This window comes from Chiloscyllium plagiosum, unplaced genomic scaffold (assembly GCF_037043375.1).
Source record: "Chiloscyllium plagiosum isolate Xiang-an unplaced genomic scaffold, Cpla_swu_hap1 HiC_scaffold_14, whole genome shotgun sequence".
NCBI lineage: Eukaryota > Metazoa > Chordata > Chondrichthyes > Orectolobiformes > Hemiscylliidae > Chiloscyllium > Chiloscyllium plagiosum.
This window is the reverse complement of record NW_028270152.1, coordinates 11113761-11252407: the sequence shown is the minus strand read 5'-3', so window position 1 is coordinate 11252407 and position 138647 is coordinate 11113761. Positions and strand designations below refer to the sequence as shown.

Genomic DNA, 138647 nt, shown 5'->3' with positions numbered 1-138647 from the left:
TGTGGAACTAAAATACAATTAGTAAACATCAGGAACTGAATGTGTGTTTTTGTAATGGTGACCATGAGCAAGCATTGATTGTTGTACAAAAACACCCGGTTCTCTAACGGCTTTTAGGGAAGGAAACCTGCTATCCTTATCTGGTCTAGAGACAATAAAACTGCAGATACTGGAATCCAAAGTAGACAGGCAGGACACCGGAAGAGCACAGCAAGCCAGGCAGCATCAGGAGGTGCAGAGGTCGATGTTTCAGGTGTGACCCTTCTTCAGGACTGGGGGTGGGTGTACGGGGAGCTGCAGATAATAGGGGTGGCAGGGAGCACGGTGGTAAAGTGGGGCTAGGTGAAGACAGGCAGAGGGTATGACCTAGTTGGTCAATGGGAGGAATGAATCCCGTTGATGGCAGGGAGCAGTGGAAGGGAGGGGGAGGGGCTGGGAAGGGAGTCGGGGGGATGGGAAGGGAGGTTATTTGAAATTGGAGAGCTCACTGTTGAGTCCTCCGGGCTGTAGGCTGCCCACGTGGAAGGTAGGGTGTTGTTCCTCCAATAGGAGCTGTGGTTTGTTTTGGCAATGGAGGATGCCAGGGATGGTCATTTTGGAAAGGAAGTGGTTGGGGGAATTGAAATGGGCGGTGACTGGGAGATCAGATTGGCCCCTGCGGGCCCGGCTGAGATGCTCAGCATTCCATTCCCTGAGTTTATGGTTGGTCTCCCCAATGTAGAGAAGACCACATCGGGAGCACCTGATGCTCACTGTGTTGGAAGAGAGGCAGGTGAACCTCTGTCTCACCTGGAAGGACTGTTTGGGGCCCTGGAGGGGGGGTTGGGGCACCGGCAGATTTTGCATCTTTTCTGGTTGCAGAGGATGGTACCTGGGGGTTTGGTGGCGGGGGTGGCATGAACCAAGGGCAGTCGGAGGGAACGGTCCTTGCATTCCCTCGTCCCACTCAATATCCTGCAATAACTCCATCCCATTCTTACAATTCCTCCGCCTCCGCTGCATCTGTTTGGACAAGAAGACCTTCCACTAGTGAGCATCACGGATGTCCACCTATTTTGAACAACGTGTATTTCCCCCTCTGTCATCCAGACAGTCCTCCACCACACCACTTCCACTCTCCGTTCTACTGCTCTAAACCCCCCCGCTTCCCAACACAATAAGACAGAGTCCCCCTTGTCCCCACCTACCACCCCACCAGTCTCCACATCCAACAGATCATCCTCAAACACTTGCACCAACTCCAAATAGACCCCACCACCAAGAACATCTTCCCCACCCCTGTCTGCCTTCCCCCAACCACTCCCTTTCTGACATGACAATCCTTGGCCTCCTTCATTGCCAAAACAAACCACAGCTCCGATTAGAGGCACAACACCTTATCTTCCACCTAGGCCCCGTACAGCCCGGAGGACTCAACATTGAGTTCTCCAATTTCAAATAAACTCCCTTCCCATCCCCCGACTACCTTTCCCAACCTGCCCCCTCCCTTCCACTGCTTCCTGCCACCAACTGGATTCCTTCCCCCCATTGACCAACCAGGTCATACCCTCTACCTGTCTTTACCTACCCCCACTTCACCACACTGTCACTGGAACTCCCTTTATCTGCAGCTCCCTCCCCCGCCCCCCCCACCCCCCGCCACACCCAGCCCAAGTCTTGAAGAAGGGTTACACCCGAAACGTCGACTTCTGCACCTCCTGACACTGGCATGGCTTGCTGTGTTCTTCCAGCCTCCTGCCTGTCCTTATCTGGCATAACACCTGACTTCAGATCCACAGCAATGTGGTTGTCTCTCAACTGCCCTCTGAAATATCCCAGCAAGCCTCCCAGCTCACAGGCAGCAAGACACCCACATTCTGTGAAAGAAAGCTAGAAAGCATGGGATCTACCTCAGCGCAGAAATCCAGTGGACTCTGGGACATGGGCACACGACCTATCACATGAGCAGCTCATTTTCTACAAGCCATGGGTCTCCATTGCAGGGTATGAAGGAATGTGAGTTGAGGTCAAAATCAGATTCGCCACGATTGTATTGAATGGCGGTGTAGGCTTGAAGGGCTGAATGGTCTAGTTGTTCTCTGTTGGTGTGATAGCAACGAGCCAAGAAATGGAAAAGTGCCCTGGGTTCCATACTCACGTACAGCGAGTGGGAATGCTCTGTGTACACATATCCAACCAAAACGTTTTAAAAAATTCATTCACAGGATGAAGTCATCACTGACTAGGCCAGTATTTATTGCCCATCCCGAATTACCCAGAGGGCAGGTAAGAATCAACCACATTGCTGTGGGTCTGGAGTCACATGTCAGTCAGACTGGGTAAGTTTCCTTCCCGAAAGGGCGTTAGAGAATTGGGTGGGTTTTTCCAGCAAGTGTTTCATGCTCATCGATAGATGATTCCAGGTTATTACTGAATTCAAATTCCATCATCTGCCAAGGCAGGATTTGAGCCCAGGTTCCCAGATTAAAAATAGGGTAACAATGCCACGCCACAACAGCACCAGATTATAGACCATCAGGTTTAGTTGAAACCACATGCTTTTAGAGTGCTGACCATTCATCACCTGACCCATTCCCCCTATCTTATTACTCTACATTTGCCCCCGATTAATGCATCTAACCTACACATCCCTGGACACTATGGGCAATTTAGCATGGCAAATCCACCTGAACGTGCATACCTTTGGATTGTGGGAGGAAAACCATGCAGACACGGGGAGAATGCGCCAACTTCACGCAGACAGTCATCCAAGGCTGGAATCAAACCCGGGTCCCTGGTGCTGTGAGGCAGCAGTGCTAACCACTGAGCCACCAAGCCACTCCTGAAAGCCAAAGAGGAAAGCAGAAGAGGAAAGTTGCTTTTGGTGTGCTGGTGTCAGGCATTAGGCACCCTCACACCGACTGCTGAACCTCCACACAGTGTAGCTCAAATCTCCTTGCAAATTGCTTGGAATTTCAACACTGCTGAGTACCGTGTGTTTCTGGTTCATTTCAGACTCCTCGGGCCCTTGTCAAGTATTTGGAAATGCTATCAATAAAGATTTGCATCAAAGAAGCTCAGATAGTTGTATCATTATCCTTTCGGTCTCCTGATCGTTTATAAGCCCCAGTACTATTAACCTCTCATCATTACTTCCTTGAATTATTAGTCAGTGACATTTGCAATGCTGCCTCATTCTTGGCTGCAATAATGACCTTTATTAAATTATGGAGCAAAATGTTATTGTCTCTTATGATGGTGTATAAACATATTAATTCCCATATTCTGTCTCGAGTGTGCATGTATTCAAATCAATAAATTGCTTTCTTGAGCTGTAAATTAATTGATTTTTGGGAGCAGGTAAAGAATAATAAGAATCTGAGAATTTCAGTTCTCTGCTGCTGCTGTGTCTAACAACTGTTTTCACACAAGATTTCAGAGGAGCTTATGTTCAACAGAGGTGTACAAAACCAAAACTCTGCGGAGTTTATCGACATGGTTATCCCTCTCCTCCTCGGTTGGTCATTAACTGCAAGTTAACCCTAACCCTATCACACTCCACCACCTGCACAATTTCCCTGCCATTTTTCATCTATTTGTTGCCCATGGTTTTTGTTCTGTAATCCCTTTACAGGACGGAGCTGGATCTTCCTGTGTTATTTCCACGCTGTGCCACCTCTTTCCAACATTTCACAGGCCTTAGATTTTCCCAATCTGCCATTTCCCTAAGGACCTCCTCAAGCATTCCCATCTCCCTCTTCCTGTAAAGCTCTGCTGGGAGATCTCCCCAAAGATCCCCTAACCTCTCAGAACATCCAAGACACCCATTGTAACTTGGGGGGTGGTGAGCGGGTGTGGGTGGTGTGAGAGGTTTTCTGGCAAACCAAAACACTGACAGGATCAATATCTGTGCAAACACAGGGTGGCAGGATGCATTAAAAGAGTAATTCGCAAAGCTGATGGGGTCTCAAGTTTCGTAAATAGAATGTTTTGAATGAGGGTATCACTGGCTAGCCCCACATTTATTGTGTGCCCCTTTGGAGTTACGTGTAGCCCAGACCAGCTTCCTTCCGGAAAGGACATTAAGTGAACTAGATGGATTCATAGAACATAGAACAATACAGCGCAGTACAGGCCCTTCGGCCCTCAATGTTGCACCGCCCAGTCATAGTAATCTGAAGCCCATCCCACCTACACTATTCCATGTACGTCCATATGCCTGTCCAATGACGACTTAAATGCACTTAAACTTGGCGAATCTACTACCGTTGCAGGCAAAGCATTCCATACCCTTACTACTCTCTGAGTAAAGAAACTACCTCTGACATCTGCCTTATACCTATCTCCCCTCACTTTAAAGTTGTGTACCCTCACGTTTGCTGTCCCCATTCTTGGAAAAAGGCTCTCCCTGTCCACCCTGTCTAACCCTCTGATTATCTTGTATGTCTCTATTAAGTCACCTCTCAACCTTCTTCTCTCTGACGAGAACAGCCTCAAGGCCCTCAGCCTTTCCTGGTAAGACATTCCTTCCATACCAGGAGAAAGTGAGGATAGCAGATGCTGGAGATCAGAGCTGAAAATGTGTTGCTGGAAAAACACAGCAGGTCAGGCATCATCCAAGGTGCAGGAGAATCGACATTTCGGGCATGAGCCCTTCTTCAGGAATGAGGAAAATGTGTCCAGCAGGCTAAGATAAAAGGTAGGGAGGAGGGACTTGGGGGAGGGGAGTTGGAAATGCGATAGGTGGAAGGAGGTCAAGGTGAGGGTGATAGGCCAGAGTGGGGGTGGGGGGGGGGGGGGGGAGAGGTCAGGAAGAAGATTGCAGGTTAGGAAGGCGGTGCTGAGTTCGAGAGCGGATGCAATAAATGATGTGTATGGAGGTGCAGGTGAATTTGTGGCGGATATGGAAGGATCCCTTGGGGCCTTGGAGGGAAGTAAGGGGGGAGGTGTGGGCGCATTCCTTCCATACCGGGCAACATCCTAGTAAATCTCCTCTACACCCTTTCCAAAGCTTCCACATCCTTCTTATAATGCGGTGACCAGAACTGTACACAATACTCCAAGTGTGGCTGTACCAGAGCTTTGTACAGCTGCAGCATTAATCATCATTGACTCTTAATTTTTTATTTGTTTCCAATTGAATTCAGATTCTACCATCTACCATTTGGAGTAGTGTCAGGATTCAAACCCAGGTCCCCAGAACATTGCCCGGGTCTCTGGATTTATAGTCTAGTGATAAAACCTGCAGGTCATCATCTGCCTGGTAAGGGGCACATGTTACTCTGAAGCTTGATAAAGTTCTAGTTAGATCACAAGGGGAATGTTGCCTCCAATTTTGACCACAGCAGAAAAGCTCTCTGAGAGAATGTTGAGGAGATTTACCAGAATGGGTTCGAAGGGATGAGAAATGCTCACAGCCAAGTTAGGTTGGTGGAGGACGGGGGTTAATCATCTTGGAACAATTGAGGTTGGTGGGAGATTTGGTGGACATTATGACAGGTCTGAAAAGGAAAACTCTTTCCACTAGCTATTGGTATGAGGGTTAGGGAATTTAGTGTTGTGGGCGAGAGATGTCAGGGGATGGGTACAAGGACCAACATTTCTTGACACTGTACCAATGAGAAGGTGGAGGTGAAGCTGACAAATGATTTCAAAGGGAAATTGAATAGGCACTTGTGAGAAATGGACTTCCACAAGAATCTCACAAGGGATCCAGACTCATTGCAATGTTGCATAATGAGCTGGCATTGAGTCACTTGGCCTCTCTCTGTGTTATTATGATGCTGTGGGTGGAATTTAATGCCCTCCCCATGTTGGGTCTGGTGGCGCGTAGGCAAATGATCAAGCATCGGGTGGAGTAGTGGCAATTCGGGATTCCTTTCCTGCCCTCCTGCCTATTGAGGTCCTGAATGAGGGAATTAATGCCCAATGAAATGCCTCATTCCTCCATTCACTCAGCAGTGAGTGTGGGATTCAACAAGCAGGGAGCCTGAGAAAGAAAACACTGCTGAGGTTGTGGGGTGAGAGTGGTCCTCATTCAAAGGCACTCAGCTCCAAACTGAGAAACCTGGCTTTGGGAATGAGTGGCAGGCCCAGATACCAGCCAACCCTTTGCCCCATGCTGCTGAGGTCACGCCTCCCACTCCCACTTCCGCTTCCTCCATACATGACACTCCCCTGCGACTTCCCTTCCTGCTGACATTCCCCTTCTTCCTGGGTCCGTTGTGTTTCTGCCCCTCAGGTGGGTGTAATACTGGCACTGCCTCTCTGGGGGGGGGGGGGGGGGGGGCGCTGCTGAGTTAGGAAGTGCTCTCACCTCCAATTGGCTGGCATCTTCATGGGGAGAATGTCAGTCCCTAAGGCCCTTGCTCCATTGAGTGCCCAGTTAGTGCTTCATTGATGCTTAATGTTATTGGCCGAAATTCACCAAAGATATCCTCCAGCAGCACCTTCCAAACACACCACCATTCCTATCTAGAAGGACAAGGGCAGCAGATACAAGGGAACACCACCCCCTGCAAAATCCTCTTCAAGCCACTCACCATCTCCTGACCTCATAGAATCATTGAATTCCTACAGTGTGGAAGCAGGCCATTCGGCCCATCGACTCCACACCGACCCTCCAAAGCACATCCCACCAAGACCAGCTCCCTATCCTGCACTTCCCATGTTTAATCACCTAGCTAGCACATCCCTGGACACTATGGGGCAATTTTAGCATGGCCAATCCACCCTAACCTGCACATCTTTGGACTGTGGGAGGAAACCGGAGCACCTGGAGGAAACCGCCGCAGACACGGGGAGAATGTGCAAACTCCACATTGACAGTCGCCCGAGGCCGGAATCGAACCTGGGTCCCCAGCGCTGTCAGGCAGCAGTGTGAACCATTAAGTCACCATGTGACCTTTGGAAATATATCGCCGTTCATTTAAGACCACTGGATCACAATCATGGAATTATCTCCCTGAGGACATTGTAGGTCTCCCTAAAGGAGATGGACTGCAGCGATTCAAAAAGGCAGCTCACCCCCACCTTCTCAAGGGGCAACTAGGGATGGGCAATAAATACTGGGCCCAGCTGGTGATGCCTACATCCCACAAATGAATAAACAAATGTGAACGACATTCCCTTAAGGAAATGATGTGGGGTTGTAGTCAGTTGTCTTGCTGGTAGGTGAGATCCCAATCACCTTGATTAAATACCACCCTCATAATCCAATAAAATATTTCCTCCTGAAAGCTTAATGTGCAGACACACCACCCAATGTATAACTGAATCACACAGAGTCCAAGTTTAGGGTTAGATGCTCAGTGCTGAATGATTTGATAGATTTTGTCAGCAGGATATTAGAAAGCAAGATGACTATCTTTCTAAGTGACTGGTTAGGGCATTGCTAGAACAATGTGCATAATTCTGGGTACCTGCAGAAAGAAAGAATGTGAATGGCCTGGAGGGTAGTGAGGAGATTTACTAAAATGCTAACGGTGATTAGGGTCTTCAGTTAATTTGGAGAGCCAAGAGGAAGTTAAACGTGCCATCTTTAGAATAGGGAAGGTTAAGGTAGTGGTGTTAGTGATACATAGGGTGAAGGAAGAAATACCCATCCCTCATTGCCCACAGGGCAGTTGAGAGTCAACCACATTGTTGTGGGTCTGGAGTCACATGTAGATTATACCAGGTAAGGGTGGCAGCTTCCTTCCCTAAAGGACATGAGTGAATGAGATAAGCTTTTCCCAACAATTGACAATGGATTCATGATCATCACCACGCTCTTAATTGCAGATTTTTATTGAATTCAAATTACATCATTTGCCACGGTAGTAATTTGTACCCAGGTTCTCAGAACATTGCCTGCATTTGCAGGTTACCAGGTCCTAGCGATAATACCACTAGGCCATTGCCTCCCCTATCTTGTTCACATCCTTCTAAACCTTTCCTATTTATATACCTGTCCAAATGTCTTTTACTTGTTGTAACTGTACCTGCATCTATCACTTCCTCTGGCAGTTCATTTACATGCAATCCACCCTCTGTATGGAAATAGTTGCACCTCAGGTCCCATTGAAATCTTTCCCCTCTCACATTAAAATTATGCCCACGAGTTTTGAACTCTCCCACCCAAGGGAAAAGACCTTGGCTATTCACCTTATGCGTGCCCTTCTATAAGATCACCCCTCAACGTCCTACACTCCAGAGGAAAAATGTCCTAGCCTATCTAATCTCTCCTTACAACTCAAACCCTCCCGCTCCCGGCAACATCCTTTCTGCACCCTCTCCAATGTAATATTATCCTTCCTATAGCAGGGTAACCAGAACAGTATTCCAGAAGTGGTCTCACTAACATGCTGAATGCTTAAATGGCTAACAGGTCTTTTACTGCTCTTCAATCCCCTGCGTAGATAAACTAAACTGACCAATCAAGTTTTAGCACTGACAACAAGGATGTAAAGACTTTGTCAGATTGCAAAAGAACCAGAACATCAAGACAGTCATTCAGCCAAAGCATGCTAATGCTCCATTCCACCTTCACATCTCCTCTAAATCTAACAGCATTACCTTCCAAACCTTTCTCCCTCACATAGTTATCTATCTATTGTTCATTCTGAATGAATGGTGGAACTGACTTGAGGGACCGAATGGCCTAATTCTGCTCCTATATCCTGTTGCCTTATCCTCTCCCCTCACTTCAAGCAGCTCCTGTGGTAATGAGCTCCACATTCTCACCTCTCACTGTGAGGGACGAGGCAGTGGTGTAGTGGTAATGTCACTGGACTAGTAATCCCAGGCCGATGTTCTAGACCTAGTAATCTGCAGACCCAGGCAATGTTCTGAGAACACTGGTTCAAATTACCACTGTGACAAATGATTGAATTTGAATTCAATAAAACATCTGCAAATAAAAGCTAAAGATGATCTCAAATTCATTGTTGACTGTTGGGAACAGGCTGTCTCCTTCACTCACATCCTTTAGGGAAGGAAACTGTCACCCTTACCCGGTCTGATGACTCCTGACCCACGGCAATGTGGTTGAATCCCACTATGGCAGATGGTGAAACTAGGATTCAGTGGAAAATCTGGAATTTAGAACAAAAGATGGCGACCATATAACTGCTGTTGATCCCCATAAAAACATTGTCTGCTTCACTAATGCCCTCTATTCCTTACCTCGTCTGGCCTACTTGTGACTCCAGACCCACAGCAATTTTAATCCAGAAGGGCGACGGAAACAGATAAAGGGGAAAACTACTACTTGGACGTTCTCCGCCAAACCACTCATTAGCGATCACTGCAGCACCACCAGCTCCTCAAAGGCACACAGGAAACGGCAATGAATATTGGCAAGCCAATAAAATAATTTTTTTAAGATCTTGATTTGGAAATATATTGCTGTTCCTTCACTGTTGCTGAATCAAAATCCTGGAAATCCTTCACCAAACGGTATTGTAGGTCAACCTATAGTAGTTCAAGAAGGCAGCTCACCACCACCATCTACCCTAGCACGGAGGGATTGTCTTAATGAGCAAAGGCTAAATAGATTTCGGGTCTTTACTCACTGGAGTTAAGAAGAATGGAACTTGATCACATTGAAATATTTAAGGGCTTGACAGTGTAAATGCTGAGAGGATGTTTCCACTCCTGGGAAAGTCTAGGACGAGACAGCATCATCTCAGACTGAAGAGATGCCAATTTAAGCATGAGATAAGGAGGAATTTCCTTTCCTCAGAGGGTTGTGAGTCTTTAGAAATCAGAGAGTTGTTGGTCAAAGACCTTGTGCATATTTAAGGCTGAGACAGAGAGATTTTTGATCAATCAGGGAATTAAGGGTTACAGGGAAAGGGCAGGAAAGTAGATGTGAGGAATATTGGATCAGCCACAATCCTGTTGAATGATGGAGCAGACTTGAGGGGCCAAACGGCCTGTTCCTACTCCTATTTCTTTTGGTCTTAACTAGAGTCGGACATGCTGTCGCAACCAGTGATGCCCATATCCCACAAGTGAATGAAATAATAAACTACATTTTATTAAGAAAGATAAGTGCCCCTACTGTTGAAGCTTCCACGTGGTTAACCCTCCACCACAGACTAGGCCCTTAGACTGGCATGGGAAGGAATATTGACAGCAACACTCTGCCCCAAACCACAAACCACCAGTGAGTGAGTTACCCAGGCATCATATCATATTGCAATAGAAAACAGGAAGAACGCATGAAGAAAGGACAATAACAGTATTGCAAGAGAGGCAAGTTCAGCAGACCAATTTTGGTACCAGAACTCTAGGGTGGAGGATAACAGAGAAGCCTGAGATGGAGAGATTAAGTGGGACAGGATAATCACTGCTTTCTTTACTGGAGAGTCTGCTCAAGATTGTGTCTTGATAATTATATTTCCACATTAAAACCTGATGCCCCTCTACGCCCTTGTGAGGAATTGCTTAATCCTCTCTCTGACCCTGTGTAAGAGCCCAGCTGTAACAACATTTATACTTTTTCACATGAAAAGCTGATAACCCCCACTCCCACCCCAATAACACCAAGAATTTGTGTTGTGCTGTAGAGAGTCAATGTGAGATAGAGAGTTCAATTACTAGAGATATCCAAACTGTGAGATGGCGAGGATGACAGTAACGAGAGGCAAGGTGAGTGATTGAAGCCACCAAGTGTTTGAATGCTTCTATTAACCGGGCACTGAAGACCCAAGGCTAGACTTTTATTGCTAATTCATTCCATCGTTGAATTACATGACTGCTCCTCGTCAGCTTGAATAAATGAAGCCAATGTTTGGGTTGCTCCCTGGTTAAATCCCAGGCTGTTCTTAAATGGGTTTGAACAGACAGTCAAGTTGTCCTGAGGGCTTTTGAAAGGCTAATTGAAACTATTTCACTGGAAAGAGAGAGACGCTGCTGGAGATTTTCATTTTCCACTCATCAGGACAAATGCAAGAATGTCAAATTTCAGACGATCAGGTGCTGGCTGGGAAAATTTCAATGACAGTTTAAGCAAACTGGCTCATGCTGCTGCTACACAAGCGATGACCCCCTGCTAACAGGGTAATGCCGTCAGTTCAACAAATACTTCCTGACTATCGCAAAATTGAGCAAGATTGTACAGAAATACCAATGTTTCGTGTGATGCCTAGTCGATAGGCTGTGTACCAGCAATTGACTGATTGGATCAAAAGCAAGTTCCATCGGGCTATTTGTTATAGTTACAGTACAATTGGGCCTATGGGACTGGAGTAAATAGAACGAAGAAGAACAAAGAAAATTTACAGCCCAGGAACAGGCCCTTCAGCCCTCCAAACCTGAGCCAATCCAAATCCACTGTCTAAATCTGTTGCCCAATTCCTAAGTATCTGTATCCCTATTCTCCCCACCTACTCATGCATCTGTCCAGATGCATCTTAAATGAATCTACCGTGCCTGCCTCTACTACCTCTGCTGGCAATGTGCTCCAGGCACCTACCACCCTCTGTGTAAAGTACTTGCCGCGTGTATTTCCCTTAAACTTTTCACCTCTTACCTTGAAAGCGTGACCTCCCGTTATTGAATCCCTCACCCTGGGAAAAAACTTATCTCTATCTACCCTGTCTGTACCCTTCTTGATTTTGTAGACTCAATCAGGTCCCCCCTCAGTCTCTTTTTTTCTAATGAGAAAAATCCTAACCTACTCATCCTCTCTTTATGGCTGGCATCTTCCATACCAGACAACATCCTCATAAACCTTCTTCGCACCCTCTCCAAAGTGTCCGCATTCTTTTGGCAATGCGGTGATCAGAACTGTACACAGTACATGATGGTATACTTTTGGCGGTACAGACTCGATGGGCAGAAGGGCCTCTTCTATGCTACATGAACACCATATATTCACCCCATGACTCAATTATAATAAAGAGAACACACTGTACCACCCAATGGAACAAAAACGATGTTAATACTGCTTCATATTTACGGTTCCCCGCCATTTCCCACTCTCACAACTTTCAGTTCACCCCCACCAAACCCCCCACCGCCCCCACCGGGCCCCACCACCCTCATGGTTACATCCCATCACCCTCCCACTCATTCTGCGGTTGCACCAGTTGATAAGCTTCATGGTGGGAAATCATTTGGGAAGCACCATTTCAATCATTTCATCCTCACAATCCAAACACTCTTTAATCTTTTATACTCCAAGGAACACAGATGGGGGCCATGCAGTCAATTCTCAGAAATAAACCTTTGAACTTAATATCGTTGTGTTGCAAGCTTGCTCAGAGTGAGTCTACCTGTCGTCTCTGACATCTCGGTTAGCAGCTGCTCTGTGTGATGGAGCTGCACTTTGATGAAACCTGGCGGAGGCTACCTTTCCTTTCACCTCACTGGGCAGGCTGTTACCGAACCTGTAGGCCTCTAATCCTAGCTAGTATTGCTATGTACGTGGGAAGCAATGGCCTAGTGATACTGTTGCTTGACTATAAATCCAGAAACTCAGCTAATGTCCTGTGGACTCGGGGTTTGAATACCATCATGGTGAAATTTGAATTTAATAAAAATCTGCAATTAGACATGCAATGATGACCATGAATCCAATGTTGGGGAAAACCCCATATGGATTCTGTGCAATAAATGCTGGTTTAGTGACCAGAGGTACTGTCATCCCATGAATAAATTTTAAAAAGTCTGAGACTTCAATACAATAGCAATTTATAACAATGTTGCTAATAAACTTTAAGAGATCTGTCTTTGTGGTATAGGCGAAAGTGAGTACTGCAGATGCTGGAGATCAGAGTCAAGATTTGAGTAGTGCTGGAATCTAATGAAGGGCGTCCACGCGAAACATTGATTTTCCTGCTCCTCAAATGCTGCCTGGCTGGCTGTGCTTTTCCAGCACCACTCAGATCCGGTCTTTGTGCTATATGTAGTAAGGGTGATCATATAGAAGGCACTCAGAGCACATCATACTGGCAGTGATGTGTTACCCGGAAATCACATCAGGAATCTTTCACATTTGTGAGGTTGCAGCCTGAAGTATTTATATTTTCTGAGATGGTGGCCATTTAGTCCACAACACTATATATTGTTCTGACTCACTGGGGTAGCGTGCTGTAAATCTAACCCTCTTATTCCTGGAGTGATTCGAAGTGTTAACACTTAGGTACACACAGCATGCTAATATACTGACTTTTAGATGAAGGTGAATAAAAAGACATTGAAGAAGAATAAATATTTATTTTAAGTGATTAAACTATTGCTACAAGTAAATGGATATACCCCAATGTCGTGTGACCCTACTATCTAAAACTCTAATCCCCTTATAAACTCTCCTTTACATACACACAAGCAAACAACTTAGGGAGGAGATTATCAGGGAAGGCAAAGAAAAACTGGAAAATCAGTTCAATATTCTTTGTTTCCAGTTCCAATGTTGAGGTGATCTTTCTTTGGCTCCCCAGGTCCTTGGTGCTCAGTTGTCTTTCTCTAGAAGTTCCCATTGATTTGCAAGAAGTAAAGAGTGACTGATTCATTTGGAAAATGTCTCTGATTTATCAATTCATAAGTTACATCTTACCACAACGGCTGCAGGAAAGGTATCTAATTCATGTTTAATCATTGTTTTACTGCAGAGAACAGGCAGCTTCCGCTGGGAAGAACAACAGCACTCACACTCTCTCTTTGTCTATGTCTCTGTAACTTGTTTCCAGTTCCAAATTGCTCAGGTAGCTGACAGCCAATCAGCTTGACCTGTAAACATCTCCTTGGCTCCTAATCATCTTCACATCCATAACCACAAAAAACAGAGTTTACAATTGGTATTGGATTCCTTGTTGTGAAATTATGCAGCCATCCTGGTAAATCTAATACCAAATTGACTTCATGAAAATGCAAATCTCATCCCTTTATGCACCTTACATATGACGTCTTCAGGGAATTGGCACAATATAGTGGATCCCATACATGATAAGCTAAGTGCTTGTAACAGATCTACCGTTCACATGCCCTGCCATTGTCTGTCTTAAGTGTCAACACAGCTCCTTTTATGACACATCAGTACCATATACCATCAGTTATTGTTATAAACACCCATCTGGTTTACTAATGTCCCTTTAGAGCAGGAATTTAACATCCTTACCTGGCTTACATGTGACTCCAATGTGATAGCAATTAGGTTCACTCGAAAATGGGCCACTCAGTTCAAGGGCAATTAGGAATGGATAATAAATGTTGCCTCACACCCCATGACAAAAATCAAGCAAAAAGTATAACTTACTCCTGTCTTAATGACTTTACCATTAAGACAGCACAATCACACTCTCCAGCAATAGGAAACTAGTACTTTAGCACTGTACAACATGAGCTGCATAACCTAAGGGACATCTTATAGTTATATAGTGCTTTTCACAATTTTAAGCATTTTGCAGCCAATGGAGTACTGTTGAAGAGGAGACACTGTTGCAATTTAGAAACAAGGGAGAGTAAGATTCCACAAACAGCTATCTGATAATGGCCAGTTCCATATGCTTTAGTCATGCTGATTGAGGGTTTAATATTGCTTATTGCCGGCTAGGGACAGGGAGGATAGGTCATGGTTCAATGTTGTACCTGATACATCGGATGGAGGACATGACAGCATTCACTTAACACTGTGCACCAGAGTGGGCTTGCACCCATATACTTTATTCTTAGGATTTGGATATCACTGGCAAGGATAGCATTCAATGAATCACAGAATCTTAGAAAATAGGAGCAGGAGTAGGCCATTCAGCCCTTCAAACCTGGCCCATCATTCAATATGATCCTGGCTGATCATCCAAATCAGTCCTCTGTTCCTGCTTTGTCCCCATACCCTTCGATCCCTTTAGCTCTAAGAACGATATTTAATTCTTTCGTGAAAAACATTTAATGTTTTAGCCTCAATTGCTTTCTGTAGCAGAGAGTTCCACAAACTCACCACCTTCCGGGTGAATACATCTCATCTCTGTCCTAAATGGATTTCTCCATATCCTTAGCCTCGAAACCTGATGAAGGGCTCTGGCCCGAAATGTCGACTCTCCTGCTCCTCGGATGCTGCCTGACCCTCTGTGCTTTTCCAGCACCAGGCTCTCGACTCTGATCTCCAGCATCTGCAATACTCACTTTGTTCTAACCCCTGGTCCTGGCCTCCCCTGTCATTGAGAACATCCATCCTATGTTTACCCCATCATCTATCCCTAGCTGCCCTGAGACTACAGTGGTGAGCAACTTATTGAACCACTGTTGTTAAGGCATTAATGTTAAGCATAGCATTGACATGACTGGACAAGTTGCCTGATAGTTAAGGGGCCTCAATGAATGCTCTGGTAACCTGAGCTCAAATCCCACCTCAGCACCTGCACCAATTTAGATTCAGTTGAATTGATGAATGTGAAATAACATTGCTCACCTTAAAAACAATGATTACTAGTGTATGTTACTGGATTGCAGTGAAAGCCCATCGGAATCATTCATGTATGACTGGGGAAGGATATCTGCAGGCCTTACTCCATGTGGTCTATATGTGACTCCAGGCAGTTACACTAGTGTATGGCTTCAACAGAACTCCTTACTTGGCTAGCTTATCCCCTACCTACTCAAGGACAATCATTTTTAATTCACTCAGCCAGTATTTATTGCCCATCCTTAATTGCCCAGAGGACAATTATAAGTCAATCGCATCACTGTGGGTCTGGAATTGCATGTAGGGCAGAACAGGTAAGGATGGCCTACATGTGACTCCAGACCCACAGCAATGGGTCCTGCTCTAAAGGACATTAGTGAACCAGATGGGTTTTTCTGATGATCAACAATTTCATATTTTTTAAAAGCAAATTTCAGAATACAAATTCCACCATCTGGCATGGTGGGTTTTGAAACCAGATCATGTTCTGGGTCAACAGCCCAGAGATAATACCACTAAGCCATCAGCTCCCCTAAAACTGACCCATAAACATTGGCCTTGACAGTGATTCCAGGAGTAGAATGCAGGTGCACCCATAATGTGGTTATCATGAGAAATCCAAGATTTTGATCTTGTGAAAGTGAGGGAACTGCGATATATTTCCAAATCAGAATGGCGATGGACTTAGAAGGTAATTTAATATTTGCCTGCGCATTTTGCTTTTGATATTCTTCAAGGTGAAGATGGCTGGGATGGTGGTATCACTGGAGAGGTTTTAACGAGTTGCTGCACTGGCCAATAACTGAGCAGGCTTTGATGGGTCGATTTGGAAAAACAGTGGTCCAACTATAAGAAAATTGAACAATTTGGAGTTGAATAATAAGGGGGAACATGCTAATTAATTAACGAGGTAAAAACAATGACTGCAGATGCTGGAAACCAGATTCTGGATCAATGGTGCTGGAAGAGCACAGCAGTTCAGGCAGCATCCAAGGAGCTTCAGCAAAAATCGACTTTTCGGGCAAAAGCCCTTCATCAGGAATAAAGGCAGAGAGCCTGAAGCGCGGAGAGATAAGCTAGGGGAGGGTGTGGGTGGACCCTCCCCTAGTTTATCTCTCCACGCTTCAGGCTCTCTGCCTTTATTCCTGATGAAGGGCTTTTGCCCGAAACGTCGATTTTGCTGAAGCTCCTCGATGCTGCCTGAACTGCTGTGCTCTTCCAGCACCATTGATCCAGAAATTAATTAACGAGTCAGCTAGGAGCTCTATGGTAACGCTATCACCACTGAGCTGCAATGTGGGTTCACTTATTGATCAAGATTAGAGAGTAAATTCCACTGTCAAGAGATGTGAACTGACCATCGAAGTGGGCACTCTAGTGCAGTGCTGAAGATGCCATCTTTCAAGCAAGATGCCAGACCAGGTCTCTGTCCACCCTCTCAGATTTGCAAAAAGATCTCAAGGCATTATTTCAACTAAGACTAAGTTGACCTAGCCTTGGTGTCTCAGTGGTTCACACTACTGCCTCACAATGGCAGGGACCTGAGTTTGATTCTCCCCTCGGGTGACTGTCTGTGTGGAGTTTGCATATTCTCCCCGTGTCTGTGTGGGTTTCCTCCAGGTGCTCCGGTTTCCTCCCACAATCCAAAGATGTGCAGGTTAGGTGGGTTAGCCATGGGAAATTGCCCATAGTATTCAGGGATGTGCAGATTAGGTGGATTGGCCATGGGGAAGTCAGGGTTACAGGGGGTGGGTCTGAATGGGATGCTTTGCAGAGGAGTCGTGTGAAATTGATTGGTCAAATAGCCTGCTTCCACACTATAAGGATTCCGTGATTTGTCTCCCGAACAACATTACCAAGCCAATGATCTGGTCATTGTCATATTGCAGCGTGCAAATTGGCTGATACATTTTCTACATTATAGTAAAATATACATTTCAACAGCACTTAATTGCATGAAAAGTGCTTTGAGATGTACAGAGTTTATGAAAGGCACTATATAAATGCATGTGTTTCCTTATTGCTGGTTATTGCTCACAGTTGACTAAAATCCGATGCATGGAGTCGACTAATTTTGTAAGAAACAAGATTTCCTGAAAGATGTGCAGCTCAAAAAAAGTGGCCATTTTCAGCTGAAAAGACGTAGAACAAAGACTCAATTAGACATAAATCATGCTATGAGATTAGCATCATAACTCAAACCTCAAACAGGCAATAGTCAGTGTTTATTGCAGGAACTCTCTACCTCCTTACTACACAACCCCTCCGGCGAGCTCTGAGTAAGGAGAGAAATTAATAAAGCGGTTGATGATTTTTTAATCTCCTCACTTAAAGTTAAAGGCTTAACTCTCATTCCTCCATGCCTTCATATGAGGTTCCAGAACTTGCTGTAATTTGTTCAGAGGCTGGAAATCCAGGTTGACACAATTTGGAAGATTCAGAGAGTACAGAGCACCAAAACACAGTTAACTGAACTCCAGAGGCCTATCACGAAACGGAAAACTGAGAATGATTTGAGTTTTCGACGTCAGTTGGAGCTCAAACGGATTCAGTGTCAATGTCAGAAACATGACTCTTGTTTGTAATAGTGGAGAAACGCACGTCAACAGTACGTCTCTGAGGCACAATGGCACATCAAAAGATTCAGATTTGTAATCCCACTTCTTGAATCATGTCAGTTTCTATGAAGAGAAGAAATCCTTAAGAATGAGCAGGATTTAGCCGCATCCACCCTTGCCAAGTGACAAGACTCACAACCGGAAGACCCAGATCAATGCCATCTCTCTGTTGCATTAGCCAATAGCAGGCAGTTCAATCCATGTTTGGGGAAGTGTTGCTAAAACTGGTCTCAGTGCGATGGGCTGCAGAGCAGTTCAATGCCTGGCCATGGTCACTACTGTCATTAACCCCAGTTACAATGGGAGAACAGAATTAATCTTGGCTATGTTCTTTTTAAATTTAGGCTTCACTGAGCATTGATCGCCTATTCCTAATTACCCAGAGGGCAGTAAAGAGACAACCACAATGCTGTTGGCATAAACTCGTGTGTAGGCCAGACCAGGTCAGGATAAGAACGTAAGAACCAGGAGCAAGGGTAGGCCGTCCTGCCCCTCGAGCCTGCTCCCCATTCAATAAGATCATGGCTGATCTTTTCATGGACTCAGCTCCACTTACCCGCCCTCTCACCATAACCCTTAATTCCTTTACTGTTCAAAAATCTTTCTACCTGCCTTAAAAATATTCAATGAGGTCGTCTCAATTGTTTCACTGGGCAGGGAATTCCACAGATTCCCAACACTTCGGGTGAAGAAGTTCCTCCTCAACTCAGTCCGAAATCTGTTCCCTCTTATTTTGAGGCTATGCCCTCCTGTTCCAGTTTCACCCACCAGTGGAAACAACCTCCCTGCTTCTATCTTATCTATTCCCTTCATAAATTTTCTATGTCTCTATAAGAACACCTCTCATTCTTCTCAATTCCAATGAATATAGTCTCAGTCTACTCAATCTCTCCTCGTAAGCCAACCCTCTCAACTCCGGAATCAACCTAGTGAACCTCCTCTGCACCCACTCCAGTACCAGTACATCCTTTCTCAGGTAAGGAGACCAAAACTGTACGCAGTACTCCATGTGTGGCCTCACCTGCACCCTATACAGCTGCAGCATAACCTCCCTGCATTTAAACTCAATCCCTCTCGCAACGAAGGACAATATTCCATTTGCCTTCTTAATTACCTTCTGCACCTGCAAACCAATTTTTTGATGACAGGTTACTCCCCCTAAAGGACACTAGTGAACCAGATGAAGCTTTACAACAATAAATAGTGGTTACATGGTCATCATTAGGCAAGCTTTTTTATTTCCTACCCTTTTCATTTGAAATTTCACCGTCTGTCATAATAGGATTGCTTTCCCCTGAATAGTAGCATAGGGTTTCCAGATTACTAATCCAGTGGCTTTACTATTATGCTATCACCTCCCCAATCCTAGAAAACATTGCAAGGAGGACTGGGCTGTGTCTCCTCCCCCCCCCCCCCCCCCACCCAACCCCCACAAGATTATTTTAATGTAAATTTAGTAAGTTTCCTGAGGATTTCTCATTTTCAGTTCAGTCCACCTTTGGGGCTGATTACCCTAATTGCGTTTGATCTAGTTATTTTTAAATAGCAAAGACTTGCATTTGTATAGCCCCTTTCACAACCTCCCTGAATGTTTCATATATACTGAAATATATCTCAGCTGCAGTTCTGCTCAAGCAATGTCTCAGTTTTAAAATTTTCATCCATTGTTTTCAGATCGCAGCATGACCTCAGTCTTTCCTATGTGTCAGCCCCACAAGCCCCATGACCTTCCAGGAAATCTGCACCCCTTAAATTCTGGCCTCTTGAGTTTCACTGCGCTCCACTGCTAGTCACCATACCTTCAAGCTCTGGATCCCTTCTTCACCTCCCTTTCCACCTTTAAGCCACTCCGTAAAACTTACTTCTTTGACTAAGTATTTGGTCATCTGACCTAATATGACTCAGCATTGAAGCAAAGTCCTATGATGTACCTTGGATGCTTTATTTTATTAAAGATGCTATATAAATGCAAGATGTTGTTGTTTTGAAATGCAATAAATGTAAGGTTTTGGTCCTTGTCTTTCAGTCACAAGACCCATTATTGGGCAGATCAGACTTTGTTGTGTGGAGCTTAGAAAGTAAAGGTCAACTTGAATGAAATATCTAAGAGCCCCAGGGGTCTTGACGTGATCAATGGGAAAGGATGTTTCCTCTTGTGTTGATTTGAGTTGACTGATTATTGTCGCATGTACCTAAGTACAATGAAAAGTTTGTTTTGCGTACAGATTGTACCAAACAAATTGCATGAGAGTAATAGAACAGAGCGAGGAAACAATGGTACAGCTGCAGAGAAGGTGCACAAACAGCAAGATCAACATTAAAGCTAAAATTTGAGACATCAACTCAGAAATCTAATAAAATTGGGGGAAAAGCTGTTTTTGAACCTATTGATGTGTGCATCTAAGCTTTTGTATCTTCTGCCTGAGGGAAGAGGATGGAATAAATTATAACTGGGGTGGGAAGGAATCTTTGATTATGCTCCTGAGGCAACGAGACCTCTCGATGGAGTCAATTGATGGAAGGTTGGTTTGCGTGATGGACTGGGCTGTGTTCACAACTTTCTGTCGTCTCTGACAGTCCTGGGCAGAGCAGTTGCCATACCAAGTCATGATCCACCGTATAGAATGCTTTCTATGGTGCAGCCATAACAATTATTAAGTCTTTACAGACATGCTGAATTTCCTTAGCCTCCTGAGGAAGCATTGTTGTGCTTTCTTGACCAGAACGTCAATGTGGGTAGGACAGTCCAGAAACAGAGTCACTATATATAAATAAATAAGGGTGTGCTCATTTATGACAGAGATAAGGACAGCAGCTTTTTTCTTTGTGCGTTTTGAATCTTTAGAACTGTATTCCTGAAAAGACAGTGGAAGCAAAGTATTTGAATGTTTTAAGGCAGAAGCTAATGGATTCTTAATAAACAAAGGCTGTCAGGGGAAATGTGAAATCATCAGATTAACTGTTGAAAGGAGGATTGAGAGGTCAAGTTGTCTCCTCCTGCTGCAGCTTTGTGTGCTCATGTGCAAGCCTAAGTCCAGTTCAGTGTGGAATAACTAAATCGTTCTTTTGACCATTTAATTCCTACTTAGCTGAGCTGGAGTATTCTCTATATGGGGTCGAAAAGTGAGGTGCTGGAAAAGCACAGCAGGTTAGGCAGCATCCGAGGAGCAGGAGAGTCAATGTTTCAAGCACAAGCTCTTCATCTTTTCCAGCCTCTACCTGATGAAGAGTTCATGCTCAAAACATTGACTCTCCTGCTCCTCGGATGCAGCTTGACCTGCTGTGCTTTTCCAGCACCACACTTTTCAACTCTAATCTCCAGCCTCTGCAGTCCTCACTTTCTCGTATTCTCTGTACAGATCTGGTTATACCACTGAGCATTCCCCTGCCTCCACCTCACGATCCAGGGTATAACATGGACCCAACAACTGAAAGGTGACTTTATTCAGGAAAGAAGGAGGGTGGCTGATGTTAGAGATGTCAATCAAAAAAACATTGTACACTTTCTTTTGAGGTTAGAGCTGAGACAGAAAATAAAACCTGTAAAGTTTGTGGGAGGCTTCTCATCTTGAGTTAATCAGGACAAGAAATCTGATTACTAATGAATATGCACCCAGATTCTCATGAGGTATAAACTGTTGTCCCCTTTAAGATTTTGTATTCTTGCAATTCGGTCCTGATGAGTGCAAGATAGAACAGCTTTGACATGAGTTTTCTCAGAAATACTCAAATTCTTGCTCCCTTTGGAAAGGTGGCACTGTGGTATTGCTACTGGACTGGTAATCCAGAGTCCCTGACAGTGGGTCTCAAGTTCAGCATTTGATGGAGAAAGTTGCATTTGATAAAGAATCGGAAATTATAATGCTCGCCTAATGGTCATGATTTGGAGACGCCAGTGTTGGACTGGGGTGTACAAAGTTAAAAATCACACAACACCAGGTTATAATCCAACAGGTTTATTTGGAAGCACTAGCTTTTGGAGCGCTGCTCCTTCATCAGGACCACAATTCTCCACAATCACCTGATGAAGGAGCAGCACACCGAATGTTAGTGCTTCCAATTAAACCTTTTGGACTATAACCTGGTGTTGTGTGATTTTTAGCCTAATGGTGACCATGAAATTGTTGAACCCATCTCATTCACTAAGTGCCCCTGTAGGGAAGGAAATCTCACATTTTCCTGGTCTGGCTGACATGTAACTCCACACCAATAGCAGTATAGCTGGTTCCTAACTACCCTCTGAAATGGTTTGGTAAGCAACTCAGTTGAATCAAAACCATGGGCAGAAGGTGGGTACTGCAGATGCTGTAGATTAGAGTCAGGATTAGAGTGGTGCTGGAAAAGCACAGCAGGTCATGCAGCATCCGAGGAGCAGGCGAATCGATGTTTCGGGCAAAAGCCGTTCATCAGGAATAAGGTTGGGAGCCTCGGGGATGGAGAGATAAATGGGAGGGGGGTAAGGCTGAGGAGAAGGTAGCTGAGAGTGCAATAGGTGGATGGGGATGGGGTTGAAGGTGATAGATCAGAGAGGAGGGTGGAGCGGATAGGTGGCAAAACCATGACAAGTATAAACTAAGAAATGAAACTGGACAGATCATGCATCATTGACCCAGGCACCAGAAACAACAATAACATATCCAGCCCTGACAACTCTTCAGAGTCCTCTCTACTAACATCTGGGGGCCTAGAATCAAACTTAGGAAAGGTGCCTCACAACCTAATCAATCAACGGTCAGACATGATCATTCTGACGGAATCATATCTTACAGACAATATCCCAGCCAACACCATCACCATCCCTGGATATGTCCTGTTCCAGTAGAAATGGCAAGGAGGGTGTTACTTTGTGTGCTCGCAACATTGACTCTGGATCTCATGGTCAACCATGGACCAAGAAAACCTCTGCTGATTGCCACCTACAGCGATCAATACTGACATAATCTTCCTCCACTTCAAACACCATCTGGACTAGTGTGACAGGGGTACAGAACGTACTCTGGGTAGGACTTCAGTGTCTGTCACTGAGATTGGTTCTGTAGCATCAGTACTGACTGATCTGGTTAGGTCCAAAAGGATGTACCTTCTGGACTGGGTCTGTGACATATGGTGAGGGAACCAACAAGAGAGAGAAACCTACCTGACCTTGCTCTCATCAATCTACTCTGTCCATGAGAGTATTGATAGGAGTGATGACTACACGGAATCCCATTTTCACATTGGAGATACATATCCCCACAGCCTCTAACACACACACACACACACACACCCCTCCATCGAATATGTGCTAAATGGAACAACATTTGAATAGATATAGATCTAGCCACTAAAGTTTCAGTCTCCATGAGGAACTATGGGCAATCAGCAGCAATGACATTATCCAACTATAAATCAGCAATCCCAGAGTCCAGCAATTTCCCCTCTCTACCATTATCATCAAGGCAGGAGATTCAGTGAAGAGTGCAGGAGTAGCACCAACATACCTAAACTGAGAAGTCAACCTGTTGAAGCTATAACGCAGGACTACCTGAATGCCAAAGAACAGAAACAGCATGCAGCAGACCTAGCTAAGTGATCCCACTCCCAATGGATCAGATCTAAGCTCTGCAGTCCTGCCATGAATTAACAGCAGAGGCTCCACAAATATCCCCATCCCCAGTGATGGAGGAGCCCAGGGCCCAGAGCTGAAATGTTGACATCCAATATCAGCCATTAGTGCTGCGTGGATGACCCTTCTCAGCCTCCTCAGGATCCCCAGCATCACAGATGACAATCTTTTATCCAATTCAGACCACTCCATGGTTGGAGACACTCAACATTGCAGAGGGTATGGGCCTGATAATTTTCCAGCAACAGTACATAGGATTTGTGTTCCAGATAAATGCGTGTGTGGAATGAGCTGCCAGAGGAAGTGGTGGAGGCTGGTACAATTACAACATTTAAAAGGCATCTGGATGGGTATATGAATAGGAAGGGTTTAGAGGGATATGGGCCAAGTGCTGGCAAATAGGACTAGATTAGGTTGGGATATCTGGTCGGCATGAATAAGTTGGAACGAAGGGTCTGTTTCCGTGCTGTACATCTCTATGACTCTATATAGCTGCACCCCCAAGCCAATTTGTTCTAATCCAATTATAAGGCTCATGGCTGTCCAGAAATGCAAAAACGTTACTTGGTATGTCTTGTCTGCAAAAGCCAGGACATCCCCAAATTACTGTTGCATCAGTCTATTCTCAATCATTAATAAAGTGATGGAAGGGGTCATCAGGAATAACTGACACACTGATGCTCAGTTTGATTTCTGCCAGGACCATTAGCTCCTGGCCTTATCACAACCATTGTCCAGATAGGGACAGAGAAGCTAAACTTTGTAGATAAAGTGGGAGTAACTGCCCTTTGTATTAAGGGTGCATTTGACTGAGTCTGTCAGCAAGTGGTCCTAGCAAAACTGGAAAGAAACTGAATTAAGGTAAAAACTCTCTGCTGGTTGGAGTCATACGCAGCACAAAGAAAGATGGTTGTTAGAGGTCAATTATCTCATGCCCTGGATATCACTGAATGAATTGCTCAGAGTATTATCCTTGTCCCAAAAACAGAAATTACCACAGAAACTCAGCAGTAGCTGTGCAGAGAAAACGAATTAACATTTTGAGTCCGGAGTTAATGAAACAATTATCGGGAAAAACTCGTATGGTTCACTAATGTCCTTTAAGGAAGAAAATCTAGCATTCTTACCCAGTCTGGGTCTACCTGTGAATCCAGACTCAAAGCAATGCAGTTGACTCTTAGCTGCCCTCTGAAATAGTATCGAGTCTGCTCTACTTTTCAATAAGTTCATCACTGATCCGATAACTCCATGTTCCTGCCTACCTCTAATAACCTCTCACCTCCTTGGTTATCAGGAATCTATCTACTTCCGCCTTAAAAATTTACAAAGCCTCTGCTTCTACTACCCTTTGAGGAAGATATTCCCAAAGACTCACAAATCTCCATGACAAAAATGACCCCTTCTCATGTCTGTTTTAAATGTAAGACCTGCTTTTTTAAACAGCGAAATCCAAGATCTTGGAGGGTGGAGGGTGGAGTAATGGTAATACAGTTGACTATCAAGAGGTGATGATTAGATTCTCTCCAGTTGGAGGTGGCAATGGTGAGCCTAGTGGAGCACTTTGTTAAGGCGGGCTGTGTATCTTTGTTAATGCAGGCTGTGTATCCTTTGACTGCACGTCCACAAACCAAAATGATCCAAAACCCAAAATTTGTGTTCAAGTACGTCCTCACGGGCAGCTCAGTGGCTCAGTGGTTAGCACTGCTGCCTCACAGCGCCAGGGACCCGGGTTCAATTCCCACCTCGGGCAACTTTCTGTGTGGAGTTTGCACATTCTACCTGTGTCTGCGTGGGTTTCCTCCGGGTGCTCTGGTTTCCTCCCATAGTCCAAAGATGTGCAGATTAGGTGAATTGGCTATGCTAAATTGCCCGTAGTGTTAGGTGCATTAGTCAGTGGTGAATGTAGGGGAATGGGTCTGGGTGGTTGCTCTTCGGAGGGTCGGTGTGGACTTGTTGGGCTATAGGGCCTGTTTCCGCATTGTAGGGAATCTAATCTAATCTAATTGCACGTCAATTTGATAATTGTTTGGCACAGCATAAGTTATTAACCCCTAGACATAGGGAATATCAATAAATACTGTGGTTAGCACTGCTGCCTCAAAGCGGCAGGGACCTAGGTTCGATTCCAGCCTCGGGCAATTGTCTGTGTGGAGTTTGCACATTCTCCCTGTGTCTACATGGGTTTCCTCTGGTTGTTCTGGTTTCGTCCCACAGTCCAACGATGTACAGGTTAGGGCGAATTGGCCATGCTAAGTTGCCCATTGTGTTCAGGGATGTGTAGATACGGGGTAAATGTAGAGGAATGGGGAATGGGGAATGGGGAATGGGTTGGGATACTTTTCGGAAGGTTGGTGTGAACTTGTAGGGTTGAAGGGCCTGTTTCCACACTGTAGGGATTCTCTAAAATAATTCTATAAAAGCCATTACTATCAAGACAATTTTACAATCCCAGATCATAGAATCCCTACAAAGTGGGAGCAGGCCATTGAGTGCACACCAACCCTGCGTCGAGCATCCACCCAGACCCACCCCTTACACTATAGTATTGCATTTTCCATGGCTAATCCACCCAGCCTGTATGCCCCTGGACACTATGGGCAATTTCTCATGGCCAATCCACCCTAATCAATTCACCCCACGGGGAGAATGTGCAAACTCCACACAGTCACTTGAGTCTGGAATCAAACCTGGGTCCCTGCACTGTGGGGCAGCAGTGCCATCTATACAATGGGATGTAATAAGATATTGTAATTAAATTCAAATTCCACCAGGTGCCTCTGGGAATTTCAAACCCATGTCCCTACAGCATTAATCTGGACATCTGCAGTCCATTGGCACTAGAGGCTAGGATTTTAATTGAACATTTGAAAACTGAGATTGATGGGTTTACGTTAGGCTGAGTTTTTATGGAAATAAATATGTTAACTGCAGTTGAAATAAAGATAAGCTTAAAGCAAGAGTAATATTGGACTCCAAAGGTTTCTTTCTCCACAGGTGCTGTAATTCTGCTTTAAAAACTTTCTGTTTTGTTCTATCCCCAATCTCCAGCAACCACAGCACCTTACTTTTATGCAATTGCGTGGTAATGTCTTTTCCAATTGTGGCCGGTCCTCTGGGGAAATGGACGATGGGAGACAGAGGATGTTATTTGGCTGGCAAACAGCGTGACAATCAGAATAGAAGGATCTAAATTGGTCTGTTAGAAAACTGCAATGCATCTTTATCTCATACTTTTAACGATTGTGTGTGTTTGTGTGTGCTAGTTAACCACATTCCTACGTAAGAGGAAAATAGTTACATGACGAGCGCTTGTGTTAGACCCCAAGAGAGGACAAAGAGAGAGAGAGAGAGATGAGATCTGGAAGCTGGAATCTGAAAATATAAATCAAGCAGGTTCATTGAGGCGGAGAGACGCTGGTTACATCTGATCTGTCCGAGAAAGCTAACACGCACAGGAATTTTCTCAACAAGCAACCAACCACTGGTAAGGGTTATCTGATTTTTTTGCGAGAAAAAAAAAGAAACATAAACTATTTTTCAAAGTTACTCTAAGGAGCCACAGAGTAGCTGATCAATTTCAGCCTCAGTTTATGCGAGTGGTCTCTAAGAAACTAATTGTTTTTAATGCTTTTGTTTCTGTAGAGTCACTCTTAGTGAAGTTTGTAAATACATGCTATTTGTGTATTGTGAAAAATAAATGTCAGGTTTTATTCAGTTGATTATTTTTAATTGCGTTGGTGTTGGATACAGTGTATGGGAATGAGAATTTAGAAACACTTTTATGCCTTGGAGAGTGGATATCTTTTTCCATTTAATACTGGAAGTGAATCTTGCTACAAGCAGAACTGTGGTAATGGCCAAATGGAAGTATTCCATTGAAGGGGAACGTGCAGAGTGCAGATCTCAAACTGCACTAACTCTGTTTTTGTTTTAATCACTCCTCGGATGTGGGCAGGTCCAGTATTTACTCCCCGTCCCTAGTTTCCCCTTGAGAAGGTGGGGATGAGCTGCCTTCTTGATCCGCTGAAGTCTACCTGCTGTGGGTTGACACACACACTTTGTAGCAGAAGAAAATGCTCCCCCCCCCCCCCCCCCCCAACCCACACTAAGAAATCACAAGCCCAGTCGGGTGCCAATTTACAACAACAAGTTGCACTTACGTAGCACCCCATCGCAAGTAGTTCAGCAGCAGTGCTAACAGACAAGGTTTGACATAGAGCCTGAGGGAGGGAGTTCTGGGTACAGGTCCCCATCAGAAGATGATTATATAGCTGTGTGCAAGGAGGAGTGAGGTAGAGATGCTGAGGGAGGATGGTGCAAGATGGGGGAGGCAGGGGGCACCAATAGTGGAACAGTTGAAGTCAGGAATACACAAGGGACCAGGATCAGGGGAGTGCAGAGACCACGGAGGGCTAACAGAACAGCAGGGAAGTCTAAGTCTCATTGTGAAACATATACTTACAAACGCATCCCTGTAGAATCGACCTTAAATTGCTGTAATTAATTGTGGAAACACGCCGTCCAAAATCCCAATCAAACATTTGAAATCGAAGCGCTGTGTTACAGTGAGTATGTACATAGGACAATGGTACAGCATTATAAAGCACTTTGTTTAAGTATAGAAGATTCTGAGGGGGATTGGTGAGATGGATACTGAAAGGAAACAGTCTTATTGGGAAGTCTAGATCTGGGGTACAATTTCAAAATCCAAATTCTTCCGTTTAATACAGAAATGAAGAGGAGTTCCTTCTGAGTGGACGATTAGTGCTTGGAATTATTTTTCACATAAACCAGTAGAGAATGAGTAAGTGAATACAGGAGTCGCACGGTGCCTCAGTGGTTATCACTGCTGCCTCACAGCACCGGGTTTGATTCCACCCTTGAGTAAACTGCCTGTGTGGAGTTTGCATGCTCTCCCCCGTGTCCGCATGGGTTTCCTCCCACAGTCCAAAGATGTGCAGGCTAAGTGGATTAACCATGGGAAATGCAGGGATTGGGTGGGATGCTTTTTGGAGAGTTAGCACGGGCTGAGTGGCTTGCTTCCATAGTGTAGGGATTTTATGAATACTTCCAAGGCTGAGTTAGGTAGATTTTTGATTGTCAAGGGAGCAAGGGTTAAAGGGCAGAGGCAAGAGTGTGGAAGTAAGGCCATATCAGACATGACAGAGCAGGCTTGATGGCCAGAATGGCCAGCGTTTGATTCGGTTTCTTTGGCATTCTTCAGCCTGGAGACAGTGCAAACAGTCCAGTGATGAAGAGGGTGAGATGGAGGGGCTAGGCATCAGACACCCAAGCTATCAGTAAGAGTGTAAGGACGTCAGGAATGCGGCGGTGGGTTAAAACAGCCAGTCTAATGAAAGGTTCTGAGGCCACAGGTAAACCCAAGCCAAGTAAATAATCCGCTTCAACTGTAAGTGTTAAACACGGGTTGTGGACATGAACTCAGGAGGTGAATTAACCACAGAGATTCAGTAAGTATGGCAGGGAGATAAAGGAATATATGGTGTGGACGACCCAGCAAGATAGTGTCTGCATAACCAAGAGAACAGTGAATCACTTTTTGTTGCTGAAACCAGGAAGAAGGGGTAGAGGGTAAGCCACAATGATATTTATGTGTGGGCCAGGCTCGGGCAACCTCTGATTTTACTGCACTCTGAACAGCATTGACAGACACAATTCCGTCGAGATTAGAGTGGTGCTGGACAAGCACAGCAGGTCAGGCAGCATCCGGGGAGCAGGAGAATCAAGGTTACAGGCATAAGCCCTTCATTAGGAATTCCTGACCTGCTGTGCTTTTCCAGTACCATACTCTCGATTCACTCCATATCCCCTCATATCCTTAGCCAATGAAAATCTATTGATTTTCCTCTTGAAAACATTCACAGTCTTTTTTGGGGGGTTGGGCAGGGGGAGTGAATTCCAGATTTCCTTTGCTTTGTCTGAAATGTGCTTCCCGATTCCTGTCCAAAATGGCATAGTCCTAACTTTCAATCTTTATCCCCTTATTTTTGATCTTCTTATGAAGGGAAATAGTTTTGGTTTATATATTCTATTGAATGTTTTAAAGATTTTAAACACTTTGAATAGAGAGCCCTTCTATCTGTTATACTTGGGGGCATTTTCTTCATTACTTAACCCTTTCATACCCTGTACTTTTGCTAATGGCATAGTGGTGATGTCACTGGGCTCATAATCTAGAGGCTCGGTCTGATGATTTTCAGATATAGGTTCAAATCCCACCACAGCAGTTGATAGAATTTGGCTTCCATCAACAGAACATTGAAAGCTAGTTATCATTGATGGTAGCCATGAAGCCACCAATTGTTGTTGTAAAACCTGATTTGCTAAAGAGGTAAGGAAGCCTAACCTGCAAGTGACTCCAGACTCACAGTAATGTGGTTGACTTTTAGATGACCTAACATGCCACTAATTCAAGGTCAATTAGGGGTGGGCGAGAGATTGGTGGTGGTGGATGGGTTTACATTTGTGAGACATTGACTTAACACTGGGCTGGAAGGGAGCTGTTCTAGTGGGATAAGTTTCATTGGAACCTTGCTGGGAATAAAATCGCTGCAGAGGGGAGATAAACCAATAGAGGGCTTGAGAGAGAGGAATAATAAGCTTACAGAGTAAGCCGATATGGCAGTAATATAGGGCATTTATTTGAATAATGATATTCAGTGTATACAAACAGATTCCACAAACATAGAAAAACAAAAGCCAATCAGGACAAAGAACGAAAAATGGTCAAAAAAAAGGCGAAATTAATAGCTCTTTAATTGAATGCACAGAGTATTCAGAACAAAATGAGTTCAGTTAATGGATGTAATCTCACAGCCATTGCAGAGACAAGACTGCACTGAGGTCAAAGCTAGGAACTAAATATTCAGGGATCTTTGACTTTCAGAAAGGACAGGCAGAGAGTAAAGGGTGGTGGACCAGCAGTGTTATGGGATAGAATAAGTACAATAGTGAAATAACTGCACAGAGGCTGGGATCCCATCACTAAGTCACCCTTTATTTACTTGTGCACAGTACACTGGCCCGGGGTCAGTCCCCTGAACTGAGGAGATTCTAAATCCTCTGGTTGTATAACCCTTTATTTACTAGGGCACAGTACACTGGCTGTGGACAGCCAGTTTAGAGTCAGTCCCCTGAACTGAGGAGGTTCTGAATCCCCTGGTTGTATTTTCTTTTCTTCTTTTTCCTAAAGCCCCGCACTACTGCCTAACAGTGGTAGTACTTAATTTCCCCAGCACCCATGATGTGTGCGTGCAGGTGTAGGGCACAGTGAAGACTAACAGATGTATAAGTCTTTATTCATTTACCACCACCAGGAAGAAAGGAAACACACTAGTGGCCAGTGACAAGCAGAACCCTTCTCAATGAAGGGCAATGCTGCGTGATCATAAAGGTGAAGGAGAGGACGGGGACTAAATCAAAATACAATCAGAGGGGAAAATAAAACACTCCACACCTCGTGGTGCCCACCTCTCCCCTGGTTATAGTTATTTTTCACAAATGCGGAGATTCTAATCTCCTGGTTATATATTTTCTCTCCTTCACCCCCGCACTACCACAGTCAGGTGGTAGTGCTTATATTTTCCCCAGCACCTATGGTGTGTGTGTGTGTAGGTGTGAGACACAGTAAAAGACACAAGGTTTACAAATCTTTATTCAATTTCCACCACAGGAAGAAAGGAAACACCCAAGTGGCCAGTGACAAAGGGTGAAGGGGAAATCAGGGACTAAATCAAAATACAATTGGAGGGGAAAATGAAACACTCCACACCTCGTGGTGCCCACCTCTCCCCTGGGTATATTGGTCAGCCAGGGATCTCTGATTGGCCCCAGTTTAACAACCCCAATAAAGGATCTTATAGTCAATGGTTCCAATCATTACAAATAGCAAGAAGTGATCTTAAATCAGAAGATGTAGAATTCATAAGGCTATGATAAGAAATGAGAAGAGAAAGAAAACACTGGCAGGAATAGTGTACATTGGCCGTCCAACAATAGCTGTACAGCAGGACAGAGAATAAATAAAGAGATAATTAGGGCATTAATAATGGATGACTTTAATCTTCATATAGATTGGGGTAGTCACATTGGTAGAGGAAGCCATGAGGAAGCATTCACAGACTTAAACAATGACTAATGAACTTAAAGGATCCATTAGATACCACCTGCAAAACTAATGCTATTTACAAGATACCATGCAAGAACTGTGAAAAAAAACACTACGTCGGACAAACTAGCAGGAAATTGCCAACAGGATACATGAACACCAACTGGCTGCCAAAGGACACAACCCACTCTCACTAATTTCTATACATACAGACAAAGAAGGACACCACTTTGACTGGGACAACACACATATCCGAGGAGCGGTGAAACAAAGACATGTTTGAGAATTCTTACAGGCATGGCATTCTAACCAGAACTCCATCAATAAACACATCGATTTAGATCCTAACTACCTTCCCTTGAAAAACAAAACCAGAAATCACCCACCTTAAGAAACTAAGATCTATAAATAGAGAGGTGGTACATACCACCAGCACTTCACCAGAGACTCTCACTGATGATATTATCCAGTCATGGTGACAAAATGTCTGAATACAAGCTTTCAAGCTCAGCGAGCTAACTTATAGATTTATCAACAACCTGAGCTACAAATCTTCTCAAAAATCGTTAATTCACAGAGTGTATTCAGGACAGCTTCCTAGAACAATATGTTGTGAATCCAGCCAGGCTATTATGGATCTGGTGGTGCATAATGAGGCAGGTTTAATAACCAATGTCAGGGAAAAACATCCCCCTGGAAATAGTGACCATAACACAGTAGACTTGAGCATTCAATATGAGAGGGGGTTACCTGGTTTGAAACCAACTGTGTTGAACTTAAAATGAGAATAATTACAAAGAAATTAGTTCAGAGCTGGCTGGAGTAGACGATGAAAGGGGTTTAACGGCAAAGATGGTTAAGGAACAAATGAAGACATTTAGGAAAATAGCTTATGGTTCACAATAAAGATATATTTCAGTTAAAAAGAAGGATTTTGAGAAGGGTATAAGCCAACTGTGGTTAACCAGGTAAGTCAAGGATGGAATCAAATTAAAGTTTAAAACATATGATGTGACGAAGATTAGTGATAAGCCAGAGGATTTAGGAAAGTTTTAAAAACAAAAAGCAATCAAGAAAAAAGTAAAGAGGGAGGGAGAAGATAAACTTTGAGAGCAAACTTGCAATTAATATCAAGATGGATGGTAAGAGCTTCTTTAAATATATAAGAAGGAAGAAAGAGAGGCCAAAGTTAATGTGGGCTCTTAGAGAATGAGAAACGGGAAATGGTAGAGGGATTAATGAATACTCTACAGTAGAAGACACTAATAGAATTCCAAAATTATGCAAATAAATATAATAACTATTACTAGAGCAAAAGTGGGCTAATGGAATGCATCCTAGGATATTTCAGGAAGTAGCTATAGAGATAATGGATGCACTGGTAGTAATCTTTCAAGAATTCTCAGAATCTGGAAAAGTCCTTGAGGATTAAACATTAAAATGTAACACTTTTTTTTATTTAAACAAGAAAGGAGACAAAAACTAGTAACTATAGGCCATTTAGACTAAGGCCTGTCATTGAACATAGAAAACAGAACATAGAAAGGTACAGCACAGAACAGAACAGGCCCTACGGCCCACGATGTTGTGCCAAGGATTATTCCTAATCTAAACTAAAATAACCTAACCTACGCACCCCTCTATTCATTGCTGTCCATGTGCGTGTCCAGCAGTCGTTTAAATGTCCCTAATGACTCTGCTTCCACCACTACAGCTGGCAACACATTCCATGCATTCACAACTCTCTGCGTAAAGAACCTACCTCTGATGTCCCCTTTATACCTTCCTCCTAATATCTTAAAACTAGACCCCTTGTGCCAGTCAATCCTGCCCTGGAGGAAAGTCTCTAGCTATTGACTCTATCCATGCCTCTCATTATCTTGTATACCTCGATCAGGTCACCTCTCTTCCTCCTTCTCTCCAGCGAGAAACCTCTGTGTTTAGTCAACTTCTCTTCATAAGACAAGCCCTCCAGTCCAGGCAGCATCCTGGTAAACCTTCTCTGCACCCTCTCCAAAACCTCTGTATCTTTCCTATAGTAGGGCGACCAGAACTGGACACAATATTCCAAGTGTGGTCTCATCCAAGGACTTGTAAAGCTGCAGTAAAACCTCGTGGCTCCTAAACACGACCCCCTGTTAATGAAAGCCAAAACACCATATGCTTTCTTAACAACCCTATCCACTTGGGTGGCAACTTTGAGGGATCTATGCACTTGAACACCAATATCCCTCTGTTCCTCCACACTGCCAAGAATCCTGTCTTTAATCCTGTATTCAGTATTCAAGTTCAACCTTCTAAAATGCATCACTTAGCCTTTATCCAGGTTGAACTCCATCTGTCATTTCTCAGCCCAGCTCTGCATCCCGTCTATGTCGCACTGCAGCCTACAATAGTCCTCGATACTATCATTGGCACCACCAACCTTTATGTCATCAGCAAATTTACTAATCCACCCCTCAACCTCCTCATCCAAATCATTTATAAAAACTACAAAGAGAAGAAGCCCAAGAACAAAGCCCTGTGGAACACCACTCATCAATCACCTCCAGGCAGAATACTTTCCATCTACAACCACTCTCTGCCTTCTGTCAGCCAATCAATTCTGAATCCAGACAGACAAATCTCCCTGTATTCCATACCTCCTGACTTTATGAATGAGCCTACCATGGGGAACCTTATTAAATGCCTTGCTGAAATCCATATACACCACATCCACTGCTCAACCTTCATTGACCTGTCTCATCACCTCCTCAAAGAACTTCCTATCCCTCAGAATTCTTTCCAAGACCTTGATGACCACAGACGTAAGACTGACTGATTTGTAAATGCCAAGGATTTCCCTATTCCCCTTCTTGAAAAGAGGAACAACATTTGCCTTCCTCCAATCCTCCAGTACAATTCCTGTGGAGAGTGAGGAAGCAAAGATCTTCACCAGCGGCTTAGCAACCTCCTTTCTCGCTTCCCAGAGCAGCCTAGGATAAATCTGGTCTGGCCCTGGGGACTTATCAATCTTAATGTTTGCTAAAATTTCCAGCACCTGAATTTCATCAATCTTGATCTGTTCAAGCCTATTTCCCAGCTCCTCAAAGTTCTCATTCACAACAAGGTCCCTTTCCTTTGTGAAAAGTGAAACAAAAAACTCATTTAGGACTTCCCCAATCTGCTCAGACTCCACGCTCAAGTTCCCTACGCTATCTCTGACTGGCCTTACCTTTTCCCTGATGATTCTCTTATTCCACATGTATGAGTAAAATGCCTTTGGGTTCTCCCTAATCCTTCCTGCCAAGCCTTTTTTGTGCCCCCTCCTGGCTCTCCTCAATCTATTTCTGAGCTCCTTTCTTATAAGCCTGTAATCCTGTAAAGCTGTGCTAGATCCTTGCTTCCTCCACTTTACATAAGCTGCCTTCTTCCTTTTGACGATATTGGGAAAATGTCAGAGCTTATTATAGAATCACTGCATTGCAGATCAAGGCCATTTGGCCCATCTGCATTCGCCCTCTGAAGGGCATCCCACTCTATCCCTGTAACCCTGCATTTCCATTGGACAATCCACGTGGCCTGCACATCTCTGGACACAATGTGGCTATTTAGCATGGCCAACCCACCCAACCAGCACGTCTTTGGACTGTGGGAGGAAACCCGAACACCTGGAGGAAACCCACACAGATACGGGGAGAAGGTGCAAACTCCACACTGACAATCTCCCAAGGCTGGAATCAAACGCAAGTCCTTGGTGCTGTGAGGCAGGAGTGCTAACCACTGAGCCACCAACGTGTTATAAAGGATAAAGTTAAAAATCACATGACACCAGGTGAGAGCCCAACAGGTTTATTTGGAAGTACAAGCTTTCAGAGCCCTGCTACTTTGTCAGGTAGCTAGTGGAGTAGGATCATAGGACACAGAAATTACAACAGAAGATCAAAGTGTCATACACTGATTGAACAAACCATCAGTGAATGACACTATGATCTTTTGCTATAAATTCTGTGTCCTATGATCCTGCTCCACTAGCTACCTGATGAAGGAGCAGGACTCTGAAAGCTAGTGCTTCCAAATAAACCTGTTGGACTATAACCTGGTGTTGTGTGACTTTTAACTTTGTTCACCCCAGTCTAACATGGGCACCTCCACAGCATGATTATAAAGTATGTAATAGTAGAGTATAAATACATATGCTCTATACTGGCATGGTGGCTCAGTGGTTAGCACTGCTGCCTCACAGCACCAAGGACCCAGGTTTGATTCTAGCCTCAGGTGACTATGTGGAGTTCGCACGCTCCCCCCAGTGTCTGTGTGGGTTTCCTCCCACAATCCAAAGATGTGCAGTTTTGGTGAATTGGCCAAGCTAAATTGCCTGTAGTGTCCAGGGTTGTGTAGGCTAGGTGCATTAGTCAGTGGAAATGTAGGGTAATGGGTCTGGGTGGGATACTCTTCAGAGGGGTAGTGTGGACTTGTTGGGTTGAAGGGTCTGTTTCCACACTGTAGGAATTCTAACAATATAATCAAGAGAGTCAGCTTGGCTTTACAAAGGGGAAGTAGTGCCTTACAAATTTATTAGAATTCTTTTGAGGAATACAAGCAGGATAAATAAAGGGGAAGCGGTGGATGTAATGTATTTGAATTTCCAGAAGACGTTTGGTAAGGCAAGACATGTACGCTACTTCATAAGATGAGACCCCATGGAATTGAAGGCATCACATTAAGATGGGTAGAGGACTGGCTAACTAATAGAAATCAGATCATTGGGAAAATGGGGACATTTTCAGGATGGCAAGCTGCAGCTAATGGAGTGTCACAAGAATCAGTGCTGGAGAAATAATTATTCACAATATTATAGATTAATGATGTAGATGAAGAAAGTGAACACTATAGCCAAGTTTGCTGATGATGCGAAAGTGGGAGCGAAGGCAAGTGGTCAGGTTGACTCAGAGTCTGCACAGGGAAATGTGCAGATTAAGTAACTGCAGAAAGCTACACATAGAGGGATTTAGGAGTTCTCATACATAAACCACAAAATGCAAGGTCAACGGGTGATAGGGAAGGCAAATAGAATATTTAAAGGAATGGAGCATAAAAATAAAAGTAAAGAGGTCTTGCTAAAACTATACAAGGCACTGGTCAGACCATAGCTGGAATCCTGTGAAAGGTTTGGGTCCTTTATCTGAGGAGAGACAGACTGTCATTGGAGGTAGTCCAGAGAAGGCTCATGAGACTGATCCCAGGTATGGAGTGACTGTCTTATGAGGAGAGATTGAGAAGGTTGGGCCACACATTGGAGTTTGAAAGATTGAGCGGCAACCTTATTGAAACATATAAGATTCTTAGGGGACCTGACAGGGTAGGCGCAGAAAGGTTGTTTTCCCCTTGAGGAAGAGTCTAGGACCAGAAGGTACAATCTTAGAGTAAGCGGTCGCATGTTTAAGACAAAAATGAGGAGGAATTTCTTCTCTGACGGCAGTGAATTTGTGGAATATTTTGCCACGGGGGCTGCAGAGACTGACCATTAAATGTTCTCAAGGCTGAGATTGACAGAGTTTTAATCAGTAAGAGAATCAAAGGTTATGGAGAAAGGCTGGAAAGTGAGTTTGAGGACTATCAGATTAACCATGATTACATTGAATAGCAGGACTTCTGGAATTTACATATTAATCAATCGAAACCTGCATCTCCATTCTCAGTGATTGAAGACTTTACAGCAATCTTGGTTTGTTCAATACATTGCACTTTGACCTTTTACTATAAATTGTTTGTCCTATAATCCTGCCCCATTACTTACCTGATGAAGGAGCAGTGCTCCGAAAGCTTGTACTTTCACATAAACCTGTTGGACGATAACCTGGTGTCGTGTGATTTTTAACATTGAATAGCAGAGTGGACTCAGTGGCTTCTTTCTATGCCTGGTGGTCTGCCAGAAATGCATTTGGAAAGTGGGGATAGAATTGGTCCTAGTCAGCATGGATTCACTAAAGGGACATCATGCTTGACAAATCTTCTGGAATCTTTTGAGCATGTGACCAGTAGAGCAGACAATGGTGAATCAATAGATCCTGTGTAGCTGGACTTTCAAAAGGCTTTTGACAAGGCTCCACACAAGAGATTAGTAAGGAATATTAAAGCTGATGATATCAGTGCTAATGTATTGATGTGGATAGAGAATTGGTTGGCAGACAGGAAGCAGAGAGTTGGAAATAAACGATCCTTTTCAGAATGCCAGGCAGTGACAAATGGGGTTCTGGATTAGAGTGGTGCTGGGAAAGCACAGCAGTTCAGGCAGCATCCGAGGAGCAGGAAAATCAGGAATTAATGAAGGGTTTTTGCCTGAAACGTCGATTTTCCTGCTCCTCGGATGCTGCCTGAACTGCTGTGCTTTTCCAGCACCACTCTAATCCAGAATCTGGTTTCCAGCATCTGCAGTCATTGTTTTTAACCTAGTGACAAATGGGGTACTGCAGGGTTCAGTGCTGGGACCTCAGCTATTCACAATATACGTTAATGACTTGGATGAAGAAGTTGAATGCCATATCTCCGAATTTGTAGATGACACTAAACTGGGCGGCATGTGAGGAGGATGCTAAGGAGCTGCAGGGTGACTTGGATAGATTGGCTGAGTGGGCAAATATTTGGCAAATGCAATATAATGTAGATAAATGTGAGGTTATCCACATTGGTCACAAAACCAGGAAGGCAGATTATTATCTGAATATTGGCAGTTCAGGAGAAGGTGAGTTGCAATAAGACCTGGGTGTCATTGTGGAACAGTCACTGAAGGTTGGCATGCAGGTGCAGCAAGCAGTGAGGAACGCTAATGGCATGCTGGCCTTCATAGAGAGAGGATTTGAGTATCGGAGTAGGGATGACTTGCTGCAGTTAAACAGGGTCGAGAGTGTGGTGCTGGAAAAGCACAGCAGGTCAGGCAGCATCCGAGGAGCAGGAGAATCAACCTTTCAGACATAAGCCCTTCTCAGGAATGGGAGGATGAATTCCTGATGAAGGGCTTGTACCTGAAGCGTTGATTCTCCTGTTCCTCGGATGCTGCCTGACCTGCCCTTCCCAGCATCACACTCTCAACTCTGATCTCTAGCATCTGCAGTCCTCACTTTCTCTTTGCAGTTATACAGAGTCTTGGTGAGGCCACATCTTGAGTACTGTGTCCAGTTTTGGTCTCCTAGTCTGAGGAGGGACATTTGTGCTATTGAGGGAATCCAGTGAAGCTTCACCAGACAGATTCCCGGGATGGCAGGACTGACCTACGAGGAAAGACTGGATCAACTGGGCTTGTACTCACTGGAATTTAGAAGAATAAGGGGAGATCTTATGGAAAAATATAAAATCCTGATGGGACTGGACAGGAGAGATGTGGAAAGAATGTTCCTGATGTTGGGGGTCACAGTCTAAGAAAAAGGGGTAAGCCACTCAGGGCTGAGATGAGGAAGAATTTCTTCACTCAGAGAGTTGTGAACCTGTGGAATTCTCTCCCACAGGAAGCTGTAGGAGCCAGTTCGTTAGATATATTCAAGAGGGAGCTGGACATGGTCCTTGCAGCTAAAGGGGAGAGGGAGATGGGGAGAAGGTGGGAATGGGATACTGAGATTTCATGACCAGCCATGATCATATTGAATGGTGGGGCAGACTCAAAGGGCCGAATAGCCTACTCCTGCACCTACTTTCCATGTTTCTATGATTCAATGCCCACTTCCCATTAGAATAATATAAATAATTACTCTGGTGAATCTCTGGTGAGTCAGTATAACCTTCCTACAATGAGGTCTAAAACTGGAGGCAGTTACTCCAGACATAATCTGATGAAGGACTTATGCCTGAAATGTCGAGTCTCTTGCTCCTCTAATGCTGCCTGATCTCCTGTGCTTTTCCAGCACCACACTTTTTGACACTGATCACCGGCATCTGTTGTCCTCACTTTCTCTCATAATCTGACCAAGGCTCTTTACAACAGTTACAGGGGCTGCATGGTGTCCTCCTGGTGTCACCAGGCACTGAGGAACTAGAGGAGCACTCTTGGCCTACTCTCCCGTGATCTAGGGTTTTGATTCCATGAGAAAGTCATGATTGAATGTACAGAATTGCAATTCGCAATTTTTGCAAATCAAGATGCCTTTTCAAGTTAAAGGCAGGAGGTTTAGAGGGGATTTAAGGAAAGGTTTCTTAACCCCCAGAGAGCAGTGGGGGTCTGGAATTATTGTCTGGGATGGTAGTTGAGGTGGGTTATCTCACAAACTTTAAAAAGCACTTGGATGAGCATTTGAAGTTTCATAGAATTTGAGGAAATAGGCCGAGTGTTGGAAAATATAAGTCGAAATGTATTTATGATACTACAGAATCGATGGGCTGAAGGGCCTCTTCTGTACTACATGATGTTAAGATTTTTGAACTGACTAAAAGATAGATGCATGAGAGAGAGAGGAAGTATCTCACTGACTATGGAGAACTTTGGCTCATTGTCAACCAATTTCTTTCTTCAACCTTACATAATTCATTTTTAATATATAAACATATCATGTGATATGATTTATATATCATCAGAAAGAAGCTGCATTTTTATATTATCCTTATATGCCTTAGGTTATCCCAAAGTTCCTTGCACTCAATACTTTCGAAGTACACTCCCTTTTGTAATATAGGAAATATGGCAAGATCTCACAAACAGCAATATGATAAATGACCAGTTAATGTTTTGCTTTGTGTTATTTGAGACATCCACATGAACAGGGAGAGGCGATGGCCTAGTGATATTATCACTACCTGGATTAACAGCCCACTGTTCTGGGAACCTGGGTTCTCCTCCTGCCACAGCAGATAATGGAATTTAAATTCAATTAAAAATCTGGGATTAAGAGTCTAACGGGGACCATGTATTGGTTGCTGGGAGAAAACCCAGCTGTTACACTTGTGCCCTTTAAGGAAGAAAATCTACTGTCCTTACCTGGTCTGGCCTACATGTGACTCCAGAACCACAGCAATATGGTTGACTCTTAACTGCCCCTGGGATGGGCAATAAATGTCACGCCTGTATCCAATGAATAAAAAAAAACCCTCTAGGCAATAAACACTGGCTTAGCCCTCATCTTGTGAATAAATTTTTAAAATATGAACAAGGAGACAAATCCCCATGTTCTTCTGCAAATAGTACTTGGGATCTTTTGTCATTCACCTTAGAGAGCTTGGTTTAATTCCAGGTTTAGGACAGAGGGTACATTGGCGGGATCAATAACCAAGGCCTGGGAACACCGAGAGGCCATTGCACCCTAACTGGGGATATAGGATCACTGTGTTTGGGTCAGGGCAAGGTGGGCCCAAAAGATCAGAGTCAAGATCAGGACACACCATTTCTATCTCTAGGACTGGTTTAATAACTCCTCCAGTAAATACCATGTAGTATTTACATGTCATTGTCAATATTTACATATTATCCAGGCATCTCTTAAATTCCATGCATGACTGGAAACTTGCTCATATTACATGGATGGGGGAGGGGGGGGGGGGAATGGCATGAGCAAATTACTTATACGGTGAGCTAGTGCAAACACGATGGGCCAAATGGCCCCTTTCTGCAGTGGAACAATTTCAAATGTGTTTCCTTTCTGTAGCATTCAGGACCTTAATTGGTGCCAAATTCATGATGTTATCTTTCTCTTCAGATCAGACCAGACCAGGATGTTCAGTCAGAGCTTCATGATGCTCTCAATTCTCCTCGTCGTGTCCTTTGTGTCACTGAAAGGTCACGAGGTCAAGGGTGAAAGGTTTGTGGGCAGCTACAGCAATGAGGAAAGCACAGCCAAGATGGAGGAGGAGGAGGAGGAAATGAAAAGCCTGCTGGCCATACGAATCCTTGACCCGAGTCTCGGAAACCCCATGGCAGCTGAGGGGAGTGACCGGTATCCTGACCGCTCACAAGTCAAACGTGAAGACCCCGCATTGGTCCGCCCCCTTGATGCGGTGACCTATTGGCCCAGGAGGACATTCACCTTGCCATTCCAGTACACCTTCGACATGCAGAGGGGGAGGGAGATGTTGCTGTCCAGGAGGAATAGCAAGGGTACCAGGTTCTCCTTGTCCCTGGATGTGCCCACCAACATTCTCAGCATCCTCATTGACCTTGCCAAGGCAAAAGATATGAGGGCAAAAGCTGCTGCCAATGCTGCTCTGATGGCACGGATTGGAAAATGAGCAAAAGAAAAATTAACTTGTATCTAAAGTGTGGCTTTTTATTCATGTTCTGATTATTTATTGTGTAACAGACAAATTAAATCTATTCTTGAACCATTCCAGCACTTCTGGTGGATTTTTTCCTTTGCATTTTGCTCTGTTTATCAAACACAGGGCAAGATTTGTTAGCTTTAACGTCCTAAGATGCTTTCACATGAACTTTGTCAAACACAATTTGTTATTGATTCATCCAAGGGAATATCAGGACAGGTGACTTAAAGCTTATTCAAAGAGGTACCTTTTGAGGAATGTGTTTGGAGGAGGGTGAGATATAATCACTGTACACTCAGCCCCCTGACGGAAGTGGGTACTGCAAATGCTGGAGATTAGAGTCAAGATTAGAGTGGTGCTGGAAAAACACAGCAGGTCTGGCAGCATCCAAGGGCTGATGAAGGGCTTTTGCCCAAATCGTCAATTTACCTGCTCCTCGCATGCTGCCTGACCTGCTGTGCTTTTCTAGCACCACTTGAATCTTGACTCAGCCCCTTGAGTCTGCTACACCATTGAATAAGAAGGTTGGCTGTGGTGGTTACAGAGCCTAGAGAGATCTATTGGTTAGGGAGAAGGGATAGAATTCTAAAGCTTAGGGCCCAAGCAATTGGAGATATGGATTGCTTGGGTGGGGTAAAGCTAATCATGAATACAGATCAAGACTAGATGTTGAAGCAGTACATGGGGATGACAGGGTTGGAGAGATTGCAGGGATAAGGCCATGAGGCATGGAAGGATTTGATGGGAATTTTAAAACTCCATTCACAAGCCATCCCCTTTCAAAGTTACTACTGTGCTCAGAGTAAGGAGATACACTCCTAAGGGAGTGTGGATCTGGGATTAGAACATTGCAACTACTATTTTTTTTATTCATTCACAGGATGAGGGAGTCACTGGCTAGTTCTGCATTAATTGCCCATTCCTAATTGCCCAGAGGGGAGTTAAGAGTCAAGCACTTAGGTGTAGGTCACATGTAGGCCAGTCCAGGTAAGGATGGCCTTGGTGAATAAGGGGTGAAAAGTTACCAAGGCTGGGCCAGAATATAGAGTCATCAGATCAGCCATGATCTTGTGGATTTATTTTAGCTGTGGATTAATTTATTTATTCACATATATTTAGAAAGATACAGTGAAAGGTATTTTGTTACCACAGTCTGACACCTCTTTGAATTACGAAAAGAATAAAAAGGAATTACATGGAGTTCATCTTCCGTAAGAGGGGTCTTCAAAAACAGCTCCAGGGCTTCTGCAAGATCTCTGTGGTATGTCCCAGGACTTAGAGACCCTGCTCCAAGTACAGTAATGGAAACGCTGCCAAAAGTCCATGCTTCAGGTACTGGCACCGCCACAGCCAGCCATCTTATTCAATGGTGTAGCAGACTCAAGAGGCTGAGTGGCCTCCTCCTGTTCCTGATTCACTTGTTTGTATGTTCTCTGTTTCTTTCAACCTTGACTTGTTCACTGGTGAATGATTAACTTTGCCCTCTAAACTTCACCCTAATTGGCAAGACTATGCGTAGCATTTTCTGGTGACAATCTCCCTGACATGGCAATTCCACATACACATTTTGACTAAAGATTTATCATGTTATTTCCCTTTTCAAATAATTTTGAATCATACATTACACAACTGTACCCAGTTCTGGTCACCCTGTTATAGGAAGGATGCTATTAAGCTGGAGAGGGTTCAGAAGAGATTTACCAGGATGTTGCCAGGACTGGAGGTTACAGGGGAAGACTGGATAGGCTGGGAATTTTTTCACTGTCACGTAGGATGTTAAAGGGTGACCTCAGAGAGGTTTACAAAATCATGACGGGTAGAGATAAAGTTAATGGCAGGTGTCTTTTTCCCAGGGTGGGGGATTTAAAAACTAGGCGGCATATTTTTAATTTGAGAGGAGAAAGATTTATAAAAGACATGAGGGACAGTTTTTTTTAACACAGAGAGTGGTTCATGTGTGGAATGAACTTTCAGAGGAAACGGTGGATACAGGTACAGTTACAGTATTTAAAAGACATTTAGATATGTACAAGAATAAGAAATGTTTGGAGGGATATGGACCAAGTGCAAGCAAATGGGCCTAGTTTAGTTTGAGATTATGGTTGGCATGGACTGGTTAGACTGAAGGGTCTGTTTTTGTGCTGTATGACTCTATCATAGAAGAAAACCTTTCGGTACTTTGAACAGGCTATCCAAATTTTCCTACTGTGCTGCTATTTCACCATAGCCCTGCAAATGTTTCCCTTTCAAATTTATGTGCATTATGATTGAAAATTATTATTAAATCTGCTTCCGCCATCTTCTTAGAGATGGCATTCCAGATCATCGTAACACATTGTGTAAAAGTAACTCATCTTATCTCCACTCCTACTGAATTAAGACATTAAATCTCCCATTGACCTTTTCTGCTGAGAGAACAAGCCCAACCTCCCTTATATTGCTGTGTAATTGATGTCCATTATGTTACTGTAAACCATTAAAGTCATCTCCATGGTACTGGCATCCTTCCTAAAGAGTGCTGCGCAGAATGGGGTGGCACGGTGATTAGCACAGCTGCCTCGCAGTGCCAGGAACCTGGGTTCAATTCCAGGCTGTGGCGACCTTATGTATAGAGTTTGCACATACTCCCTGTGTCTGCGTAGGCTTTTTCCCACAGTCCACAGATGTGCAGGTTAGGGTGGGTTGGCCATGCTAAATTACCCATAGTGTCCAGGGGTGTGCAGACTAGGTGGATTAGCCATGGGAAATGCAAGGTTCCAGGGATAGGGTGGGATGGTCTTCAGAGTGTCAGTGTGGACTCAGTGGGCTGAATGGCCTCCTTCCAAATTGTTGGGATTCTGTGAATGGGACTCAATGCTCCAGCTGAGGCCTAAAGAGTAGTTTAGAAGGATTTCTCTTGCCATGGGACAAATTTTCTGATGTGTTTACACCTTTAAGTTGCTGTCACTTGTGTGACTGCATAGATTATTCTATCAAAGGGTTATCACGACTAATGGAATCCAGCCCTCATACCACATCTGCATAATCTCCAGTATATCCTACTGCAAGGTGGTCAGGAAACAGGAACAAAGGCCCCTGAGTAGATGAGCAATCAGGTCATTTGTAGGAACTGCTGCCTCAGGTGAGATTGGTTGGCACAGCACAGATTGGAAATGGAACCTGAAGCTTTCAAAGCCTGTATAGTCCAACAGTACACCAGCTATTTGCCAGCGAGCTATTGGGGAAGGCTGCCATATTTGCAATTCTGAACAGCTTGAGGGAGATCAATGGGATCTTCCCTTGATAGTCAATGACTCTGACCAAAACTCTTAGGGTTACCCACCGGCCAGAACTTCAGTTGGATCAGTCATATAAACACACTGGCTTCAGAAACAGGAATTGTTTGTGAATAATTCAACTCCTGAATGTCCAAAGCCTGTTCATCATCTACAAGGCCCAAGTTAAGAGTGTGATGGAATAATCCCCACATGCCTGGAAGCGTTCAGCCCCAACACCACTCAAAAAACCTGACACCACCCAGGACAAAGTAATCTGTTTGATTAGTTGCCCATGAACCACCATCAATATTCCCTCCCCTCACCACCAGCACACACAGTGACAACAGTGTTGACCATCTACAACACACAGTGCAGTAACTCACCAAGGCTTCTGTAGGAACACATTTCAAACCTGCAACATCTATTGAACTAATGGGCAAGGGCAGCGGATGCATGGGAACACCAAGACTTGAACATTCCCCTGGAAAAGAGTCGACATTTTGGGTGGGGAGTCCTGCTCCTCGGATGCTGCCTGAACTGCTGTGCCCTTCCAGCTCCACTTCTAATCAACTCTGACTTCCAGCATCTGCCGTCCTTACTATCTCCATGTTCCCCTGCAAGCCATTCACCACCATTCTTTTGCTGTCACTACGTCAAAATCCTGGGGCTTCCACCACAACATTTCTGATGAAGAGCTTATGCTTGAAACGTCGACTGTCCTGCTCCTTGGATACTACCTGACCGGCTTTTCCAGCGCCACCCTTTTTGACTTCCACCACAACATGTCTTGACATCACACAACTCCAGGGAGGAGAAAGTGAGGACTGCAGATGCAGGAGATCAGAGTTGAGGGTCTGTTGCTGGGAAAGCGCAGCAGGTCAGGCAGCATCCGAGCAGCAAGAGAATCGACATTTTGAGCATAAACCCATCATCAGAAAGAGCTCTGATGAAGGGCTTATGCCCAAAATGTCAATTCTCCATCACACAACTGCAGTAGTTCAAGAAGAAGGCAGATCAAATCTTTCCCTCGAGTAATTAGGGATGGGAAATACTTTCCACACACCTCACAGACACTCACATCCCATAAATGCATAATTTAAAGGAAGACACTTTTCAAAGAAAATAGTAAATTGATTCCTGGATAGATCAGCAACAAACACAGAGAATGCTGGAGAAACTCAGTACATCTGGCAGTACATCTTTGGGGATTGTTTTGAGTTCTGTATGATTATTCTCCAGGCTGAGTTATTCTGGATTCATGACTTGGAGATGCTGGTGTTGGACTGGGGTGGACAAAGTTAAAAATCACACAACACCAGGTTATAGCCCAACAGGCTTATTTGGATGCACTAGCTTTCGGAGCATCGCTCCTTCATCAGGTGGTTGTCACTTTATTCTGGATTCAAAACGTTAACTCTGTTTATCTTTCTCTCTCTCTACAGACGCTGCCTGACCTGCTGAGTTTCTCCACCATTCTCTGTGTTTGTTTCCAATTTCCAGCATGGGCAGTATCTTATTTTTAGTGGACAGTGTTTCCTGCTGTAGAATCATGGAGTCATATAGCACGGAAACAAACCCTTCAGTCCAAAAGTCCACGTTGATCATGTTTCCAAACTAAACTTGTCCCACCTGCCTGTGTTTGGCCCATATGCCTCCAAACCTTTCCTATTCACATACCTATCCAAATCTCTTTTAAATGCTCTAACTGTACCCACGTCCACCATTTCCTCCAATATTTCATTCCACACACGAACCACTCTCTATGTAAAAAAAGATGTCCGTCATGTCCTTTTTAAAATCTTTTTCCTTTAACCTTAAAAATATGCCACCTAATTTTGAACTCTGGCGCCTTAGGGAATATAATCTTGCTGTTCATATTATCAAGTTGGGTTGAATCTGCTTCCACCATTTTCAGTGTTTTCTCGCATCTGGGATTTTCCTGCAAGTACTGGGTTTGATTCCTGCTTTGTGCAACTGTCTGTGTGGAGTTGGCACATTCTCCCCGTATCTGCGTGGGTTTCCTCCGGGTGCTCCGGTTTCCTTCCACAGTCCAAAGATGTGCAGGTTAGGTGAATTGGCCATGTTAAATTGCCCATAGTATTAGATGCATTAGTCAGGGATAAATGTAGGTTGATGGGTTACTCTTCAGAGGGTCGGTGTGGACTGTTGGGCCGAAGGGCCTGTTTCCACACTGTTGGGAATCTAGTCAAACTGGAGGAACAGTGAGTCATAGCCCACCATGAGCTTTGCATCTCCCTGCCTCCCAAAATGTTTTCTTTCAACTACTTTTTGTTATTCCTCTCAACAATATCAAAGGCCACCTTAAAATCTAGCTTTTTGACGTGACTTTGACCAACCCACTGCTGCGGTATGGTGGCACAGTGGTTAGCACTGCTACCTCACCGTGCCAGGGACTCGGGTTCAATTCCCACCTCGGGCAACTGTCTGTGTGGAGTTTGCACAATCTCCCCGTGTCTGCATGGGTTTCCTCTGGGTGCTCCAGTTCCTCCCACAGTTCAAAAGATGGGTAGGTCAGGTGAATTGGTCATGCTAAATTGCCCGTAGTGTTAGGTGCATTAGTCAGGGGTAAATGTAGGGGAATGGGTCTGGGTGGGTTGCTCTTCAAAGGATCGGTGTGGACTTATTGGGCCGAAGGGTCAGTTTCCACTCTGTAGGGAATCTAATCAAAAGTAGATCCGACCAGAAAGAAATAGAGAATAAAATATCTCCATAGAGTCATACAGCATAGAAACAGACCCTTTGGCCCATCATGGCTATACAGACCAATATACAACTAATCCCAGTTACCAGCACTTGGCCCATTGCATTTTGAATGCTTATCCAGATGCTTCTTAAATATTACAAGAGTACCTGCCTCCATCACCCACTCAGGCAGTGAGTTTCATATTTCTACCACCCTCTTGGAGAAAAAAGACTAGTTTCCTCCACATGCAGCTGCAAGGCACTGTAATCTTTTGCTCTAAGTTCTGTGTCTTATGATCCTGCTTCACAACCACCTGATGATGGAGCAGTGCTTCGAAGGCTAGTGCCTCCAAATAAACCTGTTGGACCATATCCTGGTGTTGTGTGATTTTTAATTTTGTTCAACACCGGCACCTCCAAATCGGGATTACTGTGAACAGTTCTGGTGTCCATCAGGGAGCTCTTAAATGATTCAGATTTCCTTTGATTACCCATTCAAAGCCATTGTTAAACATAGTTAAAAGTTACACAACACCAGGTTATAGTCCAACAGGTTTAATTGGAAGCACTAGCTTTCGGAGCGACGCTCCTTCATCAGGTGATTGGCAATCACCTGATGAAGGAGCGTCGCTCCGAAAGCTAGTGTGCTTCCAATTAAACCTGTTGGACTATAACCTGGTGTTGTGTGATTTTTAACATTGTACACCCCAGTCCAACACCGGCATCTCCGAATCATTGTTAAACATGTACATGTTCTTTTTTAAAGGTAATGTGAATCACATTGGTGTGTGGGGGAGGGGGAGAGTGTTTTCCTGTTTCGGCAAATCTGAGTTTCCCAATGTCAGCACTTGGTGATGATAACGTGTTCCCCTGGTTGGATATCTCCCCCCCCCCCCCCCCCCCCCAACCGATCGTTCTGTATATGGAAGGGGACAAGCTTGGGCAGAGTGCTGATGACAACCTGGGATCAAAGCCTCCCAAGAGTTCAGGAAAAGGATGAGAAGATAAGATCATAAGAAGAGGAGCAATAGTGGGCCATTCAGCCCATCGCATCTGCTGTTCCCTTCAATGCGATCATGGCTGACTTGATAATCCTCAGCTCCATTTTCCTGCCTTCCCCCACCCCTCCCAACGTTACTCTCAATTCCCTTACTTATTAAAAATCCTTCTATTTCAGCCTTAATGACCCAGTCTCAACAGTAAAGAATTCCTCACATCCACTCCTCTCTGAAGAAGGATATTCCTCCCATCTCTGGTCCGGCACAGCATCGGGGGTGCCGAAGGGTCTGTACTGTGCTATACTGTTTAATGTTCTATGTTCTGGCTTAAGTGGTTGATCCCTTATTTTGAGATTATGTCCCATGGGTACAGGCCCAACCTACTGATCCTCTCCTCATAAGAACTGTCCCTCTGTACATGAGATCAATGTAGTGAACCTTCTCTGGACTGCCTCCAGTGCCAGCATATCATTCCTTAGATAAGGAGTCCAAAATTGTTCACAGTATTCCAGCTGTGATCTCACTAACGCCTTGCATAGTTTCAGCAAAACCTCCCTATTTTTATAGAGAAAGTGAGGTCTGCAGATGCTGGAGATCAGAGATGGAAATGTGTTGCTGGAAAAGCGCAGCAGGTCAGGCAGCATCTAGGGAACAGGAGAATCGACGTTTCGGGCATTAGCCCTTCTTCAGGGCCTGCTGCGCTTTTCCAGCAACACATTTCCATCTCCCTATTTTTATACTCCATTTCCCTTTGAAATGAAGGGCAACATTCCATTTGTCTTGCTTATTATCTGCTGAATTTACAGTCACAGAGTCATAGGGTTATACAGCACGGAAACAGACCCTTTGTCCATCCCGAACAGATATCCTAGGCCCTTTTGCCAGCATTTTGCCCATACCCCTCTAAACCCTTGCTATTCAAAAACCCAGCAAGATGCCTTTTAAAAGTTGTAATTGTACCATCCGCCACCACTTCCTCTGGCAGCTCCTTCCATACACCATCTGCATGAAAAAGTTGCCCATTAGTGTCCCTTTTAAATTTTTCCCCTCTCATTTTAAACCTATGTCCTCTACTTTTGGACTCTCTTACCCCAGGAAAAAGACCTTGGCTATGCACCCTATCCAAGCCCCTAATGAATTTATAAACCTCTGTAATTTTACCCCTCAGCCTCCAACGCTCAAGGGTAAAAGACCCAGCATATTCAGCCTTTCCCTATAGCTCAGCAACATCCTTGCAAATCTTTTCTGAACCCTTTCAAGTTTAACAACATCTTTCTCATAGCAGGGAGATTAGAACTGATAGCAGCATTTCAAAAGTGGCCTAACCAATGTCCTATACAGTCACACCATGACCTCCCAACTCTTGTACTCAATTCACTGACCAATGATGGCAAGTGTGCCAAAATCTTCTTTACTACTCTGTCTACTTGCGACTCCACTGTCAAGGAATTATGCACCTGCACCAGTAGGTCCCTTTGTTTGGCAACACTCCCTATGGCCCTACTTTTAATTGTATAATTCCTGCCCCTGTTTGTTTAACCAAAATGCAACACCAGGCATTTATCCAAATTAAACTCCATCTGCCCCTCCTCAGCCTATTGACCCAATTGATCAAGATCTCTTTGTAAGCCTGGATAACCTTCTTCACTGTCCGCAATACCACCAATTTCGGTGTCATCCTAAACTTACTAAATATGCTTTCTACATTCTGATCTAAATTATTTATATCACTAAATAGGGTGGCACTGTGGCTAGCACTGCTGCCTCACGGCACCAGGGACCTGGGTTCGATTCCAGCCTTGGGCGACTGTCTGTGTGGAGTTTCCACATTCTCCCCGTGTCTGCGTGGGTTTCCTCCCACAGTCCAAAGATGTGCAGGTCAGGTGAATTGGCCATACTAAATTGCCCCATAGTGTTAGGTGCATTAGTCAGAGGGAAATGGATCTGGGTGGGTTACTCTTCAGAGGGTCGGTGTGGACTTGTTGGGCTGAAGGGGATGTTTCCACACTGTAGGGAACCGAATCTAATCACATAAATGACAAACGAAAGTGGATCCATCACGCAACACTGCTGGTCACAGGTCTCCAGTTCAAAAAAAATAGCCCTCCACCACCATTGTCTTCTGTTGTTAAGCCAATTTTGTATCCAATTGGCAAGCTCACCCTGAATCCCATGTGATCTAACTTTACTAACGAGTCTCCCATGTGGAACGCTGTTCAAAGGCTTTACTAAAGTCCAAGTAAACAACGTCTACAACTCTGCCCTCATCAATCTTCTTGGCTACTTCCTCAAAAAACTCAATCAAGTTTGTGAGACACGATTTCCCTTGAACAAAACCATGCTGGCTATCCCTAACCATTCCTTGCACCTCACAATGCACACAAATCCTATCTTTCAAAATCACCTCGAACAACTTATCCACCACCCACAGATTTATAATTTCCAGGCTTCTCCTTACTTCCCTTTTCTGCCACCCACCAGTCCTCCTCCACCTCAGCCGCAGTTATAGATGATACAAATATTTCTGCAAGGGACCTGACAATTTCATCCATAGCTCCCAACAACATCCTGGGGTACACTGGATCAGGTCCCAGAGATTTATCCACCTTTATATTTTTTAAACTTCCTCTGACGGAGTCATAGAGTCATACAGCACGGAAACAGACCCTTCGGTCCAACCAGTCCATGACAAACATAATCCCAAACTAATCTAGTCCCACCTTCCTGCTCCTGGCCCATATTCTACCAAACCTTTCCTACTCATGTACTTATCCAAATGTCTTTTAAAAGTTGTAACTCTGCCCACATCCACCACGTCCTCGGGAAGTTCATTCTACATGCCAGCCACCCTTTGTGTAAACAATTTGCCCCACATATCTTTTATAAAACTCTCTCCTCTCACCTTAAAACCATGCCCCTCAGTCTTGAAATCCCCCATCCATGGGAAAAGAGACATACCATTAACCATATCTATACCTCTCATGATTCTCATCCTTGGTTATCGATGATAAAAGCATTTCTGCAAAGGGGCCCCGCAATTTCCTCCCTAACTTCCCACAGTTTTGGGACACACTAGTGCAGGTCTCGGAGATTTATCCAACTTTATACTTTGAGACCTCCAGCACATTCTCTTCTGTAATATGAACTGTTTTCAAATCATCAATATTTATTTGTATTAATAGAAATAATATTTAATTATATTTAAATTGATACTGATTTACAGTAATATATTATAAATAATTTTGACCTCAGCATGGATCATTTAGGCAGTCCATTCGTTTCCGGTTTTCATTCTGAAAATGGTGGAGAGAATATCTCATGAATGAGATCATTTACCAGGTGGCCCTTTTTCTTGTTTGCATTGAGTACTGGTTTACCTGAGGAAATGTCTCTCTCACCTGCATTGTTAACATCGTCAGCCAGAGGTCAAAGTGCAGGGATTTCTGTACACGAGTCCAACACAGGTGCTGAGAGCTCGATCACCAGGGAATACATTCCTGAAGCTCTGTGACAGGGGGAATGAAAATGTTCTTCAATGACGATAGTGAATACGGTGAGTGAGCAATATTTTGATGGTTAAGAGTCTTGTCAGACACTGGAATGTAATCCGAGCCTAGTCGGCAGTTTAACTTGCGGAAACTGATTCTAAAATGTTCTAAATATAGTACAAAAGGAGAAACTTTCACCTTCACATTCCCTGGCTATATAGAAACTTGAAGGTGTTTTACAAAAATCGAAACTGAGGGTGTTTTATAATGTATAGAAACCAAAGGATTTTTACAATGCAAGTAAAGTTTGCTTACAGTCAATATGGAGCCTCAAACACTCCAGGTTACCAAGGGAATACAGAGTACAAATATTTCTCTATTTTATCTATTTCAAATGTAATTTGTTCCTCTTGAATAAGTTGTAAAACTTATTGGCATGTTCCCTTGATTGGTAACGTTGCTGCGCAAGAATCCAAGAAACGGGAGTAGGCCATCTAGCCCTCAAACATGCTCTATCATAAATGAAATCACAACTGATCTGATTATAGCCACGACTCCACTTTCCACTCTGCCTAATCAACTCCCTCACAGACCCTTACACCCAATGTCACTTGTAAAACAAATATCTATCCAAATCACCCTTGAACGTATCCAGCCTCCACTGCTATCTGCAGTTCATAATTCCAAGTTAATTCCTCTCTGAGACAGCAATTGTTCCTCATGTCTGGTCTTAAATTGAAAGCCATCTATTCTGAATCTGTGATCAGTCATTCTAGAAACTCCCCCCACAAGAGAACAGGCTGGGGCTGTTTTCCCTGGAGCGTCAGAGGCTGAGGGGTGACCTTATAGAGGTTTACAAAATTATGAGGGGCATAGATAAGGTAATTTAGCAAAGTCTTTTCCCTGGGGTTGGGGAGTCCAGAACTAGACGGCATAGGTTTAGGGTGAGAGGGGAAAGATATAAAAGAGACCTAAGGGGCAACTTTTTCAAGCAGAGGGTGGTCCGTGTATGGAATGAGCTGCCAGAGGATGTGGTGGAGGCTGGTACAATTGCAACATCTTAGAGGCATTTGGATGGGTATATGAATAGGAAGAGTTTGGAGGGATATGGGCCGGGTGCTGGCAGGTGGGACCAGATTGGGTTGGGATATCTGGTTGGCATGGACGGGTTGGACCGAAGGGTCTGCTTCCATGCTCTACATCTCTATGACTCTAAGGGGATCATCCTGCCAGCATTTATCATGTCAAGAACCCTCAGAATCTCATATATTGCAACACAGTCACGCTTCATTTTCTAAACCCCAAACAGTACGGGCCCAACCTGAACAATGGTTTCCTCTGAAGACCACCCTTTATCTCAGGGATCAGGGTAGCACACTCTCCTTGTTCGACATGGACTGGTTGGACCGAAGGGTCTGTTTCTATGCTGTGTGACTCAATAAACTTATTTGAACACAACTACTTTCTCCAGGTAAAGAGCCCTGGACAGAAGAGAAAAATAAGAGCCCCTGAGTGACAGGGAAAAGGTGGTGAGTGGGACAATGTGAAACAAAAGCAGAAATCGCTGGAGAAAATCTGGCAGCATCTGTGGAGCAAAAGCAGAGCAAGGGCGGCACAGTGGCGCAGTGGTTAGCACTACGGCCTCGCAGCGCTAGAGACCCGGGTTCAATTCCTGCCTCAAGCAACTGTCTGTGTGGAGTTTGCACATTCTCCCCGTGTCTGCATGGGTTTCCTCCCACAGTCCAAAAATATACAGGTTAGGCGAATTGGCCAGGCTAAATTGCCTGTAGTTGTAGGGGAATGGGTCTGGGTGGGTTGCTCTTTGGAGGGGTGATGTGGACTTGTTGGGCCAAAGGGCCTGTTTCCACACTGTAAGTAATCTACTCTTAATGTTTTGAGTCTAGTGACCCTTCTTCAGAACTGATAGCTAGGAAAAGGTGGTATTTATGCTAAAGATAGGAGGTGAGGGGGCAAGAGTAGAAAGTGAATAGACAGAGATGGAGACCAGAGTGAGAGAGAGAGAGAGAGAGAAAGAGGCAGATAATGGGAAGGCAGGGATGGAGGAAGCTGATAATGGTGACCGTAACTAAGGAAAAATGGGTCGGCTGTGCTGATAACAGCACATGTCATGATAGACCCGGGGTGTGGGAGTGTATAAAGGACCTGGAATGATGTGTCCAGGTTCCACAATTATTAAACTCAATGTTGGGTCCCCAAGCAGAAAATGACATGCTGTTCTCTGAGCTTCACTGGAGCACTGCAGGAAGCCTGACACAGAGATGTTGGCCAGGGAACAGGGATGTGTATTGAAGGGCCAGGCAAATGGCTGCTCAGGATCATTTTTACAGACAGATGCAAAGTGATCACCCTGTCTGGGTTTTGTCACCCCATTGTAGAGGAAAGCATATTGTGAGCAGCGAATACAGTAGAGTAAAATGAATGCAGTGCAGGTAACTCACTGGAAATTGTGTCCAGAGCCTTAGTTTGTGAACAGGGAGGATATAAATGGGCAGGTGTTACACTTTCTGTATTTAGAGGGGAAGGTACAATGGGGTGTGGTGGCATTTTGGGAGTGAAGGAGGAATGGATCTGGATATCCTGGCAGGAAGGGTTCTTGTGGAAGACTGATAAAGGAGGGGAGGGGAATAGGTGTCTGGTGGTGGCATCTTGCTGGAGATGGTGGAAATGGCATCTAATGATCCTCTGGATGTGGATGCTGGTGGGATGGTAGGTGAGGACAAGGGGGACCCTACTGCTGTTGTGGGAGGGAAGAGACGAGGTGAGGATAGAATTGCGGGAGATGGGTCAGTCATGGCTGAGGGCCTTGTCAACCACATCAGTGGTGAGTCCCTTGTTGACAAAAGAAGGTGGATGTTTGTTGAAGTGGGAATCATCAGAGCAGATGTGACAGAGACAGAGGCACTGGGAGAATGGAGAGTCTTTAAAGGAAGCAGAGTGTCAGGATGTGTAGACAAAGTAACTGTGGTAGAGCAGGAACAGGCAGAGACAATGAGTCTGTGGGCAGTCAATTTATGGAACTTGGGAAGAAGGTGTATGGGGTTGGGGACTGTGACCTTGAAAGCTGTGGAGAGTGGGAAGGGGGAGTGGAGTGAGGACGCATAGGAAGGAAGGAAGAGATCCCCAAATAAGATGAACTTAGTGACCGTCATGGGCATAATATCCAGAGGTTGGAGGTGAGGTTATGGTCCCCAGAAGATAGGAGATGTTTGAGAGTTGGTGCTCAGCCTCCCCAATATCAGGGTCAGTCTGCCAGACAACAGCAACACCACCCTCATGGACAGGCTTCAAAGTCAGAGTTGGATCTGAGAATCAGTTCAGAGGGAGGTAGGTTTGGATGGGTGAGGGGGCAGAGAAATTAAGGAAAAGATATCATGTCGACAGTTCTCAGTGAACACATTGACTGTAAGTAAAGGGTCAGAAGCATGGGTCTGGTGGACAGGTAGTGTGCTGGAGGCAAATGAGAGTGTCTATGGGATGGAGAGAGGGCTCCTGTCCAAAGAAATGGGTACGGATGAGATGGAAAAGGAGTTCAACATAATGTCGTGCCCAGGTAGACGGCAGAAGAATGGGGTTAAGAAACATATCAGCAATGATGAGACTTATAAGGTCAAAATCGAAAAGTGTGGTGCTGAAAGAGCACAGCAAGTCAGTTGACTTTCCAGGCATAACTGACTCTCCTGTTCCACGGATGCCGCCTGACCTGCTGTGCTTTTTCAGCACCACACTGTTAGACTCTGACTCGACAGCATCTCCAGTCGTCACTGTCTCACAGAGTCAGAGTCCTACAGCACAGGGACAGGCCCTTTGGCCAAACTGGTCCATGCCGACCAAAATGTCCGTCCACGATAACCCCATTTCCCTGCACTTGACCCATATCATTCTAAACGTATCTTATCCATGTATTTGTCCAAATGCCTTTTAAATGTTGTTAATGTACCCGCCTGAACCACTTCTGTGAGCAGCTCATTCTACATGCGTAACACGCTCTGTGTAAAAATGTTGCCCCTCAGGTTCCCTTTTATTCTTTCCCCTCCAACCCTAAACTGATGCCCTCTAGTCCTTGAGTCCCCAACCCTGGGAAAAAGACTGAGTGCATTCACCCTATCCATGCCTCTCACGATCTTACACACTTCTCTAAGGTCTCCCCTCAGTCTCCTGCGCTCGAAAGAGAAACGACCTAGCTTGTCCAAGCTCTCCCTATAACTCAGACTTATAACTCTGTAACCGTCTCCGATCTTGAACTGGTACAGTTGCCATACCATTTCATCAAAGAACCATACTGATCACTTCATCAAAACCTAGAGAGGCTGAATGGCCAAATCTGCTCCTTTGTGTTAAGATCTAAAGGTGTTTGAAATCCCTTGAGGTGGGAGCTCAGTGGGGCTCCCTGAGCTGCTCTTGCAGAGAACCAGCTCATGCTAGAGGGGCCAAATGGCCTCCTTTTGTGATTTTAACCTTTGTGTGACCCTCATAAACACGAGCAATGGCTGTTTTGGTCCAACGTGGCCAGTTTCTACACTTGCTAAAATTGGCAAATTAATAATAATATAAATTATCCAGTAATGGACCAAAAAAAACAGCTTAATGCGCATGCGCATGGATCGCTCTGACGCTTGTGCAGTAGCACGCTCAGACCCAACGTGGAAAGGCAAAGCTGCGCATGCTCAGACCTGACAGTGGACTGGCGTTGCTGCGCACGCTCAGACCCGACGGCGGAACGGCAAAGCTGCGCACGCTCAGACCTGACAGTGGACTGGCGATGCTGCGCACGCTCAGACCCAACGGCGGAACGGCAAAGCTGCGCACGCTCAGACCTGACAGTGGACTGGCGATGCTGCGCACGCTCAGACCCGACGGCAGAACGGCAAAGCTGCGCACGCTCAGACCTGACTGTGGACTGGCGATGCTGCGCATGCTCAGACCCGACGGCGGAACGGCAAAGCTGCGCACGCTCAGACCTGACCGTGGACTGGCGATGCTGCGCACGCTCAGACCCGACGGCGGAACGGCAAAGCAGCGCACGCTCAGACCTGACAGTGGACTGGCGATGCTGCGCACGCTCAGACCCGACGGAGAACCTGCAATGCTACGCATGCTCCGACTGCCGGCTCCTCGCGGGCAGTGCCGGCATCGGGGCTTGCGCAGACGTGGGGTGAGTGACGTGTCGTTGTGACAGGTTGGCAGGAAGTGAAGGGTCTGATACCGGAAGTGGGAGCTGGAGGTCTGAGAGTGGCTGGGAGTAGGGGAGACCGAGAGGAACAGTCTGGAGGAAGCTAGGCCTTCTCCTGGAGCGCCTCTTAAATCAGCAAGTTAAAAGCTCAAAGGCTGGGAAGATGCTGAAAAAGTTCGACAAAAAGGACGAGGAGTCTGGTAAGTGCCAGTCATGAAGGATGGGGTGAAGGGGCCTGTGTTGGTTACCATGGCAGCACCGGCCTAAGGGAGCAAGTGGTGGGCAAGTTCCTAATGCAGTCAGTTCAGGTAAAGCCTCTCTCAGACCGCTCAGTGTGGGCTGCAAACTCACTTTCTGGTGCTGTCTGAGCACAGCGATGGCATACTTTGCCTGGGCAGGGCTGGGCTGGGATTTGGCTGGACTCATACAATCGTTCTGGCACGGTAGGTGGTGAATTGGCCTGCGCTGCATCTCTGACTGAACGATTCATCCTGTACCATTCCCTTGCCTTCTCCTCATAGACCTGCATATTCTTCATTTTCAGAGAGTAATATTGTTCCCTCTTGAATGCCTTGATTGAATCTGCTTACGTGTGTGTTTGTCCACACTCAAACGTGCTTACACAATCAAATGTGCACTTACACACTGTCTAACACACACACTCACTCATGTGTGCACATACTCTCTCACACATTTACACTCTCACACACTTATAGTCTTTCTCGCACACTCACTCTTTCACTTACACTTGCACTTACTCACATGCCTACACTCTTACACACACAACACATTCCAGATCCTAACCAGTTGTGTGTAATGAAGATTTCCCTCATGTTGCCAATTGCTTTAAATCTGTGCCGTCTCATTCTCAATCCTTTCACCACTGGGAACACTTGCTTCCTATATGCTTCTACAGATTCCTAGCCATTTTGAACACATCTATCAAATCTTTTCTCAGCCTCCTCTTCATGCCCTTCTGAGAAATTGGTGTGCAGAACTGAGTACAGTAGCCCAGTTGATGCTGGACAAATTTTAACTTTTGCTTTATGCTCAAATCGCGAAAATCAGGGTTCCTGATGCTTTATTAACTGCTTTTTCAGTCTGCCCTGCCAATTTTAATTACCGATATGAGTCCTTCTCCTTCTCCACCCCCTTTAAAATTGTACCCTTTTTGATATTATCTTTGCACAATGTTCTTAATGAAATTAATCATTTCAGACTTCTCTGCATTAAATTTTGTATGTCCACTCTATCTACCTTCTGTGAGTTTGAAGCTCTGCCCAATGCTTCTATTAGTTTATTATACTTAGTCTAGTCTAATGTCATCTGCAGACTTTGAAATTGTGCCCTGTACACCAAGGTTTTGGTCATTTGTACGTACAGCAGGAAGAGCAGAAATCCACACGTTAATCTCTTTAGAATCCCACCAGAAATTTTATTCCTATCTGAAAAACAACAACAAATCACAGTGGTGGATTCCTGTCTGTCTATAATCAATGTTTCATACTTTTTTGACTTATCAATGGGTTAGCTCTGCTGTACAGTAAGAGAAAGTGAGGACTGCAGATGCTGGAGATCAGAGTCAAGAGTGTGGTGCTGGAAAAGCACAGCAGGTCAGACAGCATCCGAGGAGCAGGAAAATCGATGTTTCTGGCAAAAGTCCTTCATCAGGAATCACTCTTGACTCTGTACACGAACTACTATAAGTTAGCATCATTTTTTTTGTCATCAGTTTTGTTGGGTAGCGAACATTATCTTTAATGGTGTACCAAACCTGTCAGTGCTTGTCTCTAGAGGTTTGACAGCATTTGTAGGAGCTCACTGTGAGCATTTTAATGGTGGGACATTTCAAAGACAATCTGCTGGAAAAGACCACTGGAGCTGCTTGGCTGTTGCAAAATCCAAATAATCAATACACTGCTCAATCTGATTTATTCTGCCAAATTCCTATCCAGTTCCTTCCTGAATATTCAGACTTTCTTATGGTTTAGCCATAATGATAGCCTTTTAGTTTCAAAATAAAATGTATCTGTAAAGTATTAGAAATATACAGGAGATCCGTTAGAACAGAAGAAAAAAATGCATAGTGAGGAAGCAGTGGAAATGTCACTGGACTAGAGATCCAAAATCCCAGGCTAATGTTCTGGGCACATGCGTTTGAATCCTGTCATTACAGATGATCGAATTTGGTACAAATCTGCAATTAAAAAAAACTAGTCTAATGGCAACCAGTGGTCAATTCATTTTCTTCAGGGAAGTAAATCTGCCATTCTTGTGTGGCTTACATGTGAACCCAGACTAACAGCAATGTGATGGAGGTTTAGATCAGAGTGGTACTGGAAAAGCACAGCAGGTCAGGCAGCATCCGAGGAGCAGGAAAATCGACGTTTCTGGCAAAAGCCCTTCCTGATGAAGGATTTTTGCCCAAAATGTCGATTTTCCTGCTCCTCGGATGCTGCCTGATCTGCTGTGCTTTTTCAGCATCACAGTGATCTAAACTCTGGTTTCTAGCATCTGCAGTCCTCACTTTTGCCTAGCCAACAGCAATGTGATGTTAACTGCGCTCCGGTCAATTAGGGATAAGTAATAAATATTGTCCTAGCCCTGAAGCCCACTTTCTATGAAAGAATAAAGAAAAATAAATGAACTTAATTTTCTGTCAAGTGGTAACAGTTGAGCTCATAAATTGGCTCATTTATGTTTGCTAGAAGTGGCATGCATTCATATGCAGGGCTTTTTCTTTGCACGCAAAAAGAATATGTCTAAGCCTTGCCCCTCAGCAACTTGAGATGATAGTTCCCCCTTATGTTTTCTGTATCAATGGTCAGCAGGTTTGATTGGCTGAGGCAATCAGCTCCCTTTTCATCTGTACCTCAAATCCTCTGGGGATAAGGGCATGGACATCCTTTGGATAACAAAAAACGTGGACACCGCTTTGATGTAACTCCTTTATCTGCCATGAAGGATTGCACACTTAGACCAGATGAGTTGACGTGTGAAAAGATGTAGATTGAGGCAGAATTTATGGATCTGTGCGTAGCAACTCAACAGATAATGAGTGTGTGTAATAGGAAAGTTGTGATTGTTTGAAATTTTGCAATCTTGCAATTGTCCTGATAGGTGCAAGAGTAAAACTTCAGTTCTCTTTTCAGCAATGTTTCTATTTTATATTTTTCCCTTACTCAAATTTTATCTAACATTACTTACAATATATTTGTTTTTCCAATGCTAATAACAGTCAGTTATGAACCTTGTGAAGTGTTGGTGTTTACTGTCAAATTGATTTTTCAAGGAATGATGAACCAGTAGTTAATGTACTGATTGGATGCAACAAATTTTTGAGTACGTGCTATTAGATGTATAAACTTTAGTACCAGTGTTTGTGAATTAAGATGGGAAAGGTGACCTGATCGTTCATAAGAACATATCAACTAGGAGCAGGAGTAGGCCATCTGGCCCTTCGAACCTGCACTGCATTTAATCAGATCATGGCTGATCTTTTCATGGACCCAGCTGCACTTACCACACTCTCACCGTGTCTCTTAATTCCTTTATTGTTCAAAGAAAATCGAACTTAGCTTTAAAAATGTTTACTGAAGTAGTGTCAACTACTTCATTAGGTAGGGGATTCCATAGATTTACAACCCTCTGGGTGAAGAAGTTCCTTCTCAGTTCAGTCTGAAATTTGCTCCCCCTAATTTTGAGGCTATGCCCTCTTCTCCTAGTTTCACCTGTAAGTGGAAACATCTTCTGTACTTGTATCATATCTATTCCCTTCATAATTTTATTATATAAGATGATGTTATATATGTTTCTATAAGATCCCCCCTCATTTTTCTAAATTCCAATGAATATAATCCCAGTCTACTCAGTCTCTCCTCACACGCCAACCCTCTCAACTCTGGAATCAACCTGGTGAACCTCCTCTGCACCCCCTACAGTGCCAGGACATCCTTTCTCAAGTAAGGAGACCAAAACTGCACACAGTACTCCAGGAGTGGCCTCATCAGCACTTTGTACAGCTGCAACATAACCTCCCTACTTTTAAACTCAATCCCTTTAGCAATGATGGACAAAATTCCATTTGCCTTCCTAATTACTTGTTGCACCTGGAGACCAACCCTCTGCGATTCCATTACTTCTGCTGGATTCCTGTCTGTAGATCAATAGCCCATCAATATCTGTTGTCACTTGATGAAAACGATTGTAGGCTTGGGTGATACCAAAGTCAGAGTGAACATATCCAGGCAAGGGGCAGCATGTTGAAGAGTTCAAATACTTAAGAAACATATTTTTTCCATCTGTATTATAAATAGATGTTCCTTGTTCATTTACAGAAACATTTTTCACTTTGTCTGATTTTTGTGAAGCCAAGGCTCTTTTGCTTCTGTAAACAAACCCTCATTGGGCATTTAACGCGTGTCTGTGTGTTTGAGGGGTGGAGGTGGCAGTTGCTGATGTCTGTGCTGTGATGTGGCAGGCTTTATAAGCACTTTTCCAAAACATTAGAATTGGTACCGAATTGAATTGAAGTCTTCAAGATAATAACAGAAAGAGGCTGGGTAACGAAAGATAAGCTAATTCCACTAGTTGGTGATTCTAGATGTGGCATAATCTAAAAGGCAATTCCACATGCAAAGGTTGATGGAAGTTTAGAACTTCCACAAGCAGCAGTTGATGCTAGATTAGTTAATTTTAAATCTGAAAGAGAGATTTTTTTGTTGAGCAGAAGTAACAATAGATTGTAACTAGATTATAGAAAGTAAAGACTTACTTGATCAGTAACAGCAGGCACCTAGTTATATAACAGCTTGCATTTCTGTAATGCTTTTTACAGCCTCAGGTCATTTCACCAATCCCAGCAGCCAAAGAGGTACTTTTGTATAATTTGAACCGATGTGAGCAGTCAACTTGCACTTAGCATGTTCCCACGTATAAGAATAATATTGGTGGTTTGTTTTATAGTGGCATTGGGCATTCCTGAAGAAGGGCTAATGCCCGAAACGTCGATTCTCCTGTTCCCTAGATGCTGCCTGACCTGCTGCGCTTCTCCAGCAACACATTTCCATCTCTGATCTCCAGCATCTGCAGACCTCATTTTCTCTTTATAGTGGCATTGACTTGGGAACAAATGTTTGAACCAGGGAGCTTCAGATCGTCAGTCCAACACTTTTCCGACTGAGCTGTTTCTGCTGGTTCAACAAGGAGATGCAATCATTCCTAGCGTTGAGGCAGCAAAGCGAGGTGGAGAACTTCCGATTCACACTCCTCTATCCCAGCTAAACAAATGTGAGAGCTGTCAGAAAATGCTCTTTTTGCTGAAATCCGAGATTGTTTTTTTGACAGCACAGTGGCTCAGTGGTTAGCACTGCTGCCTCACAGCACCAGGGACTCAGATTCAATTCTGACCTCGGGTGACTCTCTGTGTGGAGTTTGCACATTTTCCCCGTGTTTGCGTGGGTTTCATCCAGGTGCTCCAGTTTTCTTCCACAACCCAAAGATGTGCAGGTTTGGTGAATTAGCCGTGCTAAATTGCCCATGGTGTTCAGGGATGTGTAGGTTAGGTACATTAGTCGGGATAAATCTAGAGTAGTAGTAGGGAAATGGGTCTGGGTGGGTTACTCTTCAGAGGGTCGTTGTGGACTTGTTGAACCCAATGGCCTGTTTCCACACTGTAGGGGATCTATCAAATGTTGACTACTTTAACTTCAAAGTAGTGCGATACGATCTTTTGGGCCCACGAGAGAGCAGAGTGAACCTTAGTGTAATGTTGGCATGTGAATTACTATGTCCCTCGTTATGGCATTGGAGGGTTAATCATAAATGTTTGCTGTAGAGTCTGTGGAGAGGTCTTGAACCTACATCCTTCTGACTAAAGGAAGAGGGTACAACCAGCTGAGCTGGTAGTGTTGAACAAGTCCCAGACCAGATGAAGCTAAATAATAGCAAATGACATTTAACCTCAATGTCCCCATGTGAAGACATGGTGAGGAAGTGACCCAGTATTTAGGCTGTGATGGAGGCAGCTCAGTGGCTGCCTCCCTTTGTCCTCTGCAGGCCCTCTTTGTCTCCGTTCCAGTCCTCATTTAAAACCTTGCAACCGCTCACTTTCAACAAGCTTGCTATTTTCCCCAACTTCTCAATTTCCACAATTGTTTTCACTTCTATTGATTACAAAGATCCTTGACGTTCCCTCCTTTTTACACAAAGTGAATGTGCACCTCACATGAAGTGATAGCCAAGTCAAATACTAAAGATTTATGCTGAAACTCTTATTGCACTCTGAAAGTAATTGGCTTGGGGAGTCTGATAATATAACCAGATCAAACCTATTTGTTATTGCCACAGGGGCTGAAGTGATAATTTATGCTCAGTTGGCTCTATGCCTGTATGCATGATTCCTTTTGATAATTGCTTTAAATATTTAGAGCATTACATATGACAAAATTCCAAGTATGTCTTTCTTTCAGGAAAGACCTATAGAAACAAATAAAGCTGGTCAGTCAGCAACAACTTTAATATGAAGAGAGAGTAAGTTAACAATTTGAATTTAGATGGACTCTGCATCTAGACTCGAGACAGTAGCTTGCTCTCTATGATTGCTGCCTGACCAGCTGTGATTTCCAGCATTTGTTTTCAGTGCAGATTCCAGTATCTATAGTAATTTGCTCCAACAACTTTAATATTACAGTTTTTAATGTAGAAAAACATCCCTCAGCTCTTTAACAGGAGCAATATCAAATTACAATTAACAGTCATACAGAATCACTAAAATAAAACAGAACTGTGGATGTTGGTGATCTGAACTGAAAACAAATTGCTGGCGAAACTCAGTAAGTCTGTATCTGTGAAAAATAAAGCAGAGGTAATGTTTCGAGTCTGGCAATTCTTCATCAGAACTGTTAGCAGCTCAAAAGGTGATATTTATTCTATCTTTCCATGTTTGTTACCAACCCGACACCAGGTCCTGTTATAACAGCACAGTCACCCAATCTCATGTACTCCGAGGCCCATGATTGCATTCGTTGGGTTATATTCAGTATTATAGCTCACCCATTTTCTCCTACTCTTAGCTTTTATTATTACTTACTCAGCTTTTCTTCTGTCCTGATGTTACCTGTACTCTCCTTGTTTATGTATCCCTTTCATATCTCTCTCACTGGTCTCTGCCTCCGCCTATCTGAACACAGACGTGCACACATTTTCTCCAGCAATTTCTGTTTTTGTCTCAGAGAATCATCTGCTTACAATTCTCTTCACCATCATTAGATTTGTGTCACTTCTCCCACCCTCTCCAGGATCTATCCTTGGCTTTCTTCTAATTTTCACCTTACATGCTGCCTGGCACTGACATTATCTGAAAACCTGGTCAGTATTCATATGTTTGCTGAAGAACCCCAGCTCTTATGTCACCAAGAATCACCACAGTCCTTCTCCTGCAGATGAATGCTCTGCAGTTGAGAAAATTCAAAATTGAGCTTGGTAATTTTTTTGGATGTTTTGACGAGCAAGGAATATGAGTTTAGAGTGGAAATGAGAGTTAGATAGAAGTTCATTGGTAGTCGTATTGGAGGATGGAACAGGCTTAAGAACCTTACACTGCTTTTTTTTAATCAAACAGTATGTTTTCTTTGTTAAGGCATTGGACAAATATTGTTTATTGATATTCATGATTGCATTTACATTGTTCTGGTTGATTTTATGAACCTATTTCTTATTTTGTCTTAGGTGGGGGCTCAAATCCATTCCAGCACCTGGACAAAGGTTCTGTACTGCAGGAGGTGAGCATTGATTACTGTGCTATGCAAATTCAGTAGTTTGCCAATTTACAGATTACAGCAGGTTGGGATGCCGTAGTGTCTCCAACACTCCCTTGACATTGAAAAGATACAGGTCATGGCAGCTTCCCGTACAGTGACCCCTGCCACAGTGTATGTGTATGTGTCTGTCTGTCAGTCAGAATGCTGACCATTCATGATTTCCACACTGCAGCTTTGAAGGCCCTGCTCAAATGTGCTCCCACTGTTGGGTGCACAGGGCTGGTGGCCTTCCCTTTCGCTTGCAAGGAATGAGGCTTTCTGTGAAGCTAGATTTGAGTGACAGTAGGAAGTCACATAAGTAGAGATGATGGCATGTAAAGGCAAAGGATTTACAGTGAGCACCAATTAATGTGAATGCTCGCATTCTGATTTCAGTATTGAGACCTAGGTAGTGCATGCACCCTCCTGTCTGTTAGGGCTCATCATTAAGGCACAAGTCAAGACTGTGATTAAATCCTCTGCATTTACCTGCATGAGTGCAGCTATATCAATTCTTATCCATAAAAAGCAGGACAAGTACAACCCCAGCCATTTACCACCCTGTCAGGCTGCCTTCTAACATTAACAAAGTGATGGAAGGGGTCATCAGCAGTATTATCAATCAACGCATGCAAATGAATAACCTGCTCACTGATGATCATTTTCGGTTCTGTCAGGAAAACTTGGTTCCTGACCTCTACTGGATGGGTCAAGCATCAGCAAAATCGCTGAATTCCAAGGTGGGGAAGAGAAGTGCACGGTGGCTCAGTGGTTAGCACTGCTGCCTCACAGCACCAGGGTCCCAGGTTCGATTCCAGCCTCGGGCGATTGTCTGTGTGGAGTTTGCACATTCTCCCCGTGTCTGGGTGTGGGTTTCCTCTGGGTGCTCTGGTCAGGTGAATTGGCCATGCTAAATTGCCCATAGTGCTATGTGCATTAGTTAGAGGGAAATGGGTCTGGGTGGGTTGCTCTTTGGAGGGTCAGTGTGGACTGGTTGGGCCGAAGGGCCTGTTTCCACACTGTAAGAATCTAATCCAATCTCATCAAGATGTTTGCTGATGATTGCACAACATTCAGCACCATTTGCGAATACTTGGGTATTGAACAAGAAATGTTTATATACAGCAAGATCCAGGCAACGTTCAAGCCTGGGATGATAAGTGGCAAGTAGCAATTGTGCCCTTCAAGTGCCAGGCAATGACTTGTCCAGCAAGACAGAGTATAACTGTTGGCATTTGATATTGAATGTATTACATCCAGGGGTCTACCATTGTTCAGAAACTGGACTTGACAAGCCATATAAATTAATGGCTATAAGAGCAGGTCAGCCTTGGAGTTCTGTAGTGGCTAACTCGCTTCCTATGTTCCTAATGCTTGTCTATGTTATGCAAGGTTCAGGTTAAGAATGTGGTGCAATATGCTCCACTTATTTGGATGAATGCTATTCCAACAACTCGAGAAACTTGACACCATCCAGAACAAAGCAGCCTACTTGATTGAAATAGAAATAGCTGGAAAGCTTATTTTGGTCAATGGTAACTGGACTCAAAATGTTGACTCTGCCTTCTCTCCAAAGATGCTGCCAGATCTGCTGAGTTTCCCCTCTGATTTCTGTTTGTGTTTTAGATTTACGCATTTGCAGTTCTGTTTTTGTTCAGCTCATTTGATTGGCTGCCCATTAACACTTAATAGTTCCTTCATCACCAGCAACACTGGCAGCAGTGTGTACCATCTATAAAATTCACTGCAATCACTCACCAAGGCTCCTCCATCCAAACCCATGACCTCTATCACTTAGAAGGACAAGGACAGTGTCTGCATGGAAACATCATGAATGTGGATTTCCTTCCAAGCCACACATTATGCTAACTTTGGAACTATATTGCTATTCTTTTACTTTTTCTGGCTAAAAATCCTAGCAGCATTGAATGTCCGTACGTTCCGGAGACTACAACGGTTCAAGAAGGAAGCTTACCGCCGTCATATTCGAGGAGAAAGTGAGGGCTGCAGATGCTGGAGATCAGAGCTGAAAATGTGTTGCTGGAAAAGCGCAGCAGGTCAGGCAGCATCCAGGGAACAGGAGAATCGAAGTTTCGGGCATAAGCCCTTCTTCAGGAGAAGGGCTTATGCCCGAAACGTCGATTCTCCTGTTCCCTGAATGCTGCCTGACCTGCGCTTTTCCAGCAACACATTTTCAGCCGTCATATTCGAGACAATTCTCCTTCTGTTCCTTCTTTAAGAGTTTATCTGGCATGCTGTTAAATGCATCTATGTTTTTCGCCTCAGTTACTCCTTGTGGGAGCAAGTTCTATGCCCTCTGGGCTAACAAATTTCTGCTAAGTTCCTTTTTAGGTTTATTAGTGACTCTTATTTATAGTTCGCAGTTTTCTAAGCATCTGGCTACCAAATAAATTTGTATTGTTTAAATGCTTCTGTTAAGTCATCCTCAACTTTCTCCTTTCTGAAAGAATTAGAGGAGTAAGTTTTGAAATGTGTGTGTGTATGCGCATGCTGATGTGTGGTTTTAACTGAATAGCTGCAGAGGGAAGCCAGCAATGTGCTGTGAAGTGCTGCGTTCTCCCATTAACTCACTGAAACATTTTATCTTGTTGCTTTTGTCTCGCCTTACCCAGCTGATTCAAAATCTATTGAGACTACAGGCAAAGCTCTTTATAATCACAGATCTGGTTGTTTTATTCCAAAGAAAGAGATAATCAAAGTCTGCCAAGAGTGGTTGAATTAGTGCAGGAAACTGCATTAGATTTTATGATCAGGTAATAAATAGAGATTTGATGGATTGAATGGGTATTCTCAACCTGCCTGTTCATTTCATGTGGATTTGCTGAGATTGTTAATGATTCAATGCATACACTACTTATGTTTTTGCTTTGTTTTGTTGCAGGCTCGAGTGTTTAACGAAACTCCCATCAATCCTCGGAAATGTGCTCACATTCTGACCAAGATCTTGTATCTGATAAATCAGGTTAGGCCTCTTGCTGTATCTTCAAGAAATAATCTTTGAACTTTGAACAGTTGCCCAGTAATTTATTTGAACTGTACTCGTGAACCTTTGAACCATTTGTAAATGATCATGTCAATCTGAAAGACTCATTCAGGATCAATGTTGGGAAGCTTTGCCACAAAGTGTGCGTAAATGTGAGGCTGTGTAGTGAAGACTATAAACGAAGAAGCTATTAGTTTCAGTAATTGGTGGAAAATCCCAAGTGTTGCTTCTAAGGACTAGTTAACAGAAAACATGGGTCCCTGGCTGTTGACTGCAATCAGAACATAGGACAGTACAGCACAGGAACTGGGCCCTTCAGCCCATGATGTTGTGCCGAACATGACACCAAATTGAACTAATCCCTTTTGCCTGCCCTTCGATTCTTGGCATATTCATGTGCTCATCTAAAACTCTCTTAAATGCCCCTATCATTCTGCCTTCGCTACCACCTCACAATCTTTAAAAAGAAACTTGTCCCTCACATCTCCTTTGAAATATTCACCCTCACCTTAAATGTATGCCTCCTAGTATGAGAAGTTTCAACTCTGGGGAAAAAAAGACTCTGACCGTCAACCCTATCTATGCGTTTCATAATTTTATAAACTTCCATCAAGTCTCCTCTCAGTCTCTGCTGCTCCAGAGAAAGTAAACTGCTCAACATAATCTGATTCTGACAGTGGTTGGAAGTTGCTTTTACGCAGCATACAATGAGCTGCTATCAGAACTGCACGCTGTCTGGTATCAGGTAGAGCAGGGGGGGGATTGAGGTGGTGGTCATACTGATGCAAGGAATTACCAGTAATGATGATTTTCTCCAAAAATGGTCCCAGCAGATTAAAAATAGCTGTACAGATTTTGTGGGTTTTATAGTTACATGGAATGTGCAGCACAGCAATGGACCGACCGGTATGTAACCTATAGTTTATGCTTCTTATGAATCTCCTCTGACACTACTTCATCTCATCCTTATGGTCCATTCTTGTGTTTGTGTAACTTGAATGCATCTCTGCTTGCTTTTTCACTTTTACAATTCCTTAGCACATGTGCTGGGTTTGTAGTCAACAAAATTATAGATGGTTAAAGGGTAATTTGATTGAGATCTTTTAGGATCGAGGAGGCAATTGATGAGATAACTGAAAATAAATTTTCTGCTGTTCACTGTCTAGGACTAAGGAGTATGATCTTAAAAAAAAAAAATTAGATCCAAGCCATTCAGGTGGGAAGTTAGAGAACACTTTTTCATTGGAAATGTGGTTCAAATCTGGTACACTCTCCCACAAAACGCGAGAGAGATTGATTATTTTTTCCCAACAAGGAATATAAAATGACATGGAACCAAAATGTCCCTTGGATAGTAGGTTTGCTATTGGCCGATGAGCTTGGAAGTGTCCTGTCTTGTGATCATGATTTGGAAATGCTGGTGTTGGACTGGGGTGTACAAAGTTAAAAATCTCACAACACCAGGTTATAGTCCCAACAGGTTTAATTGGAAGCACACTAGCTTTTGGGGTGTCGCTCCTTCAGGTGGTACCCATTGATTTGTTATTGCTAAGCTACTGATTAGGTGTATTTACTGAGTTTTGAGAAGATTTGTATTTCAGGTTAAGGTTCTGGATGCAGGTTTGCTTGCTGAGCTGGAAGGTTTATTTTCAGACATTTCATTACCATAGTAGGTAACATCTTCAGTGAGTCTCCGAATCAAGATGTAATTACCTTTAAATGTAGGGATGTTACTTTTATTAGATTAGATTGCTTAGTGTGGAAACAGGCCCTTCGGCCCAACAAATCCACACCGACCCCCTGAAGCGTAAGCAACCCAGACCCATTCCCCTACATTTACCCCTCCACCTAAAACTAAGGGCAATTTAGCATGGCCAATTCACCTAACCTGCACATTTTTGTGACTGTGGGAGGAAACCTGAGCACCCGGAGGAAACCCACGCAGACACAGGGAGAATGTGCAAACTCCACACAGAGAGTCGCCTGAGGCGGGAATTGAACCTGGGTCTCTGGCGCTATGAGGCAGCAGTGCTAACCACCGTGCCACCGATTATAAACTGTGGTGATTCGAAATGTTTTGCTTGAATAATGGAATCCCTAAAGCCGTGATAAAACTTTTCAAAGTGAATTTGTGTAAGTTTTGTAAAATAGGTAATGCAGTGTTTTTGCTGCCTGGAAGAATGTTTTTTTCCCAAATCCAGTTGAGACAATGGAAAATGTGAACATGGTCAAATACATAATACAATTATAATGACTCGTGAGGGGCTTCAGCAACATAAATGCTCTGTTAAGTGCAGTTGTTCAATTTAGCAAGATACTGGTAAATGGGGGAAAAATGAAATGCTTAAAGGAAAGCATTTGTAGGACGATGGAGAAAGAGTGAGGTGGGGAAGACTAATTGGTACCCTTTCAAAGAGTCGAAACAGAGGACTGAATGAGCTGTGCTGTGTGATTATACAGATTTTTGAAAGATTCTGAATCCATTATGGATATGGAAGGGCATTTAAAAGGATAAATGTGTATGGCGAGTGCTCTTCATTCACTTATCTACTCAAGACAAACCTGTGGGCGTGTCTCTTCTCCCTCCATCCTCATTCACAGCATCTCAGTCACTTCACGATTGCAGGCCATTTACTTCTGGTATCAAATGGGGAGCGCCATATTTCAAAAGAATGCCTGGGAAAAGCATCCCCAGGTTGAACTCTGCTAGCTTGTCCAAATTTTGCTGTTTATCTTGAAGAAATAGTCCAGAAGTATTTTTTCCTGCATTATTCATCCATGCTAAAACCCCTTTTTGTTTACTTCAGTGGTGGAAATCCATGTTTGTTCCAGTCTTTCTCATTATATAGACCAATCTTATGGTTATTCTGCAGAGTCTCAATTTTCTCTTATCTGATAATCAAAACTGGCCTCCATAACTAAGGTATGGATTGACCTTCCATAGTGCAACTGTTTTGGCATCAACTTGTATTACCCAGTTCTTACAGCACAGAAGCAAGCCATTTTGCCCAATACCTCTCCGAATTGACTGATATAATTCAGTTTTTTATCCAATTTGCTGATTGCTGTACATTTTGATTGCAGCATCTGGACATATTAATCACTAGTGTACTTGACTGTTGTAATTAGAGATGTATGATGGAGAAAATATGCAAATGTACTTGCCCTTCAGGAGCAGTTTTGCCTTTCAATTTGTTTCTGATGTATTACTGACTTGTCGACAATAGGTGGTGCTGGTGCTTCACGAACAGACCTTTTGCATTTTAAGTAAGTTTTAAGGTGCTAACCTTCAAACTGCAGCATGTTCAGTGTGGGAGGTTTTTTAAAATAATTGTTCCCAATGAAAAATCCCGTGCAGCTGGCAATAACCTAAGTCATAAAAATGACATTATTTGGATCTTCATAAATAAAAGAAAGTAAAATTCTTAAAAGGCTAAGTTTGGAGCTGTTTGTACCGTTTTCCTATTTGTCCAGCAGATTTTTTTTTACACTTCCAATTTTCATAAAACTACCATGGTGACAAACTAGCAGCTTTTATGCTATTAACAATTGAGAGTTGTGATGAATCTTACACTTTGTGAAACATCTGTTTTCTTTATATGATGGTACCTTTGAATCCAGAGTGGATTACGTTCAGAGAAATCTATTTCACCCAAGTTACTGAACAGTGAGCATGTGACTTAAGTTGTGATGAAAATGCAAGTTTGCACATAGACAAGTGACTGGGAGGCATACTGCAGTTGGTTTTGGTGCTGAAAATAAAAACATTTATGTATAAAATCTTTCGATAGTAGATGAAGCAGCCTTCCTGGAACAGGGCTGTTTTACCAGAGCCAAGTGGACTGGTATTTATTCAAGGGGTCAAGCAAAGGGATCTCTGGAAATTCCTGCTGTCAGACCTGAAGTGACTGGAGGGAGTGAGTGTTGGTTACTGTGTGCCTAGCTGGTGATAATTTTATGGGGATACTGTGAAGATTTCACATTTAAAGTTCACTATATACCATGTGAAATGTGCATTTTTGTATGTGTATGATTTGGCACAAGCCTAAAGTTAGAAATTTGAAAATAGCCAAACCTTTAATAAATTTACTAGAGAGAGTATGATATAAATTGATGAAGGTTGAACAAGACCTTGCAAATCTTAAATGATTTTGTTGGAAGAAGTTAAAAATAGTGATTCTTTGAGAATAAGTTCCCACAGAGACAGACGTGTAGCTCATAAAGTTTGCTGAAGTAAAGGTAGTTAATTACACGTTGGCTGACAACTGGTCCTAGTTTGGAAACTGAGTAATTGGGGAGAAAGGGTTTCACAATGAATTGAGACATGGTCCTGGTGAAGGACAAGGCTGGGTGAAAAATCTCCTGAGGTTAGTAATAGAGCGGGTCCAGAGAATACTTTTGAAACTAAGATCTGACATGTTATTCTTTTCATGTAAAGGTTAAATACGGGAAAGCCACTATTTATTAAATAACCTTACTATTTCATGCTCTGTTAATGTGAAAAAGTTGAGTTCTTGTATTATTTTTATACAGGGGGAGCATTTTGGTTCCATAGAGGCTACAGAGGCATTTTTTGCCATGACCAAGCTCTTCCAGTCAAATGATGTAAGTAGAGGAAGTCTCCAATTTACAAGTGTGAACCACTACAGCTGCTTTATATTATCCTGCATTGTGCTTCCGATTGTGTAGAAATCAAGTTGTGAATGGAATCTAACAGAGTTTGTTTGCAACCCAGGGACTACCTTTTATTAACTGCTGGTGGGGGAAAAAACTCTGCCTGTTTTATGACTGGGTTATTTATACCAATGTGTTCCAGTGAACAATGCTTGAAAATAGTGTGTTTCATGTGTGGTTCATCATTTCAAGTTGATTCCACCACTAATGGACCAGATTTCAGCCACCAGTACTGTACCTTTGTGACATACTGTCCAAAGTGCCTATCTCAAGCACAGCACATTTTATTCTACTGTTTCCAACAACAAAACTTCCAAAGATCCATCCTTCTATTTTATAGAAACTGTGAAAGCACTTACTGTTGCCGAATTTAGATTTTAGTTGGGTCTTTAAATGAAATTTAGAAATCACAGATAATGAATTGTTTGCGATTGTGTGACTAAATTGACATCACAGGCGGTTTATACGTTTCTCGTGGTAAAGCAGATCAGAAGTATGTAGGATCAAATGATTTACTCTTTCAGTGGATCCTTGTAAATATGCGAAAGATTTATAATTAGCAATTTTTTAGGTCACATGTCACTTTGATTCTTTCATGTTAACCCAAAACTGCAGTCATTTGTAAGACGAGCATTTATTGTCTTTAAGAAGGCAGTGGTGAAATGCTTTAATGAACAGATGCAGTCCACGCATTGTAGATACAATCACAGCACAACGCATGGAAGAAAAATAATGCAACACTAGGGCTAGTCACTACTGATAAAAGCCCCTCTTTCCTTCTCTGGCACCCCCTGTAATTTGGAATTAAAACATGTGATAATGCATATTTGAGGGAGGAAATGGCTTTGAACCCATTGTCCGCAAAGCACTCCAATAGGGGTTTTCCCTGCCTTGTGTTACAGACTAATTGACTGTTCTGAAGTGTCAAAATTGCCATTATTGTCTAATACAGCCACTTATGTGGCAGAAGGTGACTGAGGTGGACTGTAGTTATTTTTCATCCAGGAACAACTGGCCTCCTTGCTTTTGTTTTAACCTCAATGGCATTATCTTGTATGAATTAGAATGTTCTAGGTGAACTTCAGCGGCTGTTGGATGGAGGAAATACCATTTTGACACTTGTCGATAGAAAGCTGGCTTTGATAACATTAAGGCGGCTTTGAGATGTCTGAGGCTGGATCAAAGGTGATGTGATGGGCTGGTGAATGTCATCCAGAGAGGACATTCTGAGCATCTTAGTGCAATCGCCATCATATTGTGGCTGTACAGTACATTTGTTAGACCACTTGTGGAATATTGTGTGCAATACTGGTCTCCCTCCTATAGGAAGGATGTTGTGAAACTTGAAAGGATTCAGAAAAGGTTTACAAGGATGTAAATCTTGGAGGGTTTGAATTACAGGAAGAGACTGAATAGGTTGGAGCTGTTTTCCCTAAAGCGTTGGAGGCTGACAGATGACCTTATAGAGGTTTATAAAATTACGAGGGCCATGGATGATAAACAGATGACGTCTTTTCCCTGGGGTGGGGGAGTCCAGAACAAAAGGGCATAATTTTAGGGTGAGAGGGGAAAAATTTAAAAGGGACCCAAGGGGCACCTTTTTCATGCAGAGGATGGTGCATGTATGGAATGAACTGCCAGAGGAAGTGGTGGAGGCTGGTACAATTACAACATTTAAAAGGCATCTGGATGGTTACATGAATAGGAAGGGTTGAGGGGGATATGGGCCAAGTGCTGGCAAATGGGACTGGATTAATTTGGGATATCTGGTTGGCATGGATGAATTGGACCAAAGGTTCTGTGTCTGTGGTGTACACCTTTATGTATCTATTTGATATTATCATATAGCATTGGGATCTCAACAGGATTCATTTTAGAGCAGGATGTAGAGAGGGAATAGAATCATGTCTACTGAAAACTGGTGACGAGCAGGACAATATTGTCTCGTTTGGATTATGTTTTGCTCAATAACTTACATTCATTGTGAAATCTTATGGTTTCAAATTATTGCTGCTGTGATTGGCTTTATTGTTGTTATATTGTAAAGGCAAAGTAATTTATTGTACGAGGATTGCTCCTTAATAGGATGCTAAATAAATACAAACCTACCCCTTCCTAGATTACTTTTTCTAAATCTGTTCAATGAAGTAAAGGAACTGACTAATTTTCGTGCACACATTGTCAAATAATTATTGCTGAAAACTGTTGACATGGAATGTCAAAGAATTAAGTTTTGTTTCTGCTTTTATCTGGATCAGCCGACCCTACGAAGGATGTGCTACCTGACAATCAAAGAAATGGCTAACATCGCTGAGGATGTCATCATCGTTACCAGCAGGTTAGTATCACAGGGAATCTATTAGCAGGTAGTTAAAACACTTCAGCTTCAGCTTTTCCCTTGTCCTCCTAACTTGGCTGTTTGCCCATTCCTTCCCCAATTCTGTTTCTATATCTTACGGTCTTGTCGGAGAATGTGGTTGAGAAGGGTATCAGCCATGATTAAAAGGTGGAGAAAACTCAATGGGCTGAATGGCCTATTTCTACTCCTGTACTTTATGATCTTATAAATTAAAGTTGGTCTGTGGACCCACGTTCCTTTGTACTGAAAGAGTAAGAGACTGCAGTCCGTGAAGCTTGTTACTGTTCGTCTGGCAGTGGCTTGTACATATGAGCAGAGTGTTTATGGGATTGCTTTCTTGTTGACTTTGCTATTGTTGGCCTGTTTACCTGTTGCTCCTTTTCCTCGCTGACCTGGTTTCATGTCCTGTTAGACTTTGCTTAAACATTTGGATAAGGTGCCAGAGTATGGAGCTCCTGCCAGTGCCAGTTTATAATAAATTTTGTAAAAGCTGTTGAAATAGCAACTTTAACACACAGAGAATTTCAGTCAGTAAAATACAACATGGCAAGAATACCATATGTTATAGAAATTTACCTGCAGGGTAATTTTGTTCCAGTGTCTTGTAATTTTGATTGTTACTAGTTTGTGGGAAATAAATCAAACTACTATGACTATAATACCGATTGCAGACAATACAATCTTCATAGGCAAGGCCTGTTAATAACATTTACTCTCCATTACACAGTATACTGTTTCCACAGTAACACTTCTCTTTTACTTTTTTTTTTACAATGGTATATTTCTCCTGGTCCAATTAATTCAATATGTAAAGACCTTGCAGCGTCTGAGCACCTTTTGGTCAAGACTACCTTATATTAATTTCTCTCCACGTACTTGTTGCAAATGACCAATCAACATGTTTTTGAAAGTATTTGTGAGGAGGACTATTCAAACATTTGAGGTATGATCAGATTGTAAGAAAAGAAAGCTGAAAGTGAGGGAGATGCACAACATGGAAGTTTCTTGGAACGAGCAAGTCTGGGTCGGAGATAGTTCATTTACGAACTAGAGGGACCGTATTGTTGAAGAGGAGAGTGTGAAACGGACTGGTAAGCTAGAGGAGATACTTGTTAGGAAGGAAGATGTGTTGGACATTTTGAACAACTTGAGGATAGACAAGTCCCCCGGGCCTGACGGGATATATCCTAGGATTATGTGGGAAGCAAGAGAGGAAATTGCAGTACCGTTGGCAATGATCTTTTCGTCTTCACTGTCAACGGGGGTGGTACCAGAGGACTGGAGAGTGGCGAATGTTGTGCCCCTGTTCAAAAAAGGGAATAGGGATAACCTCGGGAATTACAGGCCAGTTTGTCTTACTTCGGTGGTAGGCAAAGTAATGGAAAGGGTACTGAGGGATAGGATTTATGAGTATCTGGAAAGACACTGCTTGATTAGGGAGAGCCAGCACGGATTTGTGAAGGGTAGGTCTTGCCTTACAAGTCTTATTGAATTCTTTGAGGAGGTGACCAAGCATGTGGATGAGGGTAGAGCAGTGGATGTAGTTTACATGGATTTTAGTAAGGCATTTGATAAGGTTCCCCATGGTAGGCTTGTGCGGAAAGTCAGGAGGCATGGGATAGTGGGAAATTTGGCCAATTGGATAGAAAACTGGCTAACCGGTCGAAGTCAGAGAGTGGTGGTAGATGGTAAATATTCAGCCTGGAGCCCAGTTACAAGTGGAGTTCTGCAGGGATCAGTTCTGGGTCCTCTGCTGTTTGTAATTTTTATTAATGACTTGAAAGAGGGAGTCGAAGGGTGAGTCAGTAAATTTGCAGATGATACGAAGATTGGTGGAGTTGTGGATAGTGAGGAGGGCTGTTGTTGGCTGCAAAGGGACTTCGATATGATGCAGAGCTGGGCTGAGGAGTGGCAGATGGAGTTCAACCCTGCCAAGTGTGAGGTTGTCCATTTTGGAAAGACAAATAAGAATGCAGAATACAGGGTTCTTAGTAAGGTGGAAGAACAGAGGGATCTTGGGGTCTATGTTCATAGGTCTTTGAAAGTTACCACTCGGGTGGATAGAGCTTGTAAGAAGGCCTATGGTGTATTAGCGTTCATTAGCAGAGGGATTGAATTCAAGAGTCGTGAAGTGATGTTGCAGCTGTACAGGACCTTGGTAAGGCCACATTTGGAGTACTGTGTGTAGTTCTGGTCGCCTCCCTTTAGGAAAGATGTGGAAGCTTTGGAGAGGGTGCAGAGAAGATTTACCAGGATGTTGCCTGGAATGGAGATTAGGTCATACGAGGATAGGTTGAGAGTGCTAGGCCTTTTCTCGTTGGAACGGTGAAGGATGAGGGGTGACTTGATAGATGTTTATAAGATGATCAGAGGAATAGATAGAGTAGACAGTCAGAAACCTTTTCCCTGGGTACAACAGAGTGTTACAAGGGGACATAAATTTAAGGTGAAGGGTGGAAGGTATAGGGGAGATGTCAGGGGTGGATTCTTTACCCAGAGAGTGGTGGGGGCATGGAATGCGTTGCCTGTGGGAGTGGTAGAGTCAGAATCATTGGCGACCTTTAAGCGGCAATTGGATAGGTACATGGATGGGTGCTTAAGCTAGGACAAATGTTCGGCACAACATCGTGGGCCGAAGGGCCTGTTCTGTGCTGTATTGTTCTATGTTCTACGAAAGTCAATAGGCAGCTTTCGAGGCTCAATCCAGGTGCTTGAGTTCATAATCTTGGCTCATTTGGTGGTGCAGCACTAAGATGCTGGCTTTCACATGAGCGATTAGGGCGGCCTGGCCTGCACTTTCTGGTGGATTTAAAAGATCCCACTATTTTGTAAGAAGAGCAGAGGAGTTTTCCTGAGGGTTGGACGTTATTTATCCCTTTACCAACATTGCTGTTTGTGGGATCTTACTGTGGCCAAATTATCGGCAATAATGCTAAGTTACAACAGTGTCAGTGTTGTAAAATGATGTATTGACTTTAAAGAACTCTTAAAAAGCGCCGTGCAAGTTGTAATCTTCCTTCCACCTGACATCTAAATAGTGTTTTTAAATAAACAGCCCACATTACAGATATGTGTTTTAACAGTTAATTGGTCATATTAGCCTGAAAAGGAATACTCTTTATAGTTACAGTTAAGAGGATTAGGTTTTTGCAATCTAGCTAATTATTGCTTCAGTTATTCTGCATTTTCTTTTCCTTTAGCCTGACTAAAGACATGACTGGGAAAGAAGACAATTATCGGGGACCTGCTGTGAGAGCACTGTGTAAAATTACTGATGTAAGTACCGTGCTCAAAAGGCGGACTTGCATGTGGACATAATTTATAGGATGATGTTTTAAAAATCAAATTATAAAACAGAGTTTTTGTTACTAACGCAATGTGTCCTTCTATTTGAATCTCAATTCCGCAGCAGTAAGGACTCTAAATTGGAGATTGTCTGCCTAGTTTCCACTAGAAATGGGTGGTGTTGCCCATAGAATGGTACTGGAATGACTGGGTTCAGAGACTGGCTGCTGCTGAAATGATTACATTGGTGCGGTGGAATTTGAAACACCTTGTTGGGATACAGCAAGAGATTGCTTCATCTTGCATCTAACCAGCACTGTCCTGCTCAGGGATTTAATTATGAAAAATATATGTTCTCGTTCCCAATACTGACATCACTGCCCATAGTTGTAAGCATTGAAAGTGTAATTGTCTGTATTCATAAGGCAGTTTTTTTTCTGAAGAGATGTATTTCTGTTTTCACATGTATTTTGACAGTTTTTTTGATTATATCGTTTTCCACATCTGGCCTGTTGTACATCCTTGGTTTTCATTACTCCATCTTTGGCCAGTGTGTCTTTGAATGCTTAAGCCCTGGGGTTTCCTCCCTAATATTCTCTGCCTTTTGAAGTCTTCTCGACCCAGTGCCATTGATCAAAGGGACGTTCTCCATTTGGAGTCGGAGGATGTCAGAAGCCCTGACTCTATTTTCATGTCCTGAGATTGCAGTGGTAGGGCCAAGGCTACCAAAATAATTTGTAATTATGTGATACTACTCCAGGGTAAAACCAGCAAACCTGACAGAGACCTGGAATTGCTGAAAAATGTGTTGCAACACATTTTTCAGCTCTGATCTCCAGCATCTGCAGTCCTTACTTTCTCCTAGAGACCTGGAATTGTACAGGTTTTAGTGACTCAATGTAACACCAGACACTTAAGCTATCAGGCTAACTGTTCAGGATAAATTTTCCACAGTAGCAAACCCAAAGGTCTGTTCGGTACATTCATCAGGGTTTTAAAAAAAAAGCTACAGGGAATGATTCAGCACAGATAGTTTATCATGTCTCGGTCAATATGTATTGATTATCTTTTTTTAAAACAGTTCTGAAAACATTTCTTCAAGGCAGCAATGTTTTAAATGGAACTTCAAAAACAGAAAAATAAAGCTATTTCAGTACATTATAAGTCACCTTAACTATATCTAAAAAAGTAAATAACATGCTTACGAGGTGGAGAACTATAGCAGAAGAACTGTTAAAGCCATCTCTCAATAGATCTGTTAATCTACGTTGTGAGGATGAAACTGACTAAAATGTTTTTTGTGTGTTGCTTCAATGAGCTTCTTATTGCAACTGTGTGTTTTTAATTTAGATGGTTAAGTAAAACTCTTCTAAACTAGGTTAGCCCTATTGCTCTCCTTGCCCACTGCTCTTGTCAACTCTTATTACTTCTGTAAGGATCTGTGAAAGCAAGAATGGTTTGAAGCTTAGAAATTTCGAAGAGCTCTGCACTCTTCTCAGCGCAGACGTGAATCAAGCGGATGTGCCAAACAGCAATTTTTATTTTAAAAAGTGATATCCTATAAGCAGTATTGCAAAAGGTCCAGGTCCTGGACAGACTAGATGTGAGAAGCTTGATCCTCATATCGGGGAAGTCCAGAACTACGGGTCACAGTCTAAGAATAAGGGGTAAGCCATTCAGGATTGAGATGAAGAAGAATTTCTTCACTTGGAGTTGTGAACCTGTGGGATTCTCTCCCACAGGAAGCTGTTTAGGCCATTTCGCTAGATATATTCACGATGGAGCTGGACGTGGTCCTTGCAGCTAAAGGCATCATTGGGATGGGGAGAGGGAGAGAATGGGATACTGAAATTGCATGATCAGCCATGATCATATTGAATGGTGGTACATGCTCGAAGGGCTGAATGGTCTCCTCCTGCACCTACTTTCTATGTTTCTATGTGTGCTACTAGTGCCATGTGCTAGTCAGAGTAGAAACAGTAGGTTTCAGATTCCTGCAGCATTGAGACCGGTTCTGGGTGAGCAAGGACCAGTACAAGCTTGGCAGGACTGACACTACTGTTCTAGGGGAGTCTTGCTGGAGTGGTTGGGAAAGCTTTAAACTAAGATGGCAGGGGGTGGGAGCCTATGCACAGAATCAGAGGAAGGGAAATCAAGGACAAGAACAAAGGCAGACTAAGAAAAGTATTGAGCAGAGAAATGAAGGGCTGGATCAAACAAGGTCACAGTGAAAAGTAATGGGGATGGGCCATGTAATGTTAAAAAGGTAAACCTTAAAAGTTTGTGCCTTAATGCAAAAAACATTCACATAGAATCATAGAATCCCTTCAGTGTGGAAGCAGTCCATTTGGCCCATTGAGTCCACACTGACCCTCTGAAGAGCATCTCACCCAGATCCACCTTACCCATCCTGTCACTGTAACCCTGCATTTCCCTTGGCTAATTCACCTATCCCTGCAGATCCCTGGGCACTATGGGTAATTCACCTGACTTGAATTGAATGAATGAATTGAATTTATTGTCACGTGTACCGAGGTGCGGTGAAAAGCTTTGTCTTGCGAGCAATGCAGGCAGATCACAGAGTTAAGTAGCATAGATAAGTAAATAATAGGTAAATAGCAGCAAAAACAAAAACACAGGTACAGGCGAATGTTAAGAGATTGAGAGTCCATTCAGTATTCTAACAACAGTAGGGTAGAAACTGTTACAAAACCAGCTGGTGCGTGTGTTCAGGCTTCTGTACCTTCTCCCCGCTGGTAGAGGTTGTAGAAAAACATTGCCAGGGTGGGATGGATTTTTGAGAATGCTGGCGGCCTTTCTTTGACAGCGGGCCTGGTAGATGGATTCTATAGATGGGAGGTTGGCCTTTGTGATTGTCTGGGCCAAGTTCACCACTCACTGTAACCATTTCCGATCTTGAATAGCGCAGTTGCCCTACCAGGTAGTGATACTTCTGGACAGAATGCTCTCAATGGCCCACCTATAAAAGTTGGCAAGGTTATTTGCCGTCATGCCAAATTTCCTCAGCTGCCTAAGGAAGAAGAGGTGTTGTTGAGCCTTTGTAACCAGTACATCCACATGAAGAGTCCAAGAAAGCTTGTTGTGGATGACCACTCCGAGGAGCTTGGCACTCTCCACTTGTTCCACCTCTGTACTGTTAATGTGTAGGGGGGTGCATGAGTAACATCCTGCCGAAAGTCAGTATTGAGTTCCTTGGTTTTACTGGCATTGAGGGCTAGGTTGTTCTCAGTGTACCACTTTTCCAGGTCTTCCACCTGTCGTCTGTTTCAGTGCCATCTGATATTCGACCAACTATGGTGGTGTCAACAGTGAGCTTGTAAATGTCATTAGTCTGGTATTTGCTGACGCAGTCATGGGAGAACAGTGAATACAGTAGGGGGCTGAGTACATATCCCTGGGGTGCTGCAATGTTGAGTGTTAGTGACAATGAAATATTGTCCCCAATCTTCACTATGGCGTGTGGGTCAGGAAATGAAGGATCCAGTACCAGAGAGTGGGGCTTAGTCCGAGTTCTACATCTTTGGACTGTGGGAGGAAAAAGGAGCATTCGGAGGAAACATGGAGAACGTGCAAACTCCACACAGTCACTCGAGGGTGGAATCAAACACAGTAGCCTGATGCCATGAGGCAGCAGTGCTAACAACTGAGCCACTGTGCTGCCTAAAAAAAAAAGGATAAATTTATCATGCACACGGATGAAAACAGAATCATGTAGCCAAGATTGTAGCCATGCTAAATTGCCCGTAGTGTTAGGTGAAGGGGTAAAATGTAGGGGAATGGGTCTGGGTGGGTTGCGCTTTGGCGGGTCGATGTGGACTTGTTGGGCTGAAGGACCTGTTTCCACACTGTAAGTAATCTAAAAAAAAATTACAGAGACATGGCTGCAGGTTGACCAGGAATGGGAGCAGAGCATCGAAGGACAGACAAAAAGAAAAAGGCAATGCAATTTCACTGCTGGTTAAAGAGGAAATTAACACAATAGTAAGTGTGGAGTCCGTAGGGTTGAACTGAGAAACACTAAACATTAACAAACAACAAAAACAAAAATTGCTGGAAAAGCTAAGCAGGTCTGTTAGCATTTGTAGAGAGAAATCAGGGTTAAAATTTCCAGCAATTTCTGTTCTTGTTTCTGGTTTACATCATCTGCAGTTCTTTTGCTTTTAAACGCTAAATATTATCTGGGCTTCTCTGTCATTAGTTTTTAAAGTGTTGACCTTATGGAAGGTGCTGTTTCGGATCTCTTTCACTCACTCTCTTGTATGATTCCTGAAGGGCACCATGCTGCAAGCTATCGAAAGGTACATGAAGCAGGCAATCGTGGACAAAGTGCCCAGTGTCTCCAGCTCAGCATTGCTTTCCTCCTTGGTGAGTGCTGTTGTCTGTTGCAAAATATATCATAGTAACTTGGTATAGGAATAATGCTGACTTGTCCTGATATGGAAGTTATTTACACAGCCTGACTCCATTTCTTATTACTTTAACTTCCTGGTAATTCATTGCTCTGATTTTGTACAGTGGCATTTTATGAAGGAATGACATTTGTCTTGTCAACTCGAAATGCTGTACGTGCTGCTTTGGGATTTTGAAATTCAATTGCAAATATCATTCAATGGATATGTTGGAAGAGGATGTCATTAATCCACTGTTTCCTTTGTGTCCTGCAGCACTTGCTCAAGACCGGCTTTGATGTGGTGAAGCGCTGGGTGAACGAAGCTCAAGAGGCAGCCTCCAGTGACAACATTATGGTGCAGGTAAATCGAATGGTTGCACAATGTAAAGTCAATGCAAACTATTCACTGATAACACTGACAAATTGAGTATTGTGTACAGTTTTGGTCACTCTCTTGTAGGAAAGATGTAGTTAAACTGGAAAGAGTGCAAAGATGATTTACAAGGATGTTGCTAGGACTAGTAGGCATGAGTTACAGGGAGAGATTGGCCAGAATAGGGCTAAATCCTTGGAACGTAGGGGAATGTGGAGTGAGCTTATTATTGCCTTTTTCCCAGGGATGAGGAATTGAAAACTAGAGGGCATAGGTTTAAGGTGAGAGGGGAAAGATTTAAGGAGGAGCTGGGGGGCAACTTCTTCATGCAGAGAGTGGTGCATATATGGAATGGGCTGCCAGAGAAAGTGGTTGAGGAATGTACAATAGCAACTTTTTGAAAAAAACACTTGGGTAGGTATGTGGATGGGATGAGTTTGGAGGGTTGTGGACCAAATGCGAGCAGTTGGAACTAGCTGAGTGTGCACCATGGTCAGTATGGACCAGTTTGGGCCAAAGGGCCTGTTTCCATGCTGTATTACTCTATGACTCTAAGTTAGTGGGTATGTATGCCACCCAGTGTTCTACTTAAACCCATTGCACTTCAAGACTCAAGATTGAATCTGTACTTTTCTGTTGAATTAGCTGATTGCATTGATCATAGGAGATCAAAAGCAAGGAAGTAATTTAGAAATCACCATTTAGTCTGTAGCTGGAGTATTGTGCCCAGTGCTGAGCAGCAAATGTTAGGAAGGATGTCAAGTCTTTTGAGGAGGTGTACAGAAGGTCTGCTAGAATGATATTAGAGATGAGAGAATCTGATATTATTCTACTTAGAGAAGGTCAGTGGGTGATTGAATAGTCATTTTGAAAATTATGGATGGATTTGATAGAGTGCTGAAAAGAAACTGAAAGAACTGCGGATGCTGGAAATCTGAAACAAAAACAGAAATTGCTGGAAAAGCTCAGCAGGCTGGCAGCACCCATGGAGAGAGAATGCTGCCAGACCTCCTGTTCAGAAGATGGGTCATTGGACCCATAATGTTAACTCTGACTTCTCTCCACAGGTGCTGCCAGACTTGCTGAGCTTTTACAGTAATTTCTGTTTTTGTATTGAGAAAGTTCTGCACCATCAGGCTTACTGCTTTTTACTTAAGATGGCAATCTATTGGATTGTCTACCTGTTCAAAAGGAATTAAACAATCCCCATTTTAACAGAGATTTTGTCAGCATTCTCGACAATATTCCCTCAACAAATGCCATTATAAAGAGCTTATTAACTTTTCCATGTCTGCATACTGGTTGTAGTACTTCCTCCAAAACAGTGGGTGACTGCACTCCTTTCTTTCAGTATCATGCTCTGGGGCTACTGTACCACATCAGGAAAAACGACCGGCTTGCTGTTAACAAGATGGTGTCGAAGTTCGCACGCCAGGGCCTCAAGTCACCATTTGCCTATTGCATGATGATCCGCATCGCCAGTAAACTGTTGGAGGAGGATGACAAGTGAGAACCTTTCAGGGTCAAATGAACCATGTTCTTCTGTTGTACCATTGGAACTTGTGACAAGGTCTCCCACACTTGACTGAACTGGCAAGGATCAAGTTGGTGCTGTTCATAGCTCTCTCCTCTATCTCCCTCAATCATATAATGAGCAAGAAGTCTGCTGCTTGCAAGAAACATGTATGAAATGGGTTTAGACCATCTCAATGCATAGGAGTGCATATACCTGACAGCACAGAAACAGGCTATACAGCCCAACTGGCCTATGAAATGGCAGATAAAGTTTAATTTGGATAAATATGAGGCATTGTATTTTTGGTAAACCAAGCAAGGGCAGGACTTATACAATTAAATGTTGGCCCTTGGGTAGTGTTGTAGAACAGATACCTAGGGGTTCAGGTACATAAATATTTGAAGTTTGTGTCATAGGTAGTCAGGGTGGTTAAGAAGGTGCTTAGTGAACTTACCTTCATTGCTCAGACCTTTTGTGTATAATAGTTGGGACATCATATTGAGGTTGTACAGGACATTGGTGAGACGTCTTCTGGACTATTGTGTGCAGTTCTGCATTACCTTGTTTAGGAATGAAATTATTAAATAAGGGAGAGTCCAGAAAAGATTTTGCTGGGATGAAGAAAGGATGGGAATGGAGGGTTTGAGTTATAAGGAGAGGCTGGGTAGGCTAAGACATTTTTCACTGGAGCATAGGAGGTTGAGGTGACCTTGGAAGTTTATAAAACCATGAGGGGTATAGATAAGATGAATGGCAGGTGTTTTTTCCCTAGGGTGGGGGATTTCAAGAATAGGGGACATATTTTTAAGGTGAGAGGGGAAAGATTTGAAAAGGACATGAGGGGCAACTTTTTTTAGTGGTTTGTATGTGGAATGAACTTCCAGGGAAAGTGGTGGATGCAGGTACAGTAACAACGTTTAAAAGGCATTTGGATAGGTACGTGAATAAGAAATGTTTGGAGGGGTATGAGCCAAGCACAGGCAGTTTAGTTTGGGATTATGGTCAGCAGGGACTAGTTGGATTAAAGGGTCTGTTTCTGTACTGTATTCTGTGTTTGCCCCTCAAGCACTTTCTCTTGGTTCTTCTTCATCTGCATCTATCAGGAGATCCTAGTATTACTTTCTCTCTGGCAGTCCCTGTAAATACATCAGTGCTGTTTGCTTCAACTTCTCTTTGTGGTGGCATGCTCCATATTTTAACCACTCTGGATGAAGAATGCAGGTCCCAGTATGGGCTTTATAATATTAACCCTGGTTCCTATTTTGATTGAACATTTCACTCATAGATGCCACTTGAAGGCTGATATGAGAACTAGAAAAATATTTAAACAAAAAGCTCATTTGTGTTGTATCGCCAGCAAGCCTAATATTAATTGGGCTGTCCGCTGGTGCATTGAGAAATTGCTGTTGGTCCTTATTCCTTGCAACTGCTGCAAATGAGATGGAAGAACATTTTGAAGTTGCACCAGGGGCACCACAGGGAGGACTAAGCTCTGCAGTTAGCCACATTTTACTTAATGTGGGAGAGCTTGTTTGTAACGCATGGTCTAAAATTAAAAATATCATTGTACCATGGCTCTAACTTAATCACAAAATGCATTAAAAAAAACAAGACTCCTAAACACCATGCTTGCTAGGAGCCAGTGGTATAATCATGTTGATTCTGTAAAACATAAGTTCAGGTGGTGAAATTTCAATTCAGTAACTAAATCTGGAATTAAAAACTAGTCTGGTGGTGACCATGTAATCATTGTCAATTATCATAAAAACCTATCAGGTTTATTAATATCATTTAGAGAAAGGTGCCGTGCTTACCTGATCTGGCCCACTTGACCCACTGGAGAGTCAACCACTACAATGGCTTAGCAAGCCACTGCATTGTATGTAATAGCTACCAAAAGTCTGCTAAAAAGACCTACACCACATGGACTACACTGTTTCAAGAAGACCACTTACATCACCTTCCCAAGGGCAATTACGGTTGGGCAATAAATACTGGCTTATCTTGTGAAACCCACATCCTGTAAATGAATAAAATAAACCATAGGATGGTTTACACACTACAAGGATTGGAATAGTTTCTCTTAGATATGGCCTTTCATAGGAATAGGCTATTCAAGCTGTTGAGTCTATTTCACCATTCATTGAGATCATGGCTGATCCATATTTAAACACTGTGTTTACCTGCCTTGGCTCCATATCCTTTTGTGCCCCAGTCTGGAAAAGAAAGCCCTTTGACTTTGGATTTAATGTGATCAACTCGAGTGGAACTTAGTATTTTTTTGTGTGGAGGAATTTAATGCTTCTATTGACTTTTGTGTGAAACTGTATCCCAACTTCCCTTCTGATTAGCCTGGCTCTGAGTTTGAGATGGTGTGCTCCTATTTTAGACTCCTCCACATGTTCTTTTTTTCATTCAATGCACACAGACCAAAGAGGCCTCGGAGGGTTTTGTAGTCCGTTCTGGGTTAGTGCACTACAATCTGTCTCTGTGTCACTGGGAAAATCAGCCAGGCATCTTACAGCTGATTCCTGGTGAGCATGAGATCAGGCTTGGCTTTAAGCTGCTCCATATTTGGCAAAACTGCCGACACTGACTGTCATGGTTCATGCACAGATAACCCTGGTAGAGGGAAAAGGGAAAATAAATCTGTAGAAAAATGATCATTTTAATATTTGTGGCAGTGTCAAATTGAAGTGAAGGTTACTTTCAAACTGGATTCTTGACTATGATCCTCGCATAAAATGAGTCTCAGCGCTTCATTGGCGAGTAGCAATGCATTTGCAACATTCCTTGCAAAAACACTGACTGGCGCTCCAACTCCAAAGGAACCTTTAGGCTGCCATCCAAAATTTGCAGCTCTGAATTCCTCATCCATCCTGATGCCCAAAATCCCACAGGATGCACAGCAAGTGTCCTCAGCAATCTGTCTTCCCCATTACTCAACACTTTATCTTTGCAAAACAGAGCTAGTCAGAAGCAGACTTGGTAAGAGGGGATGGCACTATGAAATCTGATAACTTTAATTTTTCTAATGTATGAACATGTGTGACTTAAAGCCGTTTTGCCAAATTTTTGACAATGTCAATTAGAAGTATAACCATTACACTGAAGCGTTAGTGAGTTCATGCTTAGCATGCACTCCATTTTTCTTTTGTCTTCTCCACATCAGCATTTTCCCCTGTGGGTAAAAGAACTATCCATTGTGAGAAGTGCTTGGAGCATGGATTTCCTTGGTTTAATCTCTGCACCGTGCTGAATTGGCTGATCTTGGCCAGATCACAAAGTTAGCACAACCCGGCAGCATATAATAGGAAGAAAACCTCAGAGTTCGCCAAAACTTCCAGAAGGTGAGGGAAGAAATGATTGGGGAGAAAACACTACAACTTATGTGTTCAAATTAATTCTTGCCTGAAGACTAATCCTGATTGAAAGAATATTGAACAGTTGACTAATAAATAGGCGACAGTTAAGTAGACCTGAGATCTGTTAGGCCTTTGCAAGCTCAGCACAGTTTTCCAGCCATTTTAGCACACGTAATCATCAGCATCTAGGTTAGTTTGACCAGTTAATGGTCTTGACTCAGTGATAAGGAACTTGATTTTTTTAAAAAACTGCTGAAGAACTGCCATTTTAATAGGTGCAACAGTATCGAATTTTGATCAAAGGCAAATATTGATATCTCAGACACTGTTGATAGCTTGAGGCTTGCTGTTTTTGGTAGTGTCATTTGAAACGTTTAACGTTCTGTGGGTTTAGAGACGGTGTTCAGAGCCACCTGCCCTTCCGCTCATGATAGTGAGTCAATAAGGAAAACTCAAAGGAATAGGGAAAAGGTTGGGTATACTGCAGCGACCTGCGCTGCGACTGGAGTAAATTTTCCACATGGTTTTGCGGCCATAATTCTATTAGATTTAAAATAGTCATGGAAAAAGGTAGACCAGATCTAAAAGTTGAAGTTCTAAATTGGAGAAAGGCCAATTTTTACGGTATTAGGCAAGAACTTTCGAAAGCTGATTGGGGGCAGATGTTTGCAGGTAAAAGTACGGCTGGAAAATGGGAAGCCTTCAGTATTGAGATGAGAATCCAGAGAAAGTATATTCCTGTCAGGGTGAAAGGAAAGGCTGGTAGGTATAGGGAATGCTGGATGACTAAAGAAATTGAGAGTTTGGTGAAGAAAAAGAAGGAAGCATATATATGGTATAGACAGGATAGATCAAGTGAATCCGAAGAAGAGTATAAAGGAAGTAGGAGTATACTTAAGAGGGAAATCAGGAGGGCAAAAAGGGGACATGAGATAGCTTTGGCAAATAGAATTAAGGAGAATCCAAAGGGTTTTTACAGATACATTAAGGACAAAAGAATAACTAAGGAGAGAATAGGGCCCCTCAAAGATCAGCAAGGCGGCCTTTGTGTGGAGCCGCAGAAAATGGGGGAGATACTCAATGAGTATTTTGCATCAGTATTTACTGTGGAAAAGGATATGGAAGATATAGACTGTAGGGAAATAGATGGTGACATCTTGCAAAATGTCCATATTACAGAGGAGAAAGTGCGGGATGTCTTGAAACAGGTAAAGGTAGATAAATCCCCAGGACCTGATCAGTTGTACCCGAGAACTCTGTGGGAAGCTAGAGAAGTGGTTGCTGGGCCTCTTGCTGAGATATTTGTATCGTCGATAGTCACAGGTGAGGTGCCAGAAGACTGGAGGTTGGCTGATGTGGTGCTACTGTTTAAGAAGAGTGGTAAGGACAAGCCAGGGAACTATTGACCAGTGAGCCTGACGCCGGTGGTGGGCAAGTTGTTGGAGGGAGTCCTGAGGGACTATCATCCATATAAATGATTTGGATGTGAGCATAAGAAGTATAGTTAGTCAGTTTGCAGATGACACCAAAATTGGAGGTATGGTGGACAGCGAAGAGGGTTACCTCAGATTACAACAGGATCTTGACCAGATGGGCCAATAAGCTGAGAAGTGGCAAATGGAGTTTAATTCAGATAAATGTGAGGTGCTGCATTTTGGGAAAGCAAGTCTTAGCAGGACTTATACACTTAATGGTAATGTTCGAGGAAGTGTTGCTGAACAAAGAGACCTTGGAGTACAGGTTCATAGCTCCTTGAAAGTGGAGTCGCAGGTAGATAGAATAGTAAAGAAGGCGTTTGGTATGCTTTCCTTAATTTGTCAGATTATGGAGTACAGGTGTTGAGAGGTCATGTTGCAGCTGTGCAGGACATTGGTTAGGCCACTGTTGGAATATTGCGTGCAATTCTGGACTCCTTCCTATTGGAAAGATGTTGTGAAACTTGAAAGGGTTCAGAAAAGATTTACAAGGATGTTGCCAGGGTTGGAGGATTTGAGCTGCAGGGAGAGGCTGAACAGACTGGGGCTGTTTTCCCTCGAGCGTCGGAGGCTGAGGGGCGACCTTATAGAGATTTACAAAATTATGAGGGGCATGGATAGGGTAAATAGGCAAAGTCTTTTCCCTGGGGTGGGGGAGTCCAGAACGCGAGGGCATAGGAGAGGGGAAAGATATAAAAGAGACCTACGGGACAACACAGAGGGTGATACAGGTATGGAATGAGCTGCCAGAGGATGTGGTGGAGGCTGGTACAATTGCAACATTTAAGAGGCATTTGGACGGGTATATGAATAGGAAGGGTTTGGAGGTATATGGGCCGGGTGCTGGCAGGTGGGACTAGATTTGGTTGTGATATCTGGTCTGCATAGACTGGTTGGACTGAAGGGTCTGTTTCCGTGCTGTACATCATTGTGACTCTGAGATTTGCCAGTGCTATTGGAAAATATGGAAGAGCTGCTTTGTAGAGGTCTGATTACTATGACAGAGAGAATACGATGTGGTATGTCTGCACCAGACACACACTGGCATGCTGTTGAGTAGCTGTTCAGTGTGCAGTGAGCTGGTCCCATCAGGAGTGTAATATTCTGTAACTGAGTACAAATGTGTACGATTGGACGAGTGTTTAGAGCACGCATTTGCATCCCACATAGTGTTCTTTTCCAAAGAAGTAGGTTCAAATTCTGACAACCTGTCCTGATATTTAAGAATTCTGGGTATCATTGTGTTATTTATGCGGGTTGCCTTTGGTGAGAAAACATGAGTGGTAGTAAGTTGAGGCAGCCCCGACTCCTGGAGTATATGCTGCACGTGGTGCTGCTACATTTTCCTTTAAAGGTTTATTTTAATTTTGCTTGTGCTCTGCAGAAGTGCAACCCTTTTTCAATTCTGAAATCCAAGTTTGCCTTTTTAAATTCCTGGACTTCCAAGAGAAGGGTTTGTTGATCAACAGGGTGTTAATAGATTGTTTTGTTGTTCTCTCAGCCGTGACAGTCCTCTATTTGATTTCATTGAGAACTGCATGAGGAACAAGCATGAGATGGTAGTCTATGAAGCAGCCTCTGCCATTGTCAACCTGCCAAACTGTACAGCTAAAGAACTGGCTCCTGCTGTCTCTGGTAAGTGTGTGAAAGCCAAGAAAAATAGTTTGAATAAATATTGTAAAGGTGAAAATGCTTAGAGAATAACTTCTGTTCTGGCTCAGTGATTGAAATGTTGACCCTCTTAGTAAAGCTGAGAGGTTCACGAGGAGGTCTCCCAATTGTTCACCCTCGCAAAAGGGACCTGAGAAAATTGACCAAGCATTCTGCTTCCTCCAGTGTGCTTGTATAGCTTGTGCTTCACTTTCTCGACTTCAATAAGAATTTGTGTTTTAATGTGGTAAAAAGTCTTGATAGGTTCCAACTATCAGAAAAAGAATTTAGTAAACTTATTCGATGGGTAACCAAAAGCTCAATCAAGGAGCCTTTAAGGAAAAAGGGAAGTGCAGAGGTTTAAGGGAAGGAATTCCAGCACCTCTGGCTTGGAGAGCTAAAGGCAAGGCTGCTAATGGTGGGACTAAGGCGATGAAGGATGGACAAAATGTCAGAAGTTTGAAGAATATAGGCTAGGATATCTGTGAGCTAACAGTATGACTGAGGATAATAGTCCATTGTCTGGAGAACTGTAGGCAAATTCTACATTTTACAATGCAAACTATTCCGTATTGCTCTATTTTTATTACTTTGTTTTTGCCAGAATTTCTTGATTGCCTTACGAACATTGGATCATATTATTATCTCACAACCCTACACAAACAGTGTCTGTGATTAGGTTTGCATTAAGTTTAACAAATTCCTGATGACCATATGGCAGTGAGATGCAGTAAATTTTTGCTTTTTATGTGGCCTTTCATTCTGAACTTTTTTGCTCCCTGCAGTGCTACAGTTGTTCTGTAGTTCGCCTAAGGCAGCCCTGCGATATGCAGCAGTGAGGACACTCAATAAGGTAAGAGGAGATTTGAAGGGTGATATTTGCACGTTGGCACAAAGGTTTTCTTTATGCTGAGTGGTTGATGCCAGTGATGGGGACCTATAGTTATGGAGACATGCTGGAGCAAAGGAGATTTAAAAAAAACTTTCATTTAAATTGCGCAAAGATTTAATTTAATGATTTCCAGGGATTGGAATTCAGTGATGCGGTGCCTGATAAATAAAACATGGGAGAAAGTTTGTGCTCTATGGGATGTTGGGGCACATAATACTTTCCCACTGAGTAACTTGAGGCAGAGATCATTGCATCTTCATAATGGAAGAGCAGATAAACAATAAAATGGAATGATCAAATGCAGAGAATGAGGACGGAAATGAGATTAGTTATCGATTGCTGTAACAAACTGGTGGTCATTGACTTTCTGAACTGTAACCATCCCACAGTAGTTACTGCTATCATAGCTAATGATTAGTGTCATAAAACAGTTTTCTGAAGTTATTAATTCTTTGCTTTTCAGCAAGCAGTTGTGCATTTTTGTAACACATTTCCCTAACTGTAAGACATTTTAAAAAGTTTTCAGCGAATGAAAGCTGTGGTAAAAATCGCAGCCTTCAATTTGTGCACAGCAAACTCTCAGTTAAACAAGCTATGAGATAATCTATTGTGTTGGTGTTGATTGAGGGGATTTACTGAAAGCCTTTGATAAGGTGCCACACAGGAGGCTGCTAAATAAGACCAGTACCCCTGGTGTTAGAGGCAAGGTACTTGCATAGATAGAGTTTTGACTGCCTGACAGAAAGCAGACAGTCTTTTTCAGAATGACAGCCAGTGACTATAGTGGAGTTCAGCAGGGGTCTGTATTTGAATCTCAACTAATCACATTATCCATTAATAATCTTGGCGAAGGAACTGAGAGTATTGTTGTTAAGTTTTCAGATGATACAAATGGTAGCATTGAGGAGGCTGGGATACTGCAGAAGGACTTGGACAGACTAAGAGAGTGGGCAAAGGAGTGGCAGATGTAAAATAATGTGGGCAAGTGTGATGTTATGCACTTTGATAGGAAGATTAGAGGCATTTCTAAATGGACATGATTTGGAGATGCTGGTGTTGGACTGGAGTATACAAAGTTAAAAATCACACAACACCAGGTTATAGTCCAACAGGTTTAGTTGGAAGCACACTAGCTTTCGGAGTATTGCTCTTTCATCAGGTGATGGGAGCGACGTTCCGAAAGCAAGTGTGCTTCCAATTAAACCTGTTGGACTATAACCTGGTGTTGTGTGATTTTTAACTTTCTAAATGGGGAAAGGCTTCAGAAATCTGCAACACAAAGGGACTTGGGTGTTGTGGTTCAGGATTCTCTAAAATGCAGGCTCAGTTGGTAGTTAGAAAGGCAAATGCATTGTTAGCATTTATTTCAAGAGGGCTAGAATACATGAGCAGAGATGTACTGGTGAGGCTGTATAAGGTCTGGACAGATCTTCTTTGGAATATTGTAATCGGTTTTGGGCCCTGTATCTAGGGAAGGATGTGGTAACGTTGGAGGGGTTCCAGAGGAGGTTTACAAGAATGATTTTGGGCATGAAAGGATTGTCAAATGAGGACTTTGCGTCTGTATTCAATGGCATTTAGAAGGATGAGTGGGGATCTGATTGAAACTTACAGAATAGTGCGAGGCCTGAATAGAGTGGACATGGAGATATCTCCACTAGTAGGAGAGGCTAGGACCGTAGGGCACCGCCTCAGAGTGAAGGGACAATTTTTAGAACTGAGGGGAGGAGAAATTTCTGTAGCCAGAGGGTAATGTATCTATGGTATTCATTGCTGCAGGCCAAGTTATTGAGTGGATTTAAGACAGACAAAGTTGATCCTTGATTAGTAAGGGGATCAAAGGTTATGGGAGAAGGCAGAAGAATGGGGTTGAGAAACATAACAGCCATGATGGAATGGTGAAGCAGACTAGATAGACAAAACTGTCTAATTATGCCTTACGGTCTTATCTCATGTAAATTTATTTTCCATGAGTTAATAATCTGTTGCTATCAGCGTACTAATTTCAAGGTATTATGTTTAAGTCTCATCTTGCATAAGTGTTTAATGTTTTATGCTACAGAGGTGGCTCCCTTACTTAAACAGTTGCCTTTAGAATCACAGAATCATACAGCACAGGAGAAGGACATTTGGCCCAATGTGCCTGTGACAGCAGTTTGCAAGCTGCTAATTATTTAGTCCCATTTCCCTACTCTTCCTCATGACATTTGTTCTTTTTTATTCACTCGTGGGACATGAGCATCGCTGGCTGGTCAGCATTTATTGCCAGTCCCTAGTTGCCTTTGAACTGACCGGCTTGCTAGGCCATTTAAGAAGGCAATTGAAAGTCGACCACATTGTTGTGGGTCTGGAGTCACATGTAGGCCAGACCAGTGAAAGATGACAATTTCCTTCCCTGAAGGACATTAGTGAACCAGATGGATTTTTCCGACCATCGACAATGATTTCGTGGTCATCAGCAAATTCGTGATTCCAGGTTATGATTGAATTCAAATTCCACCATCTGTCCTGGCAGGATTCAAACCCAGATCCCTAGAACATTAGCTGAGTTTCTGGATTAATAGTCTAGCGATAATACCACTGGGTCATTCCCTCCCCAATGATGGTCGAATTGAATTTGTCTTATTTTGTTGGAATTTTTCAACGTGCGTTCAGTGTCAGTGGCATTCATCTGGGGAGGAGATCAGTGCGCTGATGGGCTGTTGAGTTTTTTGTTTAAAGTTGCTGCTCTGCTTGTTTTCCAGGTGGCGATGAAGCATCCATCAGCTGTGACTGCGTGCAACCTGGATCTGGAAAACCTGGTGACCGACTCGAACCGCAGCATTGCCACACTCGCCATCACCACGCTGCTGAAAACGGGCAGTGAGAGTAGCATTGACCGTCTCATGAAGCAGATCTCCTCTTTTATGTCAGAAATCTCAGATGAGTTCAAGGTAACCATTTCCACCTCCCTATTCACTGATGGCGCTCCGTAATCTTGTGCATTTTCACCCATTTCCAGAATTTTTGATAATTCCCAGGCATCCTTACCAGATTTATATTTTTTATTATTAAAGAAAGGAATGTTCTTGTTTGATAAAGAATTGACAGCACAGGAATAGGCTCCAGCTATGGTCTATGTGGTTAGCACTGCTGCCTTATAGCGCCAGGGACTCAGGTTCGATTCCACCTTCAGGCGACTGTGTGGATTTTGCCCGTTCTCCCTGCATCTGTGTGGATTTTCTCCAGTGTTCTGGTTTCCTCGCACAGTGCAGAGATGTGTAGTTTAGGTGGATTGGCCACACTGAATTGCCCATTGTGTCCAACCAGGTGCAGGCTAGGTGGGTTAGCCATGGTAAATGCAGAGTTACAGTGATAAGGTAGAGGGGTGGGTCTGGAAGGGGTTCTCTTCGGAGGTCAATGTGGCATCCATGGGCTGAATGGCTTGCTTCCTCACTGTAGGGTTTCTATGTCAGTGTTTATGCTTCAGATGTAGTCAACTTACTCCCTATTGGATCTCGTCCTATCACCATATCCTTCTGTTATTTCCTCTATGTGCATATCAAGTTGCGTCATATATTTCCAACATACCTACTTCAATTAACCTATATATTATATAGTAATATTTTTCACCCTCCATTTTGTTCATGATCTGTTGCCAGTGTTACACATCATTGGGTTCCAGCAATGTGAAAAAGATGGTTCCCCTTTTTGGACAGATCTAGAACAAAGGGTTGCCTATTTAATATAGAGTTAAGGAAGGATGTCTTTCTCATAGAGAGTCGTGAGTCTTTGGAATACTTTTCCTCATTGTGTTGGAGCCATGGCCCTTGGAAAATTTGAAGAAAGAGGTGGACAGATTCTCAATAAGCAAGGAGTGAAACGTTGTCAGGAGTAGGTGGGGTTCTGTCAGGAGCAGTCAGGGATGTGGAGTAATCAGGTCAGGCAGGATCTTACTGAGTGGTAAAGCAGGGTCTAAGACCTTAGCTTCTACTCCTAATTCATGTGTATTAGGAGTAGAACCAGCACATTTGGTGTAGAACTGAATACAGACTCTGTGCCTCGTTATACATTTTGTGGTATACTTATTTACCAGGCCACTGGGGGAATAGATTGTGCTTGATTTCAGAAACAAACAGCAGTCTAGGACTTGGAAGAATTCAGCAATGCAGAGCTGGGACCGAAAGGCAGGAGGGGAGTGGAAATCCAGCAATGCAGAGCTGGGACCTAAAGGCAGGAGGGGATTGGAAATCCAGCAATGCAGAGCTGGGACCTAAAGGCAGGAGGGGAGTGGAAATCCAGCGGCTCTGGGAAGGATGCAGAAATGGGATTGACAAGATCAGCTTAGGTATAAGTTTTCTGACTTCGGAGTGGATGTGCTCTATGCTGAGTGACAGCTGACCGTGTGAGGCACATCACTCGTCGTTCTGGCAATTCCTTCATGATCTTGAAGATATTAGGTTTGATTCTTGCCCTCATCTCTGGTGCTTGAGAGTCATTTTGACCTGCAGATCTGCGGCATCCCTTCTCCGCTCACATCCTGTGTCTAGCCTGAGCCGCTTTTGTATGTTTGATTTGGCTTGTTTTTAAGCGCTTTGTTTCTGATTTAAAGGCAAAAACCATGTTTGGAAAGAATACTCCTCTGGCTTGCTCTTTGATGTTCTTCCAATGATCTTGTGTTTAGGTGGTGGTGGTGCAAGCCATCAGTACTCTGTGCCAGAAGTTCCCACGAAAGCACTCTGTGATGATGAACTTCCTGTTCACTATGCTGCGGGAAGAGGTGTGTTAATTTAAGATCGAATACTTAAAAATTACTGCTTCCTTTGTAAAACATACCCTTTATTTACAAATACTTTTGTTAATGTCCTGGATCATTATGAGCAGAGTTTACAAGATTCGGTTAGCTCAATGGGCTGGACGGTTTGTGCTGCAGAGTGACACCAAGAGTGCAGGTTCGATTCTTGCACTGGCTGAGGTTACTATGAAGGTCCTTCCTTCTCAACCTCATCCCTCGCCTGAGATGTGATGACTTTCAGGTTAAACTCACCACCAATCATCTTTCTCTGTCTAATGAGAGAACAGCCCTATGATCCTCTGGGACTATAGCAACTTGACTGCAATTGCTCAGGAACTTTGCAGAAATTTAAAGTCGAGAAGGAGAACTATTATGCCTGTATTGTTTTTTTTTAAAAACCTATCCAATTAATCTCACTTTCTCCCCACAGACCTGCAATTTTTTCTTTTTAGTTTCAAGCACATATTCAATTCCCTTTTGCAATTTACTATTGTATCTGCAGTCACTGCTTCAAACAATGCCTTCCAGAACCCTGTAACTCACTGCATTTTAAAACAAAAAGAAAATCTCCTTCCCTTCGCAAGCCAGTTCCCCTAACAATTATTCTGAACTGATGTCCTCTGGTTACCGATCTTCTGGTCTGTGCAAATAGTTTTCTCAATCAGTTCTGTCAAAATCCCCTTTCAAACTGAACCCCATTGTTCAATTTTTTTTTTCTTATCCTTACCTACTGTACGGTTAATGTGAGATTTAATAGAGGTGTTCAGAATTATGATGATTACAACACCAGTGGGGTAAAAATCACCTTGTGAGGTGGTTAACCCACAGTCCTGTTAACATTACATGGTATTCTGGTCTCTGCTATCTTAACAGAAATTTGATAAAGAACTTGATAAATCCTGTTGACCTAATCAGAGTGGTTAGCACTGTTGCCTCACAGCGCCAAAGACCTGGGTTCAATTCCCGCCTCAGGCGACTGACTGTGTGGAGTTTGCACGTTCTCCCTGTGTCTGCGTGGGTTTCCTCCGGGTGCTCCGGTTTCCTCCCACAGTCCAAAGATGTGCAGGTAAGGTGAATTGGCCATGCTAAATTGCCCGTAATGTTCGGTAAGGGGTAAATGTAGGGGTATGGGTGGGTGCGCTTCGGCGGGTCGGTGTGGACTTGTTGGGCCGAAGGCCTGTTTCCACACTGTAATGTAATCTAATCTAATCTAATCTAATATCCCACAGCTGCAATATTATTTGGCTTAAAAATACAGAAGGAAATGGTGTGCATCTTGTTGAGTGTATTAGGAACGTTATTCAAACGTATAGTTTGCTGCTTTGTAAATTATGGAGTCTAGTTAGTCACACAGCACCAAAGAGGCCCTTTAGTCCATTGAGTCTGTCCCCACTTATCTACACTAAGTTATATATGGTTATGTCCAAAGCAGGTTCCTTCAGGACAGCAACAGAAAGTGTGATTTTTGTTTAAACTATGTGTTAGGATGTTTTCCCAACAGCTGATCAGTTCCCCTGTTAATCCAATTATTGAGCTACACGATTGGAAGATCCTATTTTCCCACATTACCATGCTCATGTTGCAGAGAATAAAGCGGAGCAGGTGAAAATAAGACACCAGAGACATTCTTTTTCAACTCTGGTTCATTACACCATTTTGAATGTTTATCCATATATGTTCATGGGGCGTTCAGATAAGTGGCTTACAATATTAAATCTCTCTGCCTTCCAGGGGTGGGCCTTTCCAAATTAGTTAATCAGCAACCAGCAGATGGTGTGACTGTCATTTAATTCTTCAGCAGTGAGGAATCCAAAGTTAGTTCATGTTCTGAATTCTGACATTCCCTTCAGGGTGGATTTGAGTACAAGCGTGCCATTGTGGAGTGCATCATCTGTATTATTGAGGACAACCCAGAGAGCAAGGAAACTGGGCTGGCTCACCTCTGTGAGTTCATTGAGGACTGTGAGTTTACAGTCCTGGCCACCCGCATCCTTCACCTGCTTGGGAGGGAAGGAGCCAGGACACCCAACCCTTCAAAGTACATTCGCTTCATCTATAATCGGGTCATCCTGGAGAACGAAGAGGTCCGAGCAGGTGAGTTGCACTTTGTGTCTGCTTATAAAAGATATTTCTTTTTTTTGAAAAAGTATGAGCCAAAGAATGCTCAGAAGGTGGTGATCACAGAGGAAGAAAGAAAGAAAGAATATAATATTACCTACCTGTTTGTATTTCTTTTTATTAATTAATGGGATGAGTTTACCGCAGGCTGGACCAGCATTTATTGACCATCCCTAGCTGCCCAGAGGGTAGTTAAGAGTCAACCATATTGCTGTGTAGGCCAAACCAGGTAAGGATGGCAGTTTCCTTCCCTAAAGTGGCATTAGTGAACCAGATGGTTTTTTTCTGACAATTGAAAATGGTTTCATGGTCATCGTTTAATCCTTAATTCCAGATTTGTATTGAATTCAGATTTCACCATTTCCCATGGTGGGATTCGAACCCAGGTCCCCAGAACATTATCTGTGTCTATGGATTAACAGTCCAGTGATAATACTACTGGGCCATTGCCTCCCTATATATACTATATATATTTTAAAGGAGGTCAAATTGAATGATGGGACTAGCCAACCTGTCTTCTCCTGGATTTTTTTCTTGAGGCAAGGAGCAGTTGTGGGAGTTCCTGTGAAGCAAATCACAATGGTACAATACAAGGGCAATTGGACTAGCTCAAATGTTGAAGCTGGAGTGCTGAATTTTACCTTCACTGTACCTGTAGACTTCAAGTGTGTGGTTTGAAAGCACCTTGCTGGATTCCAAACCCAAGTAAAGGAACTGTATTTTCCTCTTTCTAACATTTTTGCAGCTGCTGTGAGTGCCTTGGCAAAGTTTGGAGCCCAAAATGAAGAGATGTATCCCAGTGTAAGCGTGCTGTTGAAGAGGTAAGTGCACATTACAGCTATATGTTATTACCAAAGTCGAGTGAATATAGTTACACAGTGAACACATACACAGTGGGTCTAATTGAATGTTGGAACTGGGTGGAAGGGCTGAACAATCTACTGTCTGTTTCCCAATGTCAGGTGTACTGTCCTGTTCATCCTCCCAACACAATTTATTTATTCTGTGTAAGCATAGTGTCAGAGAGAGCAAATAAACCATCCAGTGTAAATTTACTGATTTGAGAATATAGTGGAATATTTCCAGCATGTTCAGAAATACAGCATCAGCTTCACAGATATTTAAAAGTCTGATGCAAGTGTTTCTATTCTTACTATGACTTTGTTGTACTCACTTGGTTCCATTCTATTCTCTGGTGGTTTGCTATATGGCTGACTGTTCAGATTAAAATTTGTGGAGCTCAGCTTGCTGTAATTAGAAACAACAGTATTTTTAGGAGAAAGAGAGGAAGGAAAATGAGAGATTGCACCTTACAGTTTCTCATCTGGTCATTGATGATCTCTGGCAGAGAGGGACACTTTAGTGGTAAAGAGAAATGAAAATCTCTCTGGCTTTTCTGTCCTATTTTTGATGTGGTGACCACTAGCTAGAGTGCATGGATGTGACAGCATTGTAGTTCTGTTACTGGACTAGTTATCCAGAAGTCTGAATTAGTCAGCGAGCAACATGAGTTCAAATTCAATTACAGTAGTTGAAGAAATTAAATTTGATTACTTAAATTTAGAATGAAAAATCTTGTTTCAGTAATGGGGTCCATGCAACTAGAGAGTTGTCATAGCAAGCCATCTGGTTCACTAATATTTTCCATATCTTAACACCTATCACTCTGTTTGCTATCTTCTGTTGGCTTCAGCCAAGAAATGTCTCGATTTTAAAATTCTCTTGCTAGTTTCCAAATCCCTCAAGGCCTTCCTCATTTCTGTCTCTGTAATCTTCTCCAGTCTAACATATTAATTCCTCTAATTTTTAAGTTATTTACCTAATTAATTTGTAAATATTTTAATTGATGACTGCATCTTCAGTTCCCTCGGTCTTTGGTTTGGATTTCCTGCACCTTTCTACATTGCTTCCTGGGCGGCACAATGGTTCAGTGGTTAGCACTGCTGCCTTACAGCACCAGAGTCCCAGGTTCGATTCCAGGCTCGGGCGACTGTCTGTGTGGAGTTTGCACATTCTCCCCAAGTCTGTGTGCATTTCCCGCGGGTGCTCTGGTTTCCTCCCACAATTCAAAGATGTGCAGGTCAGGTGAATTGGTCATGCTAAATTGCCCATAGTGCTAGGTGCATTAATCAGAGGGAAATGGGTCAGGGTAGGTTGCTCTTCGGAGGGTCAGCGTGCATTGGTTGGGCTGAAGGACCTGTTTCCATAATGTAGGGGAATCTAATCTAAAGTCGAGAACAGAGCAGGTCAGGCAGCATCCGAGCAGCTGCAGAATCAACATTTTGGGCATAAGCCCTTCATCAGGAATGAGGTTGTGAGCTGGGGACTGAGAGCTAAGTGGGGTGAGGCTGGGGGTTATGGTAGCTCAGAATGCAATAGGTAGGTGAAGGTGGGGGAGAAGATGATAGGTCGGAGAGGAGGGTGGAGTGGACAGATGGGAAAGACGATGGACAAGTCAAGAGGGTGGTGTCGAGTTGGAGGCTTAGGACTGGGGTAAGGTGGGGGGGGGGGGGGGGGGAGGAATGGGGAAACTGGTGAAATCCGCATTAATCGTGTGATTGCAGGATCCCAAGCGAAAGATGAGACGTTCTTCCTCCAGACGTTGGGTGGTTGGGGTTTGGCGATAGAGGAGGCCCAGGACCTGCATGTCCTTGCACCCAATGTGGTCTTCTCTACGTCGGGTAGACAGGACTTGAGTCTCTTTATTCCTTTAAGACAAACCTCAAAAACCTACTTCTATTTAGCCTTTCGGAGTTCTGACCTATAATTCCCTGTGTGGCTTGGCTTTGTGTTTTGTTTTGAAATGTTCCTGTGAAATGCCTTGGGGTGTTTTATTACTTTAAAGGAGCTACGTAAATATAATTTGTTATAACTGTTGTAACTTCAAGAAAGGAAACCTTTGACCTTAGACCACTCAGTCATAACAAAACTGTTCGGAGAAGCTATAATCCAAGCAGTATGGTTTAAGAAGGTAACAGCATCTTTTTATGAGCACTGAGGAAAGTGTAATAAATGCTAGCCTTCTCAGCAATGCTGCTAGAAAAAGAGTTATTGGGTAAAAAGAGGGTTGAGCTCAGCTGTTAAAGGAAAGACAAATATATATTTGTTTATATTATGTACCATTTTGCTCAACCCCAGGACATTCCACCCCCATACAGTTAAGTAGTTTTAAAGTGTGATTGCTGTGTAATGTAAGAATTCCGCAGAGAGTATCCAGCAAGCTACCACAAAGAGGAATTAATTAAATGACCAAAGCATTTACTTTAGCTATTGATTGAGTGACAGTGGGCATCTTAAAACTAGGAGGCAGTGGTATAGTGGTAACATAACCAGACTATTATCCAGAGCCTCAGGCTAATATTTGGGGGACATGGATACGTACGTTTGCCATTATAGCAGATGGTGAAGTTGGAATTCAGTAAAGTCTGGAATTAAAAGCTAGTCTGATGTAATCATGTAAGCAATGTTGACCTTTAAAAAAAAAGTCTGTTTGTCAATATCGTTGAGGAAATTTTCCAAATCTGGTTTGGTTTATAGAATGGGTGAAAGAAGGGGATGAGCTGAGTTATCACGAAGGGTCACTCGACCCGAAATATTAACTCTGCCTTCTCTCCACAGATGCTGCCGGACCTGCTGAGTTTTTCCCAGCAATTTCTGATTTTGTTTCTGAGCCTCATTATGTTTTACCAAGTGAGAATCACTTGGGTAGAATCCAGGTGGGGTAAACAGAAGTGAGGTCAGTGGATTATGGGGAAAGTTTCACTGACTTTTAAATGTATGGTTGATGTGTTGTGACTGTAACTGCAGGCAGAAGTCACATGTCTGGAGCAAAGCTCATCCATCTGCAACCAACAACACCTCAAAATGTACTTGCACATTTTCAGTGTTTTATTGGAGAAGGTTTCGAACAACCTGGTGCCTAGGCTCACTGTGAGCGCCTAACATTGGTGTTAGAAAGCTCTGATGGTGCCCATCAGATATTTACACAGTATCACTGTCAGCTGCTTCTTAAATATATATTTGATTTGATTTCTTAGTGAATTGCTGTGGGTTAAAGCATAAGGGTAAGAAGCTGCTGTTTATTAAAGCAGTATAATGTACTGTACTTCTGAAATAAGATTTTGTCTTTTATGGAAAGCCAGTTATAGTTTAGGTTGATATTCCCGGTGCTGTACTGTCAGAGGTGCTGACTTTCAGGTGAATTATTAAACCAACGTTCCACTTACCTCGCTCCAGTGGGTGCAAAAGATCTGTAGCACTATCAGTGGGTTATCCCTGGTGTCCTGGCCAATATTTACCTCTGCAATAACACCAGAGTAATAGAAAATAGATTACCTGTCTATTTATTGGATTGATGGTCGTGGGATCCTTGCAATGTGCAAATTATTTCCTGTACTGCAATACTGATTAATTGCTTTCTAAAAGCACTTTTCAGCAGTTAGATATATCCTGAAATCATGAAAGATGCTATGTAAATGCAAGGCCGTTTTTTTCCCCCCTTAAAATCATTAAGATCTGTACAATGGATCTCTTGACCATTGGGTTGTTACATTGACAGTGCAGTCATTAGGATTGTACAACTCCCTGGTAACCCCTGAGAGAATTGTTTTATCAAACCCTAGGCAAACGCACAGCCAGCTGTACACACGGCATGTCTTTAGCTAGGAGTCCTGCCCTCGACTTTCCTTCACCTTTTTAAGGTTCCCAAACACAACGCTAAAAGAAAAAGATGACACATATTTTAAAATCTGTGCACTTAAATATATTTGTTATATTAGAAATGGTCTTGGCTATTTCTATTTACTGTGGGGGATTTGCCTATGTAACAGCGGTGACTACAGTTCAAAGTAATTCATTGACTGTAAAGTGCTTCGGGGCATCTCAAAGGCTTATAAATACAAGTCTGCTTGTTCTCAATAAAACCTTGATGCTGTGAAAGTTATGATTTATATTCAGTCTGGAGAGGTTGAAATTTTTGTATGATCATTTTAAATGTTCTGCTTTGAAAGCTGTTGCTAAATTGCGCTGTATTCCATTTTAATGAAATGGGTTTTTCAATTAAATGTCAGGAATTATTTTAAAAGGTTTAATGACTGTGTTAAACAGATTTGAGTGGCATTTTTATGAACGTATTAGCCAGTTTGTTGAATTAGCACTCAGAATTTTAACCTGGAAGGATCAGTCTTAGGACTTCCCAGCGTCGTAAGTTATTTAAGAGGCTTAATAATTCTAATTCTAAAGGGAGAAATCTATCTTGCCAGCAGAAGGACTCTGTATTAACACAGATTTGGACTGATGCTAAATTTGTGGCGATATCATTTGAATTTACAAGGTTCTGCCAGCACCTGCTATACCCATACCTCTCAAACCTTGCTGTTTCCCATTCTCAGTGTGGGGTTCTGATCCCCGTGGCGTTGCCAAGGGAAATTGCAGAACAGAGATCAGGCATTTCCCAGCAGGGAGGCACAGAAACACCTTGTAAGGAAAGCTTTAATTAATTATGTTACCATTAGGTTTTAAGTGACCTCCTGTCAGCACAAAGACTAGAGAAGCTGGGTTTGTTCTGCTTGGAATATGTAACTTCAAGGAGAGATTTGTTAGAGATGTTCGAAATCTTAAAGGGTTTGGGTTTTTTAAGAATAGGTAAGGAGCAACTGTTTCCATGACCGAACGGATTGGTCACCAGAGGATACAAGTATAAGGCAATTGGTAAAACGACATGAGAAACCTGTTGTTTTTTTTTTCCCCCCAACAATGAGTTAAGGTGATGTGCAATGCACTGATTGTAAGAGTAGTGGAAACAAATTAAATAGTAACTTTCAAATAGAAATTGGTAAATACTTGAAGGGGAAGATTTATCAGGTCAAGGGCTAGGATGAGGCAGTGACTAAGTGGGAAGAGCTCTTTCAAAGAACCACTGAAGATCAGATGAGCCAGTAGCCAGCTACAATGCTATATAATTCTACAATCATCTAGTAAAAACGGTTGCTATTCATGCTTCAACTGATAAAGACATTCTGCAGATCCCACAACCTGTCCATGTTTGTTCACCCTCAAGAACTCTCTAGCTCTTGCAGCTCTGAGATTATTGACAGGTTGCTGGTGCCAGCTGTTCAAAAACTTAAAACTTCATTAGCTTTGACAGCTAACTCCTGCTGAGGGCACTTGCACAAATCCTGTGACTGCCTTGGACAGGAGCTGCGGAGTGATTTTGTAGTTATTGCAGCTAATTGAATAAGCTAAGATGGAAAAATGCAAATTCACACATAGGCAAAGTGGAAGCAAGGCTAAAAAGTGGGCATTAGAAACAATTCCTCACATTTACCAAAACTTGATAACTAGTAGCCCTTGAACTGTAACTCATGATGCGCATTTCTGCAGAATTCACATGTGTGAAAATGTGTTATTATTGATAGTTCTCCTTGCATACTCCATTCTTACAAAAGCCAATAAATACCTTTTGAGCCAGGAATAAGAGGGGGCTTTCCTAGGAGGAGAGATTAAGTAGAATAGATGTATATTCATTGGAGTTGAGAATAATCAGAGGGAATCTAATTGAAATTTGCAAAGTTATTTAGAAGGTTATGACAGAATGGATGCACTCCCAAGTTTGGAGCAAGCGATCATAGCTTCTGCTGAATGGGCACCATTTAAGGAGGAGATGTAAAAAAATGTCCTTACTGTAGGTAGCAAATCTTTGGAACTCACTACCTCAGTGGGCTGTAGAATGCTCACTTCAATGCAGTATTCGAGCTGGGATCCGTGGATTGAGGGGAATCTCAGGATTTAGATTTGGAGCAGGGTGGCATTGAGGTTAATGATCAGCCTACATTTTATTGTGTGGCAGAGCAGGTTCAAAGGCCTACTCTCCTATTGTATTCTTAACCCTGTTGTCTTGAGAAATTATTAGAATCTTTAAGTAATAACATACATTCCTGGATAGCGTTCCAGACTACTGTTGCCTCCTTTTACTAATTGTAGGGCTACATAACCTGCCATGTCTCTTTGCTAGGTTAGTATTGTAGGATTTGACTGGATTAATTTACTTGCTGTTTCTGTATACCTTTACATATCTTAGGATTGCTTTTAGTTACACTGGAGGTTAATTCATACTGATGAAAGAGTCTGTAAATAATGGATGTAGGTTTGCTCGCTGAGCTGGGAGGTTCATTTCCAGACGTTTCATCACCCTAATAGGTAACATCTTCAGTGGGCCTCAGGAGAAGCAGTGTACATGATTCCTGCTTTCTATTATATGTTTGGGTTTCTTTGGGTTGGTGATATCATTTCCTTTGTGATGCCATTTCCTGTTCTTTTCCTCAGGGGGTAGTAGATGGGGTCTAACTCGATGTGTTTGTTGATAGAGTTCCGGTTGGAATGCCATGCTTCTAGGAATTCTTGTGCATGTGTTTGTTTGGCTTGTCCTAAGATGGATGTGTTGTCACAGTCGAGGTGGTGTCCTTCCTTATCTGTATGTGAGGATACTAGTGAGAGAGGGTCATGTCGTTTTATGACTAGTTGGTGTTCATGTATTCTGGTGGCTAGTTTTCTGCTTGTTTGTCCAATGTAGTGTTTGTTACAGTTCTTGCATGGTATTTTAAAAATATATTTAAACAACACATTCATCTTAGGACAAGCCAAACTCAGACACGCACGAGAATTTCTAGAAGAATTTCTAGTTAGCAAGGACTTTGATAAGAGCAAAAGAGTGGAAGAAGGTCATATTGAACTCAAAATTAACTTTGTTTTTCTCTCTCCACAAATGCTGCCAGATCTGCTGAGTTTCTCCAACAATTTCTGTATTTATTGAGTGACTTTGATTATTTTTCAAGTAAACCATTCCACTTTTTTATTTGCTTCGATCTAAACCTGCTCTGTGATGCACCTGCCTTCCCCATGTCAATTGGAAAGACTCTTTGTCACGTGGTTGGATGATTCTTCACATACATTCGCACCAGCCTTTTTTACATTTACAGTACATAATCGATATGTAGAGGTGTTCAAGGAAATGTTGAAAACAAAAATAATTCTCCAACCTTTATTTAACAGCGCTCTGATTAATTCTTCTCCTGGATTGCTTGCAGTGGTGTCTGGGAAATTAGACTTCAATTCCTTGAGACTATATTCTAATCATGTAGGATTAGCAAACCCTAGTTAGCAGTCACTTTCCAGTGTCTCTGCTAGTGATATAGTGGGTTATTTTTGGGGGTGGGGCGCTAGTGAAGGAGGACTGATCCAGTTGGAAAGGTTTCCAATAGAAATGACCGTTAACTTTTTCAACATACCACTACCAACACCTCTCTGCCCATTGGCTAAGATTTTAAGCCAGGGAATTTGGACCTTTGTTTAAAATTCTACACTGTTGCTGAAGGTAAATGATCAAACCACCTCAAAATATATTAAGATAGCCTGGACTCTAGCGTTTTTTATTTTAAAAACAAGTTGTGTTGCAATTCGATTAGTCAAACTAGCAGCCTCGCAGTAAAGCACACTTTCTTCACGCACTTTTGTTAAAAGAAAACAAAGAAAAAAATTGGAAGAATTTAACACTATTAGAAAACTAGGCTGCTTCTATTGTCCCAACTTTCATGGGCGGCACAGTGGTTAGCACTGCTATCTCACAACGCCAGAGACCCAGGTTCAATTCCCACCTCGGGCAACTATCTGTGTGGAGTTTGCACATTCTCCCTGTGTCTGCGTGGGTTTCCTCCGGGTGCTCCGGTTTCCTCCCACAGTCCAAAAATGTGCAGGTCAGGTGAATTGACCATGCTAAATTGCCTGTTGTGTTAGGTGAAGGGATAAATGTAGGGGAATGGGTCTGGGTGGGTTGCCCTTCGGAGGGTCGGTGTGGACTTGATGGGCTGAAGGGCCTGTTTCCACACTAAGTAATCTAATCTAATCTTTCTAAAGAAAGCCCAAGACCTCACGAGCTGTTCACTTTATTCAATTCAAACAGATAGCTCTGTCTTAAAATCTCTCTTGCAAAGAAAAAGGACAAAATACACCTCTTAAAGCCAGAGAATTGTCTCAAAATTATTCTGAAATTAGATTAAAATACTTACACTTAAATATTTCATGCTGTGCACGCACTCATACCAATCCAAAGTCACAGCCCCATGTCTTTTGACTCAGCTGAATTAGTGTATATTTTCTAGTCAATATGCTAGAAAGATACAATTCAGAGACTATTTAGCCCAACAAGTCTGTGCTAGCTCATTGAAAACACAATGAAATAAATCCTCACCCTTGTTCTTTTCCCAGCGCCTAGCAAAGTATTTTTCTTTCATTTGTCTAATTTTCTTTTGAAGACTGTAATTGAATCTGGTTCCTCCACCAACCAAATCATCGTAACTCACTGTGAAGGTTTTCCTGCACTGGTCCCAGGTCCTTCTGTCAATTACCTTTAAATCTGTGTCTTCTGGTTGCTGATCCTCCTGTCATTTCTGATGTAAGGCTGCCTATTTTGCACAGATGCATGATGGATGATGACAATGAGGTGCGAGACCGGGCCACCTTCTACCTGAGTGTGCTGGAGCAGAAACAGAAGGCACTGAACTCTGCTTACATCCTCAATGGTAAGGAGTGTCACGTGCGTCAGTCCTTGTTTTGCTCATGTGTTTGCTATGGTTGCTTGCGTGTTCGTCCTGGTCACTCGTGTGTTTGCCCAATCAAACTGTAACAGGTCACAAGTTAATTGAAATAACTAAGAGCTGAGTTTTGTTGCACTGTACCTGGTGGGCAATGCTTGCACTTAACTAAATTAGTAACGGTGTGATTTGGTGGAGGTTTTATTTAAAAATAGTTGGGTTCTTGTAATGCAGTGGGAATATGTCTACTCCATGTTCAAGTCCCACCTGTTCCAGAGGTGTGTACTAATATCTCTGCACAGGTTGGTTAGAAAATATCTGCAAGATTCTTAGAGGACTAGACATATGAATACAGATAGCTGGTTTCACTTTCTGGTTAGCATTATCTGTACTCAACTGAGTACAGTGAAAAATTTACAAATCACCACTTATGGTGCAGTCTTAGGTACACAGGTACCTAGGTACAGTTTCTTAAAAGTATAAATTCTAAAGGAGAGAAAAAAAATTTAGAAAGTGTAAAGTCCAGCATTACAGATCACTGTGAAAGAGTTTAGGAACAGAGGGCATAATCTCAGAATAAGGATTGCAAATTGAAGACAGTGCTGAGGAATTTCTTCTGAAGGTAATGAATCTGTGGAATCTTTTATCGCAGAGGGCTGTCGAGGTTGGGTTGTTCAGAATATTCAAGGCTGAATGGACAGGTTTTTAAACAGTAAGGGAATCGGTGGTTATGTGAAAAGGGCAGGACAGGAGAGTCAGGGTTGATTAGATCAGCCATGATTTTAGCAAATGGCAGTACAGACCGGACAGGCTGAACGGCCTACTTCTGCATCTACATTTTATGGTTTAAAAGCGACTCATTGAGCCGAATTATGACAGTCTACCAGATCGAACAATGACACTTGCACTGAAGTGAGTGTCAGGGTCTTCAGTAGCTACACAACGAATATTAGGAGAATAATATGCATGGTGTGTTTCAGATTTTAGCTTTAAAGCGCCAACATTGTTTTACACACAAGGCACAATTAAAAAGCAATGCAACTTCTCCCTGTCCAGGTCTGCAAGTGTCAATTCCAGGCTTGGAGCGAGCACTGCACCACTACACACTGGAACCATCCGAAAAACCCTTCGACTTAAAATCAGTTCCACTGTCGATGGCTTCCTCTGCAGAACAGAAGACTGGTAGGTGCATGTACATATGGAGTTTATTCCCTTCTCACCCCAGGTAAACCATGAACTTCATTTGTTTTTGTCATGGACCTCCTCACTAAAGTAGTGGAGGCACTAATCATTTCAAAAGCAGCTTGACTGGGTTAGGGGGGACCTTTTTTTTCCTGTAATTGCATGAGACAAGTTGAACGGCCCTCCTCATTTTTGTGTCTCTCAAATTACATTTTGAGAAGCAGCTGGAGTTTAATGGCTACCCTCAGACTACTCCCTTTCCAGAAAATGGAAAAGGCAGTTTTGTTGGTGCTGCATTCCTTTGGGGAAAAAAGAATTTCATGAGCTTGTTTGAATTAATCACTAGCTTAGGGCTGCTACGAAGGAAGGACATGTGAAGGTCAGCTAGCTGTTGGAAAAGGCTGATAATGAGGTCTTTTTCTTCTTTCCTTTCCCCTGTCAGAACTATGTTGAAGGACAGAGATGACTTGATCCCCTTGTGAATCCCTGCAGAGTTTGGTGAATTGCACTGGGAGTTAAAAAGCCTATAGGCAGTTGTGTAAAGGGAGGCATCTTTGCTGCTCTCTCTGCAACCTCTATCCTTCCCCAACAATATTTATCCCTGTTGACTTTTTACTGATGTTTTATTATTTCCAGAAATCTCTCCAGCAACCACAGTCAAAGTGCCAGAGAAGGTGGCATCAAGTAGACAGGATATTTTCCAAGGTAAGAGAGGCTTTGACGACAGAAATTTCAGCTTGTAGTGTAAGAATTACAACACTCGATTCAGACTTGCTGCATGCAATAAATCGCAAATGAAAATCTCGTTCTGTTTCAGAACAACTTGCTGTTATCCCAGAGTTCAAAGGCCTTGGCTCACTTTTCAAGTCTTCATCTAATCCCGTCCCCCTCACAGAATTGGAGACGGAATATGTTATCCGTTGCACCAAGCACACCTTCGAAAATCACTTTGTGTTCCAGGTAAGTGACTCCTAGGCCTCTCAGCTGTCTATTTTACTCGTGTCCCAAAGCCGGTTAGAATCGTTAATCTTTTTGTTTGCAGTTTCCTACTTGTAGGTGTTGTTTTTCAGTCCTAATGCTGAATGTTTAACTTGCTGATTTGAGCTGAAATAGCAGTAAAGGGAAGATTTGCATTTAATTTATACAGTACTTTCCATGATCTCCCAAAGAACTCTGAGCCAATGAAGCACTTCTGATGTATGGTGGCTGTTGTAACATGTCAGGGGCTGCACACCCTGGAGTCAAGAGGCATTTTAAAAAAAGAAATACAGTTGAATATCACTTTTCCCATCCTCGCTCTGTCACATGATGCCTTGTAACCATTGGAGTACTTTTGAAGCAATCATTTTGTGCATAGCAAACTCCTACAAACAGCTATGTGATAATACCCAGATAGTGTAGTTTCCTTTGTGAGCAATATCTATTAACCAAGTAGCACTCGAACCATACAAGTGCCAGGCAATGACCATCTTTAAAAGGAGAGAATCAAGCCATTTTCTCTTGACATTCAACAACATTACCGTTGCTGCATTTCCCACTGTCAACAAACATTGACCAGAAACTGAATTAGACTAGTCAAAAATACTGTGGCCAGAAGAGCACATCAGAGGCAGGGATTTCTCTGCCACTTCCTGACTCCCATAACCTCTCCACCATCTATAAGGCACAACTTGGGAGTGTAATAGATTAGTCTCTGCTTACCTGAATGTGTATGGCTTGAGAAGCTTGACCGCTATGCAAGACAAAGCTTGAATGACATTGTACCCATCGCCTTCAACGTTCACTGCTAATACACAGCGACAACATTGTGTACCATCTACAAGGTGCATAGTAGTAATTCCCTCCAACAGCTCCTACAACAGTACTTTCCCAACTCCAAGCCTTTGCCATCCATAAGGAGACTGTAGCAAATGCAGGGAAGCGATACCAGTTGCATGTCCCTCCTCTGAGCCACATGCCATCCTGACTTGGCACTACATCATTGTTCCTTCACTCTGGCTAGGACAAAAATATGGAACTTCCTGCATAACAGCACTGTGGTTGCACCTACACTGTCAATACTGCAGAGATTGAAGAAGGCAGCTCACCACCACCTTCTCAAATGTAATTAGGGATGGGGAAGAAATCCCTAGTGGGCGGCACGGTGGCACAGTGGTTAGCACTGCTGCCTCACAGCGCCTGAGACCCGGGTTCACTTCCCGCCTCAGGCGACTGACTGTGTGGAGTTTGCACGTTCTCCCCGTGCCTGCGTGGGTTTCCTCCGGGTGCTCCGGTTTCCTCCCACAGTCCAAAGATGTGCAGGGTCAGGTGAATTGGCCATGCTAAATTGCCCGTAGTGTTAGGTAAGGGGTAAATGTAGGGGTATGGGTGGGTTTCGCTTCGGCGGGTCGGTGTGGACTTGTTGGGCCGAAGGGCCTGTTTCCACATTGTAATGTAATCTAATCTAAAAAAAAATGCTCCTCTTCCCAACAGCACAAACATGCTCCTTTCTAAAAAAAAATGAAAGGACATAAATCCCCTGCTACTACCAGAGTAAATGCTGTGGGATGTTTCATGTTCACCGAAAAGGATAGGTGGGGTCTCAGTTGAAAAATTAAGCTGAGAGGCAGCACCTCTGATAATGCAAAATTCCTGTTGCACCTGATGTCAGGCCAGATTATGGTTACCGATATGGGGCCAAATTCATGATCTTATGTTGGAAAGACAAGAATGCCATCTGATCTATAGGCCTAGGACTGCACTTGGCATGGCCCATACTCTGCAGTCCTGAATTAATTATTAACTACTGTGGGTAGCTGTAAAGTGAACACTTCTCATCGAGAGTCGGGTCAAAAGTTCCAATGATCACTTCACTGCAGTTTCACCTGCCGAACCATGTGAAAGTTGGGACGATGGATCTTGGCATGGCGCTATCTTCTAAAGTTGTCTTTTGTTGAAGAGAGGGAACAGAAAGGAATTTGAACTCTCATCTATATGGACTTCAGTAAGGTGTTTGACAAGGTTCCCCATGGGAGACTGATTAGCAAGGTTAGATCTCATGGAATACAGGGAGAACTAGCCATTTGGATACAGAACTGGCTCAAAGGTAGAAGACAGAGGGTGGTGGTGGAGGGTTATTTTTCAGACTGGAGGCCTGTGACCAGTGGAGTGCCACAAGGATCAGTGCTGGGCCCTCTACTTTTTGTCATTTACATAAATGATTTGGATGCGAGCATAAGAGGTACAGTTAGTAAATTTGCAGATTACACCAAAATTGGAGGCTTAGTGGACAGTGAAGAGGGTTACCTCAGATTACAACAGGATCTGGACCAGATGGGCCAATGGGCTGAGAAGTGGCAGATGGAGTTTAATTCCGATAAATGCGAGGTGCTGCATTTTTGGGAAAGCAAATCTTAGCAGGACTTAATGGTAAAGTCCTTGGGAGTGTTGCTAAACAAAGAGACCTTGGAGTGCAGGTTTATAGCTCCTTGAAAGTGGAGTCGCAGGTAGATAGGATAGTGAAGAAGGCGTTTGGTATGCTTTCCTTTATTGGTCAAAGTTGGGAGGTCATGTTGCGGCTATACAGGACATTGGTTAGACCACTGATGGAATATTGCGTGCAGTTCTGGTCTCCTTCCTATGTGAAAGATGTTGTGAAACTTGAAAGGGTTCAGAAAATATTTACAAGGATGTTGCCAGGGTTGGAGGATTTGAGCTATAGGGACAGGCTGAAGAGGCTGGAGCTGTTTTCTTTGGAGCATCGAAGGCTGAGGGGTGACCTTATAGAGGTTTACAAAATTATGAGAGGCATGGATAGGGTAAATAGGCAAAATCTTTTCCCTGGGGTGGGGGAGTCCAGAACTAGATGGCATAGGTGAAAGGGAAAAGATATAAAAGAGACCTACAGGGCAACCTTTTCACGCCGAGGGTGGAACGTGTATGGAATGAGCTGCCAGAGGAAGTGGTGGAGGCTGGTACAATTGCAACATTTAAGAGGCATTTAGATGGGTATATGAATAGGAAGGGTTTGGAGGGATATGGGCCGGGTGCTGGCAGGTGGAACTAGATTGGGTTGCGATATCTGGTCGGCATGGACAGGTTGGACCCAAGGGTCTGTTTCCATGCTGTACATCTCATGACTCTATGACCCATAATTGTGTGTGTGAAAATCTGGTGGATGCTGAGGGTCAAAGGTAAATGGGAGGTGGACTGGCTGCCAGCCTCCAGATTCTAGTTCAAGCCCTATCTGATGGCACCAAAATAAATCACATTTGGTAAATAATTTTCTTTTTGGTCTCTGTAGTTTGATTGTACCAACACTCTGAATGATCAAATCCTGGAGAATGTCACAGTACAGATGGAACCCACAGAAGGTTACGAAGTACTGTGCTGTATTCCAGCAGCTACCCTATCCTATAATCAGCCAGGCATCTGTTACACGCTGGTGACGTTGCCAGAGGAAGATCCAACAGCAGGTGAGGAAGCATTTGCAATTACCTGGAAGATGTTGCATTGCTGAGATATTGACGTATCAGAGGTTTATAAAATTATGAGGGCATAGCTAAGGTAAATTGCCAAGGCCTTCTCCACAGGATGGTTGGAGGCCAAAAACCAGAAGGCATAGGTTTAGGTGAGATTGCCATGTCAGGGTATTAAACATCGGCCTATATTTTGGGAATAAGTCCCTTGATCTTTCACTGAATAGTGTCTATGGGTATTTTACATCCAGTTAAGCAAGCCAGACAGATGGAACCTTGAGTTAATATTTCACCTGAACTTGGTACATCCAGCAATTCGGCTCCTCTTGGTGCTGCGATGGAGTGTCAATTTTGTGCTGAAGCCCTGGAAATACTATTTTAATACCAGAAATACTTTTCAATAAACAATTTAAGAGTGTAATTCTACAGTGCTGAAGAAAATAGGGAGAGAGAACAATTAAATGCGTGGCTTCAGGGATGGTGCAGGAGGGAGGGGTTCCAGTTTTTGGATAACTGGGGTTCTTTCTGGGGACGGTGGGACCTCTATAAACAGGATGGTCTACACCTGAACCTGAGGGGAACCAGTATCCTTGGGGGGAGGTTTGCTAGTGCTCTTGGGGGCGGTTTAAACTAACTCGGCAGGGGCATGGGAACCCAGATTGTAGCTTCAGGGTGCAGGGCCTGGAGTGTAGGGAGGTGAGGAACATGGCATCAATTTCCAAGGAGGGTGCCTGTAAACAGGGAAGTGGCTTGAAGTGTGTATACTTCAATGCAAGAAGTATACGAAATAAGGTAGGTGAACTTGCAGCGTTGGTTGGTACCTGGGACTTCGATGTTGTGGCTATTACGGAGACATGGCTAGAACAGGGACAGGATTGGCTGTTGCAGGTTCCGGGATTTAAATGTTTTAGTAGGGTCAGAGGTGGGGGTAAAAGAGGGGGAGGTGTGGCATTGCTTGTCAAAGATAGTATTACAGCGGTGGAAAGGACGATGGATGAGGACTTGCCATCTGAGGTAGTTTGGGCTGAGGTTAGGAATAGGAAAGGTGAGGTCACCCTGTTAGGAGTCTTTTACAGGCCTCCTAATAGTCCTAGAATCATTGAAGAAAGGATTGGGAAGGTGATTCAGGAGATGAGTGACAGTAATAGGGTGGTTGTTATGGGGGACTTTAACTTTCCTGATATTGATTGGGAAAGCTATAGCTCAAGTTCGTTAGATGGGTCAGTGTTTGTTCAATGTGTGCAGGAGAGTTTCCTGACACAATATGTAGACAGGCCAACAAGAGGTGAGGCCATACTGGATTTGGTTCTGGGTAACGAACCAGGCCAGGTGTTAGAATTAGAGGTAGGTGAGCACTTTGGGGATAGTGACCATAATTCGGTGATTTTTACACTCGTGATGGAGAGGGATAAGTGTGTACTACAGGGCAAGAATTATAGCTGGGGTAAGGGAAATTATGATGCGGTGAGGCATGACTTAGGATGTGTGGCTTGGAAAAGTAGACTCCAAGGCAAGAGTGTAAATGATATGTGGAACTTGTTCAAGGGGCAACTATTGAGTGTCCTTGATAATTATGTACCTGTCAGGCAGGAAGGAAAGGGTCGTGCGAGGGAGCCGTGGTTTAATAAGGAATTGGAATCCCTTGTTAAATGGAAGAGGGCAGCCTATCTCAAGATGAGACGTGAAGGTTCAATTGGGGCGATTGAGAGTTATAGGGTAGCCAGGAAGGACCTGAAGAGAGAGCTAAAAGCAGCAAGGAGGGGACATGAAAGGTCCTTAGTAGATAGGATTAGGGAAAACCCTAAGGCTTTCTATAGGTATGTTAGGAATAAAAGAATGACTAGGGTAGGAATAGGTCCAGTCAAGGATAGTAGGGGGAAGTTGCGTGTGGAGGCGGAAGAGATTGGGGAGACACTGAATGAATACTTTTCTTCAGTATTCACTCAGGAACAGGGCATTGTTGTCGATGAGAATACTGAGGCACAAATAAGTAGAATGGATGGCTTTGAGGTATGTAGAGAAGAGGTGTTGGAAATCCTGGAAAAGGTGAAAATAGATAAGTCCCCTGGGCCTGATGGCATTTATCCTAGGATTCTCTGGGAAGCAAGGGAGGAGATTGCAGAGCCATTGGCCTTGATTTTTATGTCCTCTTTGTCTACAGGAGTAGTCCCAGAAGACTGGAGGATAGCAAATGTGGTTCCCTTGTTCAAAAAGGGGAGTAGGGATAGCCCTAGTAACTATAGGCCGGTGAGTCTCACTTCTGTTGTGGGCAAAGTCTTAGAGAGAATTGTAAGGGATAGGATTTATGCACATCTGGATAGGAATAATGTGATCAAGGATAGTCAGCATGGTTTTGTGAAGGGCAGGTCGTGCCTCACAAACCTTATTGAATTCTTTGAAAAGGTGACGAAGGAGGTTGATGAGGGGAAAGCGGTAGATGTGGTATATATGGATTTTAGTAAGGCGTTTGATAAGGTTCCCCATGGTAGGCTACTGCAGAAAATACGGAGATATGGCATTGAGGGTGAGTTGGAGGTTTGGATTAGGAATTGGCTGGATGGAAGAAGACAGAGGGTAGTAGTTGATGGCAAAGTTTCTTCATGGAGTGCCGTCACTAGCGGTGTTCCGCAAGGATCTGTTTTGGGACCATTGCTGTTTGTCATTTTTATAAATGACCTGGAAGAGGGGTTAGAAGGTTGGGTGAGCAAGTTTGCGGATGATACGAAAGTCGGAGGAGTTGTTGACAGTGAGGAAGCATGTGGCAGGTTACAGCAGGATATAGAGAAGCTGCAGAGCTGGGCAGAAAGGTGGCAGATGGAATTCAATGTAGCTAAGTGCGAGGTGATTCACTTTGGGAAGAATAACAAAAAGATGGGGTACTGGGCTAATGGTCGGATACTTGGTAGTGTGGATGAGCAGAGGGATCTTGGTGTCCATGTACACAGATCTCTGAAAGTTGCCACCCAGGTAAATAGTGCGGTGAGGAAGGCATATGGCGTACTGGCTTTTATTGGTAGAGGAATTGAGTTCCGGAGTCCTGAGGTCATGATGCAGTTGTATAAGACTCTGGTACGGCCGCATCTGGAATATTGTGTGCAGTTTTGGTCGCCATACTATAGGAAGGATGTGGAGGCATTGGAACGGGTGCAGAGGAGGTTTACCAGGATGTTGCCTGGTATGGAAGGAAAATCGTATGAGGAAAGACTGAGGCACTTGGGGCTGTTTTCACTAGAGAAAAGAAGGTTTAGGGGTGACTTGATTGAGGTGTACAAGATGATTAGGGGGTTAGATAGGGTCGACAGTATGAACCTTTTCCCGCGTATTGAGTCGGGTATTACAAGGGGGCATAGCTTTAAATTAAGGGGGGGTAGATATAGGACTGATGTTAGGGGTAGGTTCTTCACTCAGCGAGTCGTTAGTTCATGGAATGCCCTGCCAGTAACAGTGGTGGACTCTCCCTCTTTATGGGCATTTAAGAGGGCATTGGATAGGTATATGGAGGATAGTGGGTTAGTGTAGTTTAGGTGGGCTTGGATCGGCGCAACATTGAGGGCCCAAGGGCCTGTACTGTGCTGTATTCTTCTATGTTCTATGTTCTATGTTCTAAAAGTCAATGGGGACTTGAAATATTAAGTCAGTTTTCTCTCCATAGATGCTACCAGATCTGGTGGGTTGCTCAAGCAATTTCTGTTCTTGTTTTCAGATCTCTAGCATCCACAGTTCTCGGTTCTATACCAGTAGCTTACTTGGTGTACACTAGGTAGTTTCTTAGTTAATTAAATACCTTTAGGTAGGTACAGTCTAAAATTGTTTTCATGCTCGCTTTAAAAACAAATCAGCTCAATTTCCTGGTCCATTGTAGTTTGTGGAATCTCCGTTTTGACATGGGATTGTAGAGAGCTTCATAGATAAAAGCTGTTTAATCTTGAGCCATCTTAAAAGATAGAGGAAATACGAGAAAATGGCTTTTGAGTTTAAGCCACTTGTGTTTGCTTAGTCGAGTAGATTCTGCCTGGATTGCGCTGGCATTACTGATAGGGAATGCAGCCTCTCGGTATTTTGTTTTCTCAGTTTTGGAGTGCAGCTCTCAAACTTTCAATACTGCTTGCAAGTGGCCAGGAGTACAAGTACCCAGCCAGGTCTGTTCCTATTCCCCCATAAGTTGCTGTTGTGTTGTCTGATTCTAGACTTCACAAGATACCTTACTCAGCTCAACTGCTTAAGAACCTCAGTAGAGTACTTTGGGGAGACAGCAGTGCTGTGATAATGCCATTGGATTAGTAATCTGGAGGCCAACTCTGATACTCCGGATTACCCAACACCAGAGCTGCTGGCAAATTGTGATTCATAAAGCTGGAATTGACATCTACTCTCTGTTACAATGGCCCTGAGAAATATTGAGACCATTCACTAAGTCCTCCTTTGGGTAAGGAAACCTGCCGTACTAAACCTAGTCGAGACAGGTGGAAGGCTGGAAGAACACAGCAAGCCAGGCAATATCAGGAGGTGAAGAAGTCAATGTTTCAGGTGTAACCCTTCTTCAGGAGAGTACTTAACTAGTCTGGCCTTCAAGACCTACTGCAATGTGGACAAAGTCAGAAGTCACATGACACCAGGTTATCGTCCGACAGTTTCATTTGAGATGGCAAGCTTTCGGAGTGCTGCTCTGTTGTCAGGTGAAGTCCTAACACTTGCCTGACAAAGGAGCAGTGCTTCAAAAGCTTGTGATTTCAAATTAACCTGTTAGACTATAACCTAGTGTTGTGTGACTCCTGACTTTGACCACTCCATTCCAACACCAGAACCTTTATGTCATCTCTGCAATGGGGGTGACTTTATTTGTTACCCTCTGAAACTCAGCTCAAGGGTATTTAGGATGGGCAACAAATGTTGGCCTTGCTGATGACACTCGCATCCGCTGAAGGAAAAAAGAAACACTTCTGTTTCCTGATATCTGTCATCCTCCAGCCTGTAAAGGAGAGCCGGCCCATTGTTGAATTACAGAAAGTAGTTCTACTGTGACCTGTGAAATTGGTTGTGTGTGGGACCTGTGTGTTACCACGGTGGCGGGGAGGCACTGTCCACAGCATTTCTTTCCTGGCCGCGCATGTCATTGCTCTTATCTACAGGGAGCACTTATCTCAGAAATCCTGAGTTAGGACCTTGGCTGTCAGTATTCCAATTCTCAACAACTAGACCAGCTGAGGCTGCTGGTTCAAACCTGGTACCCCAATGCCCCAGCCCTCAGGAGAACCATATTAGGCAATCTAGCCTGTTCCATCATTCCATTGTATCAAGCTGATAACTCCATTTCCCCACCTTGACATGCTTGCCCAACAAAAATCTTTCTTTCCCAATGTTCAGCTTGGCTATGTGCAGAAAAACAAGGAAATGTGTTCTGAACTCACATGGGGGCTATGGATAATCTTGCCTTGAAAGACTTAGAATTGGCACTGAAGAAGTCACGGCAGGCCTGTTGACATTTGAAGATCTAAGCTGTTAAATATGCAGTGCCCATGTATTCCATGCAGTGTTAGGATGTTGTGGCAGACACCAGAGTTAACTCTTGCCATTTTGCCTCCCTTCCTCAATGTATGAGTGTGTTGTGTTTCTTCCGAGTCCTGTCTGTACTTGCATCTCATTCCTTTCTCTGCTTTTAGTGTCTTGTACGTTTAGCTGTACCTTAAAGTTCACCGTGAAAGACTGTGACCCCAACACGGGAGAGGCTGATGAAGAGGGTTATGAAGATGAATATGTGGTAAGTGGAACTGAACCAATTTGTCCAGATGAGTCCGTTGCACTGTACCTTAGTGAAGCGATAGAAGGAAAGTCTTTTGTTTCATGTAGAACCTTTCAAGATCTCAGGATGTCTCATTTTGTTACAGGCAATTTGTACACAGCAAGATCCAGCTGACCAGATATCTGTTTTAGTGATGATAACTTGATGGATATTTAATGGCCAAGACAATATAAGTAACATGGAAATGCGCAGCAGGTCAGGCAGCATCTAGGGAACAGGAGAATCGACGTTTCGGGCATTAGCCCTTCTTCAGGAATGAGGAAAGTTGGTCCAGCAGGCTAAGATAAAAGATAGGGAGGAGGGACTTGGGGGAGGGGCGTCGGAAATGTGATAGGTGGAAAGAGGTCAAGGTGAGGGTGATAGGTCAGACTGGGGTGGGGGCGGAGAGGTCGGGAAGAAGATTGCAGGTTAGGAAGGCGGTGCTGAATTTGATGGATTTGACTGAGACAGGCTGGGGGGAGGGGAAATGAGGAAACTGGTGAAATCCGAGTTCATCCCTTGTGATTGGAGGGTTCCTAGCCGGAAGATGAGGCGTTCTTCCTCCAACCGTCGTTTCGCTGTGGTCTGACGATGGAGGAGTCCAAAGACCTGCATATCCTTGGTGGAGTGGGAGGGGGAATTGAAATGTTGAGCTACAGGGTGGTTGGGTTGGTTGGTCCGGGTGTCCCAGAGGTGTTCCCTGAAACGCTCCGCAAGTAGGCGGCCCGTCTCCCCAATATAGAGGAGGCCACATCGGGTGCAAAGGATGCAATAGATGATATGTGTGGATGTACAGGTGAATCTGTGGCGGATATGGAAAACTTCCATATCCGCCACAGATTCACCTGTAAAACTTCCATATCGGCCACAGATTCACCTGTAAAACTTCCATATCCGCCACAGATTCACCTGTAAAACTTCCATATCCGCCACAGATTCACCTGTACCTCCACACATATCATCTATTGCATCCTTTGCACCCGATGTGGCCTCCTCTATATTGGGGAGACGGGCCGCCTACTTGCGGAGCGTTTCAGGGAACACCTCTGGGACACCCGGACCAACCAACCCAACCACCCTGTAGCTCAACATTTCAATTCCCCCTCCCACTCCACCAAGGATATGCAGGTCTTTGGACTCCTCCATCGTCAGACCACAGCGAAACGGCGGTTGGAGGAAGAACGCCTCATCTTCCGGCTAGGAACCCTCCAATCACAAGGGATGAACTCGGATTTCACCAGTTTCCTCATTTCCCCTCCCCCCAGCCTGTCTCAGTCAAATCCATCAAATTCAGCACCGCCTTCCTAACCTGCAATCATCTTCCCGACCTCTCCGCCCCCACCCCAGTCTGACCTATCACCCTCACCTTGACCTCTTTCCACCTATCACATTTCCGACGCCCCTCCCCCAAGTCCCTCCTCCCTATCTTTTATCTTCGCCTGCTGGACCAACTTTCCTCATTCCTGAAGAAGGGCTAATGCCCGAAACGTCGATTCTCCTCTTCCCTAGATGCTGCCTGACCTGCTGCGCTTTTCCAGCAACACATTTCCATCTCTGATCTCCAGCATCTGCAGACCTCACTTTCTCCTCAATATAAGTAACATCCCTACTTTTCAGAAAAGTCGTGGAACTTTTTTTAAGTTTTCACTGGTGGGGCCAGATGGGGGATGCCCTTTTCATCGGAAAGATAGCCTTTTCCCCATTTCAGGGCTCCCTTCGTACACAGGGTGACTGGTTGAGATTGATGAAGAAAACTGGACTGGTCAGATAGTAGCAAGTGGTGAACTGAAATCAATCCAGACAAGTGTGAGGTGATGCCTTTGAGAGAGGCAATCAAGATAAACTAATATAGTATAAATGGTAGGATGCTGAAAATATATCTGAACAGAGACCACTTGGACTGCATGCTCACAGACCATTGAAAGCAGGTCGACAGGTCAGTGGTAAGCTGGTTAAGAAGGCATACTAACCATGGTATTGGGTACAAGAGTAAGGAGGTCAGACCAGAACTGTGTACAACTATAGCTTGGCCACAGTTCCCATCGTCCCATTTCAGGAAGGATGTTATCGTAGTCATGAGCATAGACAAAGGGTATAGAGGAGATTTACGAGGATGTTTCCAGGACTGGCACATTTTAACAATGACAAAGGATTGCATCGGTGAGGATGTATCCTTGAGAACAGAAAAGGATGAGGGTATGGTATTACGAGGAGATTTAATTGAGGTGGATACAATTGTGAGGCTGGGAGAGATTGAATGGAAGTGACCCATTTCCCTCAGCAGGTCAATAACCAGCTAGCTTAGATTTAAAATAATTGGTGGAAGGATGAGAAAGAAGTTGAAAAAATCTTTGACTCCAATGGTAGTGGCAATCTGGGATTTGCTGTTTAAAATGGTGACATTTTAAAAAAAAAACAAATAAATAATTGCTCTGTGCGTAAAATGCTGTAACCTACATTCCTATTTTGGAAATAGAACCAGCCTGACTCAAGATTGTAATGCATACAAACTCTAACCTCACACCTTTAATGTATTGTCTAAGCTGAGATGTCACCTTTTTTTAAATAAAACCTTAAGTTATCTCAGGAATGTGACTTGAAAGAAGTTCTTGGATTTACATATTAATGAATGGAAACCTGCAACCCCATTCTAAAAGATGAAAGACTTAACAGCAACCTAGGTTTGTTCAATATATCACATCAGTGGATGACACTGCAATCTCTTGCTATAAATTCTGTGTCCTATGATCTTACTCCACTAGCTACCTGATGAAGGAACAGCGCTCTGAAAGCTTGTACTTCTAAATAAACCTGTAGGACTATAACCTGGTGTTGTGTGATTTTTGTTTTAACTTTGTCCACCCCAGTCCAACACCAGCACCTCCACATCACGGCAACCTGCATAGTTATTGACCAAGAGCTAGAGTGTGAGATTACATGGTAACTTATTTTCAGTTAGTACAGACACAAAGAGCCATAAGAAATAGGAGTGGAAGTAAGGCCATTCAGCCCATCGAGTCCACTCCACCATTCAATAATGGCTGATGGGCATTTCAACTCCACTTACCCGCATTCTCCCCGTAGCCCTTAATTCCTTGTGAAATCAAGAATTTATCAATCTCTGCCTTGAAGGCATTTAATGTCCTGGTCTCCACTGCGCTCCACAATAAAGCCAAATGGCCTTACTGTGTGCCAGGAATGTTTTATACCTCTGTTTAGCCTCGAACTCGAGTCTAGTGTATACTTGACTCCCCAATGCAAATGCTGTAAGGAGAGTGCACAGTAAATTGAAAAGTATCGCTTCTGCCACAAGTGGCTATAATCCAGCCATTTGAAGACAGGTGGTGTCTGAAAACAAGATTTGTTTTTAAGCAGGCAACATTTGATTTTTTCTCCTCATTGATATCTTTTGTCTAACTGCATGGTTAGGAAATTCCTTGGAGGTGCTCCTACTCCTCTGCTGACACCTCATTGACCTGCAATGTTGACTCCTGTTTCTCTGGATTAACAAAGCTTTGGCTACATTTTGGCAAAGTAATACTGGCAAATCTGAAGCAGCACCAGAGAAGTTCCTGCGTCATTTTGCAGCATTGTCTCTTTCTTTCAACACTTGACTCTCATATCCTCGCCACTGTACTCACAATGGCATCCAGAATCCTGCAGCAATTTGAATGTGACTGAGTTTGTGTGAAATAGCAATTGCCGAGACAAGATGCCACAGACACCTCTGCTCAAAGCCTGCTTTATTTTGTCTTCTGTCCCAGCTGGAAGATGTGGAGATCACAGTGGCAGATCACATCCAGAAAGTCCTGAAACCAAACTTCAGCGCTGCTTGGGAGGAAGTGGGATCTGAATTTGAGAAGGAGGAGACCTTTGCCCTGTCCAGCATGAAAACACTTCATGGTTAGTGGTAACCAGTGGTTAGCATATGTAACACTGACCTGTATGTAGCACCGTTAATTAGTAATGTTCAGCACCGTGACTGAATTGTAACAAAACCCTCTTGATCCAAGTAGTAGTGGCAGGATGAGACTTGCAGTTTTTGCAAAAGCTACACTGTACTTGTGCCTCTGCTGAATTTGGCCCCCCCCCTCCATCCCGGGGCAACCCCCTCCCTGCCTCCCACACCCTGGTCCTGGGCTGTGCCCCCATCCCTAGAAATACTTGGTTGACTGCTTGTGATCTTTAGTATCCCGCAGTAAATGCCGTGCCATTGAGTGGGTCATGACTTGCTTTTGGGATTCGGTCATTTGGATTAGGCTGTCAACATTAGTGGGTAGCTGAGTACAGGCCAGCAGCCACCTTCTAAACCTTGCTGTCCTTGTGTTTGCAGAGGCCGTGAATAATATTATTAACTTCCTGGGCATGCAGCCATGCGAGAGATCTGACAAGGTGCCAGAGAATAAGAATTCTCACACACTCTATCTAGCAGGTAAGTTGGTCCCTTCCCCACCTCCAGGCGCCCACCCAGTGATGGTCAGTTTTGACTGGGATGTTGTGAGCATATTGATGCCCCAGTATCCCAGAGATCTGTTTCTGGTGGGTGTCAGAGGTTCAGTCTTAGTTATTCTTTATTTGCCTTCCCAAGGCTGAACATTGATGTCTGCCGGCAATTTGCTTATGTTGTAAAATACCGTCCTCGCTGTATGCTGCTTGGGTTACTTGTAAAATGAAAATGGTGGCTCCGTGTGTTTTTGCCAGCATTGCTGGCGTTATTTGCCTGTCCTCCATTGCCCTGATCTGGATGCTGCGCTAGGTCACTAAAATGGGAAGCTATGTAGCAACAAGTCAGGGAGCACTTGGAGTAAAGAGGATAGATGGGAATTTGAGGCACAAACACATCCGGCATGACCTTACTGAATGGTGGATCAGTGTTGATCCTGCTCCACGTCCAGTCTCATAGAGGTCAACGTGAGTAGCTCACCTTCTGTAAAGTGACCCAGGTTTGACTGCTTCACCATCCATTTTACTGAAAACAAATTTCTATTTCTGGATTTTGTTTTTAAACACAGATTTTCAGACTGTTCCTTTTGAAATTAAAGTCGACTTGTGAACATAGCTACTTTGCTCCTGCACTCTTCCTTTGACTTGAATAGCATTGCGAGGGTGGGTTTGGTTGTGGGGGCAGCTGTTGTTGGTTCTTTTATGGAAATGCCTTCTAGCGTAATCTGGAAGCACTGACCTGGTACGCAGACACCCGAAACAAGGCATTTCTGGGCTATCTCAGTAAACGCCCACAGCCGTACATGGCGCACAGTCACTCCCCTGCTCTCTGCTCAGCCTCTGCCATCGCTGGATGGAACCTTTATCCTTACCCTGGTGATGTCAGCGTCTGGGTGTTGATGTACCCTTTCCACAGTCCCCAGCACCATCCCAAATTTGTAAGAATGCAAATGTCCGCTAGTGTCTTGACTCCTAAGAGGCAAAAGTGAGGACTGCAGATGCTGGAAACCAGAGTTTAGATTAGTGTGGTGCTGGAAAAGCAAAGTATCCTGCTCCTTGGATGCTGCCTGACCTACTGTGCTTTTCCAGCACCACACTAATCTAAACTTTGACTCGTAAGAGCCTAAACTGGGCCCTGTACATTTTCTGCAGTGTTATAGTTTGGATTTTGCTTTGCGTCTTGCTTACATGATACCTTTTAAATCTCTTTGGTCTTCTGGGAGTCCATCTGGTGGGAGTCACATGTGCTCAGGTTTGGTGGTAGAGGATGGGGTTGTTTAAAGCACTATCTGTAATAACTGCATCACTTGACATAGTAATGCCTCATATGATGCCAGTCCCTATGTTCCAATAAGTTGGGTCCTGTAGGTTTGACTGAATGAGGGTGATTTACATTGAAATGTAGAAAGTAGGATCAGAAATCGACCAATCAGCCCTTCGAGCCTGCACTGAGATACCCGCTCCACCATTCAGTATGTTCGTGACTGAGCATTCAACTCAGTCGCCTGTTCCCACTATCTCCTTGTTCCCTTTGATCCCTTTAGCCCTAAGAACTATATCTAACTTCTCCCTGAAAACATTGTGTTTTGGCTTCAACTGTTGACAGAGAATTCCACAGGCTCACCACTCTCTGGGTGAAGAAATTTCGACCTCAAAAATGGCCTATCCCATATTCTTACGAGTGTGACCCTTGGTTCTGGATTCCCTAGGTCCACACTGTTTGATTCCTGTCCTCATTACTGATGGTTTTGTCCACCCTGTCTGACATTTCTCACATCCTTTTTTGCTGCATTAAGCTTCTAACAGTACATTAAGGCAAATTGTAGGAGCTGGAATCAGGTGTCAGCCTGATTGAGGTGTAATAGTGGTGAGGGAATGCCCAGTTCCCTTTAAGGAGAGGTGATTTCTTTCTGCTGCCACTCCTTATGGCCAGAGTTATTGAGTTTAGGGACCGACTGGAATGGAATTTGAACTCTGTCCCTCTTAGTGTGTAGTTCACCAGATTGCCAGGTTATACTATTGCATATTTCCAGGAAACTTGGTAAGAGTCTGCAAGATACTTACTGTTGGATGTCCTGGGTGTCAAAATAATCTGAATGTTATTACTAATCACTTCCAGCACTGACACTAACAGAGGAGAGGGAGTAAGCCACTGAGATGTTTCAATCTATGATCTCAACTTCACTTTCCTATCTGTAGTCCAAATCCTTGACTCCCCTGTCAGTCAAAAATCTATTTAACTCTTGTCTTTAAATTTCCAACCTGTAAGTCAGTGGAAGCCAAGTCATAGAGATGTACAGCACGGAAACAGACCCTTCAATCCAACTCATCCATGCTGACCAGATATCCCAAATTAATCTAGTCGCATTTGCCAGCATTTGGCCCATATCCCTCTAAACCCTTCCTATTCATGTACCCATCCAGAAGCCTTTTAAATGCTGTTATTGTACCATCCTTCACCAGAGGAAGGGTTTGGACGGATATGGGCCAAGTGCTGGCAAGTGGGACTAGATTGGGTTGGGATATCTGGTTGGCATGGATGAGTTGGACCGAAGGGTCTGTTTCTGTGCTGTACATCGCTATGACTGTATGACTTCCCCTGGCAGCTCATTCCATACATGCACCACCCTCTGTGTGAAAAAGTTGCCCCTTAGGTCTCTTTTATATCTTTCCCTTCTCACCCTAAACCTATGCCCTCTAGTTTTGGACTCCACCACCCCAGGGAAAAGACTTTGCCTATTTATCCTATCCATGCCCCTCTTGATTATTGTAAACCAATGGAATGAAAGGTTATCTGGAGTGGGGTGGGAGGGGAGTGGTATGGTGGGGAGGTTTGCAGATTTGAAGTTTAAGTTGAGGTGAGAAGGAATGAAAAATAATGAAATTCTGTGCATGAGCACCTCTCTCCACTTCACCTGGCGAAGGAGGAGTGCTCTGAAGGCCCATGATTTTAAATAAATCTGTTGGATTAGAACCTGGTGTCGTGAGGTTTCTGACTTAAGAATTAAAAGGTATGTCGATGGGTGAGATGAAGTCTAATGGAGGAAATTGACTGTGTGTGTATAAATACCATAGAACGGCAGGTTCTCGGCCTGATCCTTCTGTAAGACCTCAACATCCCCCCCAAAACAACATTGAGCATGGCCAAATAACCTTGCTTGATCCCTGGGAATGACGTTTCCTTCTCCCGTTTCAGGTGTTTTCCGTGGAGGTCATGACCTCCTCGTACGGGCCCGGCTCGCCCTGATGGATGGAGTGACGATGCAAGTGACCGCGCGCAGCAAGGACGAGGTTCCCGTCGACGTCATCATGGCCTCTGTCGGTTAGATTCTTCTATGAAGAAAACACTAGCCGCACTCTCGCCGCCCGGGCTGGGTGAGCGATTTCTATGGGAACGCCGTGACTCGTTAATTTTATTGCTAATTATGGGGGAAAGACAACTGAGCTTGCTTCAGTGATGCAAAAATAGATGCTGCTGTTGGATCTTTTGCATCTGCAAGCAGGTTTATAAAATTATTACTTGTAATAATATCTGATTAATCTTAGGAAATATCTGGACAATACCAACAAATCAGAATGAATTTTAAATACCCTTCACGCCTATGAGGACTTGTTACATTACACATGTATAATGCACAAAATGTAGTATGGAACACAGGGGCATTAAATTTTCTTCCCCCCCGCCCCCACCCCTGTCTGCGATTTGTTGAATAAAAAGGCTTTTGTTATTCCAATGTCTGTTCCCCTCATTTTGGATTTGCTACCCATTGGGACAACTAAAAAAACTTTCAAAAGGATTCCCATCCCCTGTACGATCTGAAATTCCCTTTCCCGGCTCTCGGCAGGTTCTTGGGCAGTTTGAGGCGGGCATTCACTGTTAGCTGAAGTCCACATTTTGTGGGGATTGTATTGTGACTCGGTGGTTAGCACTGCTGCCTCTCAGCACCAGGGACCTGGGTTTAATTCCAGCCTCTGATGACTGACTGACTGTCTAGAGTTTGCACATTCTCCTCGTGTCTGCGTGAGTTTCCTCCCACAGTCCAAAGATGTGCAGTTTGATGGATTGTCCATGCTAAATTGCTCATAGTGTCCAGGGATGTTCACGCAGGGTTATAAGATAGGGGGTGGGTCTGGGTGGGTGCTCTTCAGAGGGCCAGTGTGGACTCGATGGACTGAATAGCCTGCTTCTGCACTGTAGAGATTCTATGAATAATCAGTAGGGCCTGGTCTGGGTGTTCTTCTCTTCATTCTTCCTCTTCCTTTCTCGTTCCCCTGGCTCCAACCCCACACCATCACTTGCAATTACTTGGGAGGGTGCTGCGGTGGAACAGAGGCCAGTAGAGAAACCATAGTTGCAGTCACATTCAGGTGATCCCAAATACATGGCTGTGGCATGTGCTTCCTCAGGACAGCCATTCCTGAGCAGCACTCTGTCGCTCTCGTTCTCTGTTTCCCCCCCCCCCCCCCCCGCACCCCACCCAATCTCTACCAATGGTACTCCCATGTGTTGTTGTATTCTGTTACTGATAGATCCTGTGCTTGTTGTAAGTGTTGGTCTATTTCTGGTTTCATGAGTGCAGCTCGGGCTGTGCAATCAATGTTCCACAATCATACTGAACGATGAGTTGATTACTACACCTAATATGTTTATGTGACCCTACCTGTTCCATTCCCCTGCTTCCTGTGGCACACATTACATTTAATTTTCTCAGTGGGGAATCTGCTGCTGAGCAATCTTAATTCCTAATTTTCCTCACTCGTGCATTGAGAAGAGTATATCCTTTTCCAAATTACAATCCAGCCCTGGTAGTATAACTGTGAAATTACTGTTGCAGATGAATTGCAGCAGATTCTGCTGTCAGCTCGATTTTATACATTGAAAATTCCACAGCGTGCAAATTGAGTTTTATTTCTGCAATGCTGGTCAGTCAGCAGGTGAAATATGTTAATGCTGAGTTTGAGGTCTGGGAAGTGGACAATTGGTATTACTGAGCCAGCACTCTGAACAAATTTGTCTCTGAATATCTTTAACGATTGACGCTGTATGTTTTAGCATGGGATGCACTTTTAGGGATGTAAGTATCACTGGCAAGGCATACGTTCATTATAAACAAAAACAGAAATTGCTGGAAAAGCTCAGCAAATCCGGGAGCATCTGTGGAGAGAAATCAGAGGCAACATTTTGGGTCGAATGGCCGTTCTTCAGAATCCCAGCATTTATCATCCTTGAAGATATATCGCGGGCTATTTTGGGAATCATAGTAGTATGTGTAGTGAAGGCATTTCCACAGTTCAGTTAGGAAGGAGTTTGGTTTCCAGGATTTTGACCTGATAACAGCAAGCTATTGACAAGGTGGAATACTGAGAGACTTTGAAGGGAACTGGGGGGAGATTGGTGGTCAGATAAAAACAAAGTACAGTGACAATCTAAAATACAAGCCAAGTGATGGAGAAACTCAGCAGCTCTGGGAGCATTTGCAGGCAGAGCGACCGAGTTAAAGTTTTGTGTTCTGGAGTAATATCGGACTCAAAACCTTAACTCTCTTTTTCTCTCTCACGTAGAATCTGTTTGAGTTTGGAGGTGACTGCTGGTCTGTACCTCTTGGCCCCCTCCCCCTCCAAGGAGATACATTTACCAGTTCGGTTAGTCTTTTCAAATAGTAGTCTGTGCACTCTGCATCCCGGCGGTTTTGTGGAGGCAGTGAATGAGGTTTTAACTTCCTGGGCCTGACTGGGCTTCTTGGAGTCTTTCTACACCCAGTGTTGTAGGATCATACAGCACGGAAACATACCCTTCAGTCCACATGCCGTCCATGCTCCCAAACTAAACTAGTCCCACCTGCCTGCACTTGGCCCATATCCCTCCAAATGTATCTTACTCATGAATGTATCCAAATGTCTTTTAAATGTTGTAAGTGTACCCACATCTACCACTTCCTCTGGAAGTTCATTCTGCACAAGAATCACACTCTGTGTAAAAAGGTTGCCTCTTTTTAAAATCTTTCTCCTCTCACTTTAATGTGCCCTCCAGTTCTGTACTACCCCACCCTAAGGAAAAGACCCTCACCGTTCATCTTATCTGCAGACCCCTCGTGATTTTATAAACCTCAGTAAGGGTAACCTCTCAACCTCTAGTGAAAAAAGGTTCCCCCCCCCCCCCCCCCCAGCCTTTCCAGTCTATTTTTATATCTCAAATTCTCCATACCCCGCAACGTCCTGAACTCCCTCCAGTTTAATAAACGTCGATTCTCCTGCTCCTTCGATGCTGCCTGACCTGCTGTGCTCGACTAGAACTGCACTCAGTACTCCAGAAGAGGCCTCAGCAACATCCTGTACAACTTCAACATGACGTCCCAACTCCTATACTCAAAATGTCTGAACAATGACCTTTTTTAGCTTCTTAACTACCTTGTCTGCATGTGATGCAAATTCAAAAGAATTATGTACCTGGATCCTGAGGGGGCTTCTGCAACTCTACCCAGGGCCAGTCCATTAATTGAATGATATTATTTACCTGCACTCATCCAAACTTCAAACATGTGTCAGGACAAAATCATGTTTCCTCGGTTCTAACTGCTGTGGCAACAAAAATGTATTTAAGCACATGCAATTGTTAGTTTGCTCCCGGAGCGTGTTGGTTTGTGTCCAGATGTTTCGTCACCCTGCGAGGTAACATCATCAGTGCTCCTTCTGATGAAGCGTTGCTTTACTCCTCTGCTGATGATTTATCTGACCCGGTCTGTTATGGTGGGTTGTGTCGTTTCGGGTCATGCTCCGCGGTGCCTTGTATATAGGATCCATTTCTACGTGTCTGTTGATAGTGTGTCAGGTTGAGAAGCAGGCCTCGAGAAATTCCAGTGCGTGTCTTTGGTTAGCTTGACCCACGATGGTTACGTTATCCATGTCAAATCAATAGTCCTCCTTGTCCCAGTGTATGGAGATGAGAGAGAATTAGTCGTGTTGTTTTACTGCCAGGTGATGTTCGTGTATTCCTTGTCTACCTGCTGAGTGTTTCTGGCAGTCAGTGCATGGAATTCTGTAAATAGTGTTGGTTCTGTATGTTACAGGCATGGGGTCTTTCGTCCTTGACAGCAGTTGCTACAGTGTTGTGGGTTTAAGTGAATATTGTACAGTGGAGATATGGATAATGATGGAAGGTTAAGTTTTCCTTCTATCGCACACCTGAGCACGAATCTCTTCTGTTCCTTCCCCTGATGTGTATAGGAAGGATTTACAAGTTGATGGTCGACCTGTTTAACCATGATATGAACACCGCTTCCTTGACCAAGTCCTAGACTGTGACTTGAAACTAGAACTGGTTCAGATGTGCACACATGACCCACTGTACCATGGGAGCTCACTCCGTACTTGTGCAACACAAAGCATATGTAAAATTGTGCAATGGTGGATATGGGCATCAGGATCTAATTAGTGTTTGGAACCTGTTACACTTGTGCTAGTTCTGAGTAATAATTTCATGCCATTCCCCATTAAAATACTTAAAGAAATGTTTTTCCTCTATACTTTTGAAAAGCTATCATTGATTGTGCTTCCATCTGTGTTTCTAACAATCCTTTTAAAAAGAATGAATCACCTACAATTGAACATTTTAATCTCCTATTTACTGACTCAGTGACCAGAGAAAAAATTTCTGCCTGTTGCCTGTTTCTCTCTCAATGAAACTGATTATAATTCCACTCAAATGAAAAGACAGCCATTTTTCAGTCTGTCCAATGGCACTTCCTGTAAAATTAGTCAAATCCTGAGGTGAAAATTTCTGTAAATTGCTGATCTTTGTAGGCTGTTGAGGTAAATGTGAACTGGTGAATCAATTGATCACACTCTAAACGACTGTCCCAATCACTTGTGGCTCAATTAGTAGTGTGACATCTCTGAAATGCCCACATATTCTGTCTGACACACTTTGTACTGCATTGAGGGAGCACTGCATTGTCAGAATCACCATTATTTGCTGAGATGTTAAACCAAGTCTCCTTTTTTCAGGTGATTGTAAAGGCTAGCATTTCAAGAAACAACAATTTTCTTTTGAGTGCCTGGGCCATATTGATATCTCAGTGCCTAAAGTGGCAGATTACCTTGTCATTTATCACATTGCTGTTTGTGAGAGCTTGCTGACTGGAAATTGGGTGTCTCCTTCATTAAGAAATTCCCCTGTTTCAAGTGCTTCTGTTTGGGATGCAAGTGGTGTTATGAAAAGCAGGATAGAAAAGCAGTCTTTCCCCCTCGATAGAATTTGAGCTCAGCTCAGTTAGGTGGATGCAGTGATGTCAACAATGCAGGTTCAATTCCTGCACCTGCAGAGGTTACCATGTAGGTCCTGTCTTCTCAACCTCATCCCTCAGCTGAGGCATGGGAACCCTCAGGTTAAACTCACCACCAGCCATCTCACTGTAACAAGAGAGCAGGACTATGGTCCGCTTAGGCCATGGTGATTTAACCAAGATACTTTCTAATCTACCTGTTCGGAGAAGCTATTACACACCTCTGGAGCAGATGGGATCTGAACTTAGAGACAAAATAAAACTGCAGCTGCTGGAATCCAAGGTTGACTAACAGCAAGTCTGCTGTGTTCCCCCAGGGGTCTAACCATAGGCCTCCTGGTTCAGAGCTACTCAACCACTGCACGATGAGAATCCCCAACCATTTTTTAATCCTGTGTGCAAATTAATCTAGAGCCAATCTGAGCAGAGTCTGATGATTATTTTGAAGTGAGGATGTTTTCTGTACTCGGGGAATGTACAACAGCGTGGGGCTGGATGGTCTGAGATGGATTTGGAAGGTCTTGTATACAGAGGGCTTGCTTTCAGCAAAGCTTACAGATGGGGCTGGTGTCATCAAGACTTTGCCTGACTTTCTAGTCTTATAAAGTATCGCCTTGATATAAGTTTATACATTAGCCTTTGGGATTTTCTGAATCTGTTTTAAAGTATGTTAGAGGTGTAACAGACTGGTCACAGAGCTGAAGATTATCAGGAGAAGAGAGTGTGAAGTGGAAGGGTTTAAGCAAACAAAATCCCAACAGGGGAATTGCAGGAAGATTGCGAAAGCCATCAAGGGATATGTGGATAGTGTGGGGAAAGACCAATGAGGTAGAAACATTGAAAACAGGAACTGAAGTAGGCTATTCAGCCCTTCAAACCTGCTCCACCCTCCCTTTAGAAATAGGAACTAGAGTAGACTACTGGGTCCCTAGAGCCTGCTGCACCATTCCTCAAGGTAAAAACAAGGACTGCAGATGCTGGAAACCTGAGTTTGGATTAGAGTGGTGCTGGAAAAGCACAGCAGGTCAGGCAGCATCCAAGGAGCAGGAAAATCGACGTCTCGGGCAAAAGCCCTTCTTCAGGCAACATTCCTCATCTCCACTTTACGACATAACCCTTGCTGATCAAGAATCTCTCTGTCTCAACCTTAAATATACACAAGAGCTGTGCCCCCACAGCGCTCTGTGGCAAGGTGTTCCAAAGACCCTGAACCCACAGAATATTTTTCTCTCATCTCAGTCCACAATTGGCAGCCCTGGGTGCTGAGACTATACCCTGGGTCCTCAGCTTTTTGTAATTTATAGAAAATATTTGGATGTGAATATTGGAAGTATGGCTAGTAAGTTTGCAGATGACAATAAAATAGATGGTGGAGTGGACAGTGAAGAAGATTAGCCCCAGAGTACAATGGGATCTTGTTCAGATGGAGTTTCAGTTCCATAAATTTGAGGTGTTGCATTTTGGTAAGACAAACCAAGGCAGGACTTACACGGTTAATAGAAGGGGAGTTTTGGCGAGAAAGGGACCATGAGGCGTAGGTGAATAGTTCCTTGAAGGTTACTAACTTCTGAGAAAAAGAAATGGAAATGGTATCACCCACCTTAACAGACCAAGACACACAAATAGAAAGCAGGACAGAACGCCAGCGCTTCATCAGAGACTCACTGATGATGTCACCTAGCATGGTGACGAAACGTCTGAAAACAAACCTGTCAGCTCAGCGAGTGAACTTACAAACTAGGATCACTGAGCTGTAAAGACCAGGCAAGTTTTGCATTCCATAGCCTGAGAAAGACAGAACTGGAGGAAAGGGGAGATAGTCATAGTCATAGCGTGGAAACACACCCTTCGGTCCAACTCTTCCATGCTGACCAGATATCCTGAATTAATCTGGTCCCATTTGGCTCATATCCCTCTAAACCCTTCCTATTCATACACCCATCCAGATGCCTTTTAAATGTTGTAATTGTACCAACCTCCACCACTTTCTCTGGCAGCTTGTTCCATACACACACCACCCTTTATGTGAAAACGTTGCCTCTTAGGTTCCTTTTAAATCTTTCCCCTCTCACCTTAAACCTATGCTATCTAGATGTCCCACTGCCTCTCAAGGTCATGCTCATTTGGTGTGGACTGGGGAGTGGGAAGAATAGGGAATCATACAGGACTGAAGAGAGCTTTTAGCTTATTCAGTCTGCACAGACAAAAAACTCAATCAACAGTCGTCAAACTTTCCAGCACTTAATCATAGAGATGTGCAGCACAGAAACAGACCCTTCAGTCCAACTTGTCCATGCCGATCAGATATCCTAAATTAATCTTGTCCCATTTGCCAGTACTTGGCCAATATCCCTCTAAACCCTTCCTATTCATGTACCCATCCAGATGCCTTCTAAATGTTGTAATTGTACCAGCCTCCACCACTTCCTCTGGCAGCTCATTCCATACACGCACCACCCTCTGTGTGAAAAGTTTGCCCTTTTGGTCTCTTTTAAATCTTTCCCGTCTCACCTTAAACCTAGTTCTGGACTGCCCAATGTCAGGGAAAAGACCTTTTCTATTTATCTTCTCCACACCCCTCGTGATTTTATAAACCTCTATAAGGTCACCTCTCAGTCTCGGATACTCCAGGGAAACAGCCCCAGCTTATTCAGCCTCTCCCTAGAGCACAAACCCTCCTCACAACCTTGAAGAGATTTACAGAACTGCACTTCCATAGACAGAGACAAAATATATGAATGAAATAAAAACGAAGTGCTGGAGAAACTCAGCTGGTCTGGCAGCATTTGTGGAGAGAAAAACAGTTAATATTTGGGGTCCAGTAACACTTGGTTAGAAAGGGCTCGATGTTAACTTTGTGTCTCTTCCCACAGATACTGCCCGACCTGCTGAGTTTCTCCAGCATTCTCTGCTTTTCACGGCAGACTTCCAGTGTCTGCCGTTTGTTGTTTTATTTAAGAATGAAATGTTTGCTGTAGACGAGACAGTGAGCAAGTTTTAGTCACTGATGGGAAGATGATAGCTTCCTCCAGGAATCCAGAACATCAAAACAAAGAAGCTGCCTCAAAATCTACCACAACTGAATCTAATTGTTTACTGCTTTCTCTGAGCTAACATCTCATTAAAGCCTTGTGCTAAATCTTGTTCTGTATTAATTCTACATCTCCTGCTGCTTCAGTTAATTTATTGGAGGACCAGTAAAACCATCAGTTATCATTCTCTCAGGCTCCGAAGATCCCACCTGTTTCTACTGCACACAGTAGACGCAGCTTGCAGTAATCGCTGAGTGCGCTCTGATCATTTCATGTTTTTAAACCCTTTCTCCCACATCCTCCGATGGCCTCTTATCCTCCAGAGGGAACAGCATCCGCCAACTCTCGTCACTGACAGAAATTGAGCAGGGAAAGTATTGAACTTAGCTGTGCTGCCTCACAGTGCCAGGGACCTGGGTTCAATTCCAGCCTCCAGTGATTGCCTATGTGAGTTTCCTCTCGGTGTTCCGGTTTTCACCCACAGTCCAAAGATGTGCAGGTTGAATGAATTGGCTATGCTAAATTGCCCATAGTGTTTTGGAATGTGTAGGTTATGTGCATCAGTCAGGGGTAAATGTAGGATAGGGAATGGGTCTGGGTGGGTTATTCTTCAGAGGGTCAGTGTGGACTTGTTGGGCCGAAGGGCCTGTCCCATACCCTAGGGATTCTGTAGTGGGGTCCAGTAGTCAAGTGATAGTCACTGTTACAGTGCCTTTTCTTTCAATGTATTAATTAAAATAGGAGTGTTCCCAGCAAAACCAGCATTTGCTGCTAAACTTAGAGAAGGTGAAGGTGCTGCTGAGTTGAACCATTGCAGTCCCTGTGCTATAGGTAGATGCACAATGCTGTTAGAGAGGGAATTCCAGGTCTTGACCCAGTGACAATGAAGGAATGGCATTATAATTTCCAAGACAGGATGGTGAGTGGCTAGGAGGGGAACTTGCAGGGGATGGTGTTCCCATGTATCTGCTGCTCTTGTCCTTCTAGATAGTTGAGGTTTCAGGTTTGGAAGGGGCTGTTCAAGGATTGATTGATTTATTGTCACTTGTACTTAAGGAGTCGGTGTCCAAATGTGTACTTTAAGTATCTGAGGAGTCGTGAATGGTGCTGAACCTGCCCACTTCTGACCTGATGGTGGAGGGAAGGTCATTGATGAAGCAGCTGAAGATGGTTGGGTCTAGAATACTAACCTGAGGAACTCCTGCAGAGACGTCCTGGAGCTGAGATGACTGACAGAATATAGAACAGCACAGGAATGGGCCGCTCCGCCTGTGATGCTGTGCTGAACACAATGTCTGATTAAACGGATCCCTTTTCTCTGCTCTTGATCCATATCCCTCCATTCCTTGCTTATTCATGTGCTTATCTAAAAGCCCCTTAAGCACTCCTATCATATCTGCCTCCACCATCACCCCTGGCAGCGCTTTCCAGACTCCTACCACGGAGTAAAAAGCTTGCCCCTCACATCTCCTTTGAATCTTTCCCCTTAGTAGACATTTCAACTGTGGGAAAGTGACTAATTGTCCACCCTATCTGTGCATCTCATCGTTTAATAGACTTCTATTAAGTCTCCCCTCAGCCTCCGCCACTCCAGAGAAAACAATCCGTGTTTTTCTAGCCTCTCCTTATAACTCTTGCCCTCTAATCCAGGCATCTGTGTAAACCTCTTCTGTACCAAAGCCTCCACATCCTTCCTGCAATGTGACGACCAGAACTCAACACAATATTTTGTGATCTCCGACGACCACAACCATTTTCCTCTTTGCAGGTGCAGAGCTCCTCGATGCCACACTCTATCATAAGAGTCAGAGATGTACAGCATGGAAACAGACCCTTTGGTCCAACCCGTCCACGCCGACCAGATATCCCAACCTAATCTAGTCCCACCTGCCAGCACTTGGCCCGTATTCCCCCAAACCCTTCCTATTTGTATAGCCATCCACTTGCCTTTTAAATGTTGCAATTGTACCAGCCTCCACCACATCCTCTGGCAGCTCATTCCATACTTGTACTACCCTCTGCGTGAAAATATTGCCCCTTAGGTCTCTTTTATATCTTTCCCCTCTCACCCTAAACCTATGCCCTCTAGTTCCGGGCTCCCTGACCCCAGTCAAAACTTACACTGGCGTCAAGGGCAGTCACTCCCGCTTCCCCACCCCAAAGAACCAAAGGTGACAACACAGGGACTGACCAACTGATTTGGCCAGCTGCCATTCACAGCCAGAGGAAGGGACAGTCTGAGTAGCAGGTGGTCAGTACTGCACCAAACTGGAGTGAGAGACGATACAGGAGCAAATCTAAATGCCAGCATCCAGATCTACCTCACCCACTTGGCCCCTTGTTAGAATCCAATTTTCCCTCCCCCAATCCCTTCTACAATTCCACATCGTTCCATTTCAATTTCACAAATCCCTTCCCCAACATAAGCACGTTTGAGCAAATCAGACAATTAATGGCACAGGCAGATGTTTATTTAGTTTTAATTACTGTCGCTGTACAATTATTAATACAGCTGTTCGGGAAGCATTACAACACCTGCAACAGCAAAACTCGAAATGCCTGAACTTCACTGCCAAGAAACAGTAACCACTGGCTGAAATGGAGAGAGCTCCCA

General features: G+C 43.5%; 2 protein-coding genes across 3 annotated transcripts; both read left to right on the top strand.

The window, feature by feature from the left end:
• Nucleotides 1-26885: 26885 nt before the first annotated feature.
• On the top strand, nt 26886-41948 carry LOC122558822 (urocortin-3-like). The gene is made up of 2 exons (XM_043707623.2): nt 26886-27077; nt 41381-41948. Exon 2 carries the CDS (start codon nt 41397-41399, stop codon nt 41907-41909), a length of 513 nt encoding a protein of 170 aa, XP_043563558.2. The 5' UTR covers nt 26886-27077; nt 41381-41396; the 3' UTR covers nt 41910-41948.
• Nucleotides 41949-52316: 10368 nt separating this feature from the next.
• Nucleotides 52317-128447, top strand: LOC122558821 (coatomer subunit gamma-1). Of its 2 annotated transcripts, none has more exons than XM_043707622.2 (24): nt 52317-52450; nt 65305-65357; nt 68278-68358; nt 72913-72984; nt 75312-75391; nt 78613-78688; nt 82991-83083; nt 83383-83469; nt 84833-84987; nt 91339-91472; nt 92273-92340; nt 95124-95312; nt 97043-97138; nt 99004-99247; nt 100017-100092; nt 108743-108846; nt 109915-110040; nt 110677-110745; nt 110858-111000; nt 114323-114494; nt 120158-120255; nt 124041-124179; nt 124610-124708; nt 127916-128447. In XM_043707622.2, the coding sequence occupies exons 1-24, from the start codon at nt 52417-52419 to the stop codon at nt 128044-128046; spliced, it is 2619 nt and encodes an 872-aa protein (XP_043563557.1). In that variant the 5' UTR covers nt 52317-52416; the 3' UTR covers nt 128047-128447. The 2 variants fall into 2 exon arrangements, with proteins under 2 accessions (XP_043563557.1, XP_043563556.1); XM_043707621.2 differs by lacking the exon at nt 52317-52450 and adding an exon at nt 57624-57776.
• Nucleotides 128448-138647: the final 10200 nt, after the last annotated feature.

Coding starts and splice junctions, on each gene's coding strand:
- LOC122558822 (XM_043707623.2), top strand. CDS start 41,397: ATGTTCAGTCAGAGCTTCATGATGCTCTCAATTCTCCTCGTCGTGTCC.
- LOC122558821 (XM_043707621.2), top strand. CDS start 57,740: ATGCTGAAAAAGTTCGACAAAAAGGACGAGGAGTCTG. Junction 72,985..75,311: donor AGCTCTTCCAGTCAAATGAT/GTAAGTAGAGGA, acceptor TATCTGGATCAG/CCGACCCTACGAAGGATGTG. Junction 110,041..110,676: donor CTCTGCAGAACAGAAGACTG/GTAGGTGCATGT, acceptor TATTATTTCCAG/AAATCTCTCCAGCAACCACA.